The sequence below is a fragment of the Aquarana catesbeiana genome, linkage group LG02, assembly GCF_042186555.1.
Source record: "Aquarana catesbeiana isolate 2022-GZ linkage group LG02, ASM4218655v1, whole genome shotgun sequence".
In the NCBI taxonomy this organism is placed as follows: Eukaryota; Metazoa; Chordata; class Amphibia; order Anura; family Ranidae; genus Aquarana; species Aquarana catesbeiana.
The window spans coordinates 706,254,393-706,398,571 of record NC_133325.1 but is presented as its reverse complement, the minus strand read 5'-3'; the positions used below and the strand labels follow the sequence as shown (position 1 = coordinate 706,398,571).

The 144,179-nt window shown below is 42.9% G+C and overlaps 2 protein-coding genes across 4 annotated transcripts in view; both read left to right on the top strand.

The window, feature by feature from the left end:
* Positions 1 to 18,870, top strand: part of TMEM45A (transmembrane protein 45A) — a 59,276-nt gene extending 40,406 nt beyond the window's left edge. For 2 of the 3 annotated variants that reach the window (XM_073616955.1, XM_073616956.1), the window contains exons 4-6: positions 4,096 to 4,280; positions 8,476 to 8,621; positions 13,428 to 18,870. In XM_073616955.1, coding sequence (XP_073473056.1) covers positions 4,096 to 4,280; positions 8,476 to 8,621; positions 13,428 to 13,521 — 425 coding nt within the window. In that variant the 3' untranslated portion in view covers positions 13,522 to 18,870. The remainder of the gene's footprint in view (positions 1 to 4,095; positions 4,281 to 8,475; positions 8,622 to 13,427) is intronic. The other variant, XR_012241774.1, reaches the window with a different exon arrangement.
* A 16,383-nt stretch (positions 18,871 to 35,253) lies between these two features.
* ADGRG7 (adhesion G protein-coupled receptor G7) lies at positions 35,254 to 112,187 on the top strand. The gene is made up of 16 exons (XM_073616954.1): positions 35,254 to 35,429; positions 56,482 to 56,598; positions 61,864 to 61,986; positions 63,817 to 63,926; positions 66,191 to 66,337; positions 69,512 to 69,606; positions 89,267 to 89,403; positions 90,836 to 90,952; positions 91,508 to 91,665; positions 93,275 to 93,433; positions 94,302 to 94,411; positions 98,216 to 98,547; positions 103,205 to 103,289; positions 104,988 to 105,146; positions 109,971 to 110,130; positions 111,912 to 112,187. Exons 1-16 carry the CDS (start codon positions 35,318 to 35,320, stop codon positions 112,128 to 112,130), a joined length of 2,340 nt encoding a protein of 779 aa, XP_073473055.1. The 5' UTR covers positions 35,254 to 35,317; the 3' UTR covers positions 112,131 to 112,187.
* Positions 112,188 to 144,179: the final 31,992 nt, after the last annotated feature.

The window sequence follows — 144,179 nt, the reverse complement described above, 5'->3', positions numbered from 1 at the left end:
AGACTATTACAGCACAAACTATTCATAGCCCTGTGATGGCACTCCGTGAACGTGTGCATAGAGCAGGGATATGCAATTAGTGGACCTCCAGCTGTTGCAGAACTACAAGTCCCATGATGCATAGCAAGACTCTGACAGCCACAATCGTGACACACAGAGGCATGATGGGACTTGTAGTTTTGCAACAGCTGGAGGTCTGCTAGTTGCACATCCCTGGCATAGAGCTGCATCCGGCCACAGAATTCGGCAACAGGGAGCGATGGATCAGCTTCAGTTACTCCAAGCAAAACCTTCCTTTTTTTTTTTTTCTTTAAACTTTGTATAAAGAGAACCATCTGTAGTGAGTTCCTATTAATCTCACGCTACACCAGTGGTGTTCAACCTGCAATCCTAGATGGGTATGAGTGCGGCCCAACACAAAACCGTAAAGTTACTTAAAAATTTTGATATTTTTTTTTTTTTTGGAATTTTTTGTAAAAATGCATTTACACTTCGCAAACACATGTGGCAAAAGAAAAATTGGACAGCGTCTCTTTACTGGACTTTTTTTTTTTTTTTTTTTTTTTTTTTTTTACGTTCTCAAAGAAAAATCTCCCACTCTTCACAATCGCGCCTTATTCATGTCATCAGTTTTCAGCAGCACCTTTTATTTGTGAGCAACTATTTTCAAGGGTGAAGAACACGAAGGGCAAAGTTAGAACCAAAATATCTGATGAGCACCTTGAGAATTTCTACTACATCCATCAAACCAGATATTGATGTGTTAGTTTATCATAAACAGTGTCAAATATCGCACTCGTTTTATGTTGGCCTCTTTTTACTTTTATGATAAAAAAAAAGTACAAAAAATCAAGTTTTATTACTCAGGTACATTTATCTATACCTGTGATCGTTAATTTGTGATCTGTGCAACTTTTTCTGCTCATCCGATATATGTGGCCCAGGAAGGTCCAGAGGTTGGACACCCCTGCTCTACACGTTCAAATCTGACCATACAATCAACTTTAGATTTACCAAAACGTTGTAATATGAGGACCTACCTAAACGATCTAATCATGAAGGCCTTTGAACTACTTGTTGGTAGATCTAAAGGAGATTGTAAAGTGTGGTGAGCTTATGAGAGATTTACCCTCTCTCCCTATGGGAGATGGATGTCCCTGTCCCCAGGGGGAGATATGGGTTGTGCCTGTCCCCGGGGGAGATGTGGGTTGTGCCTGTCCCCGGGGGGAGATGTGGGTTGTGCCTGTCCCCGGGGGGAGATGTGGGTTGTGCCTGTCCCCGGGGGGAGATGTGGGTTGTGCCTGTCCCCGGGGGGAGATGTGGGTTGTGCCTGTCCCCGGGGGGAGATGTGGGTTGTGCCTGTCCCCGGGGGGAGATGTGGGTTGTGCCTGTCCCCGGGGGGAGATGTGGGTTGTGCCTGTCCCCGGGGGGAGATGTGGGTTGTGCCTGTCCCCGGGGGGAGATGTGGGTTGTGCCTGTCCCCGGGGGGAGATGTGGGTTGTGCCTGTCCCCGGGGGGAGATGTGGGTTGTGCCTGTCCCCGCGGGAGATGTGGGGTGTGCCTGTCCCCGCGGGAGATGTGGGGTGTGCCTGTCCCCGCGGGAGATGTGGGGTGTGCCTGTCCCCGCGGGAGATTTGGGGTGTGCCTGTCCCCGCGGGAGATTTGGGGTGTGCCTGTCCCCGCGGGAGATTTGGGGTGTGCCTGTCCCCGCGGGAGATTTGGGGTGTGCCTGTCCCCGCGGGAGATTTGGGGTGTGCCTGTCCCCGCGGGAGATTTGGGGTGGTCCCTGTCCCCAGGGGAGAAGGGGTCTCAGACCCCAGGGGAGAAGATGTGGGGGTTATGGGATGGTCTCACTCACCATGACCAAGTCTGCAGGTCCCTCATTCATGGTTGCCTGAGCTCCCTCCAGCAACAGCACGGATGGGCGATCAGCATATCCCCAGGGACCACAGCTACAGCTTGACATGCTCTATGTACAGGACACTTTTCAAAATAACAGAGTGACAGAGATCAGAATAGACACAGCTCTTCTTATATTAGCAACTAAACTGTAGGTCACTGTGATAGATTGCAAGCTCTTGGGCACAGGGATCAACCTTCTGACATCTATTCAGGCCAAACCCCCCCCACTGGCACCACTCTGTCAATCCGAGCTCCAGTGACACATACATGACTATGCACGGGGCCCACCCCCCTTTCCAGAGCAGCCTAGGGGCATGTTAGTGGCGAGGGCAGGACTGGACGCAGTGCTCCCACTGATGTCATATATCAGCTGGCACTCTGCTCGAGTCTATAACTTTTCTGGACCTGAAAAAAACATTATGCGCATGTGCAGTGAAGCTGCGCAAACAGCTGTTTTCTGACATAGCCTCACCGGAATTGACGCAGTCGAGGATTTTTGTTAGGACACCGGTGTTCTGCCAATATCTGCAACCTGTCAAAAACTCCAACCGCGTCATAGGTGGGTGTATTGGCCATGCACGAGTGCGTGCACAAGAAGGGGTTTGTTCTGCACGTCAGATTGTCACGTAAAAGCTATCAAATACACCAGCATCTCTTGCCGCCGCAGCGTGCCTGTGTGGCCTTCGTATCACAGACTAAAAGAATCCTATCAAATATTCCAACTGAAATTGCAGCAGTGCGCCTGCGCAGGAAGACTGACATCCCCTGTCTGATCTTCTGATCGTCTCTTTCACACATAAAGCAAAGGATATAGATGGAGAGTGAAGAAAAAGCGCAGCAGTTAGAGTATTTGATGGCATTCTTTTAGTGTGATATGCAGGATGCGCAGGCGCGCTGCGGTGGTGAGAGAGCAGATGGTCTATTTGATGCCTTTTACGTGACAATCTTACATTCAGATTGCGCGGGAAGACTCACATCCCCTGAACTGACAAGATAATGTACAGAACAATGTGTGGATATGTATGTGAGTGTGAACATAGATCTGCAAACACATTGTTCCGTACATTATCTTCCCAGTTCATCATGTTCATTGCTTTGAATCTCGTGTGATAAAACTTTGTATTTTTGCTTAACTGTCCATGTATCTCCTTTTGGTTTATGTGTGAGACTGTCAGAAGATGTGACGGGATGTTAGTGTTACCGCGCATGCGCACTGCTGCCATAACAGTTGTAGAATTTGATGGAATTATTTTCTTGTGTTACACAAAGACTGCGCAGGAGCGGTGCGGTGGCGAGAGGAGTTGGTGTAGTTGATGGCTTTTACGTCCCTATCCGACGTGCAGAAGAAAGCCCTTCTCGCGCATGCGCAATACACGCGGTTGGACTTTTTGACAGGTTGGAGCTTTTGGCAGGACACTGGCACCCACTGATCGCCATCTGGATGCACGGGATGACGTAGACATCGCGTTGGTGGAGAAGGTAACTGGGATGTTGGTACGTCGGGATGGATCGCAAAATCTAGGTTGCCGTGATGACCGTGACTTACATGTTTTGCGCGCATGCGCCTTTTCAAAGTCACAGGAATAGCGGCAACAGCAGAATTTAAGCACTTAGCAGGGGATGGGGAGGAAACAAATTACAATTGTGATGTTAACCCTTCACTCGACCCTGAACAAAGCCTGCAGAACGCTCATCAATATACTTGATGCATTGTGTAGTAATGGTAATAAAATAATGGAAAATACATAAATCCAGTGCACAGGAGGTGACAAGGGCACTGGAATTCTGATAAGATAAACAGGTATTTATCTGTACTGGCAGAAATTGTGCTTTGCTTGGGAACAGAAAACAAATGCAGCCACCACATCTAAGGCCTGGAAAGCTGCAATATATTACATGTTTGGTTTTAGATCTCCTTCAAGGGAAATATGAGTCTATCTCTGGTTTATTCCAGTGATTGTTTCAACATACAGTTTTAATTAAACCCAGCGTAAACTGTTTTTAAAACACTTAAATTTGAATGACCAAGTTTAGGATAGCAGGATTATTGTAAGAGTACTATTTTCTGTGATTAAATTGTCGATAGTTGAGTTAGGTTTTTTATAAATAGTGATTGCAGCATGTGTGTATAGTTCTCGAACATCTGTAGTGGTAAAATGCATTCTGATCAGAGACTTTTTCTCTGTAATTTAGGATTCCTGTTCTACTATCATGTCCATGGCAGGCAGGAGCTGGACCTTCACATTCATCTGCTCCTCTTGTTCGCAGTATTTGGTGGAGCGCTGTGTATATTTCTAGAGGTCTTTCTCCGTGGAAACATAATCTTGGAGCTCTTCCGATGCAGTCTGTGTATATTACAAGGCAGTTGGTTCTGGCAGGTAAGTGTGGGGTGGGCAGGGTGACACCTTGTGTCTTAAAGCGACTCTTTACAGCCATGTAATGAATGAGGACCTAAAGTGTTACTAAACCCACAACAGTTAAATCAGTCTGTATATGCAGTAAAACATGCTTGTTATATTCACTGTGGAACCTAAGGGGTTAATCCTGCACATTGTGTAAAAAGGCTGTTGGATCCTGTCTTCTCTGACCCCTCCCCCCTTTTTTCCACTGTCCCCAATCCATCTGCTGATAGCACAGAGCCTTGGGGGCACTCTGCACATGCTCAGTTTGGTGTGTATTTCTAGATGTTGTTGTGTTTTTTTTTTTTTTTTTTTGGAGGGTGCATGTGATCGGCAATCAGCACTGTCCAGACAGAAGGTCAGAGGGCTATGCAGCCTCATAGACAGTCAGAGGAGATTGAAAACTCCTCCTGCAAGCTTTAACCGGTGCTTGGCTGGACACTGATGCCGCGTACACACGAGTGGTTTTGCCGTCGGAATAAACTCTGAAGGTTTCTCCGATGGAATTCCGCTCAAAGCTGTCTTGCATACACACGGTCACACCAAAGTCCGACCATCAAGAACGCGGTGACGTACAACACATACGACGGGACTAGAAAAAGAAAAAGGAAGCGCAATAGACAGTGCACCACCCTTTGGGCTCCTTCTGCTAATCTCATCGGAACAGCATACAGACGAGTGTTTTTTTTCCGATAGCAATTAGTTCCGTCGGAAAAATATAGAACATGTTCTCTGTCTAAGTCCATCTGAATTTTCGATGGAAAAAGTCCAATGGGGCATACACACGGTCGAAATATACAATGAAAAGCTCCCATAGAACTTTTTCTGACGGAAATTCCGCTCGTGTGTACGCAGCATGATAGAAGTCACAAGACTGCTATATTTTGCTGATAAGAAAAGGTATTTAGTAGTTTATATTTACTAAAATAATTGCATATCCATGTTCTGTGTACTGTGAGAGACCAGATATAGTGAATGCAGGGTCCTGGGTTTAGTAACCCTTTAATGAAATCTTCAAGCTTTACTGAGTAACAAATTATCCCGGTTATAAGGCTAAAGCCGCGTACACACGGGCGGACTTTTCGACCGGACTGGTCCGACGGACTTTTGACGGACTTCCGACAGACTTTTTAATGAACGGACTTGCCTACACACGATCACACCAAAGTCCGATGGATTTGTACGTGATGATGTACACCGGACTAAAATAAGGAAGTTGATAGCCAGTAGCCAATAGCTGCCCTAGCGTCGGTTTTTGTCCGTCGGACTAGCATACAGATGAGCGGATTTCTGGGTCCGGCGGAGTTACGACGTAAAGATTTGAAGCATGTTCCAAATCTAAATTCTGTCAGATTTTCGACTGGAAAAGTCAGCTGAAGGCCTGATGAAGCCCACACACGATCGGATTGTCCGCCGGACTCGGTCCATCAGACCAGTTCGATAGAAAAGTCCGACTGTATTTACGCTGCATTTGTGTAATGGCAAAATAGCTCACACCTCAACCTGATACCTTCATTTAAAACCAGGTCTGATCAGGTCTACGATTCAGCTGAGCTCCAGGCAGATATAAAGACACAAGTAAGGCAGCTCTGTACTTGTTAATACATCATTACATGGTTGTTTTTGTTTTTTTATTTTTTTTTTCAATCAGTGTAATTGCCTATATTTGACCTAGTATCAGCCTTTTAAAATCCACCGTACAGCAGAGCTTAGACTGAGACAAAGAAGCAGCATCAGAAGCCAATCAGTTCTACCAATCAGTTAATTATTTGCCTATAATGGCCATAGGAGCAGAGAAGAGAGAGAGCGATAACCTGATCAGTCTGCATCTTCTCCTTTCATTGTCCAGTCTCCTGTCCTGTACTTCTGGGCTGTACTGTGTGGTAGAGCACATGGTTTTTTGTAAGATTTGAACAGAAGGCATCAGAAAAGTATGGAGGCCGCCACTGCTGACCTCCCCCCTCTCTTTTTGAAAATGCTGCTTCCTTGGCTGTTATGCAGATTCAATGGCTTTAGTACTTTTTTTTTAGGTCACAGGCTCTGAACAAGTATGTATAAAAGGATTCTGACTTCTCTCTGACTTTGCTGAGCAGTGTGCCTATTTCCAATCAGTGTCACCATGTACTGAGACCAGAGACCTCTAGGAAACCAGCATTTTGAGAAGGAGGTCAGCAATGCCACCCTCTGTATTTCTCTCAGTATCGATTTCCTTTCCTCTCGCCGGTACCATGGTGTGCTGCTCATGCGCAGCTCAGTTTACATTCTAAAGCAGATTGAGAACAGGCAGGCAAGTTTGTTTTATTGCAAACAATACATTTTGGGTTTATTTACTAAAGGCAAATCCACTGTGCACTACAAGAAATGCAGTTGCTGTAGATCTGAGGGGAACATGCAAGGAAAATAAAAAAACAGCGTTTTTGCTTGTACATGGTTGGATGATAGAAATCAGCAGAGCTTCCCCTCGTTTCAGATCTTCCCCTCAGATCTACATGACTGCACTTCCAAGTGTACTTGTAGTGCAGAGTGGATTTGCCTTTAGTAAATAAACCCCATTGCCTGTCCATACCTGCCAACATTTTGAGATGGGAATGAGGGACACCTACTAGCAAAGGTATGTAGGCATAGGACACGCCCCCTGACACACCCCCTTAAATGAGATTTAACCCAAAAAGAAGGTTCAGTAAATCCACAAGGGCTTTTTTTTACCACTACTATTCCTTTATATTGGCTTTTAGAATTTGGATGAAAGGTTTAGCTCTGGGAAACACTGTTTGAAAGATAAAAAGTGCATTTTATATACAACTATATAGATCAGACCAAAATGAGGGACAAATGAGGAGGAAAGAGGGACAGAAGGACATTGCTCCAAATCGGGGACAGTCCCTTGAAACCAGGGACAGTTGGGAGCTATGCCTGTCTGTTCTGCAATAAAAAGCCTGCCTGCTTGCATTTGTTAATTTTTTTTTCCCGCAGTTCCCCTTTAAGTCTTCAAAGTGGGTTGTGTGCTTTTGTAGGTAGAGATTTATTGGTAAAAAAAAAACAGCTGTTTTCTGAGTAGTTACGTTTTCAGTACACATAGATAGATGGTCATCACATTTCTTTTCATCTAAAACTTACGATATTTGATGCATTACAAATGTAATTCTTAATTAAATGAAAATGTAATGCTTGGTGTTTACTTTTGGTTGGAGCACTGTTGCCCTCATGTGGTCATTACAATGTTTGCAGTCTCATAAATTTATCTGCCTGAGCACAAGTAGCACATACTTCTAGAAATAATGCAGTGTCTGTGCTAACAGTTCTTTGACATCTTTCAAAGCCTCATTCTCTCTAGAATAAAGAATATGGCAGCTGTGAGGATCAGGTGCTGTCTAGGTTCTTCAGGGAATAGAGAAGCAGAAGATTTTATTCCCACTTGATATTGCTGTTTTTTTTATGTTATAATTGTGCAACTATCACTGGCTATAGTAAATAGAGATGATACCGGCCATTGAATGTTTGTTTTATTTAAGCAGTAAGCTAAATAACAACAATTATAGCCTTGGTTAAAAAAAAAAAAAAGGTACTTTTCATTGTTTTGTATTTTTTCTTTTTTAATATGTATAGGAAATATCTGAACTCTGGGGACAAAAACTTTTAATTCAAATATGTTACTTAATAGCCAAAAGTATATAAATCCACATTGCGAGCAGCAAATGTCTTAACATACCCAGCATAGCTTGTGCAAAGAGCAGAGGTGTGGGAGGGACCCAGAAGGTCTTCCAAATACCAGCTGCCTGCAGAAAACTACAGGAGGGGGCGGAGACTCTGCACAAGGAGAGAGCAGCAGTGACTGGTCTTTATGATAGGAAGCTCCTGCACAGAGGCTATGTACAGGAGTTGTTCCATGCTGTGCCATCTATACACCAATCTGGGAGAAATCTGCAATGTATACCAGATTCCAGCATTAACTGTCTCTATTCAATGGGTTCTGCACATTCCTTCTCCCCTAACCTTCCTATTGGCCAAAAAGTGTGATTTGCTGCTTTGTGGGCAGATAGGGTGAGCTGGCTATGGGAGATCTGCTCACTGTTTTCATGCGAGTGATCCGGATTATAGGGTAACTAGTTTGTTTTTAAGAAAAAATGTATTTTATCTTACTAATCAGCATTTTTTTTTTTTTTTTGTGTTCCAGATTGGATTTGTGCTGTACCCTCCTGGTGGTGGCCCTGAGTGGAATCAGAACGATCACAACAATGTAATGTTTATTACAATGTGCTACTGCTGGCATTTCGCCTTTGCTCTTCTGATCGTGGGGGTGAATTATGGAGTAGTTATGTGGTAAGCAGTATTCCTTTACATTGTTTTAATGGGAGACTTTAACGGTTATTAATCGGCACTAGTCTGGAAACTTCCTTGAGTGCTAGTTCACACCAGATGCAGTTCCGTGTGCTTTTTTTTTTTTCTGCACTAAAAATGCATGCAGTGTTTTCCATGTGTTCCAATGGCTCTAGTTCACACCAGTGCAGTCAGTTTCCAATGCAGAAAAAAAAGTAGAGCGTGCTGCATTTTTTTCTGCACAGAACTGTACTGGAACCTAGCAAATTGTATCAACAACACACTGGAACTGTGTGTGGTGTGAACTGTAAGCAAAAACTGATCCGCCACGTATCCTGAGTGCATTTTTGTGGTGTGAACAGGCCCTAAAAATGCATGCACAGTGTTTTCCATGTATCCCAAAGGCTCTAGTTCACACCAGTGCATTCAGTTCCAGTCAGTTCCTGGTGCAGAAACTAGAGCTACACAATTCTGGCTAAAATGAGAATCACAATTTTTTATTTTTTTTTTTTGCTTAAAAGATAGATCACGATTTTATCACAATTCTCACTGCGTAACATCATCTTTAACATTAACCCCTTGCTGCCGACCGTACGCAGATATGTGTACTCGGCTTTCCGGGGTTATACCGGGATGATGCCCGCAGCTGCAGGCATCGTCCCGGTACCGTTGTTTACAGCGGGCGATCGGCTACCCGAGTATAACAACCGATGTGGCTAAAAGACGCTCGGTTGTTATACCGGAGGAGCGGGAGGGGCATCCCCCCTCCCGCCGCTGTTACCAGGCCTCCCGTGCGATCGAGAGGCCCGGTGTCTAATCGTCTGCCTTCGGCGGCTGGGGGCGGGCCGGAACAAAGCTGTGGGCGGCTTCGTTCCAGCCTTCTCATTGTAAATGCGGAAGCGACGTCATGACGTCACTTCCCGTTTACTCGGCTGCCAATGGCGCCGAATTTAAAAAAATACACAGTACTCAGAATCGCCGTTTACAGCGATCTGAATACTTTGAAGTGCAAAGGAGGGATCGGGGGTCTTTTAGACCCCCGATCCCTCCATAAAGAGTATCTGTCACCACCTATTACTGTCACAAGGGATGTTTACATTCCTCGTGACAGCAATAAAAGTTAAAAAAAAAAAAATTTTAAAACACAATTTATAAAGTAAAAAAATTAATTAAATAAAAAAAAAAAAAAAAAATTTTTTAAAGTGCCCCTGTCCCCGCGAGCTCGAGCAGCGAAGAAAACTCATACGGAAGTCGCGCCCGCATATGTAAACGGTGTTCAAATCACACATGTGAGGTATCGCCGCGAATTTCATAGCGAGAGCAATAATTCTAGCCCTAGGCCTCCTCTGTAACTCAAACCTGGTAACCATAAAAAAATTTTAAAGCGTCGCCTATGGAAATTCATAGGTACCGTAGTTTGTCGCCATTCCACGAGTGCGTGCAATTATAAAGGGTGACATGTTTGGTATCTATTTACTCGGCATAACATCATCTTTCACATTATACAAAAAAATTGGGGTAACTTTACTGTTTGGATTTTTTAAAATTCATGAAAGTGTCCCTTTTCCAAAAATTTGCGTTTAAAACACTGCTGCACAAATACCGTGTGATAAAAAATATTGCAACAATCGCTATTTTATTCTCTAGATTCTCTGCTAAAAAAATATATATAATGTTTGGGAACTCTAAGTAATTTTCTAGAAAAAAATACGGCTTTTAACTTGTAAACACCAAATTTCAAAAATAGGCTTAGTCATGAAAGGGTTAAACAAAATAATTGGGCTATCTTTACTGTTTCTTTTTTTTTTTTTTTTATTGAAGTATATCTTTCCCAAAAAATTGCGTTTGAAAGACCGCTGGACAAATACAGTGTGACATAAAATATTGCAACAATCACCATTTTATTCCCTAGGGCCTGTGCTAAAAAAATATATATAATGTTTGGGGGTTCCAAGTAATTTTCTGGCAAAAAAATCTGATTTTAACTGTAATGCCCCGTACACACGGTCAGATTTTCCGATGGAAAATGTCCGATCGGAGCGTGTTGTCGGAAATTCCGACCCTGTGTGGGCTCCATCGGACATTTTCCATTGGATTTTCCGACACACAAAGTTGGAGAGCAGGAGATAAAATTTTCCGACAACAAAATCCGTTGTCGGAAATTCCGATCGTGTGTACACAAATCCGACGGACAAAGTGCCACGCATGCTCAGAATAAATAAAGAGATGAAAGCTATTGGCCACTGCCCCGTTTATAGTCCTGACGTACGTGTTTTACATCACCGCGTATAGAACGATCGGATTTTCCGACAACTTTGTGTGACCGTGTGTATGCAAGACAAGTTTGAGCCAACATCCGTCGGAAAAAATCCTAGGATTTTGTTGTCGGAATGTCCGAACAAAGTCCGACCGTGTGTACGGGGCATAAGAAACAAGTGTCAGAAAAAGGTTTAGACTTTAAAGTAACTTCCTGCATATTCACACAGAAGTTTTATCCCTTTGATCTAAGCTGGAAGAGTTACAATGTTGTTAAAAACTTGGCAGACTGCCAGAGTGAGCAGAGAACTCTATATACTTGTTACATGAAAGAATCGGGAATCACTGCAATACAGATTGTCAGAGGGGGTGAATCGAGATTGCGATCTTTTAACGATTAATTGTGCAGCCCTAGAACTGACTAGAACTGACTGCATTGGTGTGAATTAGAGCCATTGGGATACATGGAAAACACTGTGCATGCATTTTTAGTGCAGAAAAACAGCGCATGGAACTGCATCTGGTGTAAAATGGCCCTGAATGCAATGGATAATAAAACGTCTTATAATACCTAGGTACTCTGTAGGTACTCTGTATAATACTCTGTAAGTATAAGTAAGAACTGCTATGTACAAAGTCCATTATTACACCATTTTGCCTTAGTGTGCCATTTGTTAGAAGGGCATACATATACTTGAAATGAGCTAGTAAAGTTCCTCTCAATACATTGATTCAACATAAGCTCTCTTTCTCATTTGTTCCAAAGCTAATTAAAAGCCTTAACTATGATCAATAAAAGCATACACGTTCTGTAGTGCAATTAGTAAACATATATTTTACAAATCTATATTGGTTTCAGTGTATGTGTTGGTTCAGTGAACATGGTACAGCATGTATGTGTGTCCCCATTTTGCTCAGCTCCTTAGGGCTGGTGTAAAATGTAAAGAATCAGTTCACCTACAAACAGCTGTGTGTGTGGTGTATATTAGGATATAATGAAGGCTACAGAAGGTGGAATAGTTTGGAGTATATTATGGTATAATGGAGGATATAGAAGGTGGTGGATTTGGTGTATATTGGGGTGTAGTGGAGGATACAGAAGTTGGAAAAGTGTGGTGTTTATTAGGATATAATGAAGGATACAGAAGGGGGATGAGTTTGATGTCAATTAGGGTATTATGGAGGATAATGAAGGTGGAAGAGTTTGGAGTCTATTAGGATATAATGCAAGTTACAGAAGGTGGAAGAGTTTGATATCTGTTAGGGCTCTTTCACATGAGAGGTCCAATTGGGTCCACTTGTCCATTTTTCAGGGGGGCCCAATCGGACCCTCCATTCTACTCTATGAGCAGTCCGATGTAAACAGACTTGTGTCCGATTTACACCCAGCAACCTCTGATCAGATCTGGCTAAAACAAATGGAAGGGGATCCGTACTCCAACTGGCCTGATAAGATCAGACAACAGTCAGTTGTAAATGAACAGCCGGTCCGTTTATATCTGCCTGCCCGTAGAACAGAGCAGGCTGTGTCCATGTCAGCTCTGCATAGGCAGAGGAGGCACGGACCTGTCACCTGGTCGCTCTGCTCAGCCCAGCCCAGCAGGATATCAGAGGACAGATCACCTGCTCAGAAAAACTGGATCGGGTATAATGAAGGATAGAGAAGATGGAAGAGTTTGGTGTCTATTGGGATATAATAGAGGGTACAGAAAGTGCATCTATTTGAGGTAAAGGAGAGCTTACAAAAGGTTTTGAAATACTGGGACCATTTAAAGCAGAACTTCACCCAGGAGGTAAATGCATCTATAAATCTTTAAGGCTGCTTTCACAATGATGTGCTGCAGTTTACCTGCACCGCAGGTGCAGTACAGTGCATCTGTGACTTTCCTGTGCTAGCTGCCCTGTGTCATAGTCTTCTATTATATCCTACAGACGTGGTGCACTTTCTGAAAGCACGCCAAAACTCCTGCATTCAGGAAGTGCACCAAACCCGCATTATATATTGAAAATCTATGGCTAAGCACAGTAAACCCACATGAAAGCAGCAAGTACACTGCACCTGCGGTGTGGGTGAACCGCAGCAAATCAGTATGCAAGCAGCCCTATACTATTATGCCCAATGTATTGCTTCACACTTACCTAAAATGTCTCTTCTTTCCTGCTGCTGGCACCACTCTGGAGACCACCAGCTGGGATAAGAGGTGGAATGCAGTTGGTATCACTCCACATCGGACAGCAGCCAGCACTCCAGAGGAGGCATTGACTTATGCGGTTCTTAATCCCTATTACAGCTCCAACTTTACAAGTAGTCTCTCTGCACTGCACTCTGTTTGGTGCTCTGGAATGTTGGGTCAGCAAGCCCAGACCGCGATCTACCAGTCACCTGTCCGCGATCTACTGGTTGCCGACTCCAGTCTAGTGGTTGGATTGTGCATTCATGTTTGATCACCATCTGATGTCTATGGCTAATATTTTACTTCTGCTTGTATTATAAATTTCCAAAAGGGTTTCAGTGTTACCTTTTATAAATCCTGGTCTGTGTATTTCTTGCAGGGTGGTTAACAAAAAGCTGAAGGGTGTCCAGACAGTGGAGATGGAGCTATTAAAATCCCAGCAAAGAGATCAAGACTCTGAGGATGACTTCTAGTACACCATTCTCTTTTGGGTTATGATGATTTCAACATTCTGTTTCCTATCATCTGTACTGTATAATAGACCAAATTGACGTGTAATAATGTAAAAAAGTAACTATAATAATGGTAAAACTTTGACTCCAGACACTGTATATAATACTCAGATAATGTTATCACACGTCTGGATAACATATCTGGGGATTATAATTTTAATGGTAAAACAAGACCATCCTAGATCTTTCAGTGTACATTTTCTGCGGCAAAAAACGTTGTGATTGTTGGATGATTAGACATCTGTCAGTGGTAATATCTGAACATTATCAATCTCCTTTTTAAAGTAGAATTACTGTTTTTGGAAAATTATTTTTTTAATCCGCTTAATTTAGGTTATGAAATGTTCTATTAATTTTAATTGTTTTCAGGGGTATATCATTCCAAAAAAGCAAATGGCTTGGATTCTCAGGTGAGAGTCTGGCCTAAAGTAGTTAGTAGTTTTAGGAGACCCCTTTTTCTAATCTCTGTTGTAAATCAGTCATTTTACTTCTCTCAACATTCCTAGCAAAGAAACTACCTTCCAGGTTCAAATCTTTATCTCTCTGCTCATCCCCTCCCTAACACTAACATTACCTATTAAAATTACCACTTTAGTTTCAAAGGAGAAAAATGCAATTTGAGAAGAATGTCCTAAAATAGATGGCATAGGTCAGACTCCTGAGAGTCCCGTTCCTATGGAATTGGGTAGTTCTGAAAGTAGCTATTTGTGGCAAAAAATACATTATGGTATATTTGAGAATTGGTTAATTTGCAACAAACTGGTGGCTGACGTTTCAAAAGTAATTGGCCCTCTTTTAAAGAGTTTTCACAATGGCCCTCTTTTTAGAAATAACACGGGCTTGCAACCCACATTTTTTCATACAATGGAGCAGTGACAATACATTGGCAAATTACTAGATACACTATATTGCCAAAAGTATTGGGACACCTGCCTTTACACGCACATGGCATCTCCGCCTTGGTCCGTAGGGTTCAATATTGCTTTAGCTCACCCTTTGCAGCTATAACAACTTCAGCTCTTCTGGGAAGGCTGTCCACAAGGTTTAGGAGTGTGTCTATAGGAATGTTTGACCATTCTTCCAAAAGCGCATTTGTGAGGTCAAGCACTGAAGTTGGACGAGAAGGTCTGGCTTGCAGTGTCTGCTTTAAATCATCCCAAAGTTGTTCCAAAGACTGGGATGCCATTAAAGTTCATGTTTGTGTAAAGGCAGATGTTACAATACTTTTGGTGATATAGTGTACATCATATTCAGGACTACGTAGGTCAGGGGTAGGAAACCTCGGCCCTCCAGCTGTTTTGAAACTACAAGTCCCATGAGACATTGCAAGACTCTAACGATCACAGGCATGACTCCTAGAGGCAGAGGCATGATGGGAATTTTTAGTTTCACCACAGCTGGAGGGCCGAGGTTGCCTACCCCTGGCATAGGGGTTGATATACCATCTAGCTTATCCATGTGAAGGAAATGAAAGCAATACAGGTGAGTGATGGAGATAGAAGTTTACATACAGTACATGCCCCAGTATAAAAATCTCCTACCAAATGTTGTGGATAATGCAATTAAATATTGGGGAGAGCCCCCCCCACCTCCTGTAATCTTTTCACAAACAACTTATTTTTTTCCATCTCAGAAGTAGAATTGACCACTTATATCTTTATACATTTTTGGGCAAAAACTGGAAAATGGTAATATGAGTAACACAAAGAGCAGCCAGGAACTGTAGAGAGCAGTAATCAATAGCGGCCACACTTCAGTTTTTGCTACACATATTATCTATGATTTTCAATTGGTTGGTGTTGGTTACAGCACGCTATTTCCAATTTTTGCACTGCCTTACTGAATAAGCCACACAGACTTATTATAGAGTATCTAATCGTAGAATAGATGTTAGGCTGAATACACAATATACAGTCTGATCATAGAAACCTCTTTAGATCTTTCATCAACTATGTTGTGCAGGGACCTACCTAATTTGATTCTAATTGAATAGATTGTTTTAGATTTGTCCTCCTATTGTACAGTTTTGGCAAATCTAAATGAGATTATACAGAGATTGTATGCAATTGAATCATATATGGCCAATAGTGGGAAAGGATTGGAAACTCTTTACATTTTTATTGCTGTATAAGTCCTATTTGGAGGGGTTTTCCTACACTTCTGTCCCTATGACAGATATATAGAACTGGGAAACTGAGAGGGAGAAGAACTGAGTGGGGGAAGGACAGAACCTCTGTCAGGTTTTTATTGTTATCTTTGTCCCCACTCATGAGATTTTCCCCTACTTCCTGTCCAAGTGATAAGTGTCAAACGTTGACAGAGGTTTTAAATATACTGTACCTGTTGTCATCAGTGTATAACAGCTCATGGATTCTTCCAAAATGCTGAAAAAATTGCTATCATTTAAAAGATACGTAAATTAATTTTAATTTTTTCCCCCCCCAATCATACTTACCTTGGTGGATGGAGTCCGATGCTGCATCTGTCCCCCGGTGCCTCTACACTGAGAACCGAGTGATGGAACACTATCGATTGCTCAGTTTTCACAGCTCCATGAGCAGAGAGCTGTAGACTGTCAGCCACCGCTCTCTACTCATCTCCCTCCTCGCTCACTGGAGCGCTGAGCTGTGGAGGGCAGAGCGGGGGTCTCAGGCTCTCAGCGACTCGCTGGGAGGCTGAGCAGGGTGTCAGTCCAGGCACCTGGCGGATGCAGACTCCGTGGTCGGGACTGATGTGGTGCCAGGACTGACATTGGTGACGTCAGCAGAGAGCGGACTTCAGTCCACTCTCTGCTGAAAACGGATCACAGGAGTGCAAAACGAATTGCACTCCTGTGATCCATAGAAGTAAAGCCAAATGAGCTTTGGCTAAACTTCTCCTTTAATGGATTACCATGTTTAGAATTGTTGAGGTCTTTTTCTTTTCTGATAACAATCAGCTTATGTTATAATCTATAAGATGTCAGAGAGATATAATGTAGTGAGCCATAGAGTATTGTACTGTGTGAGCAATCGATAAATGCAGAAAGTTTGGAAATGAGGTAATACCCTTGACTGACTAAAGTTATTAAAGATGCACACTTTCAGGATACCTTAGAGCCCTTTTACAGGCTTTATATATTTTGAAATGTAATAGAAGCCACACCCCTATTACAGTAAGTGTATATTTTTAAATGAATACATTCCGAAGAAGGGATATAAGGCATCTTGAACGTTTGCATCTTCAATAACTCAAGTTAACCAATGAACTTTCTGCAAGGCCCTGTGGGGTAGTTTTTCTTCTTGAGAAGCTATACTATTGTATGTTGACCGCATTGTAGTTAGTTGCATTACAGATAATAGCTGCAATAATACATGATGGGTGGATGACTATGGGTGATGACCATGGGTGACCAGTGTTAGTACTGAAGGACTTCTCTTGTGCTATATAATGTAATGTCTGTATAGCATAGTAGATAAGAGTACTCCTCTGCCCTGCCAGGCTATAGTACTGTCCTTCTAAATCCAATACCTTAATTTTATGAGAAACAAATATGTTTTTTTTAAACTGATTAAAACCTGTTTTTTACTTTTTATATACAATATAATGCAGATATCTAAATATTTTTATTTAGACTAACGTTCCTAAAAGTTTTCCCCTTTCATACGTGCAATACTGTCAGTTTTTCACTTGATCGGAAGATCCATGGAAGTCTGTGGGCAAGGGTATGTAAACAGATGTGCATCCGTTTACATCTGCTTACCTCCACCCATGTGGAAAAAAATGGAAATGGTCTGTGGCTCTTTCCATTTTTTCAGACCTAAACTAGTAGATAGATTTGAGGTAGCCTGATGTAAACAGAGCAAGTCCGTTTTCATCTAGCCACCCATAGATTCAACATGGGCCTGGAAAGCCTCAGTTTTAAAATGTGGAAAAAAAATGAATGGGCAAAAATGTCACAAAAGTGACATCTGGCCCATTCTGCTCCAATTCAGCAGGACATCTCATCCCCCCTGTTGAATGGACTGGATGACGCCCCTAATGAAGGGAGTCTATAGCTTGTGGTCCGGTGGCATTTCCCTGCTCAGGGCACATTTATTAGCATAGCATGGATAGGGTCTCTGCTAAAAAAAAAAAAAAAATATATATATATATATATATATATATATATATATATATATATATATATATATATATATATATATATATATATATATATATATAATCTATCTATCTCTATCAACATTGGAAGGTTTTATAGTGTGTACTGTCATTTACTTGTCTAATAGGACCATTTGGATGTTTGAAACAACAATCAGTGTACAGCCAGTCTACTAGAGTTTAAATGGTAAGTGAAGTGAGGGTGGGCTCCTGGGCTCTGATCATAATCTATTTGTATTCTTCTACTTTGAAATGCGTTAACTGGAAAACAACTTAAAGGGTCTTAAGTCTTTAAGTTACAAAGCAGTTTCAGGAAATGTACATCAATAAATTTATATGGGAACCATTTCATAATAGCTTCTACTGTAAATACCTTTAAAGTGAAATACTTTTTATGCTGGAAAATCTAGCCAAAGACAAGTCAGAACTGTGTATATATATTTATATATGCATTTTGAAGATGAATTCCCTTCAAATATTAGATAAACTTTATTATTTTTTCATGTGCCATACCTTGAGAAAAAATGCTGACATTGTAATGTAACTCAGATATTTATTTAGCATTTTTTTTTTTGTTTATTGAATAAGAGCTACAGTGTATGGGAGTGCAATGTATATTTTGTGAGATTTGTGTATAAATGGGACATAGTATAGGTGCAATATAAATTGTTATATTGGGTATGCTAATTAATTTGATAATGAATGCCTTGATAAACGTTAATGTTTACAGCTTTTTTCAAATGACTCGGCTTTAGTTTCTTCTAAGTATGTTTTACTGCTTTTCAGAAATGGTGATGACATTTTTAAATATTTGTTTTAATGACATAATGTGCAATATGCTTAAAGTGGAACCATGCTTCATATGAGCACCCCAAACATTAAATGCTATTTAATTCATTTTTAATATTCAAAGTAAATTCATTCCTCCATCCACATCTCCATGCTGCATTTCTTTTTCGAGAAATCACTTTAAAAAACACCTCCTAACATTGCTGGTCGTGGCCATCTTGAGCAAGGGTGGATAATTTATGTAGCATTTACTTCCTGGAATTCATCTGCCCTTAGCTCAGGCATGCAGACAAGAGGGTGTGCTTAGCTGAGAAAACCCCTCCTCCCCTACTGAAGATGCCTGTTTTGTAAATATAACATACTTTCCTATTTATTTACTAATGCTAGCGGCATAAGGATTAAAAATGGTCATTGTTGATTGAGAGAGTGAAGTTCCGCTTTAACACATGCTTGATGTGCCTTTGTTTCTGAACACACAGGAATCTGCACGGCTCTGCTGAGCTATATGGCTCTTCAGATCCTGCCTCTAACATGCCTCTTTCTCCTGCATGCCTTGAGGATTATTGTTAAACATCCACAGATGAATGATTGTCACCCTATGCGTTTTCTCTACTGCAAGCCAACCTTAAAGCCTCCCAATGCTGCCTATCACTGCAAAAAGTACATACCCACTGCAAGCCTGATTTTAACTTTCTTCAAAGCTATCTTGAGTGTGATAGCTCAGTTTAAAGATATTTTAACTAACCAAAGAGTCCCAAATGCCCTTGCTTGATATCTTTACCCTCTAGTGCAAATTAGATCAGTGGGAAACCTGCTTATATTGAGACAGATAGTGCTCCTGTCCTCTTAAAAGCTGGCAGGGCTGCATGGTCTATTCTATAGAAGCCCTAATTGCAGGCTGGCAAGTAGGTAGACTATGAAGAAAAGATGCAAATACCCCTTACCATGTGGCCCTCCAGCTTGGAAGGACAGGAGTGGTGTCCGGCATAGGTCATTGATCCTGCGTTGAGTCACCTGCTGATCTGAAATATGTCCAGATTCACAGGATTTAACAGCAGCAGATGATACAGAGGGGTTAATTTACAAATGGCAAAATGGCTGTTCACTTTGTAGGGACATTTTCCCCAAATTTTCCAGTTTTCCTTACATGGTAATTTTTCAGGAAAATTCCCATGCAAAGCACATCTATTTACCTTTTATAAATCAACCCCAGAGTGGCCAGGGGTCATTATTCTAATACTTGCTTTGGGCCAGTAACTCAGAAAAGTTTAGAAGCCAAGGCTCTATTATGGCAGCCAGGCAACTAGCATAGTAATCAGTGGCGGCTGGTGCTCCAGCCGGGGGGGGGGGGGGGGGGGGCGGCTAACAAACCACCCGACCCCCCCCCCCCCCCTCCCCCGGGTGGATGGTACTCACGCGGTTGGGCAGCAATGCAGAGCAGAGAGATGACAGTGGCCATCTTCAGGATCTCCCCGTACATCCTCCCCCTGGTACCGGCCAATACGATCCCTTCTCACGCTCCTCCCACTTTCTGATTGGGCAAGAGAAGCAGGAAGACAATGCCAAATATCAATTCGCTATTGGCACACAACTGGGGGTCACACAACTGAGTGGGCCTTTTTTGAAGCCAATTGGAGGCCTCAGGCTCTAATCATGTACATAAAAAAAAAAAAAAAAATCCAACTGGAATCCATGCGTCCGGCGCCCTGCATGTAGATTAGGAGCCGGGCGCATTGATTAGGGGGGCGGCGCCCTGTATGGAGCGGCCGCCACCGATAGTAATGACTGTTGTACTGTACTATTCATGATAACAAACCTATTCCATTCTCATGAAACTCTTTCTGCATCTATCCCTGCATGATCAGGCTTTGTCTCCATTTAGATCATGTGAATCCCTAAGCAAAAATGGAAGAAGGGGAAAATACTGGTGCTAAGTAGAACAACCAAACATATTCCAGGAGAGACTTTCTAGTGGAGACGAGAAACATTCAAATGATTACTATAGGCAATACAGATACTTAATGTACATGAGTGATTTCTGGTCTCGTATATGAATATCCACTGTTTTATGGCCTAAAAGCAGAATAAAGGATAGATGCTTAAAAATCCAACATGAACACTCTTGGAAGTGCTGGTTATTTTGTCAAAGTAGACTAAATGTTGCTATGTATCACACAGTCTGGCTCTTAGAGAGTGTCCAGACGTGGGCACCCACACCATTCCACACACTTTCTAAGATGCAAATTCTATTTAATACACACAATATATTTATTTTTAGATGTCCTTTTGTAAACTTTCAATAATTTGGCTGCTCTTTGTGTGCTATGATTTGTACCTTTTAATAATGTATAATGTAATATTTTTATATGATGCAGCAAATTAAATACATAAATTTATTGATACATTGTGTAGTTATTTGGTGTAAATACATTATATGGTATTTACATTGCCTATAATATATATAATGTGTGTGTGTGTGTATGTGTATAAAATATATATATATATATATATCTCTATCCCTCCTTGCAGGTTACTATATTGTATTGCACTATGATATTGAGTTACAGTAGCAGAGATCTAGTTAGTGTGCAGCCACATTAAACAACATAGCAAGACCATGGGCATTGCTAGAGCCTGGCACCTGGGTCAAACATCCCCAGTCTTCTGCTGGGTATCCCAAATCCTATGAAACCCAGGCGACTTGCGTGCCTTCAGCAGTAAAAAGGTTTGTAAAACCTGACTTGCATGCCTTGCTGGACAGAGTGATCTCCCACCTTATAGTGCTTGCATAGTTTTGGTGCTGACATAAATACATAGTTAGGCTGCAAAAAGACAAAAGTCCATCAAGTTCAACCAAAAAGAGAGAGAAAACCACCATATACACTGTTCAATACCCATAGTTGATTGGCCCGCCAGCCCTGTCATGTGGCCCTGTGCCCAGTTTTGCAGCTGGAATGTGGCAGAACTCCTTTCAGCCAGCTTTTACCCTATGCTCCTGCTCCCCACTGTCACTTATAAACACCGAAGCCTTCTGTGTTTTACAAGGGCCAGTTTGCTCTCAGTGGCTCCCTGGTCTAACAGATCTCTGCATGCACTCATGGAAGGGACAGATCTCAAAAAGAGAGAACTATCTCCCTGCATGGTGTGACCGAGCCATCTGCACAGGGAGGTACTAGAGCCAAATACTCAGTGGACCCACCTACAGTGGCAAAAATAATGATTTGATCCCCTGCAGATTTTGTAAGCTTGCCCACTTACAAATTAAGGGTCTATAATTGTTGTTATCATAGGAGTATTTTAAATGATAGAGAAATCCAGAAAAAACACATGATACAAATGTTATAAATTGAGTTGCAGTTTAGTGAGTAGAATAAGTATTTGATCCCCAAACAAAACATGACTTAGTACTTGGTGGAGAGACCCTTGTTGGAAAGCAAGAGGTCAGACGTTTCCTGTAGTTGGTTACCAGGGTTTCACACATCTCAGGAGGATTTTGGTCCCCTATTCTCTACATCTTCTCTAAATCCTTAAGGCTTTTTGGCTGCCACTTGGCAACTCAAAGTTTCAGCTCCCTCCATAAATTTTCTATAGGATTAAAGTGGTTGTAAACCCATGGGAAAAAACAAAACAAAAAAGAAAACCTGCAAGACAAAGACATAATGAGTCAGTAAGAATAGCATACTAGCTAATTTTGAAATACTTACCTTGGATTGAAGCCCCCGCAACGGTCATGGCACACTGCTGTGGCCAGCGACATGTCTCCCGAAGTTATTTCTGGGTGTTGCGCGCTCCGGCGCTGTGATTGGCTGGAGCCGCAATGATGTCACTCCCGCCGGTAACTGCACAGCAGCTGAAGAAACGGCATGAGCGAGCCGTTTCTTAAGTGCGCATGTGCTGATGACGCTGGCAATGCTAATACAGTGAATATCTCCTAAATGGTGCAAGTTTAGGAGATATTCACGGTACCTACAGGTAAGCCTTAATATAGGCTTACCTGTAGTGAAAAGTGGTGTGTAAGGGTTCACAACCACTTTAAGGTCTGGAGACTGGCTATACCTTTCTGCTTGCCCTGATGCATTAACATTGGTTATTCTAAAAGAACCACTGAAATAATGCTGCTCCAGCACCCAACAGAGGTTTAATTGGTGACCAGATCTCTTGGTATGTCATCTTTGTTAAATGGGAGTATCCAGTTTTGTATTGGCTAATCATTACTAGTGATGAGCTAAACTTACTTGGGTTTGAGCAGTTTGGGCAAACATGGCTAAAGTTCGGGTGGTGAATCTGAACCACTTGGGAGTCAACTGGAACGTTAAAAATCAGCTCTATACACTTTCTAGTCTAATAGGCAATAAAACTAGCCCTGGGGCCAGGTGACATCACTGGTTGCTAAGGATTCTGTGGGAGCCGGCATCTGCTGCTTCCATAAGAACCATTGACAGGAAGAGGGAAGCTGTCATATACAGTATAGTAGTGGTAGAAAACTGGAGCTAATCCCTATATCCAAAGAGAAAATCTAGAGTGGGTGTATGGGACTTTTACGGCACCGACACAAACACATATTTGTAATACAAACTGTGTTTTATATAACATTAAAACTAATACAAGAATTTGGCTGATTATCTAGCATTACGAATTTGCTCTCATCGCTGTACATCTATTATAGTGTCACTTTCATATCACAGTGCGCTGGTTGATAATTAGACCTCAAGCATAACGGAATATTTATATATAAATTTATATGTCCAACACCTTTTAAACTCTTTTATAGGGGGAGAATGGAACACTATTGGTGAGAGACATGCATTATTAGTTCATACCAAATTATTAACAACAGCCCAGCCCATGCACTCCATTGATGGTCAGAGACAGAAGGAAAAGGGGGCAGGGAAGCACACGGAGATACAGATGTCAGCAGAGATGCAGAAAAGCTGACTTGGTGGGGTCCATCAATAGGTATGGCCAGCCTCAGAGCAGGGACATCAGATGTTCTTTGCAGTGTAAAGTCATGCTTATATGCTCTAAGACGTCACTAATCCCTAATTATTCTCTTAGGCAGAGATCACAGGACCACATGCCTGGTTTAAGTGAAAGGCCACCTAGAACTACAGCTGTGCTAAAAAGTGAAACCCATTTCTTGTATGTATTATTTATGGTATTCCTATTCTGTAACTGGAGGTGATAACAGACTGGCTCAATCATAAAACAAAACATGACAAAAAGTAACCCCCCCCCAACTGTTCAGAAGTCTGCACCCCTTAGTTCTTAATCCTATGTTTTGCCCCCTTCAGCATCAATGACAGCGGTCAGTCTTCTGTAATATTTGTCTATGAGGCCCCGAATTCTTGCATGTGGTAGAGCTGTCCACAATGCCTCCAGGTCATGCAAAGTCTGTGGTTGTCTTGCATGAAGCCCATGTTTGAGATCTCCCCAGAGCGGCTCGAAGATATGAAGGTCAGGAGACAGGCACTCCATAACTTTCACGTTTTTCTGCGGTAGCCACCAGAGGGTCACCTTGGCCTTGTGCTTAGGGTCATTGTTATGCTGGAGAGTCCAAGAGCATACCATGCGCAGCTTTCCTGCAGAAGAATGCAAATTGTCTGCTAGTATTTTCTGATAACATGCTGCACTCATCCTCCATCAATTTTTACAAGATCCCCCCTCCCCAAAAAACATCATGCTTCACAGTGGGGATGGTATTCTTGTTGCTATAGGCCTTGCTGAGCCCTCTCCAAATGTAGCACTGATGGTTGTGACCATAAAGCTGTATTTTGGTCACTCCAGATTACAGTGTGCCAGAAGCTGTGAGGCGTGCCAAGATGTTGTCGGCCATATTGTAACCAGGCTTTTATGTGGCATTGGCTCAGCAAAGGCCTCATTCTGGCAACTCAACTATGCAGCTCATTTTTGTTCAAGTATCATTGTACTGTGTTCCTTGAAACAGCCACACTGGCTTTTTCCAGAGTAGCCTGTATTCCTCTTGAGGTTACCTGTGGGATTTTCTTTGTATCCCAAACAATTCTTCTGACAGTTGTGGCTGCAATCTTTCCTGGTCTACCTGACCTTGACTTGGTATCACGAGATCCTCGAATTTTCCACTTCTTAAGTGATTGAACAGTACTGACTGTCATATTCAAGGATTTGGATATCTTTTTATGTCCTTTTCCATTTTACAAAGCTCCATTACCTTGTTACACAGGTCTTTTGACAGTTGTTCTCTGCTTCCCATGGCTCAGTATCTAGCCCGCTCAGTGCAATCGCGAGAGCTAACAAACTCATTGACTATGTACAGACACCACAGATGTGGGAAATTACCCTCCTGCGTCACCTTGTGTGTCTGTGCCAAGGCCAAACATACCGGGGGGGGGGGGTACACCAAGGCCAAACATTCCAGAGGGGAGGGGGGACGACTTTTTATCAAGGTCACCTGGGGGCTTTCTGTTATCAGGATTTATAAAGGAGCCAAACAACTCTATGATAATAAATGGCTTAATATCATCACTATCTAAAAATAAAAGACAGTTTTGTGGCATGATCAATCAGAATTCCAATATCAATGCCAAAATGTCACTATTTCTGCATCCAGGGGAGGCAAACTTTTGAGCACAACTCTATATTTAACCACTCATTTCATGACCAGGCCATTTTTTGCTATACAACACTGCGATACTTTAACTGACAATTGTGTGGTCGTGCAACACTGTACCGAAATAAACATTTATATAATTTTTTCCCCACAAATAGAGCTTTCTATTGGTGGTATTTGATCACCTCTGTTTTTTTTATTGTTTGCACTATAAACAAAAGAAAGCAAACATTTTGAACAAAAATCATTTTTAATTTCTGCTATAAAACATATCCAATAAAAAAACTAAACAAATCTGATTTCTTAATACATTTTTGCCAATATGTATTCTGCTACATGTTTTTGGTAAAAAAAATCCCAATAAGCGTATATTTATTGGTTTACGCGAACGTTATAGCGTCTACCAACCATGGGATATGTTTATGGATTTTTTTTAATACCAGTAATGGCAGTGTTCAGCGAATTATAGCGGGACTGCGATATTGTGGTGGCCAATCGGACACTAACTGACACTTTTGACACTTTGCGGGCACCAGTGGCACTATTACAGTGATCAGTGCTAAAAATATGCATTGTCAATGTACTAATGATACTGGCTGGGAAAGGGTTAAACATCAGGTGGCAATCAAAGGGTTAAATGTGGTTCTAGCCAGTGTTTATGTGTGTACTGTGTGAGGTGCTTTTTCTAGGGGAAGAGATGGATTTTATACTCTGCTTTGCAGGAACACAGAATCCATCCCTTCCCCCTGTCAGAATGGAGATCTGCCTTGTTTACATAGGCAGACCCCCGTTCTATGTAGTCTACTGGCGATCAGCGGGTGCCAGAGAACATTGAGTGCCTGGCACCCGCAGATCAGCATCTGCTGTGAATTTTCACACTGCAGGCAGAAGTCCGGGATCAGGTATATATATATATATATATATATATCACACGTGATTCAGCGCACAGCTGCCGCCCTATAGCAGTAAAACTGCTAAAGGGCAGTCGCTAAGTGGTATATTATTTTGAGATCATAAAGTAGTCAGGATAAAAGAGGGCATTTCTTAATATTGTTAAATGACCTCTGATTTATTTCATTTAAAAACAAAATACACACAACCGGTTTCTTTTATGTTTCTGGTATCAGCATGGTGGAGGAGTAGGAAGGAATTGTGGAACCGCAGTACCATTCAGAGCATCCAGAAATATATGATGAAGATGAGGGTAGAGAATCTTCTGCATGTCAGTAAAATACAATTGCATTTAAAAAGCTCCATATTGTGACTGATGCGAATGAAATAATTCATTGAAATAAAGAGGGAATGAGGAGTAGTCGTGGCATGATCCTGCCCGTGGCACATGGGCATTGAGATGGAGCATATGGAGGAGGCCAGGCCCTTTCTCCACTCGCACACTGCTTTCCTTCTCCACAAATGGTGCCCGGTGGGGAGAATATAACAGGGTGTAGAAATCGGGAGTATATAATATATAAAGTGCAGGAATAAGGAGAATATAATGCACAGAGTGCAGAGGTCAGGAGTATATAATGTAGAGTGCAGAGGTCAGGCGTATATAGTGCAGGGATAAGGAGAATATAATGTAGAGTGCAGAGATCAGGAGTATATAATGTATAGAGTGCAGAGGTTAGGAGCATAAAATGTACAGGGTGCAAAAGTCAGGAATATATAATGTATAGAGTGCAGGGATTAGGAGAATATAATGTAGAGTGCAGAAGTCAGGAGTAGGGATGGGCAAACGTTTTGACCCGAGCATAAGTTCGGGCCAAACTTTCGCTGTTCGGACGTTCGGCGAATAGCCGAACAAATGGGTCGTTCGACCATTTGCGGCTATTAATCAGTCCTGGATTACTAGCTATGAAGCCCCTGATGCCGATGTCACTGATTAAGTCTTTTTGGGATGTGGAATCTCTGCAGGACTTCGAGGCTGCTTAGCTTTGAGGGTGTTCAATCATTTCATCTGGAAGAATGTTTTTGGTATAGGTTTCATGGGCACAATTAACACCCAAATACCAATTTTTCAGCACCTGTTTGACAGGTGCATATTATTGCAATTCTTTTTGCCTTCATTAAGAGCACCTCTATAGGGTTACGGTGGGAAGGCACCCCCTATCTGTTTGATAGGTGCATATCATTGCAATTTTTTTACAGCAAGGCCAATTCTTGCTTTCATCAAGAGTACCTCTATAGGGTTATGGTGGGAAGGCGCCACCGACACCCAAAGAACAATTTTTACACATCCGTTGCTTCTATACAAAGTCAAAGTGACACCAGAATGTATCCAAAAAATGTCTAATCTTGTTCCCAGTGCATTACATTGTGGCCTCATCATACACACTGGCTCCCCAGCTGTTGCTGGGCAAAACAAAGGCAGCTTGCAGGGAAAATGTCTTTTTTTTTGGTTTTATAAATGAAATTATTGCTGCAGCAGATTTTAGACATGGTACAGATGTGCCACTTTACAGGTAGACTAAGGGGACCCCCCAGGCACTATATTGGAAGGAATATTTAATTGTTAGGCTTCCACTTCAAAATATCACTGCTCATTTAAAAATAAAGTTTTTCACAAACTTTTTTTTCTTGCTACATGTCTCCCAGGGCAGGACCCGGACCCCTATAACCATTGTATGCCCCATTACTTGCATATAAGCTTTCAAAATGGGTACTTTTGATTTTTAACAGTCAGGTCCCATTGACTTTAATGAGGTTTGTTATTCAGATCCAAACTTTCGCGGTGTTCAAAAGTTCTGGTGCAAGCTGAACAGGGGTCTGTTCGGACCATCCCTAGTCAGGAGTATATAATGTATAGAGTGCAGGGAACAGGAATATATCATTTAGAGTGCAGACGTCAGGAGTATATAATGTGCAGAGTGCAGAGATCAGGCGTATATATTGTATAGAGTTGAGAGGTCAGGAGTATGTAATGTATAGAGTGCAGGGATAAGGAGAATATAATGTAGAGTGCAGAGGTCAGAATAATATAATGTACAGGGTACAGAAGGGAGGAGTATATAATGTATAGAGTGCAGGGATAAGGATAATATAATGTAGAGTGCAGAGGTCAGGAGCTTATATAATGTACAGAGTGCAGGGATCAGGAATATACAGTTGGGGAAATAAATATTTGATCCCCTGCAGATTTTGTAAGTTTGCCCACTTACAAAGAAAGGAAGCGTCTATAATTGTTATCATTGATGTATTTTAAATGATAGAGACATAATATTAACCAAAAATCAAGAAAAAACACGATAAAAATGTTTTAAATTGAGTTGCAGTTCAATGAGAAAAAAAAATATTTGATCCCCAAGTAAAACATAGTGATGACATAGTACTTGGTGGAGAAACCCTTGTTGGCAAGCACACGGGTAAATGTTTCTTGTAATTAGTGACCAGGTGGACCAGGTCCATTCTTCTTTACAGATCTTCTCTAAATCCTCAAGGTTTCTTGGTGGTCAGTTGGCAACTCAAAATGTCATCTCCCACCATAAATTTTCTATAAGATTAAGGTCTGGAGACTGGCTAGGCCACTCCATGACCTTAATGTGCTTCTTCTTGAGTCACTCCGTTGTTGCCTTGGAGCTATGTTTTGGGTCATTGTCATGCTGAAAGACCCATCCATGACCCATCTTCAGTGTTCTGGCTGAGGGAAAGAAGGTTCTCATCCAAGATTTTACAATACATGGCCCCATCCATTTCCCAGCAAAGTCAGTCTGTACCTTTAGCAGAGAAACAGCCCCAAAGCATGTTTCCACCTCCGTGCTTAGGGTCATAGTCAGCATTTTTTTCCTCCAAACACGGCGAGTCTCCATCCTCAAGAAGGCGCATGTACAGTCATGCAAATGAAATGATTCAGAGAAGGATTGCGAGAAAGTGCTGTGGTCAGATAAGACTAAAAGTTAGCTCTTTGGCATTAGCTCGACTCGCCATGTTTGGAAGAATATGTCCATATGGAAATGGACAGTATTCGGTATGGCAATGGACAATATTTGGTGTGAAAATGGACAATATTCAGTATAGAAATGGATGGTATTCAATATAGAAAGAGACAGTATTTGGTATAGAAATGGACACTATTCAGCATGGAAACGGATAGTATTTGGTATGGCAATGGACAGTATTCGGTATGCCAAGGGCCAGTATCAGGTATAGAAATGGACAGTATTCGGTATGGATATGGACAGTATTCGGTATGGAAATAGGCAGTATTCAGTATGGCAATAGACAGTATTCGGTATGGAAATACAGTATTCCATATGGAAATGGACAGTATTCGGTATGGAAATGGACAGTATACGGTATGGAAATGGACAGTATACGGTATGGAAATGGACATAGACAGTATTCAGTATGGAAATGGACAGTATTCGGTACAGAAATGGACAGTATTCGGTACGGAAATGGACAGTATTCAGTATAGAAATGGACAGTAAGGTTGGATGAATGGTTCGGCCCGAGCATGAGTTTGGGCTGAACATTAGCTGTTCGGCCCATTCGGGGAACACCCAAATTTGCAGGGTGTTTGCTAGGTGTTCACAATTATGTGCCACTTTGTATTGGTCTATCACATAAAATCCCAATAAAATACATTTACACTTTTGGTTGTAACATGACAAAATGTGAAAAATTTCAAGGGGTATGAATACTTTTTCAAGGTACTGTACATTTATGAATAAGTGCTAATATTTTTGTTTTTCTTTTCTCCTCTTATTGGGAGAGGAGGTTGTTTATAGAACTTCCCTGCAGCTGCCATGGTTATGCGTATTTTTAAATAATTGGCCAAGTATGTTTTTATGAGACAGATAGTGGGTTTTGTACGGTTTAGATAATTGTTTTTAATAAAGCTGATTTCTATATTTCTATAAGGTTCTTGTTAATCCTTTTTATGGATACATCACAGTGTGTACAATTGAGGTTGAGCTCAGTCAGGCTTTTATGTCTTTTTTTTTTTTTTTTTTTTCTAATTTTATGCAAAGTCACCTGCGTATTTAGGGAATAGCCTGTTAATCTAATTGAACATTTCAAAGGGTTACATTGTTTACATACTTAAGGGTGATAAAGTATGTTATATTGTTTCAGCGGACACCCTAGAGAAGAAAATGGTGGTCATTGCAACTATTTGTTTTACACAGTATTTGCACAGCTATTTTTCAAATACATTTTCTTTTGGGGAAAAAACTGTTTCATGAATAAAAATAATAAAAATTAAAAAAACACTAAAGTTAGCCCAATTTATTGTATACTATGAAAGATGATGTTACCCTGAGTAAATAGATACCTAACATGTCACGCTTTAAAATTTCACACACTTGTGGAATGGCGCCAAACTTCAATACTTAAAAATTTCCATAGGCAACGCTTTACATTTTTTTACAGATTACATGTTTAGAGTTACAGAGGAGGTCTAGTACTAGATCTATTGCTCTCGCTCTAACGTTCGCAGCGTATGTAACCTATGTGTATCTGGCTCTGATACTAGCCAGTGCCTCACCAGTCACTGACCTCATGCATTTCGTATATTATGTGTGGATCTGCATTTGTTGCACCACTCTTGCTGTTTCTTAAATATTCCCTTGCAAGTTATCCAGGGGCAGCTCTGACAGAAGGAAGCAAAGCCCTGCACTCTAATAAGAATACCACCTTCGCACAGACATGCATTGCAAAACAAGGCATGGTAAGTCAGTAAGGGGAAATCATCAGCTACAGGGAGTCTACAGACAATGCTGGTAACTACCGTATTTATCGGCGTACATTCATTTTAAGAGGGAAGTTTCCGGAAAAAAACTAAAATTTTACATAACGAACTTTGAAGCAAAATAAGGGTCAGTGCCCATCTGCAGCCTCACCATTGCCATCAATGCAGCAAGATCAATGCCCAAATGCAGCCTCATCAGTCCACATCAATGCAGCCTCACAAGTGCCATCAATGCAGCAGCCTCACCATTGCCATCAATGCAGCAGCCTCACCATTGTCTTCAATGCAATTGCCATCAGTGGTGCAGCCTGATCGATGCCCATCTGCAGCCTAGAGGGGACAGGGAGGGGGGCGGGATGAGAGCCGACAGATTACATACAGTGAGAATCTCCTACGATGGACATAACACTGGTCCAGGAGACGGGACTTCCTATTACAGAGGCCGCCAAGTAAACAGGAGATTCTCACTGTATGTAATCTGAAGGCGCTCGTCCCGCCCCCCTCCCTGTCCCCTCCGAGGCAGCTAAAATTGATGTATCTTCGTATAACATGCACACGCTATTTGCACCCGATTTTCAGGGTGAAAAGTGAGTGTTATACGTCAATAAATACAGTAATTCTTTGCCCTCCTTGTGCCCTTTCTGTGCATTTTCTGGGTACAGGCTCCACGGTACAGGATCTCTTTAAAATTAGTTATTTCTGGGTTAATATTCTGAGTCAAACCTCTTTAGGTCATGAATCACTAATACTAATTGCCTTTTGAAGCTGCTAATAATTACAGAAGTTTATAGCACGTAGCAATAAAACATGGTTAAAGTTCAGGAACTTCCAGACTTCATAAATACAGTAAGCAGCTATGTGTTGTACATTCCCCCACAGTGCAAGGGTTAATTTAGTTGAAAGGGTGATGTTTAGGATAGAATTATTTCTTGGTCCCCTTGGCAGTGGGCACTTTTGGGATGGAAGTGGGCTCTTGGAATTCCAGCGTACAATGCAATGCAGGGGTTTGGGGATATCCCGTGGACAAAACAAGCATTTATCCCTTGTAGTCATAGTTCCAAGTCCCTCTGTCCCTCTTTCTGCCTCATTTGTCCCTCATTTTGGTCTGATCTATATATTTGCATAAAATGCACTACTCATCTATCAAAAAGTATTTTACAGTGCTAAACCTTTCACCGAATTTCTAAAATGCTGCATTTAATTCCAAAAGCCCACATAAAGGAATAGTAGTGGTAAAAAAAGCACTTGTGGGTTTAACCAATCTTTTTTTTCTGTACAATTCTCCTTTAAGGGGGGCATGGCAGGGGGAGTGTCTTATACCTACATCATTTTGCTAATAGGTGTCCCTCATTCCCATCTCAGTAAGTTGGGAGGTATGCTTGTAGTGCTGGATTGGCCGCCATAGCAAATCCATTTTTTTGGACAGCTGGAGTTCATCTTTAAAGGGGGTTTTCACCTTGAAAATACAAAAGACTTTGATTAGCTGCTAGAGAGCAGCATGCCGTTTTGTTTTTTTTTTTTGGTTATTGCAGGCTATGAAATTGCAAAAATGTAAAAAATATATATTTTGTATTTTTTAAAATAGTCTATAACATTTTTTATGGCTCTGACAATTACAGTTTTAAACAGATGCACACCTCCTTCATGCTTCAACGGCTTTTGCATGCTGCAGGCTGTATATGTAACCAAAATAGTATAAAAAAGCTGCGCTAAAAAAATTATTATATGTGACAAAATATTAATGAAAAATAATCAAATCCTAAACGATGATCCAAACAGTGAAAAATTCAATACAAATCATAAATAAATTGATCTCCATGGAAAGCCATTTATGGTAATGGTAAAACTAATTAGAGTGCAAAATAATCCCAACTGTCCAGTCAATAATATTCAGTGATAAGACAAAACAGAGTGTGTATAATCCCAACTGATGAATGGCATGCTTACCAGATTGCAAGCCAAATCGGGCAGGTGGCTTAACCCGGCCTGGGCCTTGATGTAGACCAGTCACAGTGGGGTATGGCAATTCACACTCACGTGGGATGTACGTTGAATCCACGAAAATATATTTATCCCAAAAAATAAAGTGACAACATAGCGTAATACTGACAAATAAATAAGTGATTAGATAGAAAAGAGTGACACTCACATGGTGAATAGGAAAAAATTCCAATTAATTAAACACCCAGTGTTTATGAAATAAATAACCACGGATGCCACACGAAAGGCCTCCTTACCAGATAACATTTGATAAGTGCAAATCGTAAAGAAGATATAGCCAGCTGCAAGTGAGAAGATCAATAGTGCACCCAACACCTCACGGAGAACCTGCTTACCAGATGGTAAATGACAAGTTGTGAATCCTGCAGTAATGTAAAACTTCAACCGAACTTATACCAGTGATTTAACACATAGGGCACCACCACCGCACAAAGGACCTGCTTACCAGATGCCAGATTCCAGAAGGCAGATTGATAATCAACCGGATGGATAAACGGCTTATTAGATAGAAGGGTGGATGGTCCGTCCCCGCAGCCTCAGCCAAGGGCTCAACGATTCATACGATGTGTAGGAACAAATGCTCAGAAAGGAACAATGCCAGAATAGTGTGATATCGTGTAAACTAATTTATTAAATAAATAAAAAATCACTTACAAACAATCTTGTTTAAAACGACAAAGAATAAAACTATGCCGGCCGGCTACAATCAAACTCCCATCCTCCTCAATGGGGCGACGTGGTGACGTCAGCATGTACCTCCCAGAAGTGTTTCGTCATAAGGTGACATTTTCAATGGGGAACCTCCAGGCTACATGTGATCATGGTAGGGTTGTCACCTGTCCGGGATTCACCTGGACAGTTCGATTTTTGAATCATGTGTCTGGGTTTCTGTCCACCTGATCCAGACAGCAATGTGGTTCAGAACAGAGCCTGACAGAGGGGTGTGAGGGCACTATGCGTTTTGCATTACTATTCTCTTTGGAGTGCCCAAAGGTGTCCCAGGTCTGTTATAATCCTATAGTGTATACTAAAAAGAAAAAAAACAAAAAATTTGCTGTGTCCTGCTAAAGTGTTGGGGTTTGGCTTGAAGAAAAAGTGGCAATATATAGCTGACACAGTGATAACATGAGTAGGAACCATTCTAGGTCTCTACTAATATTGCACATCTGGACTTTGCAGAACTGCTCAAGTTCGGTTAAATTTGATGGTGACCGTTTGTGGACTGCAGTCTTCAAGTCATTCCACAGATTTTCAATGGGGTTTAGGTCTGGGCTCTGACTAGGCCATGCAAGGACATTCACTTTTTCATATTTAAGCACTGATTGGTAATTTTTTTGCTCTGTGCATTGGATCATCGTCATATTGGAAAGTAAACCTTCTTCCCATTGACAACTTTCTGGCAGAGGGCAGCAGATTTTCTTTAAGAATTTGATGATATTTTTCCCCAAACATTTTCATTCTATCCTGACAAGTGCTCCAGTCCCTGCTGCAAAGAAACACCCCCATAACAGGATAGTACCACCTTCATGGTTTACTCTAGGAATGGTGTTATTTGGATGGTAAGCTTCCGCCAGACACATAGTTTGGTATTGAGACCAAATAATTCAATTTTCGTCTCATCTGACCATAACACCTTTTTCCATGTGGCCTCAGAATCTTTAAGGCGCAACCCTCCCATACAAGCCACATTTGTGGAGAATTTGTGATATTGTTGTCACATGCACACAATGACCACACTTTGTCATAAATTCCTGAAACAGTTTCAGAGTTGCTGTAGGCCTCTTGGTAGCCTCTCTGACCAGTTTCCTCCTGGCTCATCCATCCAGTTTGGAGCGACATCCTGATCTAGAGAGGGTCTGTGTTGTACAAAATAACTTCCACTTCTTAATAATAGACTTCACTGTAGGCATTGATAAAGTTGTGCCTCTCCACAACATTATCTGGAGATCTTTTGACAGTGCCTTGCTACCCATACTTGATTGTTTGCTTCAGTTGCACTACCAGGGACTGAATGCTCCAAGAAAGCTCTTTTTATGCTGAGCGAATCAAAATGAAAACAGATGATCACAGCTGGAAGTCAGATGGTTTTGTGTGCCATTGAGAAGGTGATTAGCTACACCTGATTGAGTTTACAAGTCATTTTTAGAGGGGGTAATCCTCTTTCCAACTCAGTGATTCTGTTTTTGATTTTTTTTTCTGACATGTTGATGTTATATCTCTCACTTGGATGTTATAAGTTACAGCTGGATAAAACAAAAACTGTGTCTGTCTTCATTTCAGGCTGCAAAATGTGATTATTTTAAAGGGGGGTGATTCTTTTCTATACCCACTGTGTGTGTATGTGTGTGTATGTATATATATATATATATATATATATATATATATATAACACTAGCGATTCTCTTCCGGGTAATAAACCTTCAGCTCTTCAAACGGTACTTTTATTTTTATTATTACGTCCAAGTCAGATAAGCAAAGCTGCTGGCTTAAATATTAGCCTGAACCAAAAGAAGCATGTGTGTGATTGTGTCTGATGCATAAATCTTTCCAGGATGTTAGAAAAACACCCGAATGTGAAGATTTTTCTCAAGGTTATTGTTTGCTTTCTTATAGCTGCTGCTATCACAATTCTGACCACGTTTTTAATTCGGAAGTTTTATGAAGGTATGTGGTGTTACTATTCATTTTCCATTTAGCAAAATATGTTTAGGTGTAGAAGAGCTTATTCATACCACAACAAGGCATGTTCCTAGAACCTTTAACGAAGCATGGTGACAGTTTTATTTAATAGAAACGCTTAAGTCTGCCTACTTATAAAATATGTACAACATATGAGATATTCAGAGAAAATACAGCAGACAGCAGCATTTTCAGACTGGGTGGGGGTGTGTGTGTGTGTGTGTGTGGGGGGGGGGTGTTGGGGGGGGTTGTAATGTTAAATGTATTATCAGATTTGAGACCACTAAAGCCGGCCAAAGCCAGTTCAAATCTCGGCCGTTCAGCTCACATTTTATAAAAAGTTACAGCAAACATTTTTTTTCCTTTTGGGGTGAAGGTTTTGCATGAATAAACAAAAGCAGTTCATTTCAATCACCCCTGCCAGTGTTAAGTTGTTTGTTTCATCCATGTAAACTGATGCGTTCTGCTAGAGAGTTTGTGCTGTGAAAAACAACATAGTTGCTGGCTGGATTACCAGATGAAAATAGAAGAAAGAAAAAAGGAAAACTAATGCAGCCATCACATGTAAGAACTGTTAAGCTGCAATATAACAAAGGTTTGCTTTTGGGTTTAAAGGCTATATGGGCAGGCAGTTACTGAAGTTTAGGAAGATCAATGAACTATGAGAGCGCTCACTCACTATTGCCCTTGTAGTTCATTGAGAACTGCACGCCATTTGCTGCAATGGCTGACAGTAGTTGTAGTTCATTCATTCACAGAACTCTGTGAATGAATGAATTACTAGTTGCATTCTAGTACATGCCTCTAGTACATACGTATGATGCTACTTAGGCATAGCTCCTAACTGTCCCTGATTTGGAGCAATGTCCCTCTGTCCCTCATTCCTCCTCATTTGTCCCTCATTTTGGTCTTATCTATATAGATGTATACAAAATGCACTTTCTATCTATCAAAAAGTATTTTCAAAGTGCTAAACCTTTCATCTGATTTCTAAATTGCTGCATATGTAAATTCCAAAAGCCAATATAAAGGAATAGTAGTGGTAAAAAAAGCACTTGTGTGTTTAACCAATCTTGTTTTTTTGTACAATTCTCCTTTAATGGGGCGTGGCAAGGGGTGTGTCCTATGCCTGCATACTTTTGCTGATAGGTGTCCCTCAATCCCATTTCAAAAAGTTGGGAGGCATGCTTAGGGCCAGGGATAAAGTCACTTTGGACCCATATTTACTGTATAGTGTGAGCACAGACTGTGTGTGCTATATGTCCACATCCTAGCAAATTGTGTACAACTATGAATAGAATATGTAGTCATGGACTTTGTGTGGACATAAGGAAGAACTGAGTACCATAAAAACAACTTTATTATGTACCATTAAAAATCTATTGCATAACATTAAAAATTACTCTCCACGTAGGGGTTAAAAGGGTAACTCTGATGAAAGGGAGTTTCTGCTCATAAAAGACCCCACCAACATTAGAGTTTCCAGCATTCCCCCTTAAATCAGGATTCCCAAAGCCTTGCTTACATCAGAGTCCTCAGAACACCCCTTACATCTAATGGGACAGTAAGCAGCTAAATTATATAACTTCCAGACAATCAATTGAATAAATACACCAAAAACAATATTTTTGGATTAATAAAATTTATTTTATTGGCCACTGCTTATTTATTGGTTTATCATATTCAAATTAATTCATATTAAACAACTGTATAAATAATTCATCCATCAGAATTCATCAATAACTTTTTTCATCATAAATACCAATATCAAACTGAGCAACTCCGCTTTTATAGCTCGAGTTGTATAACAACCATACATTTCATAATAAATTGTCCCCACAAAGGCAGGAGCCATAACAAGCCTCCTGCCTATCTCCCCCAAACCGCGGCCTGTTCAATTATTGTCTGGAAATTCAAATTCAATATATCCAGGCCTATATCTGAAAGATGTATGCCATCCTTCCGATAAAGCCCTGGAAACGCTCCTTCTAGATCCTCATGTCTAAAAGATATTCCAAAACCTAAGGATATAAATTTCTCTATTCTTTTATTAATACGTTTCCTTACTTTATCAAAGACTGAAATACCTATCTTCATGTAACCAAACTAAGCGAGGAATGATTTCCGAAAAGACAATGACGGTCTTGGGAGATGCTGATTTTAAGTCCTGGATGGTCGATCTGATTTTAAACAATATATTTAAGGTCTTTAATTTGCCGATATAGTTACCTCCAAGATGTAAAATCAGAACATCAGGTAAAGGCCATCCATAAGTTAATCGTCCCAACACCGCTATTAATTCCTCCCAAACCATCCCTCTTTTACCAAACCAATAAATCTGAAAATTGTTTGGATCCAAATCCAAATTCTCTCCGTAAACCCTGTTCAATGCTCGCTTATTGGCCCAGAACACAAAGGAGTGTCCGATGATCCATATAATTTTTGGAGTACCTGCAATTCAAAACTGGACATTAGGTCTATAATAAAAAAGAATTTTGCGCAATATTGGATGAAATAAGAAGAAAAAAAGCAATTTATAAAAAATTATAAAATAACCACGTGTAATAAATTTGTGTAATAAAGTGAAAATGTAAAGTGAATAGGTGCCAATTAAATACTAGTGGATGGGCTATTACTACAAGGATCAATTGTCTCTATAATGCAGTATGTATCTGTGACCACTAATTTCTAATGGTGATAGTTGATTACAAGTTACACATGAATAAAAACAATAATATTAGAAAACCATTATTTAAAAGTGGTTATTAAATGTGCAAGTAAGTAAAATAACTCTTGTTGTAAACATCAAATATAGTAACATATAGAATGGTGTGAGAAAATCCTTATCAGTGCACTGTTGATGGGAGATAATTATGGAGAAAAAACGGGTTGCAGCATACAAAAGTCTATAAATATATAAATGAGGTTCTTCTATTCGGTTCTGGCACAAAGGGTGTAATATGTGTGTGACCCTGCTGGTGGTGTCTTCTCTAACAGTCTCTCGGAACCCTCACCTTCAGATTGTGGAAAAGAAGCATTCAGTAATTAAGGATTTTTGGTGTGCAGGCTGTCACTGGAATCCTGGCTTTCTCTATCACTGATCCTTCATCATTCTTTCTCTGTGTCTCCAAGGTGTTTCTCTCAGTGGTGGGGGAGATAAAACAAAGATAGGGGAGGGGGAGAGAAGAAGGCTCCACTAGTGTGATAAAGTTTTAAAATCGAAGGGGGATATTTATTCTTTAGTAGTGCTCTTACATTTATTATAATAAAATCAGGCAGAGTATTGAAAAAAAGGTCTGGCGTTCTCAGCGCCCTCTCACTTGTGCTTCAAAAACGAGTGTGCCTCTCCAGCCAATCCCTACACGTTACGACACCGTCACGTGTCTTCATCTAGGGACATTAGGTCTCACATACAAAACATAAGCATTTGATTTCCGTCTGCCAATTCGTTTAATGTTATTCTTATTTAATCCAAGTTTCGCTGCTTCTGTTGCAGCACAAATTCTAAATGAATGACAGGACAGATGTAGTTTGTCCAATTGAAGAGTATGCAGACATTTATTCAAAACTCTACTAAATTGAAATCTCGTCAGTGGAACACTGTTCTCATGAACAAAAAACAATTCATGACCAAATAGTCGAACACTACTGGTACTAGTACTGGGCAAATTACCGTATTATTACAATTATATAATGTAATCCATGAACCTTTGCCTAATTGATCAGTTTTTGATTGATGTAGTAAAATACAAACACAATGTTCACTACTTCTTATCGCTGCAAACTGAAGACCATTAGAGGCTTTTTTATTGTTTGCTATCAACTCAAAAATTCTCAATGCCGCGAAAAAATAAATGGAAAAAGCCACTTTGAATAAACAAGCTTCATATTTAGAAAAGCAAATACTATCTGTAATGAAGCAAAGTTTTTCCAATAAAGCAGCTGAAATGTCTGTTATCTGTTGAAAAGTTTGATTTTTTACAGCCTTTCAGTGCTTGACGTAAAGAGAAAAATTTAAACAATGAAGGGAAACCGTTTAATTTCAGAAAAAATGAAATTCCACATATTATTTTATTAATATGTGACCATGAAAACTTATTTTTCATTAAACTATTAAGGAAAGACAGAGCCATATGCTCATTAAATTTTGACCAATGTATATCCATAGAATTAAAGTACGATATCCAGGAAAACCAGGCTGAAGAATATCCTAACCAAGTCTTTGGTGCCAATTAATTTTTTATATTGCCGTAAATCACGCTGTTTCCCAAAGATTGCACGGGCATACCATATCTATCTTGTACGCTTCTGGAAGCAGCTGGAAAAATCGTTTCGTCTGAAACCGAGAGAGAGCATCCGCTACCATGTTATCCTTACCTGGGATGTATCATGCTTTCAAACAAATATTACACATTAAACATTTTGACACAAGATACCGTAATAGCTTTGTAACAGGAGGAGATTTAGATGATAAGCAGTTAATAGCAAACAACACTCCTTTGTTATCTGTACTAAGAAGTAGACGATGATTATGAAAATATTCTCCCAATATTTCAATAGCTACTATAATAGGGAATAGCTCTAAAAACACACTGTTCTTTAATGCACACCAATGATTGTTCCATACAGCAGCAAAGCCTATCGACCCCGCTGCATCCGTTGCTAGGCAAAAATCTTTATCCGAAACAAAGTCATGCTGCAACATGGTGAAGACATGCGAACATTAAAATAAGGATTTATTAAACTTGCTATAGCAAAATAAAGCCTTCTGGAAAAAAATTTACCAACTGGTAAAATTCTTGTGGCAAATGCCAGAAATCCCAGCAATTTTTGCATGTCTTTCAATAGTACTTTTTTCTTACGGAGTAAAGTTATCAGTAACTCAGAAATAGCTTCCAATTTTTGTCTGGGGAGTCTAAATTTCATAAGGGATGTGTCAATTGTAATTCCCAAAAATTCTATGCAATTGACGGGCAATACTGTTTTTTCTGAATCTAAAGGAATTCCAAAACCTTCACATATATTAAAAAATAACTTAAGAAGATTCACGCACTCATTGGACCTATAATCTCCAAGAAATAAAAAATCATCTAAATAATGTAAAACATAAGGAGAGCCTGAAACTTCTTTTACCACCCATTCTAGGAAACTAGAAAATGCTTCAAAATGCTGACAGGATAGGGAACATCCCATTGGTAAGCATTTATCTAAATAGTACTTCCCTTCAAAATAAAAGCCCAAAGAGTTAAAACTGTTCGGGTGAATAGTCAATAGTCTAAAAGCAGATTTCACATCAGTTTTAGCTAATAGTGCATTTGGATCTAATTTTCTTACCAATTTAATTGCGTCCTCAAATGATGCATATTCAACCGAACAAATTTCATCAGGAATCTGATCGTTAAGGGACTTACCTTCAGGAAAAGATAAAGGATGGATAACCCTGAATTTATTAGGCTCTTTCTTAGGCAAAATTCCCAAAGGTGATATTCTGAAGTCCAAAAACTGTGGATTTTCAAAAGGACCCGCAACTCTATGTGCTGTAATTTCAGTGGCAATTTTCTCCCTCACAATATGTTTTAAAATTTTTACCGAATGCACGTTTTTAACAATTTTGCAACCTTTTTCATTAAATGAAGGTAATTGAAAACATTCTGTAAAACCGTTATAAAGCATTATTGCCGTCAGCCGATCTGGGTACCTGTGTAACCATGGCAGCATGTATTGAATGATCACTGGTGACGGACCCTTTAAGAAAGGACTCCTTGCCTAGAGTTTGAGTTGAAGCCATTTTCTTAAAGCATTTTAATACAGTGTGGGCCAGAGCAATAGGCACACTCATGTCTATAGCGGCAATTGGTAGCCCACTTACAGTGTGCGTCATTAAAGGCGAAACAAATACCTTTTTTGTAAGATGTCAAAGGACTGTTAATTGTTAATGGCATTAGACGCCCCAACATTGGTCTTTGTGGTAATAAAAGATTGAGCCATAAGCTAATATCTTTACTGCCCCATGGAAGATGTTTATGTACTGCTAGTTTTTGTCTAAATTGCTCATCATAGACGAACCAACCAAATCCTCCAAAATTTTTATATGCTTCTAGAATAATATCTATGTGATGAAATAAACCCACACTACGTTCTGGATATTTTTCGCAAAGTGTACTCGGATAAATACAGAAAGCCTGAAGCCAGTTATTAAAATTTCTGGCCACCGGCCTTCTTCTATCATCGCTTTTAGATTTTTCTTTATTATTCAGAAGAAATTCCCTACTAGAAGGAAGTAATGATAATAAATCAATAAAATCGTTATTCCATATTTTGTCTTTAACCCTAGTCGTTAAATGAAAACCTAGCGGTGAGGACTGACATGGTATGCTTGGCTCTGCATATACTTGGCATGGTATATATGGCTCTGCACTGTATGATCTGCATTGGTTGCTGGATCAGCTGCAACCGAACTGTCCGATCGCAGCTGATCCGGAACATTCCACACGCTAGAAACATCCTGTACATTAGACGTATTACTCATATCCTTTAGTATTGATAACTCACCTTGTATTGCAGCAGGAGGCAATGGCATCTCATTACTGCTATTAAATTCATTGTCACCTATTGCTGCCGATTGAAAAAAGCTATGATCATTTTCACTTCTTCTGGGCGTGTCACCACTGCAGCTACTGCTTGTCCTTGCATCTTGTTTAGTTGGTTGCCTAGGCAACTTTTCTGTAGAGAATGTCGATTGATCGGCTCCTCTTCGTCCTGCGCATGCCCCCATTGACGTCATTCACCTTTAGCCGCGCCCCTTGTGAAGCCGACCTCTCTGCTGTAGTTCCGCTCTTAACCACAGGGGGGCTATACGGCTGCCGCGCTTTACTGATCCTCTTCTCTCTAGCAGAGACGCTAGATCTTCCGCCCGCCTCTTGACCTCGCCGCTCCAGGGGAGGAACGTCTTCCTGCACAATATCCGCCGATGCCAAATCCATCCAGCTGCTGGAACTGCTTCCCTCAGGTCCCATTTTGCTCGCTGCAGCGGGAATTTCTTCAGCCTCCAGCCCAGAAGGTAAGGCGAGGCACAAGCGCAGCCACTCTTCTCCTTCTTCGGTCTCCGCTCGTTCTATCAGCTGACGTAGTAGCGTCTTCATGTCACCTCAGGAGTTAGCAGCAAAGAGCTTAGTATTATAGCTCTTCTGCAGAGCTCCGCCGCTGACGACTTCCTGAGGTGACTGGCAGTTGTTCCCTGATGGAACCCCCTTTATATAGGGGTCCATTAGGCTTCTAGAAGCTTCTGTGGCCAGTTTCCAGTTTTCAAGGATCCCCCCCTTCACCTGTTTCAAGGTACCCTGACCTACTTTTAAAAAGGGGGACCTTGAAACCTCTTAGCTGCCACTGTCCCATTATAAAAGGGGCCGGGGGAACTTGAAACCCCCTATCCCTTTTCTTTCAAATTCTCCCTTATCTTAGTGTACTCACTCACTTGAAGGCAGGAAATAGAAATGAGAGAGGGGGGGAGACTTAAGTCACAGATAGTAGATGGTGAGCTCACTCACCCGAGGATGGAGGCTCAGACATCAGCACCATTCATGTACAATGTATCTGCCGGCTGTGGGGCTTAACATTTCCTGCCCATACATTCCTTTTCTGAGGCACCACACGCCAGGGATTGGAGTGTTAGTGGGCAGACACAGAGGGGTAGGGGCCAGAGGAGGAGGAGGAGCAGAATAAGCCCTCTCTCCTCTCCTCTCAGTTGTGGGGGGGGGGGGACTATGCTGGCTCTGGGCAGTTTGAGATTGAGGGTCACAGACACATTTGGCTTAGACAATTGCAGCCAGCCCACTTGACAGTTGGCACGCCTACGCACTAGGTGGTGGTGGTACTCGGTTACTTAGAGAGCCACAGTCCGGTCTCAATAATAGTAGGATGATCTCAGTCAGTAGGACAGTGGATGATCTCAGTCAGTAGGGCAGTGGATGATCTCAGTCAGTAGGGCAGTGGATGATCTCAGTCAGTAGGGCAGTGGATGATCTCAGTCAGTAGGACAGTGGATGGTCTCAGTCAGTAGGACAGTGGATGATCTCAGTCAGTAGGGCAGTGGATGATCTCAGTCAGTAGGGCAGTGGATGATCTCAGTCAGTAGGACAGTGGATGGTCTCAGTCAGTAGGACAGTAGGCGGTGTCAGTAGAGCAGAGGACAGTGTTAGTAGTTTTTTTATTTGTATTATTTTATTTTTTGTATTATTTTTCACAATTTTATGTTTGTATTATTTTTATTCTTTATTTTTTACAATATTATTTTTTTAAATATTTTTTTAGGAGCCCCTGTTGGGGGGCTTTGGTAAACTATCTGGGTCTAAACAGATGCCTGATGTCTCACTTTTTAAACATAAAAAGGGACCGAGGACATAGATTCCCCAGTACCTATCTCTGCATCCTTAGCTGCACTGGACAACTAATTAATGGGAAGTGCTCTTAGCTGAGCAGCTTCCTGTTTACTATGCTTTAGTTTACTATGCGTCAGTCATGAATGAACACAGTGAGTTATTGGTACCGCTCACTCACTGTGTTCATTCAGAAAAGGAAGGGGCCACTAAAAGACATACTTACTGCCCCTTCCCTCGCTCTCCATCCTGAAACATCCCCCGCATCAGTCAGGGGGAGAGGAGAGGAGGGAAGCCTGCAGCACTGTGGTGTTAGGGGGGGTTGGGATGGAGGGGGGCCTGTAGGGGGGGACTCTGCACAGCATGGAGTGATCCCAGCACTCCCCATGCACACACCTATGGTGTCCGGGTTTCAGACAGTCTGAAACCTGGACACGTGATTCAAAACACGCAGTTCCCGGGTTAATCCCAGATGGGTGGCAACCTTATAAACAGTTTGAAATACCATTCAGGGAATGGTACTATCTTGGCACATCAGTACTAAAACATGTCAGCAAAAAAAAATTTTAGATTAAACATTTTTCTATTTAGTGAGAATTGTTTAAATAATCTTAATAGCTGCACAAAGTATGATGTCTTCGCCTCCTCAAAAACTGTTTGCTTTTTTGTTTCTGCCCTGCAAATGTTTCTAGTTCTCTAATTGTAAGGGCTCATTTACACTTGCTATGGCTTCAACACACATTAAAGCGCCTACCGCTTCAACATGCTTTTATGATGTGTTTTTGAAGCTTTGGTGGCGCTTCGATGAAGCTTTGGTTATGCCTCCATGATGCTCTATTGAAGCTTGGCAGATCTCATACCTGCAATTTCTCTAAAACAAAGGGAAGCTAAAGCTGAATTAAAAACTCTCAAAAGCAGCAGGGGCTTCAAGCGAGCTTTGTCATAGAATTCTATGGAGGCTTTGAAGACGCTTTGAAGCACCACTAAAGCGACATGGGGTATAAGTTTTGAAGCAAAGCAAAAGCAAGGTGTAAACAGGACTGTAAGCTAACTATTCTATTTAGTGACCGAAGCTTTGACTGGCATTCAGAGAGCTTTAACAAAGCCTGTCTGAAGCCATGTTTTGAAGCAAGTGTAAACTAGCCCTAACTCTTTTCTCCTCAGGGATAATACTAGCTAGGACAATTTTCTTTAGTTCCTCATATCCAATTGGGGAGTCATTAGTGGAGACTAAGTTGTCTGAGATTTGTGAGGGAGGCATTATAGTACCAAGATCAGAGAAGCCTAAAAGGGATCTGAGGTTCATTTCATTGTCATCCTTATCCTGTATTACTAGCTAAGTATGTACCTGGGGGAGTATATCAACCTGACTCTTAAACCGGCTGTAGCCGGATTGAAATTTGGACAATTCAGCAGGACCTGGCTGAATTTCGATCCATCCATGGGCAGGCTGGTTGTACTGAAGTCAATCTATCCTTCAATTTCAGTACAACATGTACAAAATAATTCTGCGCTGCCAGAGAAGAAACAAGCAGCTAACACAACCAACAAGATATGAATAATAGAAAAAACAGGATAAGTGTAGCGCTATTAAATTATGAAAAAGTCCACTGTGGGAAACATTAAACCAGCAGTTCAAGATATAATTGACAAAGAAGAGTCCTCCTTGGGAATGGAATGAGGAATCTTCAGGAGCCAGACACTTCAAATATGTAAACCATCTGGAATGAGAACATGCAGACGACGTCTATGAAGACGAAACGCGTCGGGTAGGACCCCACTGTCGCCACTTCTCTACAGCGCTGTTTTTTACGCATCTACATGTGAGTGTATATCAATTTTAATAAAATTTTCAATTTTATACGAATTTACACTATGTGGCCATTCCTTCCTTTTTTCCATTTGCTACTGCCATCTCTTGGTTCTTAATATCGCTCTGAGGGACATAACCAACGTGTCCTTTGTTCCACACCCCCCGGTTCTGGCATCGTTTTGAGGGACACAGCAACGTGTAAGCTATTCCATCAACATCGCCCTTCCGGGCCACCTGCAGCCACTCACCACCTAAGCCTATCTGACCCGGCGTACGCCCCGTTGGGTCCATCGATTCTGGTAAGCCTCCTCACTTTTGGTGGTGTTGTGCATGTTCTCATTCCAGATGGTTTACATATTTGAAGTGTCTGGCTCCTGAAGATTCCTCATTCCATTCCCAAGGAGGACTCTTCTTTGTCAATTATATCTTGAACTGCTGGTTTAATGTTTCCCACAGTGGACTTTTTCATAATTTCATAGCGCTACACTTATCTTGTTTTTTCCAATTTCAGTACAACAGCCTGTTTTTTTATATATTTTTTTATTTTTGTAGCCGTCGGCAGTGATCATTGTATTTTGCCAGTGGGAAAGGGTCCCCGCTGGCAGAACACAATAGTGCTACGGGAGTGATTCCCCCATCGACATTGACTGTGTTGATGGCGAAATCGAGCAATTTAAATTTTCTTCAAAACTTGGATGAAGAAAAGAAAATGTATGGCCTGAATTATTTGAAAATACAAGTTATCCAGGTATAACAAACATCTTGGCTTCAGCTTCCCTATGAAGGGCTTAAGCTCACAACTGATGTTTGTAAACTGTCTACTGCTGATATTCACATGTCTACAACTTATTAACTTTGATTTAGTTTCTAACATATTGTGATGACTTTTGGTCTTTTTCCTCCAGTTCTTTTTGGAGGTTTTCTTTATTATAAAACACATTTTGCTGTATTTTCAGGCAAGTAATATCATTCTCAAGAATGCAAGAATTAGGATAGTCAGTGTAAGCATCCCTACCCTACTAAATGCAACAATAAGATAAGTAGAATCTCCAGAACTTTTGATCTGCCATTTAGTAAACTGGTCTATAATGGCATCAAGAGCCTCCAGCCCTATTAATGTAATATTTAACCACTTTAGGACTGCCCCATAGCAGACTTACTGCTACAGGACGGCTCTCCTGTGCAGGATATATATATTGTAATATCGGGGACCATTAGCTCTTGTGGCAGATGCGTTTGTCAGTGATTCAAGCCAGTCAGGAACTATATTTAAGGGCATGGTAGTCCATTTTTATTAAAAAGGCAAATAAAAGTCTGTAACATAAAGGTTTCCCACGCGGGGGTTCTTCCCCAGCAAATAAACACAACAGAAATTGCTAGCCCACCTGGCTCTCTTTAGCAGTACCTCTGCCCTTTATCCTGGTCACACAGACCACAGAATTCCTCAATGTGGATGGCTTCACTTCAGAGCCCACAGCTCCGCTCTGGCCTTAGTTCACAGGCCGTTGCACTGCCTCTTGCAGTCACATGTTCTGGCTGCCTCCTGCAGCCCCTCTGACTCCTGGAGACCTCCTGTCTCTCTGGATGTGGAGCAATCTCCAACTGGGAGCATTGAGGCCTTCCCATACCCTCATTATAAAAGTGCTGTGCTCACCTCAGCACAAACCCTGCTGGTAATCTACAAAGTCTGGACATAGGGTTGGAGATCCTGTCCCACCCAAGACACTATGGAATCTCCAAACTACAGAGCCCCATGCCGGTGCCTTGCCGAAAAAGGTCCCCCGGCGGATAAGGAACCCCCTGTACTGCGCATGCGCAGTACAAAGCTTGCCGAAAAAGTTCCCCAGCAGCGCTTGCGCAGTTCGAAGTTTGCTGAAAAAGTTCCCCCGGCGGAGAGCCACCGAAAATACACAGCTGAGAGTCAGCTGTACACCGCGCCTGCGCAATGAACACCATGCGCCTGCGCAATGAACACCACATTCTAACAGATGCTCCTGATGCTACCAGACAATGCCGCACGCTCCCAATGCTCTGCAAACAGCTCTGCCCTTTAATTTAATATTCGACCTCTTCTGTAGCATCTGCCCCTTATCACGATATGACAGTAATACACCCTGCCCTTGCAGAGTAGCACGAGCATCGGGAGCGTGTGGCAGCGTCGGGCACAATGTCCTGCTCATTGCGCAGGTGCCAGCTAAAGCTGACTCACAGCTGTTCAGCTTCAGAGATTTTCGGCTGCTCCCTTGGTGTTCGTACTGCGCAAGCGCTGCACCTGCGCAGTACAGGGGGGTCATTATCCGCCGAGGCAGAACACCGGAATACCAAAACCTGGAAAAAGCTGTGAAAGCAGTTTTCTCCAGTCCACATCTATGCTCTGTAGTCTTGCACCAAGCAGATGTGCACACCCTGTGTCCCCCAAACTATCAATTTTACAGTTACAGCATCTCCTACTGTCACAATATATATATATGCAGTATATATATATATATATATATATATATATATATATATATATATATATATATATGGCTTTTTTTCAGCAGGAACGTGGGGGAACGCAGTTCCGGCACCTCCAGCACTCAACGTATTTAATGGCAAGGGGTGCAGGGGTGTACTGGAAAGCCCATTGATGGTGGCTACTGGGGGATCTATTGTTGAGGAAGGGGTCTGTTGTTGTTGGGAGGTCTTATGTTGCTATGACGGATCTACTGTTGTAGGAGGGGTTTTTTGTTGCTGGGGGGTCTTATGTTGCTGGGAGGGATCTACTGTTGAGGGATGGGTCTATTGTTTCTGGCGGCTGGAGTGTCTATTAATGCTGGCTTTTTGGAGGTCTATTGTTGCTGGTGGGGGCCTATTGCTCCTGGGGTAGATCTGTTGTATTTTGTTGCAGGGGGTTTATTGTTGCTGGGGGGGATCTGTTGCTGCTGGGGGGGGCTATTGCTCCTGGGGATTTTATTGTTGCTTAGGGGGCTATTGTTGCTGGCTGCAGGGGATTTATTATATTTTTTTTATTATCATTAACAAATTCCATACAGCTTACTTAGCACCAAAAAAATATACTTGGATCTGTTTTCTCTGAAAAAAAGGGCGGTGCTGGGAGGTGGGTAAGGGGCGGAACCAAGGGACAGTGCTCAGAGGTGGGTAGTGGGCAGAAACAATGGGTGACTTGGAAGAGGGGAGTACCTGCACCTATTCCCTGAAAAAAAAGCCCTGTATATATATATATATATATATATATATATATATATATATATATATATATATATATATATATATATATATATATACTTCTATATAATATATATATATATATATATATATATATATATATATATATATATATACTTCTGCTGTGATTAATCACAGCAGAAACCGATCTGTGGGTGCACTGGATGTCCTCCAGCACTCGCCGATCGTTGTTAAAACACACAGAAAGAAGATCTGCCTATGTAAACAAGGCTGATCGCCGCCATTACTAGTATAACAAAAATAAAAATTTCATAAATATTTTTGATTTTTGACATTTGATTTTTTTTAATTTTTCTTATTAGATATGTATTATAGCAGCACGCAAAAAATATTGCTTTGTTTTTTCTTCAAAATTGTTACAATTTTTTTGCTTATAATGCAAAAAAAAATGTAATGGTGATCGAATATCCCCAAAAGAAAGCTCTATTTGTCATAAAAAGGTGACATAAATTTTATTTGGGTACAAACTCGCATGATTGCGCAGTTGTCAGTTAAAAAAATGCAGTGCCGTATCACAAAAAATGGCCTGGTCATGCAGGGGGGGGGGGGAATCTTCCGGAGGTCAAATGGTTAATATGCATCTTGGTAAAGCTTGATTTTATCCAATGTTACTTCTAATTTCTTTTGTTTTTGCATTTCTCTTCAATCTCTCATTTTAAATTTTTAACACAGAGGGATTTAATAATGTTTTTCTCCATGGATTTGAGTATTTTTTTTTCATTATCAGACTATCTTTATATTTTTTTTTATAATTTATCGATGTAAGTCTATCAATGGTGTAAAGATATTACTGTCTTTAGGAGATGGCCCACTATTGGGGTAGGGAGGACCTAGTAGAAGAGTATATAGGGAATGGGTGTTAGGTGGTAATTCCTGCTTTTCCACTAGAGGTTGTTCTTTCCCTATAGCAGGAGTATATAAATATGGCTTGTGATTATAGTGGGGTGTGGAGAAGTAGTGGTGTCTTTGAAAGGGAGAGGGAGTTCCTCCCTTGGCCCCCATGGGAAAGCTTAGGGCCTACTGCTTAAGGATGTTGTCAATCTGGAAAACAACTTTCCCCGACTAGGGAACGATGCAGAGACCTTCTCCCTAATGGGCTATGCTCATGGAAGGATAGGAAACTTAGGACATCTCTGCTTGCACCTCCATGACTGAAGAGTCTGTATTTCTGCCTCTTGCACTTCAGTAAAAAATGGCATTGTCTGTTCTTGTACTCATCACCTGTTGCCAATACCTAGGAAAGTAAGTAGGCCTCTTGATCATCCAGTGGTAGGGCAGAAGATGTGTGTGATTTTACTGATGTCTGACTTCATTGTTCACTTGTGTACAATGACTTAGGGTACAATGGCTTCTTCTGGAAGTGTGATTCCAGACTAGGGAGATCAGGGCCTAAAGCCTGCTAGTGGTAACTGAAGTCAATACGTTTTCCCTTTGTTCACTTGGCCCCGCTGACACGGGGATTTTTAGAGAAGAGTGTCAGAATGAGACAAAGGTACAAAGGGAGAGGGTAAAATGGGGAACAATAAAAGGAAAACTAAAAGTCCAATTTCATACTGTGATGTGTTTGGGGGGTGTAATAATGGAAGTTACAAATAAACATCACCCAGCAAGTCTCCAGGTATTCTTATGGTATTCCTCTCCCCAATTCAGTACTATCAAAAGGAAGATTATCTGATACATCCACTATAAGAACCATAAAAGTTAAAAACCACCCAAGCAGAGGTTTATGTTGGGCAGAGCCTTACATCATGGTCAGACTTTCTGATGGTCATATCATTATCTAAATCAGAGTCTGTGAATTTTTTAGCTGCCTATCCTTAGAGCATTGATGCTTGCCATCAATTCCTTTCCTTGTTTCTATAATATTTGTTTGCTCTGTTACTTTTTTATTGACTTTCCTTAGATGCTGAAGCCAATGCAGCATTCTTTGATGGAGCCTGTAAAATGTTTTTTTTTGAAGAATTAGATCTTTGATGTTCTCCTTCTCCTTATTTTTCTGCATTATCATCTTTTCAAATTTGGCCTTGCCATGTTACAGCTGCTCATGCAGGGGACTGACCTTTGTTTCAGCATTGTGAACTAGTTTGGAGCATGTGACTATTTGCTTTCTTCTGGTTAACAATGTTTTCTTCCATTTCCTTTATCTGGTTGCCTAGCTTGAAAAGGTAATTATTTTCCTGCTTGATCAAACATTGCTAGGTATCATTAGCTGATATCAATTGTCTGATTTCTTGGACAACATCAAATTTTTTTCTCTGCACTGCTTTTTGATTTTGTTGCATTTTCATTGCCAGTCAGCTTTTCATTTTCTTGTTTTAAAGTAGTACTGAAGTCAAATAATGTTTAAAAGAGCAAACTATGCAAAGCCCACAAAACTAATTCTTTATTTCAGCTTTCCAATCTAATGTCAGTACCTACTGGAAAAAAACTCCCTAAATCCCATTTCTACCGCACATCCTGTGATGCACTGACCACACTTCTGCACTTCTTTTAAATACTAAGGCTCGGTTCACACGGGGGCGACTTGTCAGGCGACCTAGCCGCCTGACAAGTCGCCTCCCGTTCTGTACAATGGAACCGTTCTAATCGGAGCGACGCAAGTCGCTCCGACTTAGAAGAAAGGTTCCTGTACTACTTTGGGGGCGACTTGCATAGACTTCTATACAGAAGTCGTCTTGCAAGTCGCCCCGGCAGTCGTGTGCAGGTCGCCTCGGTGAGGCGACCTGCAAGTCGTGCCGCCTCTGGTGTGAACCGAGGCTAAGTGGTCCTTGTTTGTGTCCACATGACTACAGCATTACTTTGCGCTGTCTGCAGTTACTTGATGCTAAACCTTCAAAGCATTGTCTCCTCTTCTTTTGATTAGCACACCTATTCAACTCCCTGATTCCACCCTGCAATGGCACTGCTCATGGCTCCTGTTTTTTTTTCAGCTTGGCAACGTCTGCTTTTGTTGGAGCCCATCAGCACTTGACACCCACATGAAATGCCCAACTATTAGGAAAAGGCGAAGAGAATTATGGGAACTGTAATTTTAAAACTACTATGTAGGACTTACAGAACGCAGGATGAAACACGTATTACACCCAGCCAATGTACCCTTTACATTCAAATTGAGGAAGCACTGGACTGAGATAGAAAATGCATTTGTCTTTTGATTAACAAAAGTAAGTTAGATTTAATCACTGGCTGACCAAGTCAATTCTGACACTTCTCACATACATGTAAAAATATGCATTTTTATTTACTAGAAAATTACTTAGAACCCCCAAACATTACATATTTTCTGAAAGCAAAGGCCCCGGAAAATAAAATGGTGGTTGTTGCATTTTTTGCATGCCACATGATATTTGTGCACCAGTTTATCAAACACAAATTTCAGAAAAAAATAAAATTTTAATGAACACAATATAATATTTAATTTTTTGGGGGGAAAATATAAAATATGATGTTATGCCAAGTAGATACTAATATGTTGCGCTTAAGTGATTGTAAAGTCTCGTTTTTTTTTTCTTTAAAATAACCAACATATCATACTTACCTGCTCTGTGTAGTGGATTTGCACAGGGCAGCCTGGATCCTCCTCTACTTGGGTCCCTCTTCGCTGCTCCTGGCCCCTCCCTCCTGCAGCTTGCTGTGGGAGCTTTTCAGACACAGAGCTGCGTTTTGACCCCGCCCTCTCTCTTTCCTGAATTGTCTAATTGACTTTGATGGCAGCGGGAGCCAATGGCACCGCTGCTGTTTCTCAGCCAATTAGGAGGGAGAGTCCCGTATTTTGTAGACACTATAACTTTTGCGCAAACCAATCAATATACGCTTATTGCGTTTTTTTTTTTTTTGTACCAAACATATGTAGAAGAATACGTATCGGCCGAAACTGAGGAAAAAATGTGTTTTTTTTTTTAACCACTTCCCGACCGCCGCACGACGATGTACGTCCTAAGTTTGAACGGGGATATCGTTGTTATGGCAGCAGCTAGCTGCCATAACAGCGGTATCCCCGTTTTCGTGCGGTGGCCGGCTTTCAGATAAAAGTGGTCCCTGCGGCGGATTCGCCGCAAGATCACTTTTATCGGTGGCGGGAGAGGGGCCCCCCCCGCCGCGATCCGGTGCCCTTCGCCGCTTACCGGAGCCGTCGGTAGCGGCGGAGGCGATCGCGTCCTCCTCTGTGGTGTGTCTGGAGACGAGTGAGGCCAAGATGGCGCTCACTCGTCTCCATGACACTGCTGGGTGGAAGCGACGTCAAAACGTCACTTCCGTCCACGCCTCTTAAAGGCATATTTTTTCAAATGTAATTTTTCTAAATTTTTTTTTTTTTTTATTGCATTTTAGTGTAAATATGAGATCTGATGTCTTTTTGACCCCAGATCTCATATTTAAGAGGTCCTGCCATGCTTTTTTCTATTACAAGGGATGTTTACATTCCTTGTAATAGGAATAAAAGTGACACAATTTTTTTTTTTTTTTAAACAGTGTAAAAATAAATAAAATATTGTAAAATAAATAATAAAAATAAAAAAATTTTTTTTAAAACCCCCCTGTCCTGATGAGCTCGCGCGCAGAAGCGAACGCATATGCGAGTAGCGCCTGCATATGAAAATGGTGGTCAAACCACACATGTGAGGTATCACAGCGACCGGTAGAGCGAGAGCAATAATTCTAGCCCTTGACCTCCTCTGTAGCGCAAAATATGCAACCTGTAGAATTTTTTAAACGTCGCCTATGGAGATTTTTGAGGGTAAAAGTTTGACGCCATTCCACGAGCGGGCGCAATTTTCAAGCATGACATGTTGGGTATCAATTTACTTGGCGTAACATTATATTTCACAATATAAAAAAAAATTGGGATAACTTTACTGTTGTTTTATTTTTTTATTCAAAAAAGTGAATTTTTTCCAAAAAAAGTGCGCTTATAAGACCGCTGCGCAAATACGGTGCAAAAAAAGGTATTGCAATGACCGCCATTGTATTTTCTAGGGTGTTAGAAGAAAAACCATATATAATGTTTGGGGGTTCTAAGTAATTTTCTATCAGAAAAACCTGTTTTAATCATGTAAACACCTAAAATCCAAAACGAGGCTGGTCCTTAAGTGGTTAAAAATTGGAATATTTATTATAGCAAAAAGTATAAAATATTGTGTTTTTTTTCAAAATTGTCGCTCTTCTTTTGTTTATAGCGCAAAAAATAAAAACCGCAGAGGTGATCAAATACCACCAAAAGAAAGCTCTATTTGTGGGGAAAAAAGGACGTCAATTTTGTTTGGGTACAGCGTCGCACGACCGCGCAATTGTCGTTTAAAGTGCGACAGCGCTGAAAACTAAAAATTGGTCTGGGAAGGAAGGGGGTGAAAATGCCCTGTATTGAACCGGTTAAAAATTGCGCATGCCCGTGGAATGGCAACAAACTATGGTACAGTAAATTATCCACAGGGTGCTTTAATAGCCTTTTTAGGTTAGTTTAGAGTTCCACAGGGGGTCTGGTGCTAGAATTATGTGGCTAGTTTGTGGCAATATTTCACATGTTTGGTGCTTTCACCGTTTACATATGCGTGCATGACCTACTTGCTGTTCTCATTTGCATTTAATCACGGGGGGACAGAGGTGTTTAAAAAAAAAAAAAAATTACATTTTTTTAACACTGTCTCTTTATTTTTTTTTTAATTTTATTGTTCTCACAAGGAATGAACAGGCATGGGCTGTGACATGTCCTCTGCCCTCCAAAGCACCAGATCAAATTGAGATTGATGACTGTCAAGTGCATCCGATTTGACTGGTCACATTAGTACCAGGCTCCCTGGTGGAACAGGAGAGCTTGATAAAGGTGCAGACACAGGAATCCAGACAACAAACCGGCTGTGTGAAAGGAGCCTAATGCCGCGTACACACGGTCGGACTTTCCGGCGGACTTGGTCCGGCGGACCAGAGTGTGCCGGACAATCCGCCCGTGTGTAGGCGCCAGCGGACTTTTCCGGCGGACTTTTTCCCCAAAGTCCGCCGGACCAAGATTTGAAACCTGTTTTAAATTTATCCGCCGGACTCAGTTTCGGGCGGAAAGTCCGCTCGTCTGTGTGCTGGTCCGACGGAAAGCCCGCTCGTGTGTGTATGCTGGTCCGACGGACCAGATGCGACGCGAGGGCAGGGTATTGCATCTCGCGCTCGCTGCAATAGGAAAAACAGATTTTCCTATTGCGGTGAGCGCGGGGCATACCAGGCCCTTAGGTCTGGTATGGATTATGAAGGGGAACCCCCTACGCCGAAAAAACGGCGTGGGGTCCCCCCTAAAATCCATACCAGACCCCAAACCGAGCACGCAGCCCGGCCGGTCAGGAAAGGGGGTGGGGACGAGCTCATCCCCACCCCCTTTCCTGACCGGCCGGGCTGCATGCTCGGATCGGGGTCTGGTATGAATCTTTGGGGGAACCCCACGCCGTTTTTTTCGGCGTAGGGGGTTCCCCTTTATAATCTATACCAGACCTAAGGGCCTGGTATGCCCCGCGACGGGGCTCGCAAGGTGTCAATCTTGCCGATAAAAGCGGCAAGATTGATTTCCTTTTCTAGTCCCGTCGCACATGAGTCACGTTCAAAATGAACGGACTTGTCCGTGTGTGGGCAAGTCCGTTCATTCTGAAAGTCCGCCGTACCTCCGGCGAAAGTCCGTCGGAAAGACGGGCGGACTTAGCCCGCCGGAAAAGTCCAGTCGTGTGTGGGCAAGTCCGTCCGTTTTAAAGTCCGGCGCACCTGGCGGACAAAGTCCGTCAGAAAGTGTGCCGGACCAAGTCCGTCGGAAAGTCCGACCGTGTGTACGTAGCATAAGAGTGAGAACTGAGCTAAATTGCTGGGTTCTCAGTTTTCAGAGAGCCGGTGAGTGTAAGTCATCTGGATGGAACCTGAGTGGAAAGTCGGACTCAATCCAGAGCCTGGACTGGAATGACAGGGTAATGTGATTAGCATTGGCAGGTCAGCCTATTTAAACTAATGATTGCATGTAGCCGCACACAGAGCGATTAGCTGCGATTCAAGGACAGATGTCCCAGCCTGGATGCAGTCTTTCTCTTGTGAATTGTAGTTTTCCAGCTAACCTGTGATAATAGCTCAGTTTCTCTTGTGAACTACACTTACAACAATCCTCCATGATTTTCCTCTCTTTCTTGTACTCCATGTTCCCAGGTGCCCTCTGGTGATCTTTTGTGGACACACACACACACACACACACACACACACACACGCAAATCACAGTGAGACTGCAGCTGCTCCTCTCCTGCCAGCTAAAAACCAGGGTACAGAGCTTCCAACAAACAAAAACATACCAATTTCATCACATATTTGCCACAATGCTCTATGTTGTGATGACATATTATGCAATGTGTTGCAACATATGTGCACTTAGTCCATTGGGGCACTATTCAAAATGAAAGGCACCACAATGCGTCAATGCATGTAATGTGCATTGCCATATGAGTACATTGTTGAAACACATAGATGTAAATCAGCTATAAATTTTAATCAAAAAAAAAAAAAAAAAGCTGCAATGTTATTTTCACACCTTGGGTTCTTTAGCATATGATGTCTTTTTAATTCATTAAAAATGGTTATGTTTTTATAGAACCAACTGACCCATCACCTCCACCTCCCTGCCTTCTGGAATGTAAAAATGGAGGAATATGTATCAATAATCATTGCCGCTGCACAGAATACTACACAGGGGAGCTCTGCACAATAGGTAAATCTACAGAATGTATATCCCATGCTTATTATACTTTGAAATTTAAAAGAGAATATAAGCGAAAACCATGCTGAAAAAAATTACATGTTCATTTTAGGAGTGGCTGCCTAAAAAGTGTTCAGATTTAAAGACGTACAGATTTAAAGTGCATGCCCAGCCAAAAATTGTTCTCATGCCCCGTACACACGATCGGAATTTCCATCGGGAAAACCTTGGATGGTTTTTCAGACGGAATTCCACTGACGCTTGCCTTGCATACACATGGTCACGAAAAAGTTCGCTGAACTTAAGACCGTCAAGAACGCGGTGACGTACAACACTACAACGAGCCGAGAAAATGAAGTTCTTCCAAGCATGCGTCTAATTGTTTCCTAGCATACGTAGGAATTTTGCGCGTCGGAATTGCTACAGACAATCGGAATTTCCGATAGGAACTTTTTCCGTCGGAAAAATAGAGAACCTGCTCTCAATTTTTTGCTTGAGGAAATTCCGCCAGCAAAAGTCCGATGGAGCATACACACGGTCCGAATTTCCGACCAAAAGCTGGCGGAATTTCCGATCCTGTGTACGGGGCTTGAGTTTTACAAAGCGTTGGAAGGATTAGAACCCCAGACATTTTTACTGCTACCCGTGGCTCTGTTAGAGACATTTACTGTACACACTTACCGTATCCTCCCCTACCCCAACACTGCTTCTCCAGACAGGAAGTGAGGGGATCTCTACAAAAGCAACAAAAGCAAAAGGGGAAAACCAGAACCCCATGAGGTTTTTATTGCTGTTGGTGTACATGTTGAAGATTTTCCCTCACGTCCTTTCGGATGAAATCATCATCAGAGTAATGCCCCGTACTTTGTTCGGACATTCCGACAACAAAATCCTAGGATTTTTTCCGACAGATGTTGGCTCAAACTTGTCTTGCATACACACGGTCACACAAAGTTGTTGGAAAATCCGATCATTCTAAACGCGGTGACGTAAAACACGTACGTCGGGACTATAAACGGGGCAGTGGCCAATAGCTTTCATCTCTTTATTTATTCTGAGCATGCGTGGCACTTTGTCCGTCGGATTTGTGTACACACTATCGGAATTTCCGGATTTTGTTGTCGGAAAATTTTATATCCTGCTCTCAAACTTTGTGTGTCGGAAAATCCGATGGAAAATGTGTGATGGAGCCTACACACGGTCAGAATTTCCGACAACAAGGTCCTATCACACATTTTCCATCGGAAAATCCGACCGTGTGTACGGGGCATTAGGGTAAATCTTTTTGGTGGAAGTTAAAAAACTACCAGTACTTCTAATCCTTCCCCACTCTACCCTAAACTATTAAAAATGTTTTTTTCTTGAGATACACTTTAATGGTAAACTATTAAATATACATATATATATGATGAAAACTGTGAATAAATAGCCTTCATAAATAACTGTAAACAGTCCGTGCAGTGTAGCAATTAAACTATTACATAAAGTCCAAGTCAAGTGAATGTGTTGAACAAGTGAATCAAAACATTTTTAATGTGATCTTCCTCTGCCAAAAAGCAATCACCTCCACCACACCGATCGTGATTGTGTTCCACTCTAATGGAGCCGCACTCACCAAATAGATATGCCTTGCACTCTCATGCGCGGCATATAAACATTATGACCATCCCTCCAGGGGGTCACTCAGATTGGATAAACTGGATCCACATCAGATGGAGCTCTTTACTTTAGCAGCGCCTCTCAGCAGGCACAGATGTGTCACCATGCAAGAAAAATAATGCCTCCAATGGTGTAATAACGTTTAAAACATTTATTAAATAAACTGAATAAAACCTTCTAATATCGTACTCACATTCCTAAAACATCAAAACAGCATAATAAGACACTCCTTGTGATAGGCACTGATGGTCACGGCGGACCCGGGATGCAGCCAGAGAACTCTTACCCCTTCCCTCGCTGGATCCACAGCGCTACGAGGAAATAACAGCCGGCCACAACTAATCACAGTGTGTCATACATCATACGCTGTTGCTGGGTTGCTGTCCAGCCACGCCTCCGATATGTTTCGTCATATCGACTTCTTCACAGGATTGGCTGCACGGCACGGCAACCCCTCCCTTATATTCCCCGCTCAGAGGACTGGCAAACGTCATTCACATCACCCAGATTGCTGGCGGAAGTGATAAAAGAGCGTCTGCGTGCACTGGCAAGCGTGATCCACATAATAACAGACCCCTGGCCGAAATGATGTTAGAGCGCCTGCGCGCATCCCCTGTCCCCATGAACTCAATGCACCATTCCCATGATACATATTGCACAGGCAGCAGCAATGAACGCCTAACCTGTGGTAAATAATAGTTGTATGACGCACTGTGATTAGTTGTGGTCGGCTGTTATTTCCTCGTAGCGCTGTGGATCCAGCGAGGGAAGGGGTGAGAGTTCTCTGGCTGCAACCCAGGTCCGCCGTGACATCAGTGCCTATCACAAGGAGTGTCTTATTATGCTGTTTTGATGTTTTAGGAATGTGAGTACGATATTAGAAGGTTTTATTCAGTTTATTTAATAAATGTTTTAAACGTTATTAAACCATTGGAGGGATTATTTTTCTTGCATGGTGACACATCTGTGCCTGCTGAGAGGTGCTGCTAAAGTAAAGAGCTCCATCTGTTGTGGATCCAGTTTATCCAATCTGAGTGACCCCCTGGAGGGATGGTCATAATGCTTATATGCTGCGCATGAGAGTGCAAGGCATATCTATTTGGTGAGTGCGGCTCCATTAGAGTGGAACACAATCACGATCGGTGTGGTGGAGGAGATTGCTTTTTGGCAGAGGAAGATCACATTAATAATGTTTTGATTCACTTGTTCAACACATTCACTTGACTTGGACTTTATGTAATAGCTTAATTGCTACACTGCACGGAATGTTTACCGTTATTTATGAAGGCTATTTATTCACAGTTTTCATCATATATATATGTATCAATAATAGCACTTTAGGTTAATGGTATATATTATACTTTAGATTTTTTTAATTTACAGCGCCACTATTTTATTTATTTAGAATATTTTGTTATCTTTTCTTTTTAAGTTGGCAGCTTAAATCACCATTTATTTTGTACCATAGCGCAGTGGGGGGGCATGAAGTTTTTTTGCGCGACACTTGAACACGTATTATAAACTATTATATATGAAAAAACATTTTATTTTTCACTTTACGACATTTTTAAAGTTTTGTGGATGCAGGGAACTTTGGGGTTCCCTTTGACGTTTTTATAATTTCATTGCGTTATTGGGCATAGAAATAGACTTCATTGATGTAACAGAGTAATAACTATATTAATACCTAGTATGGTATTAGACCTAAGTGATATCACAGGTAATCCCAGAGTGTGTGCTTCCTAGACTTCCTTGCATTGATAACACCAATAAGGCCGGGGGCACTCTCATTCTTTAGCCTATGGAAGTAACATATTTATTATTCCCTACCATGTTCAATTTCCTGGTTACAGCATATTAGTAGATTTAGTTAAAAAAAATAGTCTATTTCTATTTCTTTTATTATTTCAAATTATGTTCTTTAATGCCCCCCCCCCCCCCCCCTTTGTGCTGTCAGTTCTTGTTGGGCTCAGAATCTCCTAACTCTGGTCTCTTCACATGCTAACCTCCAACTGAAGAATGAGGGAGAATTCCTCCTACGAACAGGTTTAAAGGTACAAGAGAAACAACTCCCCTGGGTTCCTTGCTTAGTTCACTGAGAAGCTTTACCTTTTGTCTGCATATGAAAATACAAGATGTTCGTATACGTAGCACTGTCCCCAGTGGGCTTGCTGAGTGTAGACTTCATAGGCCTTTCTCTGGTTACCTACAGCTGAATGCTAATAGTTCCCACGTAGTTGCTGAGGGTTCCCACGTAGTTGCTGAGGGTTCCCACGTAGTTGCTGAGGGTTCCCACTTGGTTGCTGAGGGTTCCCACTTAGTTGCTGAGGGTTCCCACTTTGGTTGCTGAGGGTTTCCCACTTGGTTGCTGAGGGTTCCCACTTGGTTGCTGAGGGTTCCCACTTTGGTTGCTGAGGGTTTCCCACTTGGTTACTGAGGGTTTCTCCACTTTGTTGCTAGGGGTTCCCGCTTGTTTGCTAGGAGTTCCCACTTGCCCCACCCTTACTCCTGCTTGCTCGTTACTCAATGACCAGTCCAGGGTATTTGTGTTTTTGTATTTTATTTTGGAACTTGGATTGGAGAAGGGATGAGTGGGATACTTCAACTGGAACTGTTCACAAAGGATAAGGACAACTCTCACTTGACCTCTCCAAATTATTAGCAGAAGCAGTCACACTGCTTTAACCATACAGCCACATGTATGGAGTAGGTAAGTCTTCTTGCTCTCATTAGCAGCAGACTTGATGCACTACTTTATCTTCTGGACACTCTCTAGCATCCCCTTTACTGACACCCGTCCACTGACTCTTCTAACTGAAGGGGGGCAGCCCTCACTTGACAGGCCCCAAAGACACAGATCTGTACTCACAGTAGGCAGAATTAGATCCTTCATGGTGCCTCCCTTCCAGTCAGCTGTGCAGGGCCTCTAAGTTCAGCTTCTCTCCAGTGGGGGACAGTCAGAACAAGCTGAGCTGCACCTGAGTACAATGAGCAGACCTAACCAATAGATCATGCTCCCTGGTAGGCAGAGAGCACTCTAAGTTTTACCTAACCATCTTCCTGGTAAGCAGAAAGACCAAAAACTATACTCTCTTTTAGCACCTACCTAGGAGGGTGCTACATCTGCAGCATATCATATTTACACTACGGGGTAATTTATAATAGAGAGCAGATATTGCTATTTGCTCTCTATTATATTTTGCAGTACTGCTGCATATCATAGCCTGCCCTTTTTTAAATGCAGCCTGATGCAGAAAACTGAATTCTGCTGTGATTGGAAAAAAGGTGATCATATGACTTTGACATTACTTTTTTTTAAGTTCCATTCATTTAATTTAATTGTTTTAGTAATCTGCCAACTTCAGACTCGCATACCTGGCAGAATGCTAAGCACAACTACAAAGTACCTCACTGTTTTTTTTTCTGTTTTTAAAGCAGTGGCCAAACTGCTGAATTTTAAATGGACCACTGTAAAGAAAAAATGTTTTTACATTTTTATTCCTATAAAAGAAAGAAATATATATATATACACAGTATATATACAGAACTGCTACATATTACTCTTAAAGAGACCCCTTTATCTAAGAATGGTAATTTCAATGCACTTTTCTTTTTCAGAAAACTTTTGCTATTCTGAGGAGAAAATTTGTGATAGCAGCAGCAAATGTTATCATTTTGAAAAAATCCTGGTTGGCATGTATGGCTATTCCAAAGAGCTTTGTGACAATACATCTGTAAATGGCAAGTATTGCTTATTTTTTATCAAGACCAGCTGATTTTGTTTTCGGTGGGCATCAGTTCTTATACCTATTTAGCTGATTATTTTTTTTAAACATCCCTTATTTAGTTGAAAGTTTCATCAGAACAAAAAAAGCAGTTTAGAACCACTTAAAATAACAAAACATTTGAGGATGCAATGACAGATAATACAGCAAGGAGTAGCTGTATACTTTGGTGTATATATAGTGTTCAGTGAAACCACTCAATTTTTTATATTTTATAAGTGGGAAAAAAGCCATAGGCTTTGGGTATGGGAATTGGGTTTGTGAATGGAGGAGAGGACTCATCCTGAGGAGGGTTATTTGGAGGGGCATTTAAATTCTGTCCAATAATACTGTAGCAAGGTCTCAGGCCTCCTTCGGTCTAATGAGAACCACCAGGGCCAGGAATAGCCAACATCCTTCTGTATATGGTGGATTGCAAGGCATAGTGGTTGCAGTAGGAAGAGCTGACTGATTCTCCGGCTAGCACACAGCCGGCTGGGAGGAGAATGTCTCACTGTGTGCTAGCCGGAGAATCAGTCAGCTCTTCCTTCCCCCTGCCTCCATAAAGATTTGGTCTGACAAGTTGGCCGCTTCTGAGGACAGCTTCTCTGTGATATCTTCTGACCAATTGGACCATCTTCCATCCTAGTCTGGAGCCCAGATGTGGAGGTTCCATATATTGGTGTTTACACCACATGCCTTGTTGACTCTTTGAGCATATGCCCATTTGAGTCTTCTTTCTCCAGTAAGCCTCCTTACTAACCGTGGTGGTTTCATTGTCTGTGTCTTCACTTCAACACTGATGGCACGTGGAATCCCCTTTCTGGCTATATAGTTTTTCTCACTGGACTGCTGTATTCATGGTTTAAAAACCTCTATATGATGGAACATGGACTTTAGTTTGGGTGTGAATTTCACATCACAATTTTACTGTTTTATTTTGTGTTTTTTTCACATTATATATTAGATTGTGTATATATATGAATTTGCATGCATTTTTGAGCACTTCACAAAATTTTTCTTTTCACATTGAGCTCAGGTACATTGAAAGCCTCAGAAATAGAGGAAAATTTGTTCCACTCCTGGGATGATAAGAAGTTTAGCTGATTATTAGGTAACAATGTCAAGGACTCCTAGCAGCAGTTTTGGTTTCACCACAAGGTCATGCCACAATTTTCCCTTTTGCAGGTGCTACTTCCCTATAATGCAGTAAAGTATTGGAATTATCTATCGGGGGGAGTGTGGCACTATCATTTGGCATTGTAATGTTTTGGGTAGTTAGATGGAACTTCGATTTCTGGGGGCTTCTCAGAAAGATCTAAGCAGGTTAAAATTTAAGTCACCAAAGGGCGTTCAAAATTAAAGCATAAATATATACAGTGAAAATATTATGTCATGTGTGAGATGGACAATTCATATGATCTAGTTTATTTTTTGTGGCCCCTGGCACTTATTGTGTGGCCCTCTGTTCCCAGAATCATGTTCCCAGTCTCCAACAAATCCTCTAGCATGTTTGTAGTCTTTGACAATCTCAGATCTCTGTAGCATTACACCACAAATTTATGTGAGGCCTTTTGGTGATGTCAGGGGCCATATTTGAGATCCCCTGTATCAAGAAAGTTGACCACCACTGATCTATCTATCTATCTATCTATCTATCTATCTATCTATCTATCTATCTATCTATCTATCTATCTATCTATCTATCTATCTATCTATCTATTACTAAACACATTAATCTCTATATTTCACTTATCTGTTCATCATAACTAATTTCAATTTTATAACATTTCTATTGTCCCTTTAGCGAATACTCCACAGGCTACTGTTCAGTGTGTGAACAATGGTAATAGTTTAATTTTCGGACCTATCAGACTTCAAAATTGTGATGAAAATCTGGAGACACTTGCTAACAAGGTAAATGTTCAAAAGCCACATACTAGGCTGAAATAACATACACATGGAGTATTTCCATGGGGAATTCAATTTGTTTTTCAATTGGAGCATTAATACGGCTTTTTCAAGCTGGGATTTGATTTAGGAATGTTGTCAGGCGTATGAAAAAGCAGGAATAGATGTATTTGATCATCTTTACATTTAAACAGCTGTCTACATCACTGATAACCTGGATGTTGTATGTAGTTTTTAATGTACCATTACACTTCTTTTGGTTTCCTCTAGCAGCAGGGGCACACATAGGGTCTAAGGACATCATTTTTCTTTTCAACAGTAATTTTTTCCTCACTGGCATCTGCAAAGCTGGTATGGAAGTTAAGATAATGTATACACATTTGCACCTTATGTTATTTAGGATAAAACTGGAAGTAAAAATTTGGCATTTGATGCATACCAACTCACACTTCCAAGCCTTCTGGAAAAATATTGGTTATAGTTTTACTGTATCTATTTTACCAACAAAGGTATTAAGTTAGAGGAAAAACAAAACTGGTAACCAACCCAAATAAAATTAGCTTTTAGTGTAGGGTGCACATAGAAGAAGGTCTTTAGACAGCATATTTGCGAGCTAGCCAGAAAGAAAAAACAAATTACAGTGTCTAACAATTTGCATTAAAACTGAGGATTAAGTTGCACATATGGACGTATATAGGGTGTCCCAAAAAATGTATACACGATTCGAATGATTATAAAGTCAGTATTTCTTAGTTTACTGTCAAATTTTTAAATAAAATACATAAGTGTACTTTTTCTGTACTTAGCAGCTGGTTCAATAAACCACCACAATTGCACCTACTAGGTACCTAATGCTGGCCATACACTATACGAAAAATCGGCCGAACGCATTTTCAAAAAACTAACGTTCGACCGTGACCGCAAACGATGGTGCCATCATGTAATGACCGATAAATCGTTCAGTGGACATAAATAAATAATTTTTTGTTTGTTTTTTTACATATACCTAGTGCAGACAGTTCGGACGGGAAACACATTAACCTTGCAATGTATCGTACGTTCGGCAGACATTTTCAAAACTTGACGTTTGTTTTTTTTTTCCACAAAAATGTCACAAATGATTATCGATTTGTGCCCCTTAACTTGCCGAAAAGCCAAAGAAGTGTCTATATGAACGTTTTTTCGCCCAATTTTTCGTATAGTGTATGGTCAGCATTAGAATCCACACAATATGGTGGAATATGTTAATTTACCAGGAGTGACAGGTGTGGTGTCTTCTGCGCTCACCAGACCTCATGCCACTGAACTTTTACTTATGGGGTATTCTAAAAGGCCGGCAACTGTTGATGAATTAAAAATAACCTTTGAAAGAGAATGTGCCCAAATAGCAAACAAAATTATTCTCAGTGTTTGTGATAATATTCCTTCACATTATCAGCAATGCTTGGACCAGAATGGTCATTGTTTTGAGAACAGGCACTGTATAAAAAATTTGATTTATGTATTGAATTTAAAAATTTGAAAGTGAATTGTATGGTAAAAAACACTGACTTTATAATCATTAAAATTGTGTATACATTTTTGGGAAACTCTGTATATGTATGGAAACCACACTGCCTCATCAAGGCCTCTCTGTATAGTGTGGTTCGAGATCTACTTTATGAGAACATCCATATTGGAGAATTTATAGCAATAGGTAATAATTAAAGATATGATGGAGGCAGCCCATTCCTCCTTAAGGATGAAGGGGCATTTCAGCTCAGTGGCTGACTTGTCTGACCCTTCCGTGACTGTTAGTACACAAAGCACACTGGCTTAGTGGTTATCAATTCTGCCTTGCAGCACTGGGGCTTTTGGTTTGAACCCTGACCAGAACATTATCTGCGTGGGTTTGCATGTTCTCCCTGTGCTTGCATGTGTTCCATCTGGGTACTCTGGTTTTTTCCCATGCTCCAAAGACATTCCTGAAGGTTTATTGTCTCAACTGAGTTTGCCTAAGATGCCTCATCTCCAAAGCACTTTGAGTCCCCAGAGAGAAAAGAGCTATGAAAGTACAAAATAAACATGCTATTTTATAACTAAAATATAAATTATTATCTGTGACTCTTTGAAGGACATGAGACTCTTATGTGAGACCCCATAAATCTAGTAGTTTGACAACTGCTGTTTGAAGAAGTCTTTCTTCTTGCTTGTGACTTTGTTGTTCAATGTGATTACAATTTGATTACAATGTGATATAATCTTTTAACCTGAATGCCTTCTTCACTTAGACACAAATAGACACAGAAAATGCTGAACGTGTTGCAGCCACCACTCAGATCCTGACTTCAGAGTCTACAAGTCTGCAGGCAGAGAATATCACAAATGCAATTAGGATTGTGAATAGGTTACTGACTCTATCGAATGCTACAGAAGAGGTATGTATGTTTTGCTTTCTAGATATTCTTCTAAAGCGAACCTGATCTGATTTTAAAAAAATGCTTCTTTCCAGGTCAGTTAGGATCCACAGCTTTCTGCCACTAAACCAAAGCCCTGTCAATAACATGTCAAAAGCTAAAACTGCAACGGACAGGAGAGGCTCTAGCATCAGATAGTTTAGTAATGGGAGCAGGGCTTAATTTCAAACTGGAGATAAGTCAAAATCCTGTGATCAGGCTGCCATTCTTCTTTATAATCCCCTTTGTGTTTCTTTATAACCATGCTAGGAACAGAAGCAGATCTGTCCTAGCCTTGTCAGTTTGCATCTCTTCCTACTTGGGAACTGCAGGATGTCATGTCAATGCATGAAATTCCTGTAGCCCCATAGTCAGATTGATGCTGCTATGCTCTCCACCCAGCCCTATCGCCACTAGAGTGACGGTGACCCATTAAGCAAAAACACTCCTAGAAACTGTGACATTAGCAGAAGTAACCAAGTCTCTCATATTCAGTCTCTGTCCTTGGAACTGGAGGCAGGGGACCTAAAAGTCACAAATTTAAAAAATAAGGTGTTTAGATTGTCATTTTTTTGTCAAAGATTTAAAGTGTAACTAAAGGCAAAACTTTTATTTTAATTTCTCATAAAGTGGAGAGGGATTAGAACACCGGTCAGTTTTCAGTGCTCTTTGTGCCCATGTTGGGGAGATTGACCCTCTCTATTTGTCCTGTTTACCATGATCATTGAAAGTGAAAGTTTAAAAAAAATCCCAAATTTTGGGTTGTCCCCAAAAAAGTAATAGAGAGGAAATCTTCCAAGGGGGACACTAGTTCTGGTGACCTAGGGGCCCCAAGAGATTAATTTTAGGCAATTTCCTCTCACTTTCTGTTTGGCTATGGGACAGGAAGTGAAGGGAGATCTCCACAATGGGACACGGATGGCGAAAAAAATCTGACAGGGGTTATAACCCTCTCTTGCTCTATCGAAAATTAAAAAAAAAGTTTTGCCTATAGTGCTACTTCAAAGTTTGCATTATTATAATGTACTATCTTTTGAGTTGGTAGATACTTTAGGCTCTTGTATTGATACTCTTGCTTTATAAAATAGGGGTGTTATTCAGTTAATTATGTGATCCTCAATCAGTAGCTGACTGTGATATAGAGTAAGGGAAAAAAGTATTTGATCCCCTGCTGATTTTGTATGTTTGCCCACTGACAAAGAAATGACCAGTCTATAAATTTAAATGGTAGGTTTATTTTAACAGTGAGACACAGAATAACAACAAATATCCAAAAAAAACGCATTTTAAAAAAGTTAAAAATTGATTTGCATTTTAATGAGTAAAACAAGTATTTGACCCATTTGCAAAACATGATTTAGTACTAGGTGACAAAACCGTTGTTGGCAATTACAGAAGTCAGACGTTTCTTGTAGTTGGCCACCAGGTTTGCACACATCTCAGGAGGGATTTTGTCCAACTCCTCTTTGCAGATCCTCTCTAAGTCATTAGGTTTCAAGGCTGATGCTTGGTAACTCAAACCTTCAGCTCCCTCTACATATTTTCTATAAGAATTAAGATCTGGAGACTGGCTGGGCCACTCCAGGACCTTAATGTGCTTCTTTTTGAGCCACTCCTTTGTTGCTTTGGCCATGTGTTTTGGGTCATTGTCATGCTGCAATACCCATCCACGACCCATTTTCAATGGCTGAGACAAGGAGGTTCTCACCCAAGATTTGACAGTGCATGGCCCCATCCATCGTCCCCTTGATGCAGTGAAGTTGTCCTTTCCCCTTAGCAGAAAAAACACCCCCAAAGCATAATGTTTCCACCTCAATGTTTGACGGTGGCGATGGTGTTCTTGGGGTCATAGGCAGCATTCCTCCTCCTCCAAACACGCCGAATTGAGTTAATGCAAAAGAACCCATCTGGCCATAACACTTTCACCCAGTTCTCATCTGAATCATTCAGATGTTCATTAGCAAACTTTAGACAGGCCTGTACATGTGCTTTATTGAGCAGGGGGACCTTGCAGGCGCTGCAGGATTTCAGTCCTTCATGGCGTAGTGTGTTTACAATTGTTTTCTTGGTGACTATGGTCCCAGCTGCCTTGAGATCATTGACAAGATTCTCCCATGTAGTTCTGGGCTGATTCCTCACCGTTCTCATGATCATTGAAACTCCATGAGGTGAGATCTTCAAAGGAGTCCCAGACCGAGGGAGATTGACAGTTATTTTGTGTTTCTTTCATTTGTAAAAAATCATACCAACTGTTGTAACCCTCTCACCCAGCTGTTAGGCGATAGTCTTGTAGCCCATTGTGTAGGTCTACAATATTGTACCTGACATCCTTGGACAGCTCTTTGGTCTTGGCCATGGTGGAGAGATTGGAATCTGATTGCTTCTGTGGACAGGTGTCTTTTATACAGGTAACAAGCTGAGATTAGGAGCACTCCCTTTAAGAGAGTTCTCCTAATCTCAGCTCATTACCTGTATAAAAGACACCTGGGAGCCAGAAATGTTGCTGATTGATAGGGGATCAAATACTTATTTCACTCTCTAAAAGGCAAATCAATTTATAACTTTTTTGAAATGCGTTTTTCTGGATATTTTTGTTGGTATTGTGCCTCTCACTATTAAAATAAACCTACCATTAAAATTATAGACTGATTATTTCTTTGTTAGTGGGCAAACGTACAAAATCAGCTGGGGATCAAATACCTTTTTTTCCCTCACTGTAATCTTCAGCGCATCAGAAAACCCATGCAGTCAGCAATATACACTCTCTTAAACAAGATGTCTATCCAAAGAATGCAGCATACATATTACACTGACAAAAGTTATTTAAAGACTACCAACAGATTTCTGCCAGGTTTTTGTTGCTGGCCATGTCACAGTGTGAAAAAACAATGTTATACAGTTTTGATGATATTTTTCATGTATCCCACAAATCCTACAGTGTGCTTCTATGCTGCCAGGAAATAGGTCATATGACACATATTGTAAATTGTAATTGTGGTTGTAGCTTTTTCTTATGCTTTTATATTGCTTAGTTGCCCATGCTGCCCACATGTGGCTGTATTTCCAGCTGCTTGAGCCTCCCAGATCAAATTTTTCCAGCTCCTAACTGATTTCCAGTTATGTGTACAAATATAACACTTTCGTTCTATTCCCCAGGTGGGCCAGTCTGCAGTTGCCACTGTTAGCCAAATTCTAAATGCTAATGAAACAGAATTTAAAGATGATGAAGTACACGTAAATGAAGCAGAAAGGTATGAAATCCTCAATATAAGTTTGTGTTGCCAGTAGCCCTTATCTGAATGTTTACATAAAGTTAATGGATGTGCCTGTGCCAGAGTTCTGACAGTTGTAAAGATTACTGAGATTTATATCTATCTGAATTTTCCCCAAAAAGTTATTGAAAGTAAAATTATTGGATCAGTTTGATGAGGTGGTTCAGGCTGTAAACTAAAGAAAGTAGTTATTTGTTTGTAAAAACAGTTATATGGCCATGTGACAGCAAAGATTACCGGTAATTAGTTGCATGAAACCCTCTGCTACCTCCTGGGAACCTAGAACAATAAAACTGTTTATGAGGACATGCCACAACTAGGTTTTTTTGCGAGAATTTTAATACTTATTCTTAAATTATTATACTTGCATGGGCTTACGTATGAAATATTGATACTTTCCATTTCCTTTGTACTTACTGAGTATAAGACAATTTCTCAGAATGTAGTCAGGGCTGAGGTGCCCTGAGTTGTTGCAATCTCAGGCTTTTTTTAACAGCCCTTAAACTCCCCTCTATGTTATCATATGTGTCCATGCACACATGGACGTTTTTTGACGTTTAACAGCAGGGGAGTTTATGGGTTGTTGTCTGAACACCCTAAAATCGAATTCAAGAGCAGTTCCTCTGACCACAAAAACGCTGAAAGCTGAAAATTGCACATAAATGTGCATAAATGTGCTTTTATGAGCGTTCAGCATTTTTGGAGCTGAATGTAAGCTGGTGTAATTAAAAAAAACTGCTCATAAATGCTGAAGTTGAAAAACACGTATAACCGCTTTTAAAAAAGGCTGCTAAAAGTGCGTTTTTGAAGCAGCATTTCCTGCTAGTAATCCGACGTCCAGAATGACTTTTTTGAGCGTCCTGTGTACTTGGAGCCTCAGCTGCTAGACCTCAAGCTGCTAACTCCAAGCTCCCAAGAGTGCATAACAGTATTAAATATCATAAACTCATAGATGTCTGCTAGAAGCCAGAAGATCAATAATACAACCATCAGTCCCTCCCCTCATGCCAAGTTACTAGGTGTAATCCTAGACTCAGACCTGTGCTTTCAGTCCCAAATCCAATCACTATCCAAATCGTCCAGACATCACCTCTGAAACGTCTCCAAAATACGCCCCTTTCTAACCGTTGACACCACTAAGCAACTTATTCACTTCCTTGTTATCTCTCGCCTTGACTATTGTAACTCCCTCCTCATTGGCCTACCTCTCCGCAAGCTATCCACTATTCAGTCTATCATGAATGCTGCAGCCACCTTACCAACCGTTCAGTGTCGCCACTCCTCTCTGCCAATCCCTCCACTGGCTTCCCATTGCCCATTGTATAAAATTCAAAACACAAACAATAATGTACAAAGCCATTCCGAGCTACATTACCGATCTTATCTCTAAATATCACCCAAACCGTCCTCTCCGCTCCTCCCTGGACCTTCTGCTCTCTAGTTCCCTTTTATCCTCCTCCCATGCTCATCTCCAGGACTTTGCCAGAGCCTCTCCAATACTTTGGAACTCACTACCCCAATCTGTCCGGTTCTCTCCTACTCTGTCCACTTTTAGGCGAACCCTGAAAACTCATCTCTTCAGGGAGGCCTATCCTGCCTCCAGCTAACAACCAAGTCTTCTACTCCCCTCATCATTTCATCCCTCACAGTCCCTACCTTTTGTTTCACCAGCCCCTCCCTCTTAGATTGTAAGCTTGCAGGAGCAGGGCTCCTCTAACACTCTTGTTTTGAATTGTACTGTTGGTGTAGTGTCTCCCTTTACATTGTAAACCGCAGCGCAAACTGCTGGCGCTAAATAAATACTGTATAATAATAATAAGACAACAGCATAAGGTAAGTCAGCTGCCAGGGCAGCAACTGTCATATTTAGGGGGTATCTCAGTTCTGAGAGTCAGTGTGAAGAAATTTAACAAGGGAGCAAGCAAAGCATACTTTCACAATTGCAATAATTTAAGGCTATTTTTATTGTTCTTGCAGTAGCCCAGTGATGACTGGTCTGCTTTAAATCACCCTGTCCCTAAAATAAAAAAGGAGATAATAACACTTCTCTTTCATCCCTGCCACTGATCTCTGCTTTATTTAAAGTGGTTGCAAACCTTTGAAATTAAAAATTAAAAAAGTGTATCCGCATATGCATAGTGTGTACTTGCCTCAGTACTTATTATGGATCCTGTCTGCTTTCTCGTTTCTCTGCTATCTACGTCTGACAGCACATAATAGGTAAATAACAGCCTCAAATGTACATATTTCCCAGTGAGGCTGTGTAGATTTGGGAATGTGTCCTTTCTTTCCAATCAGGTCTCAGATTATACTCAGCTCTGTGCTGTGCAGTGTGTGACATCAGATCCACGCCAGCCGCCTCCTGGAAGCTGGGAAATATCTTTTAAATTGTGTACTTTGGAAGGCTGTAGAAGAGAGAAGGTTGCAGATACATAGGTATAACTTATGCAGGAGGATTTCATTCAGCACTGTGTATCACCTAAGACTAGTCACTTCAGTGGGCATATGTAAAGTTTTTATTATCTCTTTAAAACAAGCATCCGTTGGAAGAACCTTTAGAATCCGACAGTTGAGGGATCATTGGATTCCTGGTTTTACATTGCACTCAGTGGGTTGATAATCCGATTCAGCCCCTATGTCACCACCGTGTCCTGAGAAACCACAGCACACAACAAGAACCAGGAGACTGACACTCCCTGATGAGTTAGATGTGTCCTTTTATGAAACTGAGATCAGCGGCGATCCCGAGTCTCATCGCTGATCTCAGGTCATTACCAGTTTATGAAACTGAGATAATCAGCGGAGAACATGTTCTCCACTGATTATCTCAGCACAGTGAGAATCTGTAACCAGGGGCGGACTGACCATTCGGTCGATCGGACGCCGACCGAGGGCCCGCAGCCAGTAGGGGGCCCGGGAGACATGCTCGTCGGATCTAGGGGTATGCTGCTGGGCGTGCTGCGGTGGAGCCGTTCTGCCGACTGCCGCGGGGGGGGGGTGCGGGGGGGTGAGGCGGGCATCTCCTCTTTCAGTTTGGGATGCAGTGAGGGGAGTGGGAGGCGGCGATCAGCAGCTCTATGGTGCTCGCAGCATCTCCCGGGGACTTGTATTTCTCCTCCAGCTTGTAGAGTGGAAAGGGGAGGGGCCTCTGACCCGGGCAGCTACAAGTTTCACTCTCTGCTTGTACGCTGTTGCCGACTGCTGCCCGGGTCAGAGGCCCCTCCCCTATCCACTGTACAGAATCAGAAGGAGGACTACAAGCCCCAGTGAGATCCACAGGCACCATAGAACAGCCGATCGCCATCTCCCACCTCCCCCTTGGGTTGGAGGTGCACAGCCAGGTACAGGGGAACCTCTGGGGGGGTTAAGTCTGGGGACCCTGATGTATGTGGGGTTCTCTGGGGACCCTGATGTATGTGGGGTTCTCTGGGGACCCTGATGTATGTGGGGTTCTCTGGGGACCCTGATGTATGTGGGGTTCTCTGGGGACCCTGATGTATGGGGGGGGCTCTCTGGGGACCCTGATGTATGGGGGGGGCTCTCTGGGGACCCTGATGTATGGGGGGGGGTTCTCTGGGGACCCTGATGTATGGGGGGAGGGGTTCTCTGGGGACCCTGATGTATGGGGGGGCTCTCTGGGGACCCTGATGTATGGAGGGGCTCTCTGGGGACCCTGATGTAAGGGGGGGCTCTCTGGGGACCCTGATGTAAGGGGGCTCTCTGGGGACCCTGATGTAAGGGGGGGCTCTCTGGGGACCCTGATGTATGGAGGGGCTCTCTGGGGACCCTGATGTATGGGGGGCTCTCTGGGGACCCTGATGTATGGAGGGGCTCTCTGGGGACCCTGATGTATGGAGGGACTCTCTGGGGACCCTGATGTATGGGGGGGCTCTCTGGGGACCCTGATGTATGGGGGGCTCTCTAGGGACCCTGATGTATGGGGGGGGCTCTCTGGGGACCCTGATGTAAGGGGGGGGCTCTCTGGGGACCCTGATGTATGGGGGGGCTCTCTGGGGACCCTGATGTATGGGGGGGCTCTCTGGAGACCCTGATGTATGGGGGGCTCTCTGGGGACCCTGATGTATGGGGGGGGCTCTCTGGGGACCCTGATGTATGGGGGGCTCTCTGGGGACCCTGATGTATGTGGGGTTCTCTGGGGACCCTGATGTATGGGGGGGGGTTCTCTGGGGACCCTGATGTATGTGGGGTTCTCTGGGGACCCTGATGTATGTGGGGTTCTCTGGGGACCCTGATGTATGGGGGGGCTCTCTGGGGACCCTGATGTATGGGGGGGCTCTCTGGGGACCCTGATGTATGGGGGGGGGTTCTCTGGGGACCCTGATGTATGGGGGGAGGGGTTCTCTGGGGACCCTGATGTATGGGGGGGCTCTCTGGGGACCCTGATGTATGGAGGGGCTCTCTGGGGACCCTGATGTATGGAGGGGCTCTCTGGGGACCCTGATGTATGGGGGGGCTCTCTGGGGACCCTGATGTATGGGGGGCTCTCTAGGGACCCTGATGTATGGGGGGGGCTCTCTGGGGACCCTGATGTAAGGGGGGGCTCTCTGGGGACCCTGATGTATGGGGGGGCTCTCTGGGGACCCTGATGTATGGGGGGGCTCTCTGGAGACCCTGATGTATGGGGGGCTCTCTGGGGACCCTGATGTATGGGGGGGCTCTCTGGGGACCCTGATGTATGGGGGGCTCTCTGGGGACCCTGATGTATGGGGGGGCTCTCTGGGGACCCTGATGTATGGGGGGGGCTCTCTGGGGACCCTGATGTATGGGGGGCTCTCTGGGGACTCTGATGTATGGGGGGCTCTCTGGGGACCCTGATTTATGGGGGGCTCTCTGGGGACCCTGATTTAGGGGGGGCTCTCTGGGGACCCTGATTTATGGGGGGCTCTCTGGGGACCCTGATGTATGGGGGGGCTCTCTGGGGACCCTGATGTATGGGGGGGCTCTCTGGGGACCCTGATGTATGGGGGGTTTCTCTGGGGACCCTGATGTAAGGAGGGGGCTCTCTGGGGACCTTGATGTAAGGAGGGGGCTCTCTGGGGACCCTGATGTAAGGAGGGGGCTCTCTGGGGACCCTGATGTAAGGAGGGGGCTCTCTGCGGACCCTGATGTAAGGAGGAGGCTCTCTGGGGACCCTGATGTATGGGGGAAAGCTCTCTGGGGACCCTGATGTATGGGGGGAGGCTCTCTGGGGACCCTGATGTATGGGGGGCTCTCTAGGGACCCTGATGTAAGGAGGAGGCTCTCTGGGGACCCTATTGTAAGGACGAGGCTCTCTGGGGACCCTGATGTAAGGAGGAGGCTCTCTGGAGACCCTGATGTTTGGGGGGGCTCTCTGGGGACCCTGATGTATGGGGGGGCTCTCTGGGGACCCTGATGTATGGGGGGGCTCTCTGGAGACCTTGATGTATGGGGGGGCTCTCTGGGGACCTTGATGTATGGGGGGGCTCTCTGGGGACCCTGATGTAAGGGGGGTTTCTCTGGGGACCCTGATGTAAGGAGGGGGCTCTCTGGGGACCTTGATGTAAGGAGGGGGCTCTCTGGGGACCCTGATGTAAGGAGGAGGCTCTCTGGGGACCCTGATGTAAGGAGGGGGCTCTCTGGGAACCCTGATGTAAGGAGGAGGCTGTCTGGGGACCCTGATGTAAGGAGGAGGCTCTCTGGGGACCCTGATGTAAGGAGGAGGCTCTCTGGGGACCCTGATGTTTGGGGGGGCTCTCTGGAGACCCTGATGTATGGGGGCTCTCTGGGGACCCTGATGTATGGGGGGGGCTCTCTGGGGACCCAGATCTATTGGGGGCTCTCTGGGGACCCAGATCTATGGGGGGCTCTCTGGGGACCCAGATCTATGGGGGGCTCTCTGGGACCCTGATGCATGGGGGGGCTCTCTGGGGAGTGGACCCTGATGTATGTGGGGCTCTCTGGAGACCTTGATGTATGGGGGGGCTCTCTGGGGACCTTGATGTAAGGGGGGCTCTCTGAAGACCTTGATGTAAGGGGGGGCTCTCTGAAGACCTTGATGTAAGGGTGGCTCTCTGGGGACCCTGATGTATGGGGGGTTTCTCTGGGGACCCTGATGTAAGGAGGGGGCTCTCTGGGGACCTTGATGTAAGGAGGGGGCTCTCTGGGGACCCTGATGTAAGGAGGGGGCTCTCTGGGGACCCTGATGTAAGGAGGGGGCTCTCTGCGGACCCTGATGTAAGGAGGAGGCTCTCTGGGGACCCTGATGTAAGGAGGAGGCTCTCTGGGGACCCTGATGTAAGGAGGAGGCTCTCTGGGGACCCTGATGTAAGGGGAGGTTCTCTGGGGACCCTGATGTAAGGGGGGGGCTCTCTGGGGACCCTGATGTAAGGGGAGGCTCTCTGGGGACCCTGATGTAAAGGGAGGCTCTCTGGGGACCCTGATGTAAGGGGGGGCTCTCTGGGGACCCTGATGTAAGGGGAGGCTCTCTGGGGACCCTGATGTAAGGGGAGGTTCTCTGGGGACCCTGATGTAAGGGGGGGCTCTCTGGGGACCCTGATGTAAGGGGAGGCTCTCTGGGGACCCTGATGTAAAGGGAGGCTCTCTGGGGACCCTGATGTAAGGGGGGGCTCTCTGGGGACCCTGATGTAAGGGGAGGCTCTCTGGGGACTTGTTTACATAGGCAGACCACAGTTCTGCCTCTGTTGGAAACGATCGTCGGGGCCTGGCGGACATGGGGTCCTCCGGACTCGCTGGTTAGCTCTCGGTGTGTCCAATCACAGCGGCAGCAGGTCAAACAGCATGCAGACCCGCAAGTGCAGAATCAAGTACCTGTACATGATTCTGCTCACAGGAGACGCAGCCCTGCAGTAAATGTATGTGGTTAAAGTGAGTTTATTTTTCTTTAATCTTTAAACATTTATTTTGAACATGAAGTAGAGAAATTCTGTGACCAATGCATGTAATGTAGCATGCAATATATACGTGGGGCTTTGTGAGGGTGTGGCTTGTGTGTGGGTGGGTGGGGACTAAGGGGGCCCCATGAGCCCCTATTGCCCGGGGGCCCCATGAGTTGTCAGTCCGCCCCTGTCTGTAACTGACTGTCACAGAAATGGCCAGTTTATTAAGGTGTGATCTCAGCACCTCACTGGCGATCTGTGGCAGAATTCTCACTTTCTGATTTACCATTTCAGAGGTGGAGAATCAGAGAGAGAGAAGCGTGAAGCTGGATGAGTATTCTGGAGAAAGCAAGAAGTCTTTTGACTTCTTTCTTTCACCGAACAGTCAGAGCATATCTTCACCACCATTACACACCCCAAAACCAGCAGGTTAGGAATTTATAGTGTATATATATATATATATATATATATGTGTGTTTATTTCAATGTGTATATATATATATATATATATATATATATAGATATAGATATCTATCTATATCTATATCTATCTATCTATCTATCTATCTATCTATCTATCTATCTATCTATCTATCTATCTATCTATCTATCTATCTATCTATCTAGAGATATATATATATATATATACATAGATATATATCTATATATATATATATAGAGATAGATATATTTATATCTATCTCTATATCTATATATAGATATATATATTTAACCACTTCAATACAGGGCACTTAGACACCTTCCTACCCAAACTAAATTTTTATCATTTTGTTCCCACAAACAGAGCTTTCTTTTGGTGGTATTTGATCACCTCTGGGGTTTTTATTTTTTGCGAAACAAATAAAAAAAGACCAAAAATTTTGAAAAAAAATAGTTTTGCTTTTGTTTCTGTTTAAAAATTTTGTAAATAAGTAAGTTTTCTCTTTCACTGATGGGCACTGATAAGGCGGCACTGACAGGCACTGATAAGGCGGCAGCGATGAGGTGGCACCAATGAGCGGGCACTGACAATGGGCACTGATATGCGGCACTGGTGGGCGGCACTGATGGGTGGCACTGATATGCAGCACTGATGGGCATTGATAGGCGGCACTGATGGGCACTCATGGGTGGCACTGAGTGACACTGGTGGGCACTGATGGGCACTGATAGGCAACACTGATGGGCACTGAAAGGCTGCAAAGATGGGTTCTTATGGGTGGCACTGCTGAGCACTGACAGGCGGCACTGCTGGGCACTGATAGGCGGCACTGATGGGCACTGATAGGCGGCACTGATGGGCACTGATTGGCACTGATACATGGCACTGATGGGCACTGATACGCCGCACTGATACGCGGCATTGATAGGCATCCGTGGTGGCACTGGCAGTGGTAGGCATTGGAGTGGGCACTGATTGGCAGCTGCCTGGGCATTGATTGGCAGCTGCCTTTGCACTGATTAGTATGTCCCTGGGGGTCTAGGGGGCATACCTGGTGGTCCAGTGTGACTGGTTTCCCTGGTGGTCCTGGGCGGCTTCCCTGGTGGTCCTGGGCGGATTCCCTGGTGGTCCTGGGTAGGATCCGAGGGGGGCTGTGCTGATAAACAATCAGCACAGACCCCCCCTGTCAGGAGAGCAGCCGATCGGCTCTCCTCTACTCGCGTCAGACGCGAGTGAGGAAAAGCCGATCACCGGCCCTTCCTATTTACATCGTGATCAGCCATGATTGGACACGGCTGATCACGTGGTAAAGAGTCTCCGTCAGAGACTCTTTACCTAGATCGGTGCTGCGGGGTGTCAGACTGACACACCGCAACAACGATCGCCGCGATGCGCGCCCCCGCGATGACGTCCAGTCAGGATTTTGAAACCACTTTGCCGCCGTCATTCTGCTATATGGCGGGCGGCAAGTGGTTAAAGATATATATATCTATAAATATATATCTATCTATCATATATCTATATATAGATATATATAGATAGATAAATAGCTATATATCTATCTATATATATCTATATATAGATATATATATATTTTTTTTAGATGTTCGTGTCTCTGGCTGGGTTCACACTTGTGTGATGAGTGAACCAGCGTGATTCCTGTGTGGGTTTCCACATCGCACCTACATTGACATCTGCACACCACTGCGGGTGTCAATGTAAAGTTAATGACACCCCCAGATCATTTCACAGATCGCAGTGCGAACTATGTAATGGTGCAGGAATCGGATCGCATGGGTGTTCACACTCATGCGATCCGATTCCAGTGTGGACCAAATCAAGGGTCCTGTACCATTTTGGTGCAAATGCAATATGATTTAGGGCCGGTTCCCACTGCTGCGGTGTCCGAGATCGGATGTGATTCGCACTGCAGTGCAAAATCACATCCGATCTCTGTGCGATGCAATTTCAGCCATACAGATAGTATGGCTGAATTTGCATTGCATTCGGGCCAAACTCGTACAGGACCCTTTTTTTGGTCCGCAGCAGAATCGGATTCCTGTCCGAGTTTGCAGATCGCACTGCGATATGCGAACTGATTTGGGGGTGTCGTTAACTTTTAGGCCCGGTTCACACTTGTGCGATGCCAGACATCGCACAGGCATCGCATGTAATTCGCAGCGCACTGTCATTCACATTACATGCGATTTCTGTGCGGTGCGATATTAGCCGTACAGATAGTATGGCTGATATCGCACCGCATTCGGTGCAAACACGCACAGGACCCTTTTTTCTGTTCGGACCAGAATCCGATCGCATATGTGTTCACACATATGCGATCTGATTCATGTCCGAACTGTCAGTTCACAGTGCGATATGCAAGCTGAACTGGGGGTGTCGTTAATAATGTATTAACACTCCCCAGCGATTCGCATATGGCAGTGTGAACTGACATGCGAGTCGGTGCGATGCGGGAACCCGCAGTGGATTCGCAGTGTTCTTGCATCGCACCAGTTTATCAATTTTTATGTTTATCAATTATGAAATATATTTTATTTTAATTTATTAATAAATATTTATACTTGTATACTTTATTAAAATTATCTTTTAATGATTAAAATGTATTTTGCATATATATGAATGGTGTATAGCTGCATTACATATGTGTATTACATTCATTTACTATACACCATTCACATTTAAATAGGCACATGTATGATCTTTAAATATTGATAAAAACAATTTTTTTTAATAATTAGGTTAATGTATATTGTGTAGGGGGAATTTAACTTTATTATTTTATTAATATGTTGGGGAATAATGTGTCCTGATTCGTGTTAAACTTTTGTATTTTATACTTCCTCATACTGTAATCCCGCTACATCACGCGAGATTATAGTGAGAGGAGCCGTTCTCAGGAGTTCCCGGCGTTTCAACTTAACATGAGAAGCGATCTACACACTTTCATAAACAGGCACTCAGAGGAGAGCGATCTCCTCTGAGAATGCCTGAGAACTGAATCGCGGTATTTTACCACAGTTTCATAAAAGGACACCTAAAGCAGGGATTTGGAAGCTGGGCAGTGGGAGACATGAGAACTAATTATCTTCTTTGCTGGGGACACTTTTTTATGTTGTTTTAGTGACTTTAGTTGCCTTAATATTGTTAATTAAAAGACACAAATAACAGTAACCAGGAAATAAGAATAAAATACATGATACATATTGGTTTATGAACGCTTCTGTTCATGAACAACTCAGTTCGCGAACAGAAGAGTTCACAAAAATTAGCTTTGGTTCACGAACACGAGCCACGGCCATCTTCCCTGCTCTGACATGTTTATATTGAGAAGAGCAGTGCAAGATAAGAGTCCTATGCCGTGTACACACGACCGGATTTTTCGACAGAACTGGTCCGATGGAACAAATCCGTCAGACAATTCGATCGTGTGTGGGCTTCATCGGACCTTTTCTGTCGAAAAATCTGTTGGACTTTAGAAATAGAACATGTTTCAAATCTGGAGTCCGATTGAAAAATCAGTTCGTCTGTATGCTAGTCCGACGGACAAAAAAGGACGCAAGGGCAGCTATTGGCTACTGGTAATTCTAGTCCGGTCGTACATCATCACGTTCGAAATGATCGGACTTTGGTGTGATCGCGTGTAGGCAAGTCCGTTTCGATGGAACTCCGTCGGAACTCTGTCAAAAAGTCCTTCAAAGTTCAGTCCGACGAAAAGTCCAGTCGTGTGTACACGGCATCAGGAGAACCTGTCCACTCAGATAGGGGTTTCTGCCCCCTGACTACCATAAGGGTGGCCTCACTTGATTGGGAATAGGGATGAGCTTCGTGTTCGAGTCGAACCCATGTTCGACTCGAACATCGGCTGTTCGATCGTTCGCCGAATTGCGAACGTTATGGGCCGTTCGCGCTAAATTCGTGTGGCGCGTCACGGCCCATAATTCACTGCGGCATCGCAGTGCATTGCTGGCTGATGATTGGCCAAGCATGCACTATGACCCGCATGCTTGGCCAATCACAGCGCCGTCAGTAGAGAGAGCTGTAATTGGCCAAAGCCAGGGTGGCTTTGGCCAATTATGGCTCAGGGGATTTAGTACACACCCCACACTATATAAGGCCGCCTGCACGGCGGCCCTGTGTAGTGTGTGTTCCGGTGTGCTGAGAGATAGAGAGAGAGAGAGAGACAGTGTCATTTGATTTGAGTTAGATAGATTAGGCAGAACAGTCAGTCAGTTAGCTGCACTTACAGTGTATTGTGTATATATATGCATCCCAGGTGTTGCATATATATATATACACTGTATTCAGTTTAGCTAGATCCGTTCCTGTTATCTTCTATCTAGACTATTTACATTTAATGCAGTGCGTCCTGCTCACAGTGTTCAGCTAGATCCGTTCCTGCTATTTACATTTAGTGCAGTGCGTCCTGCTCACAGTGTTCAGCTAGATCCGTTCCTGTTATCTTCTAGACTATTTACATTTAGTGCAGTGCGTCCTGCTCACAGTGTTCAGCTAGATCCGTTCCTGCAATTTACATTTAGTGCAGTGCGTCCTGCTCACAGTGTTCAGCTAGATCCGTTCCTGCTATTTACATTTAGTGCAGTGCGTCCTGCTCACAGTGTTCAGCTAGATCCGTTCCTGCTATTTACATTTAGTGCAGTGCGTCCTGCTCACAGTGTTCAGCTAGATCCGTTCCTGCTATTTACATTTAGTGCAGTGCGTCCTGCTCACAGTGTTCAGCTAGATCCGTTCCTGTTATCTTCTAGACTATTTACATTTAGTGCAGTGCGTCCTGCTCACAGTGTTCAGCTAGATCCGTTCCTGCAATTTACATTTAGTGCAGTGCGTCCTGCTCACAGTGTTCAGCTAGATCCGTTCCTGCTATTTACATTTAGTGCAGTGCGTCCTGCTCACAGTGTTCAGCTAGATCCGTTCCTGCTATTTACATTTAGTGCAGTGCGTCCTGCTCACAGTGTTCAGCTAGATCCGTTCCTGCTATTTACATTTAGTGCAGTGCGTCCTGCTCACAGTGTTCAGCTAGATCCGTTCCTGCTATTTACATTTAGTGCAGTGCGTCCTGCGCACAGTGTTCAGCTAGAGCCGTTCCTGCTATTTACATTTAGTGCAGTGCGTCCTGCTCACAGTGTTCAGCTAGATCCGTTCCTGTTATCTTCTAGACTATTTACATTTAGTGCAGTGCGTCCTGCTCACAGTGTTCAGCTAGATCCGTTCCTGCTATTTACATTTAGTGCAGTGCGTCCTGCTCACAGTGTTCAGCTAGATCCGTTCCTGTTATCTTCTAGACTATTTACATTTAGTGCAGTGCGTCCTGCTCACAGTGTTCAGCTAGATCCGTTCCTGTTATCTTCTAGACTATTTACATTTAGTGCAGTGCGTCCTGCTCACAGTGTTCAGCTAGATCCGTTCCTGCTATTTACATTTAGTGCAGTGCGTCCTGCTCACAGTGTTCAGCTAGATCCGTTCCTGTTAAATTCCTACTGACCGGCAGGCTTGTCTGGTTACAGTATATAAAGCTACCTGAAGAAAATTACAGGTGTTCTATTTGATCCTATTAGTACCACGGTCAGGCAGCTAGACTATTTACATTTAGTACAGTGCGTCCTGCTCACAGTGTACAGCTAGATCCGTTCCTGTTATCTTCCTACTGACAGGCAGGCTTGTCTGGTTACAGTATATAAAGCTACTTGAAGAAAATTACAGGTGTTCTATCCCAGCTTAGTGCAGCTACAGGCCATTAGTATGTCTGGAAGGCCAAGAAGGAGAGGCAGACAGTCACAAGCCAATAAGAGAGGGCAAGCAGGCTCTGTGTCTAGTGCTGGTCGTGGAGACGGTGCATCCTCATCAGCACGTGGCCATGGGACACGCTTGGCCTTTTTTTCGGCAGCTGGCCATGTTGAGCCGCAACATGCGGAAGACTTGGTCGAGTGGATGACCAAGCCGTCCTCATCCTCCTCATCCTCTCTCACCCATGCCCAGGGTGCTTTGTCTGGCAAAGCAGCGGCCTCTTCCCTCAGCTCAATGTCATCAGTGACTCCTTCCCTAGCTCCACCATGTCCTCATGAGGATTCCGTCGAACTGTTTGACCACAGTGTTGGGTACATGCTCCAGGAGGATGCCCAGCGTTTGGAAGGCTCTGATGACGATACTGAGCTCGATGAAGGCAGTAACATGAGCGCGGACAGAGGGGGTGCCCAAGAAGGACAGCAATCTGGCAGTCATGCTCCCCCTGCTGCAGCATACTGCCAGGTTTGCTCCAGTGATGAGGAGGGAGGGGATGATGAGGTCACTGACTCAACGTGGGTGCCTGATAGGAGAGAGGAGGAGGAGGAGGAGGAGGAGGAGGAGGAGGCGGCAGCACATCACCAACGAGGCAGGATGCCCTCCAGGGGCCAGCCTAAGGGCAGCACATTGACTGCATCACACCCCAAAGCTCCACATGTGCAGGGCGCTGCAGTCTCTGCGCGTTATTCAAAAAGTTCTTTGGTGTGGGCCTTTTTTGAGACGAGTGCATCAGATCGCACCGCTGCTATTTGCAACATATGTCTCAAGCGTATCTCGCGTGGCCAAAATATCTCCCGCTTGGGTACCACATGCTTGACCAGACATATGTTGACCTGCCATGCAGTTCGTTGGCAAGCGTATCTAAAAGACCCACACCAAAGAACAAAGAGGATCTCTCCTTGCTCCTCATCAGCTGAGATTTCCAACCCCACTAGACCTTCAGTCCTCTCTGAGACCTGCAGTGAGAGGAATGAAGGTGTAGAATTAGGTGTGTCACAGCCAAGTACTTGTGGGCAATCTGCTTTTGGTACACCGACGTCAGATTGTACCAGGCAAATTTCCCTGCCCCAGCTGCTGCACCGCCGAAAGAAGTTTGCTCCCAGCCATCCACATGCCCAGCGGTTGAATGCTAGCTTGGCAAAATTGCTAGCACTTCAACTGCTGCCTTTTCAGTTGGTAGACTCTGCCCCCTTCCGTGAGTTTGTGGAATGTGCGGTTCCTCAGTGGCAGGTACCCAAACGCCACTTTTTCTCACGGAAGGCGATTCCGGCTCTCTACCGGCATGTGGAAGGCAATGTCCATGCCTCGCTGGACAGGGCGGTCAGCGGTAAGGTGCATATTACCGCTGACTCATGGTCCAGCAGGCATGGACAGGGACGTTACCTAAGTTTCACGGCGCATTGGGTGACTCTGCTGGCAGCTGGGAAGGATGCAGGACAAGGTGCAGTAGTGTTGGAGGTTGTTCCGCCACCACGCCTCCAAAATGCTGATTGTGACACACCTCTCTCCTCCACCCCCTCCTCTTCTTCTTCCTCCATGGCCTCTTCCTCGGAACCAGCGGTGCTCCGTAGGCGTTCAAGGGGCTATGCAAGTACGCAGGCCAAAAGATGCCATGCGGTGCTTGAGCTGGTGTGCTTGGGGGACAGGAGCCACACTGGGGCAGAGGTTCTGTCAGCTCTGCAGGGGCAGGTTCAGAGGTGGTTGACGCCACGCCAACTTAAGGCAGGAATGGTGGTTTGCGACAATGGCACCAACCTCCTCTCTGCCCTCCGACAGGGACAAATGACCCATGTGCCCTGTTTGGCTCACGTCCTTAACTTGGTGGTGCAGCGGTTCTTGGGCAGGTACCCGGGCTTACAGGATGTCCTGAGGCAGGCCAGGAAAGTCTGTGTGCATTTCCGCCGGTCATATAATGCCAGTGCTCGGCTGACGGACCTCCAAAAGGAGTTTAACCTGCCCAAGAACCGCCTAATCTGTGACATGCCCACCAGGTGGAACTCAACGTTGGCCATGCTGCAGCGGCTGCACACGCAGCAGAGGGCCATCAATGAGTACCTGTGCGACTATGGCACCAGGACAGGGTCAGGGGAGCTTGGTTTTTTTTCCCCACGCCAGTGGGCCATGATCAGGGATGCATGCACTGTCCTGTCACCATTCGAGGAGGCCACGAGGATGGTGAGCAGTGACAGTGCATGCATCAGTGACACTGTCCCCCTTGTCCACCTGTTGGAGCACACGCTGCGTGGAATAATGGACAGGGCACTTGAGGCAGAACAGAGGCAGGAAGAGGAGGACTTCCTTAGCTCTCAAGGCCCCCTTTATCCAGACAGTGTTCCTGCGTGCCCGCCGATCACACAGGAAGAGGACGAGGAGGAAGAGGAGGAGGAGGAAGATTGTGTCAGTATGGAGGTGGAGCCTGGCACTCAGCATCAGCAGCAGTCTTTAAGGGATCAGTCCCAAGAAACACATGGACTTGTACGTGGCTGGGAGGAGGTGGCTGCGGACCATGTCGTTCTTAGTGACCCAGAGGACTCCGGACCGAATGCCTCAGCAAACCTACGCTGCATGGCCTCCCTGATCCTGCAAAGCCTGCGTAAGGATCCTCGTATTCGTGGTATCAAGGAGAAGGACCAATACTGGCTGGCAACCCTCCTTGATCCACGTTACAAGGGTAAGGTTGCGGACCTTATCTTGCCATCGCAGAGGGAGCAGAGGATGAAACATCTTCGGGAGGCCTTGCAGAAAGGTCTGTGCAACGCGTTCCCAGAGACTGGGAGGTTACAAACTCCTGTTTCTGGACAACGTGTTGCTGAGGCTTCGGTCAGTCAAAGAAGGAGCGGTGGAGAAGGTGGCCGTCTGACCGATGCGTTCAGACAATTTTTTGGTCCGCAGCCCCAAGGTATGATCGGTTCCAGCAACCATCGCCAGCGTCTGTTTTACATGGTGCAGGAATACCTAGGGGCAAGATCAGACTTGGACACCTTTCCCACCGAAAATCCTCTGGGTTACTGGGTCTTGAGGATGGATCACTGGCCAGAGCTTGCACAGTATGCAATTGAGCTACTGGCCTGTCCTGCATCCAGCGTTCTTTCGGAACGCACATTCAGTGCTGCTGGAGGCGTGGTAACCGATCACAGGGTGCGTCTGTCCACCGACTCGGTCGATCGGCTGACCTTCATAAAAATGAATGAGTCTTGGATCACCACCAGCTACCAAGCACCTGATGCTGATGTAACCAAATAATTTTTTTTGAAATCTCAGATCCCTTCAAAGACTGCCTATGCTGATGCTGAGTGACTATCCCTGAGTAATTATCCTCTTCCTCCTCAATTATCACGCTGATAGCTTGTAAGAACATTTTTGGTTCTGGGCGCCACCACCAGTGCCTAAGGCACAATTTTTCAGCCCCTGTTTAACAGGGGCGTGTAATTACAATTTTTGATGTAATACTTTGCAGCAGGGCTCGTTCCTGCATTCCAACTAGAGTGTCTGTGAGGGGTTGCAGTGTTGTGGCACCAGCACCAGTGCCTAGGGCCCAATTTTTCTGCCCCTGTCTAACAGGGGCGTGTAATTACAATTTTTGATGCAATACTTTGCAGCAGGGCTCGTTCCTGCGTTCCAACTAGAGTGTCTGTGAGGGGTTGCAGTGTTGTGGCACCAGCACCAGTGCCTAAGGCCCAATTTTTCTGCCCCTGTCTAACAGGGGCGTGTAATTACAATTTTTGATGCAATACTTTGCAGCAGGGCTCGTTCCTGCGTTCCAACTAGAGTGTCTGTGAGGGGTTGCAGTGTTGTGGCACCAGCACCAGTGCCTAAGGCCCAATTTTTCTGCCCCTGTCTAACAGGGGCGTGTAATTACAATTTTTGAAGCAATAATTTGCAGCAGGGCTCGTTCCTGCGTTCCAACTAGAGTGTCTGTGAGGGGTTGCAGTGTTGTGGCACCAGCACCAGTGCCTAAGGCCTAATTTTTCAGCTCCTGTTCAACAGGGGCATGTAATTACAATTCTTGATCTAATATTTCACAGCAGGGCCCTGTGAGGGCTTACAGCGTTGTGGCCACAGCAACACCTAAGGCCCAAATTTCTGCTGAGTATATAGGGCAGGACCCTACTTTCAAACATCTAACTTACAAACGACTCCTACTTGCAAACGGAAGGAGACAACAGGAAGTGAGATGAAATCTACCCCTAGGAAGGGAAATTCTCTCCTGTAAGAGTTAATATGGGAAAACAATTTCTCCTTTCCACTGATGCTTTCCAATCCTTGTTCCACAAAAAAACCCAAATTTTCAAAAAACATTTTTCATTGGGACAAAAAAGTGAGGTGAAATCTTCTGAAGAGGAGGAAAGACAGCAAAACAAATGTCACAGGGGTGATAACCCTTCCCTATGTTTTCCAAAAAGCTTAGAAAAGATTTTTTGGCTGGAGCTAAACACGTTAAAAATGTTCAAAATTACAAACAGATTCTACTTAACAACAAACCTACAGTCCCTGTCTTGTTTGCACCGCCTGTATACTGCTGTTCAGAGTATATAGGGCCTGGTGGCCCCACACCTTTCCTTATTTTAATTTGGGTGCGGGGTTCCCCTTAATATCCATACAAGACCCAAAGGGCCTGGTAATGGACTGGGGGGTACCCATGCCGTTTGTCTCACTGATTTTCATCCATATTGCCATGACCCGACATGACATTAAACCCGCAAGCAGTTTTAAATGAGATTTTTTCCTTTAAAAATGACATTTGGTGCAGGGACTGTTCTAAACATGGGAAACACGCGTCACTTTACAGGCATACTATAGACACCCCCCAGGTACGATATTTAAAGGAATATTTCACTTTTTTTTTTTTACTTTAAGCATCATTAAAATCACTGCTCCCGAAAAAACGGCCGTTTTTAAAAGTTTTTTTTGCATTGATACATGTCCCCTGGGGTAGGACCCGGGTCCCCAAACCCTTTTTAGGACAATACCATGCAAATTAGCCTTTAAAATGAGCACTTTTGATTTCGAACGTTCGAGTCCCATAGACGTCAATGGGGTTCTAACGTTCGTGCGAACTTTCGGTCCGTTCGCGGGTTCTGGTGCGAACCGAACCGGGGGGTGTTCGGCTCATCCCTAATTGGGAATCATGGAAAAACAGTTCATATGAATTCTACAACTTTATCATGCCCTCAGATCATCTTTTCCTGGATGCACAGTGCTTTAATCTGGCCCCTAGATTAGTCATTGAAATTGGGGTTTGGGATTGTTTCAAACAAGTATTCAAGATGAGCTATAGTTTTTTTTTTTTTTTTTTTTAGATGTACACATAAAAGGGGTCAGCTTAATGTAAAAGACCGTATGTAATATATGTTTAAAATCATTTTTTTTGTACATACATTTCATAATTTTACTGTATATATCAACAAAAAAAAAGTTCAGAATGGGATATCCTGATTTACATTGAGCCATATGGGAAAATTTGCCTCACAACCAATTTGGTTCATCACAACCAGAGTCACTTCACAAATTAAGTTTGTGATCCAAGGTACCACTGTACAGTATATAAAGAAAAACACAATTCTTTTATTATGAAAAATAAAATAATCTATATCAGCAAATAAGCAGCCATCTCCCATTGATTTGATTGCTCCAAACCAGGGTTCCACAAAGTGGTCAATAGGACTATCCAAGGGTTCGATAAAATGTCTGGGGGTCAGTAAATGTCTGAGGGTGGTCAATAAATGATGAAAGGCCCTTTGGTTCAATTCACTTTTTAAGGTCTCTGTAGAGCTCTACTCTAGTCCTGAAGGTGAGGTGGCTAGCGGCCAGAGTTACCTAGGGTTGTTATGATCAGCCACCAACAACAGTGGCCTTGAGTTGTCTCTATTAGTTATGTGTTGTTACTGGCCTCATTTACCAGTGTGCTTTGCGTTGTGTGTCTGTGACCTTCCAATCTTCCCCTTCTGGGAAGAATATGCATACGTGTTCATCTTCAGTACTAAGCTTACTCCCTCACCTCAAACTTTGTTAGAGAGCCAGTGCACCTACCTCAGACTCTGTTGGAATGCTAGAGTACACATACCTCAGATTGTGTTGGAGAGCCAGTGAGTATACTCTTGGTGATAGGACTGGTGCCAAAGAACTGATTACAAAATCTGCATTGTAATAGCTATTGTGACGGCAATTTTAGAACCATATCTTTTTTTTTGTTTACCAAAGAAACAATGTCCAGTATGTGAAAATACATTCTGTTTTAATATTATGAATCTTAGATATAACTTTTGAATTTCATTTAATAAATGTTTTGAAGTCTGAAACCTCATGAAGGGGTCAATGAGCTGATCTAAACTGAAGAACAGTCAAACCTGATTGCTTCTGTATGGTTTTCTGCACTTTTCATATCAAGAATGTGCTTTGAGTTGTTTTATTTAGGAAGCCTGTATGATTTGTTTTTATTTTTTTTAGGCTTTGAGATTTACTTTTTCTTTTTCTTTCTGTGTTTTTTCCCTTACAACAGTCTAACAAGACAAATGGAAGCATATTCTCTGAATGTCGTTAATGACACTGTGTCAATGGTGCAGCAAAACATTGCAGTTGAAAAACGTACCCTGTCTGCAAGAAATCAAAATGGAATCCAGTTCATGTCACTAAAAGGTCTAGTAGATGAGTACTATATAGAAGACACATGCATTTTAAATGTCTGCGATATTCCAAAACACACCAAGTAATAGTCCATTTTATTATACTAGTAACTTGTCAAGTCAGCTACCTCTGTGTTCTGCTCTACAATTCCATGGCAGCCATCCTGAACAAAGGTGGCTTGTTTAGGAAAATAGATGTCAATATAGTCATTCCTTTTTAAAGCCACCTTTGATTTATTTATTTTTTTAATCTAAAGGTGAATTTTGAAACCATTTGCAGACCCCAACAGGACCCCCTTCCTCCAGGCTCCATAGCAGCTACATTTACACATTTATTTAGATTCCAAAAGCTTTGGTACATGTATTATTTCTTCAAGAGTTTTTCAGCCATGTGACTGTTATTTGTTGCTCTCATGGAAAAGCTGGACGATCCCAGACCAGGAAACCCATGTGAAGGATCCCGGACCAGAAAACCCAGCAGAAGAACCCTTAGTACCGTGGTCATCAATCCTGTCCTCAGGGCCCACTAACAGGCCATGTTTTATGTATTACCTTGGGGAGATGCAGAATAGAATACCGCAATCACTGAGCAGTAAATTATATCACCTGTGATGTATTTCAGTTATCTTGCAAACCTGGCCTGTTAGTGGGCCCTTAAGACAGGGTTGATGACCACTGCCTTAGTAGATGGCATGGCTAGTACAACAATGAATGAAACATTCCTGTCAATGATAATGTAAATGTAGTGGTACCCCTGCAAGGGCCACTGGATGATGATTACAGTCACTGCATATTTCTTGATAGCTGCAGCTCAAATAATGATGATGATCAGAATCTTTCTCACTAGTGCAGAGGCTGCCAGCACAAACAGAGCACAGTTCAGGCACACTGACACAAGAAACAGTCTAGGGAATGTATTTTTGTGATTTATTGTGGAATAAACTTGAAGAGGGTGTAGGGTGATATGGGATACTCCAGGACCACTAAAAATAACAAGAGGACACATTATGTCTCTATGTTGCAAACTCCAGAGCCAAATCTTCTACTAAGAGCCCCTGAGGCTGGAGACACCTCCTGCAGAAATAGACTAGAGTACTAGAACATGACTGCTCCAGGCCTCAGAGTAATTATGTGCTCTTTAGCCACCTACTGGACACACATTCCCAAGGACTGGCTGAAGAACAATAAATATTCATGCTGCCTATTTGCTTGGCTCAACCTCCTTTGTTCCAGAAATATCTAGAAGGCAGAGGAGAGCAATCAAACCTGCAGCCTGCGAAACCCAGAATAGCCTAAAGCATTCAACAACTGCTCCACTGATTACAGGGGAGCCAAAAAGAACTAAATTTGCCTAATATCCTAACAACAGAACTAGGAGCATACTGTATAAATATTTTACCTAACATGAAAATCTATACTTTACAACATTTATTTTTTATGTTCAGGCCTACCAGGAGCCAAAGAAGACTTAATATCCAACAGGGTCATAATAGACAACAATACTTCAGAGTTTGTGCTTAATGAAACAGCAGATGTTCAACTTTTCATAAAACCATCTGAAAGTAAGTTCTACATTATAGTCCTGGTCAAATCACAAGATCTATTAAAATCATGGTGACCAGCTGATTTGATCTCTGTTTAATTTCCATGTTGTCTTAGGTTCTTAATCAAGCAAATTTTTAAAACTTTTTTGGTCGGTCCAAACAGATGGGAAACTGTACCATGATATCAAACTACCAGGCACATCAGCTGCAGCTGCAGGCAGGAATGCTGGTGACATCATTGACCTAATAGGTCACATGGCCATACTTGAACAATGTAATTGTCAAAATATGTGGCCATATTAGTCAAAGATGTGACTATTATCCCTGCTTTTTTGTAAAGTGCGCTTGTGGGGTGGAGAGTTCATCTGCAGCTGATTGAGCTGTAGTCCTGCTATCATGTGACAGTTTCCCTTAGCTCATCACTAGTGTGGAGAAACTCGAGTGGCCTGTACAGAGCCCTGACCTTAACTCTAGAGATCATGAAATGATCTGCATGATGGATTTATATTTTCAATGAATTAATAAAATGTTTTCTCCAAAATGCCGTCATAACCCTTTGTTTTTCCCTTACAGGTGTGGATAATAACATAGCTGTTGGCTTTGTTCTCTACCAGAATGATAATCTTTTTAAGTCTATCCATAAAAGAGCCCTTTCCTATAGAAAACGAGTTATCTCTGCCAACATTTCCAGTGGAATACGTGCCAATGTAGAGTTTAGCTTCAGTCAAAGGGTATGTTTATGTATTGTAAAAAAAATATGAACAGTCCCAGTGTCTGAAAGCTACATTTAAATCAAATCTGGAAAAATATACCTTGCAATGATTATAAGGCCCATACCCTCTATAGCCAGGATTTTCTAGTTTACATCTAGACATAACTGTAGATCACCAAGCCATTCCACCACCTTAAAGTACTCACCTGAAGTAATACCAGTTCTTGTATCTTTAAATGCGCAGCTAAGTATTTTCCACAATTATTAACTCCTTGCTACCTCTCAGATATAGAGAGGGAGGAGGCTGAACTATACAGAATCAAGAGATTACAGAATTACCCATAATGTGGGAATTTGAATGAATTTGCTGACGTTATCACAGTTGCAGGGGCTGTTCGTTGCCTTGTTAATTTCCCTTGCTGCTTGGAGTTGCTCTTTAAGGTTTTCCCTTCATAATAATGCATTGGGATATTCAATGCTCCTGGAGCTATTATGAGCCCATAAATACAGTTATTTCTACTTACACTTATGATAAGCAATTGTGCAATGTAGGACCTGCATCCAATGTGAAAAAAAAGTCTACCAGGCTGTATTGCCAAAACAAAGACAATTGGAAGGCAGGCAGAAATGCAACTATTTGTGTTATCTTTTTTTTTCAAGGTAAAAAAATGTGCATTCATTTTTTTTTTTTTTTTTGTGGCCTGTAAACCATTGCACCAGCGATCAACAAATGGCTGGTGCCTGCAGACCTGTCAGTGTATCTGTGTGCCCTGTACAGACAAGCAGATACACTGTCAGGAAGAATCAGAGAACTACAAGCCAACATTCGCAAAGGATGTCAGTACTCGAGGGCTAGGGGGGAGCTGAAAATGAAAGTTTTTTATCCTAATGCAGAAAATGCATTAAGGTAAAAAAAAATGTTAGCCTTTACAACCAGTTTAAGCTGAAATGTACACACACAAGTGAATGAGTAAAAACAGACTCATACCTTATCAGATGCCTCAGTCCGAGGTTTCACTGAGAGACAGCAGGCCTGATAGGGAAGTACTTCTGCTATTTTGTCTCTTTATACAAGCCATAGGGCTCTGAGAATCTTTGTAATGTAATAAAACCTAAGTTTAGCTAAAATCGAAAACCAGAAAAATCAGTTGGTATGATCTGTTCCTTGTGCTGATTCTTCCAGTGCAGCTGGTTTAATACAACTAATGGGCTGTCAGAAACTCTCATCAAGAGAGCTTGACAATGCCTGCTCATTGGATGTATTAGCCCCTGCCACGCCGCTTGGGATGAAGTAGGTGGGTGGAGGAAGATTTCTCCTAAAAGAAGAATTAGCAGAAGGGACACTTATCTGTAAGTTATGTCCACTGTGCTGATTTTTATGTTTTTGATTTTAGCTAAACTTAGGCTTTAAATGTTTATTTGTAAATCAAAGATTGTGTGTATTCATATACTGTATTCAAATAGAATTGACCCAAAACTATTACAGACTACTACAGATTAAGCTATATGTAATTCCAAACATTGCTTCAACAAACACACAATGTATACTTTTTATAATTTTATATTGGGAAAATAGAAAATGAATACATCTACTACAATATGATGTAATTTTGCTTTTCTCCTTATAGTCTGATCCATCATTCATCCTGGTACAATATGCCTGTGTTTACTGGGACTATGATAAGAGTGAATGGAATACCGAAGGCTGTAAGAAGCTATCCACAGTGAATGATGCCTCAGCACTACGATGTGCTTGCAATCATACTACTAACTTTGCTGTGTTAATGGTAAAAAACATATAATCCTCACATGCTCATGTGTCATATATGCAAAGTAAAGAAAAAGGTTCCAGCTGGCCATGAAAGGAAATAATACCCCTGTTTTTGACCATTACTTGAGTTAATTTGGCTGTTGCTTATGTCCTTTAAAAGAGGCAATAGCACCTCAAGCAGTCAGATACCTTTGTTATCATCATTCAGTGATAATTTCCAATCTGCTGCTTTGGTGGCCACATCCTTATACCTGTGGAGCTTGGCAAAAAATCTATGATTCTCCTAGTGAGCCCAATCATTCTGGTGGTATCACCGGTAATCCTGTAAAATTGTAGGAGCTTCAGAGCACTACCTCTATAATCCACTTAGAAGGCATTTCTAAGAAACTCCACGAGTTGCCAAATTATTCCCTTTATTACTTTATTACTGACACTTATGAATTATAAAGGTTATCTGCTAATAATTGTATGAGAACATGGGCAGACAAACCAGTTGTGCAGAATGTGCAGTTGCACAAAGACCTCTGGGTCATTGTGGCTCATTTATACCATGTGTGGGTCATGCAGGTGCCGAGACTCCTTTTGCAGTAACATAAACCTGATTCTTCAAGATGCCATAACCCTATTCCTGGCTTGTAATATACAAGTGATGTTGGGCATTGAGTCCCTCATTCATTACCTGTGTGACTAGCACTAAGCCTGTAGAATTTTCTGCTTTGGAATAGAAGCATAGAGTATTCTAGCATAGACCATAGTTTAGAATGATTTACCTCTCCCTTTTTCTTCCTTTCCTTTGCCCTACTTTTTTTTCCTTTATGAAGGTGACCTTGCACTGATGCAGGTCTTCTCTTTACATTCTAAATGGTTTATGTTCCTGTTTTTAGAATTTCAGAGAAAACATTACACATCCAGAGCTTGATACAGTGTCAACCACTGGCTGCGTACTTTCTATGGTGGGATTAACTGTCACGGTAGTATTTCTGCTGTATGCCAGGTGAGATACATATTACTTTCATTGTGATCTTTTTTTAAGAGTAATTCAGTTATGGTTATATATGCTGCTGAATTCTATAAATCATTGTTTTTTTTTAGCAGGTCCTCAGATCTTATGTACACAATAGGGCATATGGTGTGTCTTCCTTTAGCAAGTTCAGCACTTGACTTTACTGAATATTGAAACAAATGTATTGAATTCTGTGGCTCAGTACCTACATACAGGCACTTGCTTAAAGGGACACTATAGTCTTTATACAAAAGCATGTTATGGTAATCAGCTTAATGTAAAACATTTTTTTTAATGTGTGTTAAGGTTTAAAACACCTTTAGTGTATGTACAAGGGGGCAGCTGTATTTACTAATCACATATGTAGGCTATGCTGTCAACTTTGTGGTGCAGCACAATGGTTGTGCCATACTAATTCTCTATCTCTATACAAGTCCACCAGTCAGGGCTGCCAGACTAAAATCAAACTAAAAACTCTATGTGGCTAAAATTTTATCTCAGCTGTTCTTCAGGGAAGTTGATGTTGCTCTGAGATACAAATTAACATTAAAAGTACATGTTACATATCTGTATGCATGCTAATACAATAAAGCTACACATCAAAAAAGTAAACACTACATGGGCAAAATAAAATATAACATATGGTGCTATCTGTCACTAGTATTAACGCAGTATTTTCCTTTTAACAGAAGTGTTGTCCCTGTGGACAGAGTACTTTTAGATGGACATGTGGTTTTAAACAGACTTTAAATAAGAGCCAATCAACACCAAAAGTCCAACTCCTGTTATCGTTTTTAAAGCAGTTACAAAAACTGTTTTTTTTCCATAAAAAAGGGAAATAGAAAATAATGAATCAACTTGCTGGATCAACAGTTAATAAAACTATGTTACAGAAAAAAGACTGCTGTGTTAATGCTAGTGACAGACTGCTTCATATACAGAATCTCACAAAAGTACACCCATCACATTTTTGTAAATATGTTATTATATCTTTTCATGTGACAACACTGAAGAAATGACACTTTGTTACAATGTAAAGTAGTGAGCGTACAGCTTGTATAACAGTGTAAATGTGCTGTCCCCTAAAAGTAACTCAACACACAGCCATTAAAGTCTAAACCGCTGGCAACAAAAGTGAGTACACCCCTAAGTGAAAATGTCCAAATTGGGCCCAAAGTGTCAATATTTTGTGTGGCTCCCATTATTTTCCAGCACTGCCTTAACCCTCTTGGGCATAGAATTCACCAGAGCTTCACAGGTTGCCACTGGAGTCCTCTTCTACTCCTCCATGACGACATCATGGAGCTGGTGGATGTTAGAGACCTCGCGCTCCTCCACCTTCCATTTGAGGATGCCCCACAGATGCTCAATAGGGTTTAGGTCTGGAGACATGCTTGACCAGTCCATCACCTTTACCCTCAGCTTTTTTAGCAAGTCAGCGGTCGTCCTGGAGGTGTGTTTGGGGTCGTTATCATGTTGGAATACTGCCCTGCTGCCCAGTTTCTGAAGGTAGGAGATCATGCTCTGCTTCAGTTTGTCACAGTACATGTTGGCATTTATGGTTCCCTCAATGAACTGTAGCTCCACAGTGCTGGCAGCACTCATGCAGCCCCAGACCGTGACACTCTAACCACCATGCTTGACTGTAGACAAGACACACTTGTCTTTGTACTCCTCAGCTGGTTGCCGCCACACAGGCTTGACACCATCTGAACCAAATAAGTTTATCTTGGTCTCATCAGACCACAGGACATGGTTCCAGTAATCCATGTCCTTAGTCTGTTAGTCTTCAGCAAACTGTTTGCAGGCTTTCTTGTACATCATCTTTAGAAGAGGCTTCCTTCTGGGACGACAGCCATGCAGACCATTTTGATGCAGTGTGCGGCGTATGGTCTGAGCACTGACAGGCTGACCCCCCATCCATTCAACCTCTGCAGCAATGCTGGCAGCACTCATACCTATATTTCCCAAAGACAGCCTCTGGATAGGATGCTGAGCATGTGCACTCAACTTCTTTGGTCGACCATGGCGAGGCCTGTTCTGAGTGGAACCTGTCCTGTTAAACCGCTGTATGGTCTTGGCCACCGTGCTGTAGGTTTATCAGTTTCAGGGTCTTGGCAATCTTCTTATAGCCTAGGCCATCTTTATGTAGAGCAACAATTCTTTTTTTCAGATCCTCAGAGAGTTCTTTGCCATGAGGTGCCATGTTGAACTTCCAGTGACCAATATGAGAGCGTGAGAGGGATAACACCAAATTTAACACACCTGCTCCCCATTCACACCTGAGATCTTGTAAAACGAATGAGTCACATGACACCGGGGAGGGAAAATGGCTAATTGGGCCCAATTTGGCCATTTTCACTTTTGTTGCCAGCGGTTTAGACATTAATGGCTGTGGGTTGAATTATTTTAAGAGGACAGCACATTTACACTGTTATACAAGCTGTACACGCACTACTTTGCATTGTAGCAAAGTGTAATTTCTTCAGTGTTGTCATCTGAAAATATGTAATAAAATATTTACAAAAATGTGAGGGGTGTACTCACTTTTGTGAGATACTGTATATCGTTTTTTTTTTTCTTGCCCAGAGTTTAGTTTAAGGTAAACAATACATAATAACTGAACATGTGTTCACTGAAAATCAAGTTTAATACCCTCCTAACAGTATGCTTACTTCAGGGTTACACCAGGTGCAGTAGTACTGCATTGGGTGGCTATTCTAATGCAGTCCCACAGCAAGACAAGCTAAAATGCCCTGTCTCCATATTGTCTCCTTTCTGGCCAGTTCGTACCACCACAAGCCATACTTTTTTCCAGTGCAGTGCAAAAGGCAGTCCACTGCCCGCATTGTGCAGCGACCAATAGAACGTAATGAAATGTCACAGAGTGAAATTTCATAAAAGTTAGTTTAAAAAGAGGAAAAAGGTGAACAGTGTGATGTGCCAGCAGTTGGTGTGAATGTACCCTAAATGGAAAAAAAACAGCATATGCTTGATTGATCCTAGCATTACCTTTCACTGAGATAACTCTGCCGGGTAGCCTATGGTATCGACCATCAGTGATTTATTTTTAAAAGTCTCCAGCACAGAAAACTTTCATGAGATTAAGTCATGTTCATTCTATGCCATGATGGGGATACAGCCCAGCCCCCCAAAATGTGTTGGATTATTGTTTTGAATTGAATTATTTCTTTATGTAAGTTCCTTTACTTAGGGCCTTATTGAGACATCATGCTGCCCTAAGCACACATGAAGGGTGGCACCCTTTTTTACAAACTTTGCTTTATGCCATTATATTATTTTGGCAAGAAAATGACTAGCAGTACTAGAATGAGTTATTGAATGCAGCATGTGGTCTGTTTTACTTACAGAGCTAACTTTTATTTTATAGACCACCAAACATGAGAAAAGAGAAACAATTTCACATTTATTGAACTGTAATGATTCTTGTGGCCCCTCTCAATGTTCCCTGAACCTCCTCTCCTTCAATTTTTTTGTTGCTGAATGTAATCACAAATGTCTGGGGATGTCCAGAAACAAATAAAAGGAACATATTGTCATGAAAATATTAGGCCTGAGGCTTAGTGCTGCCCTCTGTAACTCTGCTGCTGTAGCTACTGGCCTGCTAGCCCTAATATAGCCCTGCCTTTATGTAGTAGGTTTATTTGGTTAGGAATGGGGTGGTTACAGGGTCACTTTAAAGGAGATCATATTATTTTTGAGCACAGGGTACTGCTGAGGTTTGTAGTAAATGGTGATTGGATGCTATGGTTTACATTGTGACTATTTTTTCAGATTTAGAAAGAAACAGAAACCATCATGGATACTGATGAGCCTTTGTTCAGCCATGCTAATCTTCTATATTATATTTATTGGTACAATGGAATACCCAATTTTTAAAGATGAAGATTCAAACACTGGCAATTCAAGCAATACATTTATACCATATGAAAATGATGATCCTCCACAACCTGTATGTGCAGCCTTGGCTGTTCTATTACACTATTTCCTCCTTACAACGTTCACATTGACTGCAATGCATGCAGCAGAGCTGTATGTCCGTCTGGTTCTTGTCTACCGTTTTACCCCAGAATGCTTCACAAGGAGTGCACTCGTCATTGGATGGGGTAATGTCCTTTAGTCTCTTTTAGATGTCTCTGAACTTAACCAACACACAAAACAGTAGTTACTGTAGAACATTCATATAATGTACACAGTATACTTAAAGTGACTTTGTCATAAGAAAGGTATGGCTGCTGCCTTTGCTGACCTCTTAGAACATTCCCTGACTGCCATGCTGACACTTTGACTTTAATATTTTCTTTATCTCTGAAAGGAATTATGATACTTTTCTGACACTCATTTACAGCATGCTTGTTCCAGGTTTGGCAGCTCGTGGTATGGGAAGCCGTTTTTTAAACATACTGGAAAATTGACTTGTTCCTGTTTGTAAAAAAGCATTTTTCGGGCGAGCTTAATGCAATCACTAACACACTACCTTTTGACCAATGGCGCTCGGTCCATTTATATAAAAGGCTCTGGTAAAATGGCGTCAGCCCCACTTCCTGATGATGCGCAGAGCGTGAAATGCATAGAAGAGAGGCTTGACATACAAATACACAGGAGCTCCTCACTTCCGCCTGGGCTTTGAATCGCATGCCATAAACTGCTAGTCATACAGCGGATAGGATCAGTTCTCACAGGCCCTAGAACTGCTAATGTTCTGAGTACCTACCCCATTTTCATGTAAGTGCAGCATTTTAATTAATAAAGCAGTATTACACTATACCTGCTTTTTGTGGCTCATTTGGTGGAGCCAAGTCTGCAGATTCTCTGATGGGAAAGGAGAGTTGAATATTGTGGAGGATATTGTTACTGGCTGAAGAGGTATACTCACGTTTTACGATTACTGCCTGGTCGCATCTTTATGAGGAGAGATGATAGATGTTGAATATGGTGGAGATTTTCTCATGAATTGAAGTATCTTAAAATATCCATGCCTTATGGTCATTTGCTGGCCGAATTGATCTGGTGAGCGCAATCTATTTCTCACTTTGGGTGGAGCACTTTATATTTGGATCACTGAAGCACTGTTTAGAATCACGGTGTTGGAAAATTTATTTCGGATTGAGGAATCACAACAAATATGAACTTTTATCATTTTTTTATGAATTTATTATTGTGCAGTATTTTTTATATAATATAATTTTTTACACATGCAGTTTTTCCACAGTTTTTTTGATCAATTAATCATTGGTTCATTATTTATTTGATTGTTAATCACAACATTTTCCACTTGTTAGACCAGATAGCGCCCTTTTAATTTTTTTCACTTTTTTATTAGTCATCTACTAATTTTAGGAGAAGCACTGGCACATATATATTTATTTATTATTTAATTAGGTGTTACAGTCCCTTTTTTCTCTTGTTTTCTTTCTAAGTTATTTACGACAGACATAGCAAGGCAACTAGCATTTTCAATTTAAAGTGCATGTGAAGCCAAAATGTTTTATTTTAGTTTTAGACAAAATGTGGAAGGGTCAAAACCTCTGTCTGGCTTTTAATGCTGTCTGTATCCCTGCTGGGGAGATTCAACTACTATTGTTCATGGTGACCATTGTAGAGAATGTGAAAGAAATCCAAAACATTTTGATAGGAACAATAGCCAGTCCAAACTTCCCTATCCAGCATTTTTTTGCATATTGTTGAGGTAAGGGATAGCGATACCTCCCTGAAATGAATTATGTACCCCTTTACATATCCCGAAGATGCTATTACTTGCAGTAATAAGGGTGTCTGCTTTCAATGGGTGTCAGTGCTAGTTCTGCAATTACTTTTTTAGTTTTTTAAGGAAGAAGGTTAAGAGCTGAGATGTTGGTGTTAAGTATTTTGTGTTAGAGAAAAAACTAAGCTAAGTGGGATAATAACTTGATTTTAATGGTAAAACACTGTAAATTCCCCCAGCTCTAAGTACAGAATATTTGTACATTATTGTAGGTTTACCCTCGGTGTGTCCTCGTCTAGCCTTGTGAGGCCTGTGCTCCACTTGTTACTTTGTCTACTGCTGCTGTCATCTTTTCCTGTATCCAATAAATTCCAACTTCAGCCATTAAGTGCTCACTAATAATAAAAATCCTGTGGAGCAGACATGTATAAGGGTTGTGCTGAAACTATGTTCCAGTGCATTCTGGTAAGACGGAGAGACAGGCAAACTTGCAGCTGCAGAACCCGGAACAGACCAAATCAATCAGACCCAGCTCCACTGACTACAGCAGAGCCCAAAATAAACTTACCTACATCTTACCTAACCTAACACCTAACTAGGAGAGTAACACATTAGTTAAAATAAGCCACAGACCATAAGAAAAAGCTAAAAAAAAAAACGCGGTGCAGCAGCTGTCACTGCACTACACTCAGGTGTGAATAGAGCCTTATGCCGTGTACACACGAGCGGACTTTTTCGACGGAGTAGGTTCGACAGTCTTTCCGACTGACTTTGCAGCGTAGGTCCGCCGGACTTTCAAACGAACGGACTTGGACACACACGATCACACCAAAGTCAGACGGATTCGTACGTGATGACGTACGACCGGACTAAAATAATGAAGTTCATAGCCAGTAGCCAATAGCTGCCCTAGCGTCGTTTTTTGTCCGTCGGACTAGCATACCGACGAGCAGATTTTTCGACCGGACTTGAGTCCACCGGAAAGATTTGAAACATGTTTTATTTCTACGTCCGTCGGACTTTTGGGGAAAAAAAGTCAGCTGGAGCCCACACACGATCGAATTGTCCGACGGAGTATTAGAGACTGTCATTCAGTCCCTCGTAGTCTTTGGCACAAAATGTCCTGAACTAAATGATACCTGCTTTGGGGTGAGCTGCCAAAAAACAGATGTACTGTGTTTCTGACAATTTAAAACAGTAGTAAACCGCTGCAGAATAAAAAAAAAAAACAAAAAAAAAAACACCTGTAAGACAATAGCATAATGTGCTAGTATGCATCACATGCTAGCACATTCTGAAATACTTACCTTTAAAATAAAGCCCTGCCAGCGGCGGGCAGTCATCGCTGAGAGGGCTGAAATCTACCCCTGCCTTTCTTACGGGTTTGCTGGCTCCGGCACTGTGATCGGATGGACCATCAGGGCGCATGTGCCGCTGACGTCAGCGACTGAATGCAGGGTGAATACCTCCTAAACAGCACATGTTTAGGAGATATTCATTTTACCTACAGATAAGCCTTATTATAGGCTTACCTGTAGTTAAAAATAACAAAGCGGGATTAACTACCACTTTAATGTTAAGGGAAGAGGGGTTAATGAAAATAAAAAAATCTATTTTAGTTGAACTCCATAGAGGCTTAGTCTCCCACCAGCCTTTGTCATTTACCCCAGTGTCCTCTAAATCAGTGGTCCCCAACCTTTTTGAAGAAAATTGCACGCGGGGTAAACGATTTTTCGCAGGAAATGGCTAGTGTTAGCACTTCAATCATCATGGCACCATGCTTGATATGGTGTCAGGGTGATTGAAGCACATTATTTCTATTATTACATTGTAGTAATAAATGAAATAATGCAGAATGAGTGGGAGCCCTGAGTGTGTCACTTGCCACGTCGCCTGCCACCAGATGTGGATTGTCACTTGCCACGTCACCTGCCATGTTGCCTGTCATCAGATGCAGAATGTCACCTGCCGCGCTGCCTGCCACCAGATGTGGATTTTCACTTGCCACGCTGCCTGCCACAAGATGTGGATTGTCACTTGACATGTCACTTGCCACGTTGCCTGTCACCAGATGCGGAATGTCACTTTCCACATCACCTGCCACATTGCCTGTCACCAGATGCGGAATGTTACCCTCCATGTCACCTGCCACATTGCCTGTCACCAAATGCAGAATGTCACCTGCCACGCTGCCTGTCACCAGATGTAAATTGTCACTTGCCACGTTGCCTGTCACTAGATGCGGAATGTCACTTGTCACGTCACCTGCCATGTTGCCTGTCACCAGATGTAGATTGTCACTTGCCACGTTGCCTGTCACCAGATGCGGAATGTCACTTGCCACATCACCTTCCACGCTGCCTGCCACAAGATGTAGATTGTCACTTGCCATGTTGCCTGTCACCAGATGCGGAATGTCACTTGCCACGCTGCCTGCCACCACTGCATTGGTGGCAGCACTGGTCCATTTAGCACAGAGGCGGGCCTTTGTGCAGTGGTGGGTTCCGAATGAAGGCAGGAGAGCGAAGATCAGTGATGCGGGGTTGGGCTGTGCGAGATGATGTCATTGAGGCTGACAGAACACTGGCTGTAAGGGCGGAAGAGTGGTGATGCGGGGGGCGGAGAGAGATGATGTCATCTCTGCTTGCCCGCCCGCCCGCTTCTTCTATCCACCCCGCTCTCATATGCTAGCTGCTCAGCTGTCTCATGCCGCCCGCCAGACTCTCTTATGCCGGCCACCCGGCTCTTTCATGCCGGCCGGCCGCCCGCACCCGCGGCCCGGCTGCGGAAGAGCCATAGCTCGGTAGTTGACGACCCCTGCTCTAAATGTGAAAGCATGTAGAATACCCAATAACATCTTCTAACTGCTGTTGGTTGACAGTTATTAGAGTGGGAGAACATCGATTAAAGAGAACTGAATCAATAAATCAATCTTTTGTATTTTGTTAAACATACGTAAGCCACATCCAAATGTTCTTAGATTGTATTTTCTTTTTTAATAGCATCATAAACATAGTTTTGTTTTTCTGATTTGAATCTCTTTTGTGTTTTGTCACTAGGGCTTCCAATTATAATTGTCTTAATAACATTTGGATCAACATATAAAACTGGGAAACAGAAAAACAATTATCACCGAGAAGATTTGTGAGTCACTTTTTTAACCTTTAGCCTACCCATGCTAATTAGATGACCATTGCTTAAACCAGCTAATAGCAGTCAGATCAGGATGCATTTGTATGTCCCTGAGCAGACTGTGACCTCTGCAGACATTCTGTTCTTGACTATATAAACTGGATTTTCTCAGATGAAACCCCACAATTGTTTGCAAAATAAGTACAATACCATGTCATGTACATGTACATCGCTCTAAGGCTGTTACTCTTACCCTGTTGCTCCAAAAGCCTCTATCCCACGTGGAGGGTGCGAGCCCTGTATGCAAACAGGTGCTTAGAACAAAAGAAGGCTGGACGGCCGCACTCCTGTGTAATTTCTTTATTCAAATACCAGATATAAAGGTGAACTACAGATACAGGGGGTCCCCGGGTTACAAACAAGATAGGGACTTTAGGTTTGTTCTTAAGTTGAATCTGTTTGTAAGTCGGAACAGGTACATTTTTTAAGTGTAGCTCCAGCCAAAAAATCTATTTTTAAGTTTTGTAGATAGCATAGGGAAGGGTTATCACCCCTGTAACATTTGTTTTGCTGTCTGTGCCCCTGTTCAGAAGATTTCACCTCACTTTCTGTCCCAATGACAATTGGATTTTGAAAATTTGGGGTTATTAGGGAAATAAGGATAGGTGATAAAGCATCAGTGGAGACACCTTTTTCCCATATTAACTCTTACAGGAGAGAATGTCCCTTCCTAGGGGTAGATTTCCTCTCACTTCCTGTTGTCTCCCTCCATTTGTAAGTAGGAGTCGTTTGTAAGTCGGATGTTTGTAAGTAGGGGACCCCCTGTACAAGCTAACAAGTTTCACACCAAAGTTGGGTGCTTAGTGTGGTGCGAACTGGCACGATAGGGGACAAGTATTTTTTCCTTGTCTTGCGTTGAAACTGTGCTGGGTGAGGTGTGCTGGTGTGAATAGATCCTTAGATTTAGGGACCACCATTTGCTGTTGTTGCCTTGGTATGCCAATATGGCTTTACGTGAATTTGCAACTGTATGCAACTATAACGATTTTATTTTTGTGCTGAAGAAAGAGAGAGAACCCAGTGCAGACACTCACTGCATGGGGCCAAAAATCCTTTAGTTATATCCAATCGGATTATTCTCCATAAATACCCATTTAAGGCTGTTGTGGGCTGTCCCACAGACAACAGATCATCCATCAATTCTTCCTCCTAAGATAAGAGGTGCCAGCATTGTACTAGGGCATCTTCTTCCCCCCTCCTTTTCCCCATTTAAAAACATGAATTTTCTGTGCACCAGCAGACCATAGTGGCTGATGGTGGTCAATAATATGCCTACATGTTTGTCCACCCTCTTAAAACTAAAAATCTTCATAGTTAGCAGATACAACTCAGAGAATAGAGCAGATGTAAGATAAGACATGGTGGGCTTTCTCAAAAAAGAAAGGAATGGTAAAGATTGGAGTCTAGACAAGAAAGGAACAATATTTAACAGGTTTGAACATATATGGGAATTGCTCAGTTTGACTGATCCTGATTTTGGCTCTTAAACCAAACTTACTTATCTTGTCAAGGTAAATAGAATTTGTTGTTTGATGATAATGTATTTGCCACTTGCACCCCAACTATGGATTTATAAATTATTTCTACTTTTGGTATTAATCAAAACATAATAAACACAAACTCACACATTTAATTTTTATTTCATTGTAGCTGTTGGCTTGCTGGTGTAAACGATCAACTTAAATTGGATCTCTCAAAGCCCCTGTTGTGGTCTTTTCTGGTGCCAGTGGGAATCATCCTTATAGCAAATATTTGCATTTTTATAGCAGTTGCAGTGTCAATTTGGAAGAAGAATCCAAATGTAACCAGGTGTGTAAATAATGATAGAAATGTAAATAAATGAATAATTTAATTTTTACATCTTCTTTAAAAAAGGGGGTATTCCTACACAAGAACCAGGAAAAAGAACCCTGAAAGCAAAGTGCCAGCAGCTGAACTGAATTAGACAAATTCTTCACAAGTCTAGTAACAAAATGACTAAGGGCTTGTTTGCAACCCATGTTCCATGTGCTTCTCCTTCACCAAGTTTAAAATGCAATGTGTGCTTTAGGTGTGAACCATCCCTAAATACTGTAAAATTCAACCAAAGCTAAGCTCACTAACCATTCCAAAAGCATAAAAAATAAATCAATACACTCCTATTATAATAAAATATGCAGGCGGGTGTTAAAACTTGGTAACCATTGCAACACTTATAAAAGTATCTGGTATTGCTGCACCACAAATGCAATAAACTCACTTTCTGCTGTCTATTTGTTTGATCAATTAGTATCCAGTTTTGCAGCTGGGTAGATAATGGTTCTAGTAATCTTGCAAGAACAGCCAAGGCTGTTGCAGGGTAGAGATCCCTGGGGGGGAAAGAGCACTCTAAACCTACCAGAGACCCAGCCTATCAAGAAATAATTTTCTTTCATTTTATTTTTCATAACATAAATATTGATACTTCACAAGTGTACATATAGCCATTGTTTCTATTGTTCTGGATGGAGTAGGAAAGAGTTAAAAATGGCCACCAGTTTATTTTTGTTTGCTGTCCGTGTCTGGATAGGTATGAGGTTTGGGTTTGCTGCTACCATGGATTTGCAGCAAATTTCTAGATTTTTAAAGTTCACAAATCACAAATTTTGGCACAAAGTTTGCAGGTTTGCTACCTTAAATAAGGAACAACTTATAGTACAGTGCCTTTTCTCTGGTCAGTTGAGCAATAAGAGCCATTAATATTGAGGAATGGATAACCCAGGAACCCTTAAACTGAGCAGGAAAACACATGACAATCTGTTCTCAAATTCACAAGCCCAGCCAGTGACATTTTTTAAAAAGACATTCTTTCTTTGACCCAGTTACATTTTTCAAAAACACTTACTTTCTTATGCCGCGTACACATGAGCGGACTTTACGGCAGACTTTGCCCGGCGGACGGGATTTCGTCGGACAATTCGATCGTGTGTGGGCTCCAGCGGACTTTGTTTTCTCAAAAGTTGGACAGACTTAAATTTGAAACATGTTTTAAATCTATCCGTCGAACTCGAGTCCGGTCGAAAAGTCCGCTCGTCTGTATGCTAGTTTGACGGACAAAAAGCCACGCTAGGGCAGCTATTGGCTACTGGCTATGAACTTCCTTGTTTTAGTCCGGTCGTACGTCATCACGTACGAATTCGACGGACTTTGGTGGATTGTGTGTAGGCAAGTCCGTTCATTCGTAAAGTCCGTCATAAAGTCCGTCGAAAAGTCTGCCGGGCAAAGTCTGCCGTAAAGTCCGCTCATGTGTACGCGGCATTAGACTCCATCCCACACCAGAAAAGAATAAAGTGCATACTTATCTTTTCAGCAGAGACCTTTCATTAAGCTTTAAAGGACATTCATTAAAGTGGATGTTAAGCTATCTCATCTTTATATCATCCCCTCTGTCAGATAAAAAGCTGCATATTAGTGCCTGTGCTTTATAAAAAAAAAAAGAAAGATTTTTACCTGTTTTAACAGTGTCTTCCAGCGATAAGATGACACCAGGCTCTCAGTTCTCCCCATGTGATATCTCCAGTGGGCGGGGCCCAGATTCCCCTGCTGACGTAAGCCAGGGAGGAGGGGAGGAGAGAAGCAGAGAGCCTGGAGTCATGTGATTGCTGGAAGACACTGTTAAATCGGGAAGAAATTGTTTTTTTTTTTTTATAAAGCACAGGCACTAGCTTTTTATGTGACAGGGGGGATGATATATAGATTAGCAATAGTGAGAGATGACAGGCAAGGAGGGGAGGGAGAGGGGGTAGACAGAGAGAGACACAGGAGAGCTGCAGATAGCAGCGTATGACGGAGGCACGTGCACTGACAACAGTGTCAGGGCTCAGCAGCCCTGATATATCGTGGTCAGTGTACAGAGGGGAGGGTAGAAACTGGCAGGATCAGCCAGGTATTTCAGGTGATAAAGGGGGCCAAAATACACAGCACAAGCACTGTGCTGTATAACATGCTTTAAAGGAACAGGATCTTTATTTATTTATTTTTTTTGGGTTAACAAATGCTTTGAGAATTGCGGGGGAAAGGGGGGGACAATGGGGACAAGTGGGACTTTATATGAAGCATGCAGTCTCAGGGAAAACCAACTATCAATGGTGTATATATAAATATGTTTATTTTGGTACAATAGGACCATAGATAGCAAGGTAAAAACCATAATTGATAGTGGTAATAAAACCCATAAATTCCATCTATATACACATACATGTTGATTATTAACAGCAAAGCAATGACTAGAATAATTAAAACGACCTCCAAACTCTCTGATCTGCATAGGTTTATTAGGAAAGAAACCCTAGATTAGTGGTATCTCAGTCCTATACCCCAAGGTATGTATAGAATATGACATGGTCATTATAGATAATATGTAAGTACAAACACGGCGTTTCATGGTTTGGTGTTACCACTCATTCAGAGCAGGCATGTGATAATGATCTAAAACGAGATACATAATTGGCCATGAATAGTAAGCACATAACAGAGGAAATGATGCACATGTTGGAATGGAACCAATCCCATAGTAGCACTTACAAACAGGTCTGCTGTGTATAGGAGGTACCGTGCCAAACTGAAACCCGGAGGCCCACCGGTAATGTCAAGCACAGGAACTGAGAGAGCGTGTAGAATGAGCACAACCCACACCAAAGCCTCCCCCAAGGTGGACAGGCATCCATGGATGCAAAATCCCTTTAGGGCTGGGGATATAAATAACACCATCTGTTGAGGGCTGTTTAGACAATAACAGAAATGACAAATATATCAGCCTCCAAAATACACAGAGGTTCCCATATTGACAATAGGAATAGGGGAAATGTGATGTGCTTACAAATGTGACAGAACCCTCATAACAAAGGAATTAAAAATTGGTGGATATGATGAATAGTTGAATTAACATGTAAGGAACTGCAAAAGGGGTATGTTAATTTAAAACATCAAACAAGTGAAACCCAAGACAAGTGGTACTACCTCAAATAGGAGCATAGATGTCAAGGTCCAATGGAGTGCAATATGTGTAAGGGAATCCCACCAGGACACAAGGCCAGGAAGGAAAGGGCTATATGGGCACAGCCAAGGCACACCCCCAACGTGACGCTTTAAGCTTCACTACTATTGAACTATTAAGTCTTTTAGCAGAAATCTACACAGTCATTATTAGTACTTACAGTAGGTAATCACACTGAAACGCTGAGGGGTTGGCATGAGCATATTGTAAACTAGTCATGACAACTTTCCAGTTTATGCTGTCACTGATGTGATCCAGACCTATGTCTCCAAAGCCATCAGCCTATTAGCAGAAATTAGCTTTATGGCGACTTTCCTGGCTGTTTATCTATCACTGCTGAGCCAAAGTCTAAGCATAATTCATAACTCCTGATATTATTAAATGACGTTAATAAAGATCATCCACTCAAATGTAGAAGAGGATTACAGTGTTTTTAAGACTACATAGCCTATATTGCAAGGTGCAGAGGGCTAATGGGGCACATTATTTCTTTTGAGCACATATAAAAAGTATGTCATGTATGGTCTTGTTCAAAAGTTCATTTCATGTTGGGCAGTAAAATATTGGTTATTATATTGTAGTAAGTGATCATAATGAAATATTGATATGTGTTTGGAAAATTGCATTTAAAGGAGGTTTGCTGACTACCATAAAACACTTTCACACCCCTCGGACCCTTTGATTGGTAATATTATTTCTGCACCACCCTCCTCAGGGCTACAAAAGCTGGTGTAGCTGTAGCTTGTCAGCACTTAATTTTCCAGAATGCCTCTTTGAATGAAGACAGAGAGTCATTCTGAGAGCCAGTTACCAGAACTAAAGACTAGGAAAATCCTATTAGGTACTTTTCATTTGTATTCCAAGTGATATTGCTGTTATTGACTATTTTGTACTGTAATTTTCTGTAAATATATTTTGCTTTCACCCTTTTTCCCTTTTCTTTCATTACAATGATATTGTAAAATAATTAAAAAGGTAGTAAAGTCCATAATAAATAAAAAAAAAGTCCATATGCAAGTTAATGTTATAATATGCTAGTATGCACTGCATAGTTGCACATTATGGCATACTAACGTTAAAAAAAAGTTCTCCAGTGGGGTGCTGTCATCGCTGACAGGACTTCCATCTTCATCCAGTTCTCATTCTGAGTTTGTGAGCTCCGGCTGTATGAATAACCTAGCCATGATAACGTCACGGCCCCGACACAGAGCTCCGAAGGAATGGCACGGGTATACAGTTTCTTCAGAGAAAATGCGTCGATGACATCACCAGCTGCATCCCATGTGAATATCTCCCAAACAGTTTAGGAGATATTCATTGTACCTACAGGTAAGCCTTATTATAGGCTTACCTGTAAGTACAAGTTAAATACTGGAAACTTTAAGCCTTATCAATGTTGTTCTGAAGAACTAAAGAACTAAAAAAATATTTGCTCTTTGAAGAGCACTACTTTATTTCAACCTTTGTTACTCTGTCACACCAGACAGGGATATATAACTTTGTACTCACTCACCTATTAAGGGAAGTGTGGTAGCGCAGCATTGTTACCCTGTATTTATACTGGTGCAGCTTGTGTGTTTACTTTGTTTCTTAATTGTATATTACTATGCCATTTTCAGCACAAAAAAACATTCAGTGTTAAAGAAGACATTGGCTACAGTTTCTGTTTCAACTTTACTTGGTGTCACCTGGATTGTTGGCTTCTTGATGCTTATAGAGACCAGAGAGACCACACAGATTGTTTTCAGCTACATCTTCTGCTTATGCTGTGCAACTCAGGTATGGTACATGAGCTAACATCATTTAGTAGAGTGTCAGAAACAATTAAAGTCGATTTCTGCATGTCCTGTTTATATGTGGAAGCGGTCCCAGCAGTTCTTGTGTTCTACCTAAACTCAAAGCTTTAATTTCCAGATGTTATCACCAGTGCCTGCCTGAGAACTCTAGTATAGCAACACAGTGATACAATACATCTGTGGTAAACAGCTGCAATTTTATGGTCAAACCTCCTCTGGAAAGCATTGCAGACAGCAGCAGGATGGTGACACACTATTGCGGGAAGTGATGTCCCCCTGTGCTACTATAAGAATGGGGTTATTTTTTTGAAAACCATTTAATCAGTCATAGTCAGAGATCATGTGATTAAGGCTTCCTAGGAAGTTTTTTAAGTTTTCGATAGGAAAAAACTCTTATGCCCCGTACACACGGTCGGAATTTCCAACAACAAATGTTTGATGTGAGCTTGTTATCAGAAATTCCAACCGCGTGTAGGCTCCATCGGACATTTGTTGTCGAAATTTCCGACAACAAAAATTTGAGATCTGGATCTCAAATTTTCTGACAACAAAATCCATTGAGAAGCAAAATGATACCCCAGCTCCACTGCCAATATGATGATCTATGAACTGTGATCCGGTGCTCTAGCCAGGACGTTCAGGCCCCAAAATGCAGTACTTGAATCAGAAAAGGGCTGGCGACTCGGATGCTCTTGAATAAAAGTCCAAGACAAGTTTGAGCCAACATCCGTCAGAAATAAATCCAGGATTTTGTTGTCAGAATGTCCAATCGTCTGTACGTGGCATAACTCTCAATATTATAACAGTAACATGTGAAGTGTGTTTTTATGATAGGTCCTTTTTAAAACAAACAAAGCAGTACATAAAATTTATAAAATTAAATGCTATTTAAACTTTTACTTTATATGTTCTCACATGCAGGGGCGCACTGACAACTCATGGGGCCCCCGGGCAATAGGAGATTATGGGGCCCCCAGGCAATCAGAGATAATGGGGCCACACAGTATACACATACACAGTATACACATACACAGTATACAATCACACAGTATACACATACATGTACACACAGTATACACAGACATGTTTCTATTGGCTGAGAAGGTACTGGAGAGGTGGGACAGCTATAATCTCGGGATTTTTAGACCAAATGAATGTCAGTAAGGGACATTTCAGAGACAGATGTAAAAAAAACACAGATTTTTACATACTGTCCCTGGTTTTACTGAGGTTGGCAACCCTGATGGGGCCCCCTAGTGGCCTGGGGCCCTCGGGCAGTGCCCGAGTGGCCGAATGGTCAGTCCGTCAGTCTGCTCGCATGTTGCTGGACAGAACTACACCTAAATGTCATAATAAACGCATACTGTTAGACAGGTCAATTTTTTTGTCTGCGAGCTGGTGGTAAGTAGGCTTTGGTTTTTTCCTGGGTATTCCCCAGACTTTGTTGTTAAATGTCATAATAGACAAGATTTTTGGCCTGCTCACTCATATTTGTTCAACACTCTCAGCGTTCCTGAACACCACATTATTGATAAAAAAAGATTATTAAAAAAGATTATTTTAAGCAATATGGTGGCATTGCTCCTCATAGCCTTGGATCTGTAGCTAGTATGCAACTTCGGGCTGAATTTTATTTTTTGACTGGTGCTTCCCACTTGAAACACTTTATAGATGTACTTTTTACCAGATTTGATTGTCCTTCCTTTATAATATCTTTATTGTATATGGCTAGTGCATCAGAATGACATGTTTCCTTCCTTCCAGGGACTTCAAATCTTCATCTTCTACACCCTCAAATCTCCCTTATTTCTGGAGAAGGTTGCTGTGGGTATTCGCTTGTTTAACTCTTGCAAGCTTTACATGCATTCGGATAAATACTGGGTAAACAGGATTCAAAAGCAAAAAACACAGTTATATAATGAATACTTCAGGAACGTCTCAGAGTCAACAGCTCAATTATTTTCTGATAACAAAAAAGAATGAGATGTGTCTTTCGTACAAGTTAATTTATATTTTGTTTCTGGAAAAATAAAAAAATATAAAATACTTTAATGCAGAGTCTGATGTATGGAAAATATATGCAACTTTTCAATGTGGGATTAACCACCTCAATACAGGGCACTTACACCCTCTTCCTGCCCAGACCATTTTTCAGCTTTCAGCGCTGTCGCACTTTGAATGATAATTGCTACACTGTCCTCGCAAACATTACATATATTAAACATTATGTGCGGCCCTTTGGTAATGTCAGGGGCCGCATTTGAGGTCCCTTTTAGCTCAAAAGTTGACAACTACTGATCTATAAGGTGACAGCATTATAAGGGGTAGCATGCTGCTCCTGGATTCATAATGTTATGCCTCCTCTTTTTTTTTTTAAATACGTTACCATTGAATTACTTAACAGGTATATTTTTCCATTTAATATACAGTACATTGCTGTGTGACCAGAAACATATGTGCTGCTACATAGTGGCATCATAAATATGGCCTAAGGGAACATGAAATTAAAGTATCTATTGCCAAATTGAGAATGCTTAAAATCTCTATTGGAATGTGATTTTTTTTTTTTTTTTTTGCTGCCTGTGTTCTGTATCAGAAACTTTGGTATGGCACGGACATATTCTTTTAGTAGTCACTGGAACATATGTTTAGTTCACCTACCAAGCTGTCTTACCAGTTAGCATAGGAAAGAGATCTAGCTGAAAAAATAGAAGAGGAGGGTGGGAGGGTCAGTCCTCTTGTATTCATAAAGGTATAAGGAATGTGGCTCCTGATATTAGGTTGAGAACAGCTTTTGAAAATAGATGCTTTTGAAGCAGAGGAGTGTCTTGTCCGTTACCATGGGAAAGAGATTTAGGTTAAGAAATAGAGGAGGATTTAAGGGCCTGGACTTCTCGTATTTATAAAGGAATAATGAATGTGACGCTGATTGAAGCTGGAATGGATATAAAGTTTATTCCAGATTGTACTTAGTCCCAGAGAGGCTCTCGAAAATGTACCATGGATCTGTTTCTTCTTGCTTCCGTAGATGTCACAGCATGCGAACAGTTCTGAATATGTGGTGAAGCTGCCCAAAGGTCAGGCAATTCTGGATGCAAGTTCATTCCCTGATACATTCAGTAAGCATGGTAGATATCACCAAGAACTCTTGGGTTGTCCTTTTAAATGAACCAGTCAAAAATGATCTCAGGCATACGTAAACACTGATCCATTTTATATTCTTTGCGGCTAAAATAGTAATTGCTATGGCCTGGAAAAGTGCAGTGGTTGATCTATCTTTATTGAAGCACAAATTAACATGGATTATGCTTAACGAAAAAAAGGGATGAAACGCCTGGCTCTCGAACCTACAACTATCATATGCATAAAGGTGGACTTATGGGATAGATGAAAGCAGACCTCCAGACAGGCACTTTCTCCTTTTCTTTTTCTTTTCTTTTCCTTTTTCCTGATAGTTTAATTGTGTTTGCCCATTACTGAGAGTCTTGAGCACACATTCATACATTACTGGGCGATAGCAGATGCAAATTTTCTTTGTTTACATAGCTTTTTATGCCCATTTGTTTTACAAGGTAAGGGTTAAGTATTTAGAAGCTCAAATTGATACTTCATTTTTAGGTGGGTACAATGTGAGTTGAAGCTTTTTCTGTCTTCATATTCTTCTCTCAGACTCCAATAGTATGTTTCTAAGACAGTGGTTTATATATTTTTCCTCCCACCAGCCCATAATTACATTGCTACATTTTTTTGCAACTGGACTGCTCAGTTATTTGTGAATTCTTTATTAAAGAGTATCATTGTTGGAATTAGGATGCCATTACCTGGCATTAGCAATGTTATGTCTGAAATCCAAACAACATCAGATATCTAACGTAATCTAGAGAGTTCTGGCCACGTGTTAACACCTGACACCCTCAATTAACCCATATGTAATTCTAGTCAACTGCAAACATACAGGGACTCCTAGTAAACATATTTTACAATACATGTTCAAAAAGTGGTTAAAAAAGCAAGTCCACAGAAAACATCCAAAGGTTATTTCAAAAAGTGCACCCACTTCTGAAACCCAGCATATTAAATCACCTTCACCAACTTCAGTGCTCCAGCCACCACCAAATAAACATTCTTACCAAAGCCCCAGACCTTACAGCACATGGGGGTTATTTACTAAAGGAAAATCCACTTTGCACTGCAAGTGCACTTGAAAGTGCACTTGGAAGTAAAGTCGCTGTAGATCCGAGGGGGACATGCAAGGAAAATAAAAAATAGCATTTTAGCTTGCACATGATTGGATGATAAAATCAGCAGAGCTTCAACTCATTTCAGATCTACCCCTTAGATTTAGAGGGACTGCACTTCCAAGTGCACTTTCAGTGCACTTGCAGTGCAAAGTGGATTTGCCTTTCGTAAATAACCCCCATAGCGTACTAATTTTCCAAGCATCTATTTAAAAACCAAATGAAATACTCGCAAGGAGAGAAGACAGCCAGGCATTAACAAGAAACAACCGCCGCCCATCCAGCGTGACAATATCACCACTTGACCCTGTCCTTACGCTTTTCACTCGATGGAACCTTGTCCGAGAGGTGCTGGAGTAGAGCTCTTTTTTACAGCACTGCAGCAAATGACCGCTGAACTTGCACTCTTATAAAAACCAAGGTAATCGAGTACCGATGTTTTATAAATGATACATTATCCATTTTAGATTGTAAGCTCCCACAAGTAGGGTGCTCCTATTCCTAACACAATTACACTGAGATCTCTATATTTCCCTGTTCTCAGACCATGATCCTTATTCAGGAGATTTCACCACAGTCCATAAAGGAACTCCAGCAACATAGCTCAAGCCCTGATGAAGGGGGGTTTTGTTGCCCATGAAACACACTGGAGACTGTTTTTATACTAAATCCAATCTGACCTGGGGGTCCCCAAGAAATTCCCTTAATTTGCAGGGATTTCCTCTAACATCCTGTTTGGCTATGGCACAGGTAAATCTCCCCAATGGAACGAAGATGGCAAAAATAAACCTTACTGGGGTTATAATAACCCTCCCCTTTTCTATCCAAATAAAAAAAAAGTGTTGCCTATAGTTTAATACTTTAAAGTGGAGTTCCACCCAAAAATGGAACTTCTGCTTTAAGTACTGGTGACCCCCTGACATGCCACATCTGGCATGTAATTTTTCTGGGGGAGGAGCGGGCACCCTGTTTTTACCACTTCCTCCCTGGCGCCACGGCACCGGAACGAAGATCACCTCTCCCCCCTCCCTCGCTGCAATCTTCTGGGACATGTCTCAGGTCCCAGAAGATTGCCCGGCCATTCATAGCACGCGGCGCGGCTCACACATTGTGCAGTGCCACAGTTAAAATGCCAGTGCCTCAGAAAGGAGGCAGAGAGGAGCGAGGCTTCCTGCACCTGCATCTCTGGACTGTGGGACGGGTGAGTTTCTGATTATTAAAAGTGAGAAGCTACACTTTTTGTAGCTGCTGACTTTTAAATGAGTGGAACTCCGCTTTAAAACTGCCACGGATATTATTCTCACAAATTGGAATAGCTGCTATCTCTAGGATGAGACACCCATTATAAAAGTAAAGAAATAATAAGAGAGCGCTAAAACCAATAATGCATCAAAAGTAATAAAAAATAACAAACAAAATATGTGCTTAGCAATAGCTCACCTTATGAGGATAAATCCTTTATCTGTTTCATAGCACATATTTTGTTTCCTTTTTTTGATTATTTTTGATGCATTAGTGGTTTTAGCGCTGTCTTATTAATTCTTTACTGTTTTTATACTGGTTGTTACTACGCTGTTAAGAATAAAGATATATGGACCTTTGAGATGTTCTGAGCTTTGGCACGCTACTTCTGTTTATGTAAACTTCTTAAGCTGGAGAGATATCTCCCAGCCTAAGTGGGGTTATACATCTTTGTATCCTTTTGAGTGGCTGAGGTCAAGTTGGCAAGAGCTACAATCAACCTGTATATGAAGAGAGGCAGTTTATTTTATTTTATTTTATTGTGCCATATACAAAATGGCAGGACCCATAGCTGCCTGACTAATGAATTGTTACGACTGCTCAGAGAAGGTGCATAATATGACAAGTAACATGAGTGAAACAATTGATTTGAAAAATGTCTTTTCCTCCAGACTGCCTGTATTCTGCATTTCTTGCATAACATCCATAAGACTGATATGGAACAATACATCCTATCTGCCGCCTGAACGCGATTATTTTTTCAGACAATAGAACGCAGTGCTTTGTGTCATGATCTGCCTAAGGTTTGTGTTGCTTGCATGTACAATTTAGGTCAGCATGTAACCTTCATGCTTCTCTGAGTTTATCCCAGCAAGAAAACCAGCCTTGCAGGTACACAGGACATAACGATCTTTGGCAGTCGCTCTTGGTACAGTAACTCCTACATTGCAGAACAGAGTTGTCTGTAAGCTTTCAGTAAACAAATGAAGACAATGTAACATCAACTAGACAGGAGATGGTAATGGGTAGTGTTTTTATTTCATCATTGGATGGCATATCAGGTGAAATTATTGCATCAGTCTTTTGGAAATTATATGGTCATTTTGTATGTGAAACCTTCAAGTCTTACAGCAAGGGTATAAAGCACTATGGGCCTGACAGCTGAAGCACTTGTTAACACTAATAGATCCTCAGCTTTGATCTTTGTTATGCTGCAGAATGCACTTGGGAGATGAAGTGTTTGTGAATGTTGTCTCAATGGGGTTAGAAAACACATAGGTATATTATGTGAAAATGGACGGCAGACTTTTCTGATGTTCTTAAATAATCCCTGCTTTGTTTTTTCAATAGCTTTCTATAATTGTGTTTAAAAGGGGAAAAGCCAGCTTTTTACACTATAAGCACATTTTAAAAATATTATTTTGTAGTGTTCACCTAATGCCGCGTACACACGAGCGGACTTTTTGACTTTCGGCGGACTTCCAACGGACTTTCCCAACGAACGGACTTTCCTACACACGATCACACCAAAGTCCGACGGATTCGTACGTGATGACGTACGACCGGACTAAAATAAGGAAGTTGATAGCCAGTAGCCAATAGCTGCCCTAGCGTCGGTTTTCATCCGTCGGACTAGCATACAGACAAGCGGAATTTTCTAAAGGAACTGGGTCCGGCGGAGTTCCAACATAAAGATTTAAAACATGTTCCAAATCTAAAGTCCGTCAGATTTTCAACCAAAAAAGTCCGCTGCAGGTCTGATGAAGCCCACACATGGTCGAATTGTCCGCCAGACTCGGTCCGTCGGACCAGTCCGGTCGAAAAGTCCACTCGTGTGTACGCGGCATAAGAGTTTTTTTTTTTCTTGCAAATTCTCTTTTTTCTCTTTATTCCGTATTTAGATGTATAGTTCAAAACAAAGCCTATTGGGCATACCCAGGCGTAAGTAACAACATAAAAGGCAAACATACAATAAACAACCTCTTTCACTGTTAGTAGTGAAAAAAAATTGTCATCGGTAAAGTGACAAACTTTCAACAGAGGAGAAAAAAATAGAAACAGTAAGGAAAAGAAAAGGGGGGAGCTTATCATAATCATTATAACTAATCCAGTGTATCAATAGACGTGACCGTATCAGTAGAATCTATCCAAAAATCCCAGACCTTTGAGAATTTTTTGGGACAACCCCTCATTTCATAAAAAAAATTATATAATGGGACTGCTGCATTAATTAAGCGCTTCTAGAGATCAATTTTAGGAGCCTGTGGGGACTTCCATTTTAAAAGGATGGCCTTACGTGCATACAGTAGCAAGCCTAGCAATGTTTTCATGGCTCTAAACATAACCAAAAGGTGAACCAGACCGTGGATACAAACATCAACAGATAAGGGTACAGATATAGAGCTTACAGAACATATACACTTGGACAAAGCTGCCCAAAAGGACTGGATGATAGGGCATTCCTAGAAGACATGCATAAATGTTGCTAGGTCTTATGGACAGCGCCAAAATTTAGCAGAGTGTGATGGAAAAATTGTATGCAATTTTTGGGGAGTGAAGTATATTCTATGAAGAAATTTATATTGTATTAGCTGGTCCAGCTAAAGACCAGCTGTTGCATAGGGTACTCCTAGATGTCCTCCCAGTCTTCAGTATCGAACTTCAGAGCCTCACTGCGCAGGCAGCTAAGAGAATTTTTGGATGTGACTTTCACCTTTTTGTGTTTGCTTTCCTGTATTTTTATAATTGTACACTATATAGTTACATAGTTACATAGTTAGTCAGGTTGAAAAAAGACACAAGTCCATCCAGTCCAACCACAAAAAAAAAAAAAAACGTACAATCCAATATACCCAATACTATACCCACAGTTGATCCAGAGGAAGGCAAAAAACCCCAGCAGAGCATGCTCCAATTTGCTACAGCAGGGGAAAAAATTCCTTCCTGATCCCAGAGAGGCAATCGGATTTTCCCTGGATCAACTTTACCTATAAATGTCAGTACCCAGTTATATTATGTACATTTAGGAAAGTATCCAGGCCTTTCTTAAAGCAATCTACTGAGCTGGCCAGAACCACCTCTGGAGGGAGTCTATTCCACATTTTCACAGCTCTTACTGTGAAGAAACCTTTCCGTATTTGGAGATGAAATCTCTTTTCCTTCAGTCGTAAAGAGTGCCCCCTTGTCCTCTGTGTTGACCGTAAAGTGAATAACTCAACACCAAGTTCACTATATGGACCCCTTATATATTTAAACATGTTGATCATATCCCCCCTTATTCTCCTCTTCTCAAGAGTGAACAAATTCAGTTCCTCTAATCTTTCCTCATAGCTGAGCTCCCCCATGCCTCTTATCAGTTTGGTTGCCCTTCTCTGCACTTTCTCCAGTTCCACGATATCCTTTTTGAGAACTGGTGTCCAAAACTGAACTGCATATTCCAGACAGGGGCGGACTGACCATTCGGTCGATCGGACGCCGACCGAGGGCCCGCAGCCAGTAGGGGGCCCGGGAGACATGCTCGTCGGATCTAGGGGTATGCTGCTGGGCGTGCTGCGGTGGAGCCGTTCTGCCGACTGCCGCGGGGGGGGGGTGCGGGGGGGTGAGGCGGGCATCTCCTCTTTCAGTTTGGGATGCAGTGAGGGGAGTGGGAGGCGGCGATCAGCAGCTCTATGGTGCTCGCAGCATCTCCCGGGGACTTGTATTTCTCCTCCAGCTTGTAGAGTGGAAAGGGGAGGGGCCTCTGACCCGGGCAGCTACAAGTTTCACTCTCTGCTTGTACGCTGTTGCCGACTGCTGCCCGGGTCAGAGGCCCCTCCCCTATCCACTGTACAGAATCAGAAGGAGGACTACAAGCCCCAGTGAGATCCACAGGCACCATAGAACAGCCGATCGCCATCTCCCACCTCCCCCTTGGGTTGGAGGTGCACAGCCAGGTACAGGGGAACCTCTGGGGGGGTTAAGTCTGGGGACCCTGATGTATGTGGGGTTCTCTGGGGACCCTGATGTATGGGGGGGCTCTCTGGGGACCCTGATGTATGGGGGGGGCTCTCTGGGGACCCTGATGTATGTGGGGTTCTCTGGGGACCCTGATGTATGGGGGGGGGGTTCTCTGGGGACCCTGATGTATGTGGGGTTCTCTGGGGACCCTGATGTATGTGGGGTTCTCTGGGGACCCTGATGTATGTGGGGTTCTCTGGGGACCCTGATGTATGGGGGGGGCTCTCTGGGGACCCTGATGTATGGGGGGGGCTCTCTGGGGACCCTGATGTATGGGGGGGTTCTCTGGGGACCCTGATGTATGGGGGGAGGGGTTCTCTGGGGACCCTGATGTATGGGGGGGCTCTCTGGGGACCCTGATGTATGGAGGGGCTCTCTGGGGACCCTGATGTAAGGGGGGGCTCTCTGGGGACCCTGATGTAAGGGGGCTCTCTGGGGACCCTGATGTAAGGGGGGGCTCTCTGGGGACCCTGATGTATGGAGGGGCTCTCTGGGGACCCTGATGTATGGGGGGCTCTCTGGGGACCCTGATGTATGGAGGGGCTCTCTGGGGACCCTGATGTATGGAGGGACTCTCTGGGGACCCTGATGTATGGGGGGGCTCTCTGGGGACCCTGATGTATGGGGGGCTCTCTAGGGACCCTGATGTATGGGGGGGCTCTCTGGGGACCCTGATGTAAGGGGGGGGCTCTCTGGGGACCCTGATGTATGGGGGGGCTCTCTGGGGACCCTGATGTATGGGGGGGCTCTCTGGAGACCCTGATGTATGGGGGGCTCTCTGGGGACCCTGATGTATGGGGGGCTCTCTGGGGACCCTGATGTATGTGGGGTTCTCTGGGGACCCTGATGTATGGGGGGGGGTTCTCTGGGGACCCTGATGTATGTGGGGTTCTCTGGGGACCCTGATGTATGTGGGGTTCTCTGGGGACCCTGATGTATGGGGGGGCTCTCTGGGGACCCTGATGTATGGGGGGGCTCTCTGGGGACCCTGATGTATGGGGGGGGTTCTCTGGGGACCCTGATGTATGGGGGGAGGGGTTCTCTGGGGACCCTGATGTATGGGGGGGCTCTCTGGGGACCCTGATGTATGGAGGGGCTCTCTGGGGACCCTGATGTATGGAGGGGCTCTCTGGGGACCCTGATGTATGGGGGGGCTCTCTGGGGACCCTGATGTATGGGGGGCTCTCTAGGGACCCTGATGTATGGGGGGGGGCTCTCTGGGGACCCTGATGTAAGGGGGGGCTCTCTGGGGACCCTGATGTATGGGGGGGCTCTCTGGGGACCCTGATGTATGGGGGGGCTCTCTGGAGACCCTGATGTATGGGGGGCTCTCTGGGGACCCTGATGTATGGGGGGGCTCTCTGGGGACCCTGATGTATGGGGGGCTCTCTGGGGACCCTGATGTATGGGGGGGCTCTCTGGGGACCCTGATGTATGGGGGGGGCTCTCTGGGGACCCTGATGTATGGGGGGCTCTCTGGGGACTCTGATGTATGGGGGGCTCTCTGGGGACCCTGATTTATGGGGGGCTCTCTGGGGACCCTGATTTAGGGGGGGCTCTCTGGGGACCCTGATTTATGGGGGGCTCTCTGGGGACCCTGATGTATGGGGGGGCTCTCTGGGGACCCTGATGTATGGGGGGGCTCTCTGGGGACCCTGATGTATGGGGGGTTTCTCTGGGGACCCTGATGTAAGGAGGGGGCTCTCTGGGGACCTTGATGTAAGGAGGGGGCTCTCTGGGGACCCTGATGTAAGGAGGGGGCTCTCTGGGGACCCTGATGTAAGGAGGGGGCTCTCTGCGGACCCTGATGTAAGGAGGAGGCTCTCTGGGGACCCTGATGTATGGGGGAAGGCTCTCTGGGGACCCTGATGTATGGGGGGAGGCTCTCTGGGGACCCTGATGTATGGGGGGCTCTCTAGGGACCCTGATGTAAGGAGGAGGCTCTCTGGGGACCCTATTGTAAGGACGAGGCTCTCTGGGGACCCTGATGTAAGGAGGAGGCTCTCTGGAGACCCTGATGTTTGGGGGGGCTCTCTGGGGACCCTGATGTATGGGGGGGCTCTCTGGGGACCCTGATGTATGGGGGGGCTCTCTGGAGACCTTGATGTATGGGGGGGCTCTCTGGGGACCTTGATGTATGGGGGGGCTCTCTGGGGACCCTGATGTAAGGGGGGTTTCTCTGGGGACCCTGATGTAAGGAGGGGGCTCTCTGGGGACCTTGATGTAAGGAGGGGGCTCTCTGGGGACCCTGATGTAAGGAGGAGGCTCTCTGGGGACCCTGATGTAAGGAGGGGGCTCTCTGGGAACCCTGATGTAAGGAGGAGGCTGTCTGGGGACCCTGATGTAAGGAGGAGGCTCTCTGGGGACCCTGATGTAAGGAGGAGGCTCTCTGGGGACCCTGATGTTTGGGGGGGCTCTCTGGAGACCCTGATGTATGGGGGCTCTCTGGGGACCCTGATGTATGGGGGGGGGCTCTCTGGGGACCCAGATCTATTGGGGGCTCTCTGGGGACCCAGATCTATGGGGGGCTCTCTGGGGACCCAGATCTATGGGGGGCTCTCTGGGACCCTGATGCATGGGGGGGCTCTCTGGGGAGTGGACCCTGATGTATGTGGGGCTCTCTGGAGACCTTGATGTATGGGGGGGCTCTCTGGGGACCTTGATGTAAGGGGGGCTCTCTGAAGACCTTGATGTAAGGGGGGGCTCTCTGAAGACCTTGATGTAAGGGTGGCTCTCTGGGGACCCTGATGTATGGGGGGTTTCTCTGGGGACCCTGATGTAAGGAGGGGGCTCTCTGGGGACCTTGATGTAAGGAGGGGGCTCTCTGGGGACCCTGATGTAAGGAGGGGGCTCTCTGGGGACCCTGATGTAAGGAGGGGGCTCTCTGCGGACCCTGATGTAAGGAGGAGGCTCTCTGGGGACCCTGATGTAAGGAGGAGGCTCTCTGGGGACCCTGATGTAAGGAGGAGGCTCTCTGGGGACCCTGATGTAAGGGGAGGTTCTCTGGGGACCCTGATGTAAGGGGGGGGCTCTCTGGGGACCCTGATGTAAGGGGAGGCTCTCTGGGGACCCTGATGTAAAGGGAGGCTCTCTGGGGACCCTGATGTAAGGGGGGGCTCTCTGGGGACCCTGATGTAAGGGGAGGCTCTCTGGGGACCCTGATGTAAGGGGAGGTTCTCTGGGGACCCTGATGTAAGGGGGGGCTCTCTGGGGACCCTGATGTAAGGGGAGGCTCTCTGGGGACCCTGATGTAAAGGGAGGCTCTCTGGGGACCCTGATGTAAGGGGGGGCTCTCTGGGGACCCTGATGTAAGGGGAGGCTCTCTGGGGACTTGTTTACATAGGCAGACCACAGTTCTGCCTCTGTTGGAAACGATCGTCGGGGCCTGGCGGACATGGGGTCCTCCGGACTCGCTGGTTAGCTCTCGGTGTGTCCAATCACAGCGGCAGCAGGTCAAACAGCATGCAGACCCGCAAGTGCAGAATCAAGTACCTGTACATGATTCTGCTCACAGGAGACGCAGCCCTGCAGTAAATGTATGTGGTTAAAGTGAGTTTATTTTTCTTTAATCTTTAAACATTTATTTTGAACATGAAGTAGAGAAATTCTGTGACCAATGCATGTAATGTAGCATGCAATATATACGTGGGGCTTTGTGAGGGTGTGGCTTGTGTGTGGGTGGGTGGGGACTAAGGGGGCCCCATGAGCCCCTATTGCCCGGGGGCCCCATGAGTTGTCAGTCCGCCCCTGATTCCAGATGAGGTCTTACTAATGATTTGAACAGGGGCAAAATGATATCTCTCTCTCTGAAGTCCATACCTCTCTAAATACAAGAAAGAACTTTGCTCGCTTTGGAAACCGCAGCTTGGCATTGCATGCTATATGATCAAAAGTTTGTTGACACTTTACCAATACACCTCCCTATATGGCTAACACTATGTGAGCACCCTCCAAAAAATTGCATTAAAATGTTTTAAGGAAAGGCTGGGTACGCTGCAGCATACAAAGTCATGTTAATTATGAAAAAAAATTGATTATATGTTTGAAAAGTATTGTGACAATAAGCCCATTTGTTCATATTTAAATTGAGAAAAATAGAAACATGGCATTGCACAAAGACATTGCCAGTTACAAAACAGAAGGAATCGATAGAGGAGTATCCTATCATAGACAGTCCTATCATAGACAATCATGTCTTTCCAACCTTTGTGACAACAGTTTGGGGAGGTTCTTTTTTGTGTATAGGGCTGCATAGCTGCATACTAGTCAGGGTGCCCATTCTGACCCATGTCCACAGCCAAAAGTGCCTGCAATGGACATGTGAGCATCAGAACTGGACCACTGAGCAATGGAAGAAGGTGGCCTGGTCTGATGAATCATATTTTCTCTTACATCATGTGGATGGCTGGGTGCATATGTGTCACTAGTGTAGCACCCTCTAGTGTGCTACTTGTGTTAGTGCAGGTACATTTATACTATAACTCATAGTTAGTTTGTGAGTCTGAATTGGGTCAGAGTTTACTGCAGGTCAGGCTGGATGACTCACAGAAGCAGGTTACTGGTACCCCCCCTGGATCTGGAAGTTTGGAGAAACTTCTAGAAGTTAGTGGACTGAGGCCAGGAGGGCTGATCTGCATACTTTGGGAACTTGGCCAACCCCCACACAGAATGTCCTGGCAAGGTGACTGAGTCAGCCCCTAGATATGGTGGAGCCATGCTAGCAGGGGAGTCAGGTGGAAGATGGAGTGCTGGGGAGACTGTCGGTGGCCTAGAAGGGGACCCCTGTGTCTGGGGGGGCTCTGCCTCCAGGCTGGACTCGGGCTGGCTTGGAAAGATCCTACCAGCATCTTGGTTTAAGGAGGAATGTTTCCTAAGGAGCAGCAGTGAGCAAATAGGACAGTATGAGAGCATCTGCACACCCAGGGATTCACAAGGAGGGAGACTGCCACATGTAGCAAGGTTTCAGGAGGACAGCGTTGTGCTTAACCCTTCCTATTCTTTTCCCTGGGATATCTTCTGAGCAGCCAGGTGGGCTGGTGGACAAGCAGCCAGGTGGGCTGGTAGTTCCTACAAGCAGTCGAGCTGGGAGCAGTTTCTATGGTGGAGTTGGAGATACTCCTGAATACAGCTTACAACACACTGTGCTATTTTCTAAAAGGGACTAAAAGTTCCTAGTCCAGACTGTGAGTGTCAGGAGGACAGTTCAGGATCTTGTACATAAGGAGGAAGTTGTCCCCGTTTTATTGTTTCAGTCAAGCTGGGCATCCCGTAATTTCTATTATCCATCCAAGTTATAACCCTTAATAAAACAACAAAACCAAATTCAGAGACTGTTTCTTGTGTCTGGATGGAGGTGCTTGTTGCCTGGCTGTGCAGGAGTAGGGGAAGAACCACTTATCAGCAGCCCTTGAGTGCTATACTTACATAGGAAATGGATGGCACCAGAATGCAGTGTGGGAAGAAGGCAAGCCGGCAGAAGCAGTGTGATGCTTTGGGCAATGTTTTGCTGGAAAGACTTGGGTCCTGCTATTCATGTGGATGTTACTTTGACACTTACCACCTACCTAAACATTTTTGCTGGCCAAGTACAGCCCTACATTGAAATTGTATTCTCTGATGGCAATGACCTCTTTCAGCAGAGAAATTCACATTGCCACACTGCAAAAATGGTTCCAGAATGGTTTGAGGAACACAATGAGTTTGAGGTGTTGACTTGGCATCCAAATTCCCCAGATATCAATCCAATTGAGCATCTGTGGGGTGTGCTAGAAAAACAAGTTTAATCCATGGAGGACCCACCTTGCAATTTACAGAACTTAAAGGCTTTGCTACTTACAGCTTAGTGCCAGACACCACAGCATACCTTCAGAGGTCTAGTGGCATCCATGCCTCGACAGGTCAGGGCTGTTTTAGCAGCATAAGATAACCTACTTAATATTAGGTGGGTGGCCAAAAATGTATGGCTGATCAATGTATATACTTAGATTATTTAAAGTGGCAAAAACTTTCTTTATAAACGATCAAAGGTTTGTTTTAGCAAGTGTCTTATTGTTGCTAGCATTTATATAGCTTTCCAAAAATATGTAGGCCCAGAGTAAGGAATAGGAGGCCTAGATGTACAGCTGGCATGACGAGGTTAAAAGGGGGTTAAAAGGTGTTTGGCTCGGGAAGAGTTTTAGGTAGGTTAAGCGTAAATGGGGTTAGGGGTACTTACCGGATTGATGGCTTAAAAGGAGCAGGAGGGGCTTCAGGAGATGATCAGTAGGAGGATCCTGGTGAAGTCTTTACTTGGAAGAGGGACTGTGTTGGCACAACTGCGGTAGCTGGATTCCTCTCTTTTGAGTCTGCAAAATATTAGCAATGGGTGATTTGAAAGCTTCAGGCTGCTGCTGTGAGTCAGGACCAGTCTTGGCTGCGGACACAGGTTAGCCAGCTGCTGGAGAGAGTCAGGCCGTGGGACCCTGCTACGGTCCCCCTATACCTCCACACGTGCTTTGAGCTCAAAGCCTCCATAACGCCCGATATGTCCCTATATGACACCCAGGGTTGGGCACCACTCTAGGAGCCTGGCTAAGGGCCATCTCCTAAGCGCCGGTCTACTGGGGTACAGGAGCAGGCCAGGAGGAATCCTCGGCAGAGCCCTCAGGAAAGAGAATCATCGGGGCCTAGCGTGCCCTCTTTCTCCCCTGCTTCTAAACCCCGGTGAGAAGTATGTAGAACTGTATTGTAGTTAAAGTTCAAAGAAGGACAAATACTCGGCAGGAAATCAACCAGACCAACCTGTGCACTCACAGAATGTTGCAGCAAGCAGTGTAACAGCAAGTCTCTGAGGCACCGACAGTGTCTGTCTCGAGGGATGGAATGCGGCCTGGCTGGTCAGCGTCCAAAAGGGGAGCTTTCCAGGAAGGATAGCTTGTCCCTTCTCTTTCCCTACTCGTCTGGAACCCTTCCCTATCACTAATACTGTCCCTGGCAGATAAGTGACCTATCCCTACACTACCCACGCGCAAAATGCACGCCAAGCCTGGGAGCCAGGGTCTTAAATAGACTTTGCCTGACCCAAGATGGCCACCGGAGTCAAATGGGGCAGCAGCATCCAATTGGATAGCTTCCCCAGTGACCCAGGAAACCATAGAGGAACCATGTTCCTCTTGACTTCCTCTCCCTCTACGGAATCCTCTTCTAGGAAGTGCATGGGTGAGCCAGTGGGTATTTTGTTGGCAGGTCTGTGGGATTTGATCTAGCGTTTGGAGTCATCCACGTCAAGCAGTTTACTCAAGGCGGCATGGGTACCTGGGGGGGCAGTGGTCTCTGAATCGGTGGGGGTAGTAGGTGTGTCCACTGCTGAGTCTGGTGTTATGGCCAATGTGGTGGACTTCCACCTGACCTTGGATCCCCTCGAAGCTTCTGTTTTGGGCACTGCACCTGAAGAAGCATCAGGTGCCACGACCACAAGCCAGATACCAAAAGGTAAGGAGGGGGGTGAGGAAATGGATTTGATCAGTTTGGTAGATTCAGCCAAGTGCAACATTTACATGTGCTTCAAGGGAGTTTACCTTGGACAAGGGAAAGTCAGAGGAGAGCAAGAAGGAGTAGGAGGAAAAACGCAAGTATCGGTTCATTCTGTGGACATTCAAAAATTGGCTGCAGGCCTTTGTTATCCTGGCCAGTGTTATTAGTGAGAAGAACCCAGAACACTGTTCCACCCTGTTCTGTCATTTGGATGTTATTGTAGAGGCTCATCAGGTTTACGGTGAATTGGCTTGCTTGTGATGAGCCATTTTGCCAGAGTAAGGCGGTGCAGCTGTCTTTGCACTGGGATCAGAAAGACATCAGTCTTTGAACGAAACTCATGGTGTCTGTCATGCCTTCGGCCTATAAAGTAAAAATATCTTCTGGACTTGCAATATCAACATTGCCCACTAAATGCCACTCTCAACAAAGGACTGTTGATGGGTAGTGTTCTATGGTCAATAGACATTTCCTGTCATAACACTAGGAACTAGCCCACTTCCTATTGCAAACCTTCCATCTTCACCATGAGGAGGACAGAATGCAATGGAGCCAGCTAAGTCTGTACTGCATGTTCTTAGGAATTCCTAACCCTCAAGGGCGGCATCACTGGTATGCTAAAGACTATTTATTTGTATACCTGGTAGACATTTGTTATGTTCATGTAGTTCTTATATATGTTCATTGTCTGTTTATTCCTAGTTTCACCGTGTGTACCGCGTGTGTACATCCTATCTTATTTGACCACCACCTGTTCATCGTAATGAAGATCCAAAGTTACAGACAGTCTGGTTATTGTAGGATTCTAGGTTTAAACTGTATGTTGAGCTACATACACGCCAGGGGCAAAGGTGTAGCGAGAACAGAACAGTGTCCGTGCTTTTCAGGTAGGGGTGGGTGGTCTTGCTACTTCTGGACAACTGGCCACTAAAAGGAAGGAGTATTTCTGGCAGTTTAACAAGAGGATTTCCTACCGCTTTAGAAATGAGTGCTTTGACTGTGGGGGCTCCCATTACATAGTTACATAGTTACATAGTTAGTCAGGTTGAAAAAAGACACAAGTCCATCCAGTCCAACCATAAAAAAAAAAAAAAAAAAAAAAAAAAAAAAAAAAAAACGTACAATCCAATATACCCAATACTATACCCACAGTTGATCCAGAGGAAGGCAAAAAACCCCAGCAGAGCATGCTCCAATTTGCTACAGCAGGGGAAAAAATTCCTTCCTGATCCCAGAGAGGCAATCGGATTTTCCCTGGATCAACTTTACCTATAAATGTCAGTACCCAGTTATATTATGTACATTTAGGAAAGTATCCAGGCCTTTCTTAAAGCAATCTACTGAGCTGGCCAGAACCACTTCTGGAGGGAGTCTATTCCACATTTTCACAGCTCTTACTGTGAAGAAACCTTTCCGTATTTGAAGATGAAATCTCTTTTCCTCCAGTCGTAAAGAGTGCCCCCTTGTCCTCTGTGTTGACCGTAAAGTGAATAACTCAACACCAAGTTCACTATATGGACCCCTTATATATTTAAACATGTTGATCATATCCCCCCTTATTCTCCTCTTCTCAAGAGTGAACAAATTCAGTTCCTCTAATCTTTCCTCATAGCTGAGCTCCCCCATGCCTCTTATCAGTTTGGTTGCCCTTCTCTGCACTTTCTCCAGTTCCCCGATATCCTTTTTGAGAACTGGTGTCCAAAACTGAACTGCATATTCCAGATGAGGTCTTACTAATGATTTGAACAGGGGCAAAATGATATCTCTCTCTCTGGAGTCCATACCTCTCTTAATACAAGAAAGAACTTTGCTCGCTTTGGAAACCGCAGCTTGGCATTGCATGCTATTATTGAGCTTATGATCTACCAAAACCCCCAGATCCTTCTCCACTACAGATTCCCCCAGTTGTACTCCCCCTAGCATGTATGATGCATGCATATTCTTAGCCCCCAAGTGCATAACTTTACATTTCTCAACATTAAACCTCATCTGCCACATAGTCGCCCAATTAGACAGTGCATTGAGGTCGGCTTGTAAATTGGAGACATCCTGTAAGGACTTTATTCCACTGCATAGCTTGGTGTCATCTGCAAAGACAGAAATGTTACTTTTGATCCCAGACCCAATATCATTTATAAAGATATTAAAGAGTAAGGGTCCCAGCACTGAACCTTGGGGTACACCACTGATAACCTTAGACCAGTCAGAGTAAGAATCATTAACCACTACTCTCTGAATTCTGTCTTTTAGCCAGTTTTCTATCCATTTACAAACTGATATTTCCAAGCCTGTAGACTTTAACTTACACATGAGCCGTGTGTGCGGAACTGTATCAAACGCTTTTGCAAAATCCAAATAAACCACGTCCACAGCCACCCCTCTGTCCAAGGTTTTACTTACCTCTTCATAAAAAGAAATCAGGTTTGTCTGACAACTTCTGTCTTTCATGAACCCATGCTGTCTGTTGCTTAAAATGTTTTTTTCCAGCAAGAACTCGTCTATGTGGTCTTTTATTAAACGCTCCAGTATCTTCCCGACTATAGAAGTTAAACTAACAGGTCTATAGTTACTTGGTAAAGACTTTGATCCCTTTTTAAATATAGGCACCACGTTCGCCCTGCGCCAATCCAGCGGTACTATTCCCGTCATTAATGAGTCCCTAAAAATTAGATACAATGGCTTTGAAATTACAGAGCTCAATTCTTTTAGGATCCGTGGGTGGATGCCATCAGGTCCAGGTGCTTTATCCACCTTTATTCTGTCTAAATATTTCTGGACCATATCCCTTTTGAGCCATTGTGGATCATTGGGGGCTGTGTCAATACCACCCCCATTATGCACATGAACTTCCCCATGCTCTTTTGTATACACAGAGCTGAAGAAAGTATTTAATAAATTAGCCTTCTCCTTGTCCCCAGTCACCCACTCTAGATTATTTTGTAAAGGGCCTACATGCTCAGACCTGACCTTTTTACTATTAATATATTTGAAGAATTTTTTGGGGTTTGTCCTACTATTTTTTGCGATCTGTCGTTCGTTTTGAATTTTTGCACCCTTGATTTCCTTTTTACATATTCTGTTAAATTCTTTGTAGCATTTAAATGACACTAGTGTTCCTTCATTTTTATATTTTTTAAAAGCTCTTTTCTTATTGTTTATAGCTTTTCTAACTTTGACCGTGAGCCACATAGGTTTTCTTTTTAGCCTTTTAAACTTATTGCCCATGGGAATATACTTTGCAGTAAGGTCCCAAACAGTCTTTTTGAAGAATTCCCATTTCTGTTCTGTGTTTATCGCTGCCAATATTCCCTCCCAGTCTAAGTCCTCGAGAGCAGCCCTCATCCTTGGAAAATTTGCTCTCTTGAAGTTAAGTGTTTTTATCTTTCCCTTATGTATTTCTTGTTTACAGCTAACATCAAATGAAATCATGTTATGGTCACTGCTACCCAGGTGTTCCTTTATCTGCACATTAGTAATAAGCTCTGCATGGTTTGAGATTACCAGGTCCAACAGAGCTTCATTCCTAGTTGGGGCCTCAATAAACTGGACCATAAAATTGTCCTGTACTAGGTTTATAAATTTTTGCCCTTTAACTGTCCCAGCAGTGCCATTACTCCAGTCAATTTCTGGGTAGTTAAAATCTCCCATTATTATCACTGTCCCAGCCCTTGCAGCCCTTTCCATCTGTGCAAGGAGCTGAGTCTCCACCTCCTCGTTAACATTGGGTGGTCTATAACAAACTCCAATGATTAACTTTGAACTACGCCCATCTATATGCAGTTCCACCCATAATGCTTCAGACTCATCACACTCTCCATCAATCAGGTCCTCTTTCACACTTGCTTTGAGATCACTTCTCACATAGAGACAGACCCCGCCACCTTTCCTTTTTACCCTGTCTCTCCGAAAGAGTGCATAGCCAGGAATATTAATAGCCCAGTCATGTGAGGATTGAAGCCAAGTTTCAGCAATACCGATTACATCATAGTTCACTTCATGCACTAGAGCTTCCAACTCACCTATTTTGCTTGGCAGACTTCTGGCATTGGTGAACAAACACTTTAATGCATTATTACATTTTGGTCTGGTGTTTTTCATATATTTTTTAGTAGTACAAATGGCACTACAGTTTCCAATGGCTGTTTGCAACATGGGAAATTTCTTGACACCTGCCATAACCCTCCCCCCATCTGTCCCCATTCCACCCTCCATTAATGTCTGACCCCTAACTGACCTGTCTTCTTGATGTAATTCTAGTTCACCCTCCCCCCTCAATCCTAGTTTAAATACTCCTCCAGCCTTCCTATAAACCTCTCCCCCAGCACAGCAGACCCCCTTCCATTCAAGTGCAAACCGTCTTTAGCATATAGGTTGCACCCCAATGAAAAGTCAGCCCAGTGCTCTAGAAACCCAAATCCCTCCTCCCTACACCAGGTCTTGAGCCATGCATTCAGCTCTCTAATCACCCACTGCCTTTCCTGTGTTGCGCATGGCACAGGCAATATTTCAGAGAATATCACCTTGGAGGTCCTTCCCTTCAACTTGCAGCCTAGTTCTTTAAATTGATTCTTAAGGAGCCTCCACCTTCCATGTATACTGTCATTGGTTCCAACGTGGACCAAGACAGCTGGGTCATGCCCAGCCCCTCCCAGTAATTTATCCACCCGGTCCACCACATGCCGAACCCTAGCACCAGGGAGACAGCAAACCATTCGGTTGAGGCGATCCTGGCGACAAATTATTCTATCAGTCCTTCTGATTATAGAATCCCCTATAACCACCAACTGTCTAGGCCTACCTGCACTCCCCTCACCACCTTTACTAGATGGGCTGCTCTCCCGGCTGTTAGGGATAGCAGTGACATCTAGGGCTGCCACCTCTGTGTTTGCCACCTCCACATCTTCACCCAACTTGGCAAATTTGTTTTGATGCACAAACACAGGACTGGCCTTCCTATTCTGCGAGCCCCTTCCACTCCCTCATTCATTTAGTAAGTTCTCTAACAAAGAAAAGGGACGTTGAGGGGAGTTTTCAGGAAAAAAGGAGGATGCCAGTAAAGGTGGAAAGGAAAGGATGCACCTTTCTAAGTAGATATCCGGATTGTAGGGTGGCCCTGTTGCTTGTGAGGGTTTTTGTAATTCCTTGTAAGCTTGATTGTGTTCCTCCCCTGGCTGACAATTTATGATCGGCAGTATTACACCCTGCAGTGGTTTCTGCTAAACTGTTTAAAGAAATTGAGTTGGGACATTTGACTGGTTTGTTTTGGACCCCTCCATTAGAGGGTTTGGTAGTTTCCACCTTGGGCATCATTCCCAAGAAGGAACCTAACAATCTGTTTGCTTCAGCATTTGTCTTACCCGAAGGGCAGATCAGTTATTGAAGCTATTGACCTTGGGTTGTGTTCAGTATGGCATATGTCTTTTGATGCAGCAGTTGGTGGGTTTGTTGTTATGGTCAGGGTGCCCGCTTGGCAAAAACGGATATTGAATGCACTTTTTGGTTGTTGCTTGTTCATCACCCAAGTTTTCATTTATTGGGGTGCCACTGTCAGGGTTCTTATGTTGTTTTCTGATGGGGTATCCAATTTCTTGTTCATTGTTTGAAACCTTCAGTTCCTTTCTAGAATGGGTTGTTTGTGATGTATCTGGGATTGTTTTGGTTATCCATTACCTGGATAGTCTTTCTCTGTATAGGTCAGGTTCCTCTGTATAGGTCCTTCTATGGTTCTCAGCTTTCTGGGGATATTTTACAACACGGCCATGGAATGTTGACTCCCAGTTGATAAGCTTGTGGAGTTGAGAAATATACGGTGAGGGCCACTCTGCAGAGTAAAAAAGTTACCTTGCGACAGCTGCTGCCTCTGTTAGGAATGCATAATTTCACTTTTCATTAGTCATGACTATGAGCAGGGTGTTTAACCGTTATTTGATGGTGGCCATGGTGGGCGTGTGGACATCAAGTCACCACATTAGGTTGAACCGGGCGCACAAGGAGGATTTGTTGGTGTGGGAAAGGTTCTTAGATTCTAAAAATGGTAGGTCATTGTGGATGGAGCAAGTGACTACCAGTTTTGACTTTGAGTTGTTCACAGATGCTGCAGGATCAGCAGGCTATGGTGCATATTTTCAAAGTCGTTAAAGCGTTGGCCCCTGGCCTGTGGAGTGGGTGGTGGCTGGTTTTTCAAGAAACTTGGTTCTCCTGGTATTGTTTCCCATCGTGCTTGTGGTGGAGCTGTGGGGTAAGTATTTCTGTAATAAGAGGGTCCATTTTAATTGTGATGATTTGGTCGTGGTGGTAGCCATTAACAGCATTTTGTCTTCTTCTACACTGGTTGTACGCATGCTGCATCATCTAGTCCTGTCTTGTTTGCATCTCAATACTTTTGTTTATGATGTGTATGTAACTCTTTCTCAGTTTCAGTGGGACAAGCTCCATATGTTGGCATCAGGAGCGGAGCTTCTTGTCCGGAATGGCTGTGGTGGATTGCTTTGGATTGACTGATTTGTCGGTTGGCGAGTCTACGTGTTTGGTTTATGACGGAGTGTGTGAAGGCTGGTTCGGTTTAGTAAGAAGAGTAGGTGGTGTGGTTATGGAGGAAGTGGAACTGCTGCTAGTTCTTTATTTTATTGGGAGTAATGTAGCTGACTGGGTATCAGTGACTTCCCTGAATCGTACCAAAGTTAGGCAGGCCATGCAGTGGTATAGATAGGGTTGGCAGCACTTGGATGGGTGTGGGCTGGTGTCATTTGATTGGTTGTGTTTATTGTTGCTGGTGCGTCATTCTGTTGGTTTATCGTTTTATGAACTAGTGTTGATCTGGGCAGCGTTCACATTAGCCTTCTTTGGTGCCCTGGTGAGTTGGTTAGTAACAATACGTGTGGTACTGATGGTTTTCAGTTCCAAAACATTCAGTGTTCTAAAGGGTCCATTGTCTTTTGGATTTAGTGTTCAAGAACAGGGTGAGGGTGAAATTATTTTGGTCGGGGGGGGGCTTTCTCCTTGTTCATGCAGATAGGTCAGCCTTGACCCATTTTATCAGTTAAATTCTGTTTTTTGGAATTGTTTGTTGGTCTTGGGGTGTTTTGTAGCTTACACATCCATCTCACTTTTTTCATATTGGGGCAGCAATGGAGGTGACTAGATGGTGATCAGGGGAGGGGGACATTTGGTGTATTGGCAGATGGGAATCTCTGTGTTATAGATCGTATATACGTCCTCATCTGGTGTGAATACCCTGGAGGGTGCTTCTTGTTTATGTAATTTTTGTAGTCTGTGGTGGCCTTTATGAATTGCTTTGTGTGCCTTGACTGGGTCCCTGACATAATTCTGGTGCACACAGGGGGTAATGATCTGGGTCATAGATCCATGAGGGAGCTTATCAGGTACATAAAATTTGATTTTCTGCACATCTGTTCCTCCTTCCCTGATATCATCTTTTTGTATTGTCTTATATAGTAGAGCGTACTCAATGGAGAATGGCACATTTAGTCAACAGTTTGGGCTCGGGTGAAAGCATGCATGGATGGACAAATCTCATTTGTTCCTATGGGGATCCGTGTATCATTTGACCCAATGATAGATAACCTCTCTGTATGAGAGAGGCACTGTCATGTACTCAGCGTGGATCTGCCAGGTGATCAATAAAATTTTTTAGAGGTGTCAAGTAAAACTGTACTGAGAAAGATTTTTAGGACAAAATCCAAGGAGGTCACAGGGCATTTCCTTAGCTCTCCTAGATGCTTTTCCTCCTGGCAGCAGCATTCTGGCAGAAAAAATGCTTGCAAATGCGTGTAACGCACTTAGGTGCGTCAAGTGCTTGGGCATGAATTCATTGCATTGGCTTGAATAATATTTTATTCTGGCCATTGATATGAATTCACACTCAAGAGCTAAACGCGCCTATAATTAACGCATGTTTAGAGTTGTTTAGACACGTTTACACTCATCAAGCATTTTTTCTGCTCCTAAACTCTGCTGCTCTTGGACACGCTGACAGTGGGTCTCTTTTTCTGCCTCTAAACACTGCCATGTTTAAATTCCTCTAAATGTCTATGTGTGCATGGACATAGATACTTCTAGGAGCAGCATTATAAACATCTAATGTGCACGAGACCTAAGAATCTTAGTTGTCTAGCTTTTTTTGACTCTGATCTAGAACATGCACATAGCCAGAGAAGACCTCATCCAGAGCTCCCAGCTGTCCCTGATTTCGAGGGACTGTCCCTGATTTGGAGCAATCTCCCTCTGTCCCTCTTTTCACCTCATTTGTCCCTCATTTTGATCTGATCCATATAGTTGTATATAAAATGCACTTTTTAATGATGTGCAGGTGTGGGGTTGGTGGCGCTACCTACTGGCTAACATATAAGGATAAATATATTGGTAATGTGCATGCCAGTGGTGAGTGCATGTACGGGAGGGTTAGTTACCCTGATAATGCAGGCTCCATGCATCCATACCAATGTGCAAAAAAATAAAAAATTGTGCAATGCACAAATAAAAATAAATATTAAGTGAATCTTAATAAACCTCATATATATATGTGTGCATAAGAATAACCTTGAGAGATAAGCCTCATGGGATCCATGTACCATCAAAAAACTTAACTTCCAAAAAATGAACAATATATATACATTATGTGCAAAAATGTATAAAACCCAAAACCAGCAACGTCCAGTGACACATATGTGTAGTCATAAACCGTAATAAAAAATCAGCATGAATATGAAACATATAAAAAATATATAAAAAAATTATTATTTGTGAAGTTCCAAAATAACCACCAAAAAACAAAAACAAAACACAAGCAAAAAACAAAAAAGTCCAAAGTGCTCAAGTGACTCTTGTGTTCAGAGAATCAAGTGACTTCTGTGCTCCCCCTGTTGGGTCCCTACTCACCAGCTCCCTGCACCTCTAGGGGTAGGGGCAGGGGTAATGGGCATGTAAAGATAGCCTGGGATGGGTCCTAGTAACTCTCCTCGTGGTCTGCATGTGGAATCTTTGGTATGTAAGGCCTCAGCAGCTCACTCCACCCAGTAAGGATATCCAAGGGAGTCTTCCTGGTCACTTTTCCCAAAGTTGATTCATCAGCTGTTCATAGTTAGATCCTCATAGAAAGAGATAGGGCTTCCATTGTGTAGTATTTTAAAAAAAGTATTTATTAAAAGTTGTAAGCAAAAACAAAAGGTGTCCCTGTACAGGGAGACCTATAAGCACAATTAAACAGGCAATCTGTAAGGGCACTGGTTCACAGCTTGCGCTCCACTTGCGTTCCAGCCCCCTACTTCCGTACCGGAAATAACGTAGTAACGTAGCCACACCTTACGTGTTTCATCATTGGACGTTATCAAAGGCGGTCTTTCAGTCCTATTCTAGGGACTGATTAGGGGAGGCTGCAGCCTGTTTAATATTGTTATAATATTGCTGCTATCCTGAGTGCGGAGTTTCTCTCTATAAAAATGCACTTTTTATCTTTCAGAAAGTGTTTCCCAGTGCTAAAACGTCTAAATTGCAGAATTTGTGAATTTAATTTGAAAAGCCAATATAAAGGAATTGTAGTGGTAACAAAAGCCCTTGTGGAATTAATTAACCTTTTTTAAAATTAATTCTCCTTTAAGGGGGTGTGTCCCATGCCTACGTACGTTTGCTAGTAGGTGTCCCTCATTCCCTTCTCAAAATGTTGGAAGGTATGCCTCATCTATATATTTGTTATTTGTATATATGTCAATGTACCAGAAAGTTGTAAAGCAAATTCATTTGCATTTTCAGAAGGAAAGCAGCAATATTTAAAATAAACGTTAGCAGTGGATCCTGGTAATTTAACGTACATGCCATGCTTATTACGAGATCGGTAACACATTTTAGGGGAAAAATACTTGTGCTAATTCTGATGTATTATTTATATATAGCAGTAGATGGCAGTATTGTTACACCTGGGGTTTCCATTCATCTTTTTATATGCAGAATTGTTCAGTCTAAATAAGCTTTTTAGTGAAGTTTTATTTATCAACTTATTTACCAGCTCTTAATGCAGTTCCTCTGGCTTCTTTCCACACACAAGGTGTCAATAGACGATGAAGCAGGGATCATATTAATGTGCAGGAATAGGGAATATAATACAGGCCTGTGGATCAATTTAAAGCTGCAATTCATAACTTTACTACGTATTAAACTACACCTTTTATTTAAAAAAAGCAGTGCATACTCTGTGCTCTTTGGTGTGGTTCACTAACTAGCTCAGCAACTCCTGACAGAGGTAGGTATGTTGTCTTTGTCCCACTGGAGAGATTTTCCTTCTCTTCCTGTCCTGGAGACACAACAGAAAGTGTGCGGACATTCCTTTATAAGACAGTGTTGTAATATGTTCACCGATTTATGTGGGACATTATATTATTATATGTATGTACACATACAGTCATATATCACTACAGACAGCTGTCACTGGAACAAGTGTCATTATTGGGAGTAGTGACGAAGGTCATCATAGCAAATAGGGAGGGTAAATCGCTTTGTACAAAAATAAAAATAAATGTGGCTTTAGATTAAATTTTTAATCCTATAAGCAGTGGGCATACTGTGCTCATGCCTAGCTGTTTTGCCAAACACAGTGGAAAGCCTGTCTAATATGTGGATGCTGTGCAAGAGTTTGGGCGGTCATACAGATGTATATAATATACATGGGGCAGCACAGTGGTGTAGTGGTTAGCACTTTCACCCAGTAACAAAAAGGGTCGCTGATTCGAATCCCGACCACGACACCATCTGCCTGACCAAGACATGCTGGTAGGTTAATTGGATCCTGTCTAAATTGGCCCTAGTATGTATGAATGTGTGTTAGGGACCTTAGATTGTAATCTCCTTGAGGAGGGCAGGGACTGATGTGAATGTATAATGTATATGTAAAGCATAAATTTATGGTGCTATATAAAAACCTGAAATAATAATAAAATATATGTGTGTGTGTATATATATATATATATATATATATTGTTACAAATCTGAGTGTGAATCCCCCCTTACATCAGGGTCCCCAGAGAGCCTCCCTTACATCAGGGTGAGAGAGAGAGAGAGTGGGGGTGGGTGAAAGAGAGAGGAGGGTGGATGAGAGACCCCCTAGCCCTGCCTGCAGTCCCTACTGTCCCAGCCCCTGTCTGTGTGGGTAGGCATGTGTAATCCACCTACCTCACGCCCATCCTCGGTCAGCCTGTTTTCTTCCTGTTCCAGTCACAGCGAGCTGGGAGAGGAGGTTGGAGAAGGAGTGCAGGCTCTGGGAGGTGGTGGGGCCTCGTCTTCTCTATCTCCCTCCTGGGCTCTTCCCGGCTGCCCAGTCCTCCCCCTCCCTGTTTGATGCCGCTGCTCTGCACCCCACAGTACGAGGGGCAGGACGCTCCATTCCAGAAGTCCCAGGACTATGACTATAAGTGGAATCCTCCTCCGCTTTGAATGCTGGGCAGAAAGGTAGTTGCGACCGTGACGTCACTGGTTGTTAGACGCTAGGCGGCTCTAGCAACCAGTGACCAAGAGTAGAGTCAGGTGGAGGCGGGGGCGGAGCCGGAGCCTGCGCTACCATGGCTCAGTCCGCCCCTGTCCCCTGCTTCCCGGACCGGGACATACTGCACCCACCTGGTAAGAGACTCGGGGCTATGGGCCCCAGACTCGGGGCTATAGCCCCAATAGCCACCCCCTAGTGATGACACTGATAAAAACCCAGTGTAGGCAAGGTTTAGATGGCCTCTTAAAAGAAATGTAGAATTTTTTAATTATTTTTTTTTCACGGTAAAGTTTAGATATGGTCTATATAGTATAGTTACATTGGCCCAGTTTGGATCATTTATCAGGTATGTGCCATATCTGACTGATCCCCCTGGAAGCTGTATATTAATGTAGTAGGTACCACTACTACAGTGATCACAACTAGCTTTCAGGTCTTGTCCCGAGCAGCTGCCCTGCTATATTGTAAACACAGGAGTCACTCACTTTGTGCAGGTGCCAGTCAGAGAACACGTTGCATTTTCTTAATGAATGTAAAGTGAACTTTGCACCTCTTCCAGGAAGAGAATGCCTTGTATTGATTGAAAAAATGCAAAGTGTTCCCTGAATGGCACTTATGCCTAAAGAGCAACCTTCTGTGTTTAATAAACAGCAGGGCAGCAGTTGGCATGGGACCTGGAAGCTAGCAATGATCATTGTAGTAGTGGCACAGAACCAGCACTGTTGTCAGTGCTACAGTTATGAAGGACCTCAAGAAAATTAGTTTATGTGTAGACTCAGAGCAGGCTCCTCTTCAATCTTGTCAATGGGGATAGGATAACCACAACTGACCGCCACAATACACACTATATCAGCCTTGCTGCCCACTTCAGTTTGGGGAAAACCAGAACTGAAATACAAGCAGAAGAAGGCACACTGGCCTAGTGCATTACCACATGACTCTTTATTGAAATAAATAAAATAAAATGCCAATGTACTCACAAAAGTACATGATCAAGTGCGCGTAACAAATCCCATCTCATCACTGGTAATGTGTCCATCCATAGGTGCCCAGCTTATGAATTTTAAGGGCAACGCCCTCTTTGTCATAGCAAACCAGTGTCTCTTTGCTGTTTTAGATACAGGTACATGGTCTTGGTACGTTCTGGATACTGGCACAAGGTCTTGGTAGTTCTGGATAGAGGTACAGGGTCTTGGTAGCCCTGGATACAGGTACAAGGTCTTGATAGTTCTTGATACTGGAACAAGGTCTTGGTAGTCCTGAATACAGGTACAAGGGCTTGATAGTCCTGGAACTGGCACAAGGTCTTGGTAGTCCTGGATACAGGTACAAGGTCTTGGTAGTCCTGCATAAAGGTACAAGGTCTTGGTAGTCCTGGATACAGGTACAAGGTCTTGGTAGTCCTTGATACAGGTACAAGGTCTTGGTAGTCCTTGATACAGGTACAAGGTCTTGGCAGTCCTGGATACAGGTACAAGGTCCTGATTTTAATGGCTCTGGATACAGGTACAATGTCTTAGTTTTAATAAAAAGTTTACCATGGATGTACGTGATGCCGTTTACTCACTGCTATTGATATTAAATTAGGGACTATTTAGTCCTGGATTGTTGCCTTGCACTGCGTCAAAGTATCCTATTTTCAGTGGGTCTTACACTAACCATAGAATGAAAGATCCCATTTCTCAAGCATGGGAGAAATACACTCCTCTTTATGGCAGAACTCCTCCTTTGATGCAGTAGTGGGCTTAAGCACTGTATGGCCATATGGTGTGACCAAATCCCCATATGTGCTAATTTGCTTATTATGCTCAGGTCATAAACAGCCTTGTAGGATTTTGAATTACATTTTTTGTATGTGTGAGCTGTAATCTATTGTTCTGGTTGTATGGTCTTATAGCAGAACCATCTTTATTGTGCATAGTTAGGGTGTGCCCCCCCATTCTTTGCAAAGTATATGACAGTCTGTCACGAAGTGTTAGAGCAGCAGTTTTTGTTTTTCCAAAATCCCTGTGAACATAGTTTTAATTACCTGTTCATCCAATATTTTAATTTCTTTAAACAGTGTGATAACACTTTGTTCTGCAGTAAAATCACACAGAAATGTTGTCACCCTGTGGAACAGGTGATACACAAATTAAAAACCAAGTCCAGCTAACGGGGCATACCTAGATCATTTGGCACGTGAGGCGGATCCTATATTTGGCACCCCCCCTCACTAATCATACCTGTACGCACTCAGCCCCCTCATACCTGTACACACTCAGCCCACCCACCTGTACGCACTCAGCCCCCTCATACCTGTACGCACTCAGCCCCCTCATACCTGTACGCACTCAGCCCCCTCAAACATGTACGCACTCAGCCAACGCACCTGTATACACTCAGCCCCCTCATACCTGTACGCACACAGCCCACCCACCTGTACACATTCAGCCCCCTCATACATGTACGCACTCAGCCAACCCACCTTTATACACTCAGCCCCCTCATACCTGTATGCACACAGCCCACCCACCTGTATACACTCAGCTCCCTCATACCTGTATGCACATAGCCCACCCACCTGTATACACTCAGCCCCCTCATACCTGTACACACTAAGCCCCCTCATACATGTACGCACTCAGCCCCCTCATACATGTACGCACTCAGCCCCCTCATACATGTACGCACACAGCCCACCCACCTGTATACACTCAGCTCCCTCATACCTGTACGCACATAGCCCACCCACCTGTATACACTCAGCTCCCTCATACCTGTACGCACACAGCCCACCCACCTGTATACACTCAGCTCCCTCATACCTGTACGCACACAGCCCACCCACCTGTATACACTCAGCTCATTCATTCCTGTACGCACACAGCCCACCCACCTGTACGCACTCAGCCCCCTCATACCTGTACGCACTTAGCACCCTAATCTGTACGCACTCAGCCCCCTCATACATGTATGCACTCAGCCCACCCACCTGTACGCACTCAGCCCCCTCATACCTGTGCGCACTCAGCCCTCTCATACCTGTACGCACTCAGCCCACCCACCTGTACGCACTCAGCCCCCTCATACCTGTACGCACTCAGCCCACCCACCTGTACGCACTCAGCCCCCTCATATCTGTACGCACTCAGCCCACCCACCTGTATGCACTCAGCCCTCTCATACCTGTACGCACTCAGCCCACCCACCTGTACGCACTCAGCCCCCTCATATCTGTACGCACTCAGCCCACCCACCTGTACGCACTCAGCTGCCCCCTCATACCTGTACACACTCATCATACACCCCACTAATGTGTGAAACCCGGGGCGGACGCCCCCCCCCCATAGATATGCAACTGCCAGCTAATATGTTTAAGGTAGTTACAGCAACTTTTTTTCTTTCAGTAAAGGGTTTCAATCATATGAATAAAAGCTGACTGTGGCCATATTATATGGTTTTGCCAACTGTTATTTTTACAGGACAGCTTGGTCTGCATGTAAATGTGAAAATAGAAATTTATATGCTGAATACTATCATAGCAGCGTCTGACGCTGCTATAGGAACGAGTTTGGTACTCCTGTATTTTTTGCTGGATTGTGGTTTTAAAATGTGTGTTTATGCTTTTAATACTTAAAAAAACCTTTTGGAACGTTATCACACTATGAGAGTATTCTTTGTTACACATCCCCATAGAGAGGATATAGGAGAGGACCCGGAACATCATAAACCCTGCACTATCTCCTGACAGAGAGCAGAGGTGACCTAACTACATTACACTACTCGGGAGAGATATCATTTTATGCTATTTTTAAGCATATCTGAGGTGAGAGGCCATTGAACACAGAGGTGACACGGGGAGAAAGGAATTAAGTCACGTCATGTTATTAATATACACAATCAACGGTGATTTGATACATCAAGCACAGCTGTATAAAGGACTTTTTTTTATTGAAGTAGCTATCTATTTGTTATGTTTCACTGTTATTAATTTCTATTACCTGTAAATGGAAATATGGGTGTCCATCCTTGAGACACATGTATAATATGACACGGGCATCATGATAATTGTTTCAATTATTATGGTTGATTGCATACCAGTACTCAATGTATTATAATTACCACGGATATATTGGATTTGTTTACGGTCATCATTTTCTTAATTTATGTATAAATAAGTGTTCACCTTTGAGACACACAGTTTTTATTTTAGTTTTGACACAGGAATCACTTTCATGGTTAATTTCACTATGTTTTAATTGACAGCGCAACACTACCCAACTGTTTATTATATACCAATTATCTACGGATACGCTATATAGTGTTAGCAGCTGTCCAGGATTATTTGCACTACTAACACAGTGTTAGCATGAGAGTCACATATAATATTTTACTTGCCGTCCTGCCCACAGTAATTTTACTGCGGATAGGCGGCACAGGCAGGCACAATCACATACATGAATGTCCCTGGCTGATGGGGACGCAGCGTGCCGCTCCCACGAACACTGTGACCACTGTAACCCATTCATGACAGTTCAAAACAAGGCTGTCACATTGATCATCAAAGTGTATAAAAAAAAATCCCTGATTACCCCCTTAGAGTAGTGCAGTGTCACCATGATGACACTAAGCTACTCTGATAAAAGTATGTAAAAAAATGTTAAAAAAAAAAAGAAAACAAATGTTAAAAAGAAAAAAAACATTTTAAAATTGTTTAAAGAATGTAACAAATAATGTTTTTTTATTTTTTACATACTGTCACCAGTCAGTATGCCTGATCACCGCCACACCAGTTATATGATGATGCTGTACTGCACTGGTGACAGTATGTAAAAAAAATTGTGAAAGAAATTATATTTATTTCTTCATTTTCTAAATAATTGTGACAAAAAATTTCAACTTAAAAAAACTGGCCACACCCCTTGCTAAATACGTCAGCCTGTCTACGTTCCAAAAAGGAGTAATTTGGGGAGTATTTGTACTGTCCTGGCATTTTATGGGCCTCAAGAAATGAGAAGGCCGTCAGTACAACAGGACTGATCAATTTTCAAATATATATACCATGAATTGTAGATGCTATAACTTTCACACAAACCACTACACACTTATTGGGATTTTTTTTTTACTAAAGATATGTGGCAGAATACATTTTAGCCTAAATGTATGAGAAAAATATGCTTTTATTGGATATGTTTTATAACAGAAAGTAGAAAATATTGTTGTTTTTTTTTTCAAAATTTTCAGTTTGTTTTCTTTATATAGCAAAATATAAAAAAGAAACAGTGACGACCAAATACCAGCAATAGAAAGCTCTATTTGTGTGAAAAAAGTGATATAAATTTCATTTGCATACAGTATTGCATGGCCATGCAATTGTCAGTTAAAGTAGCAAAGTGCTAAATGGCAAAAACTGGCCTGGTCATGAAGAGGGTAAAATCTTCCAGAGGTGTAGCGGTCAAAGCTTTACCTGGCCATTGGTTTTATGGGGAAGAGGCAAACTGGATTTGGATTACTGGGGTGACAAGGACAATCCCTATTCTTAGTCCACTAAGGGACTGTTGCAGTCTCTGT

Coding starts and splice junctions, on each gene's coding strand:
- ADGRG7 (XM_073616954.1), top strand. CDS start 35,318: ATGTTAGAAAAACACCCGAATGTGAAGATTTTTCTCAAGGTTATTGTT. Junction 61,987..63,816: donor TGACAATACATCTGTAAATG/GCAAGTATTGCT, acceptor TTGTCCCTTTAG/CGAATACTCCACAGGCTACT. Junction 66,338..69,511: donor TATCGAATGCTACAGAAGAG/GTATGTATGTTT, acceptor TCTATTCCCCAG/GTGGGCCAGTCTGCAGTTGC.